We start from the raw sequence: 144,179 nt of genomic DNA on the forward strand, positions 1-144,179 counted from the left end.
AGTATTTGCTGAGATTTCTGGAGATTCGTAATTTTTGGAAGCTTGGCAACCCCTTTCCATGAAAGTGTTTCTCGCCAGTCACTGCTTCGGGCTACATCAAGAGGAAACAAAACATAGTGATAGAACGTGAAACTACTTTATTGTGTCAAGTTTCAAGAAGCTAGCACAAACCGTTTTGGATTTAGAGTTCCAAATACATCTATCAATATAGGAGAAAACAGAGTGAAACCTAAAAATTCAAACTGTTACTGGAAACGAATGCTTCAACATAGAAGAACGAAATTTTGGGAACCAAGTCGCCTTAGTGTACTGATCATTACCTGAAAGTATCATCCAGTTTGGGTGAAAAAGTATTTGCTGAGATTTCTGGAGATTCGTAATTTTTGGAAGCTTGGCAACCCCTTTTCATGAAAGTGTTTCTCGCCAGTCACTGCTTAGGGCTACATCAAGAGGAAACAAAACATAGAGAGAGAACGTGAAACTACTGTACTGTGTCAAGTTTCAAGAAGCTAGCACAAACCGTGTTGGATTTAGAGTTCCAAATACATCTATCAATATAGGAGTAAACAGAGTGAAACCTAAAAATTCAAACTGTTAAAGGAAACGAACGCTTCAACATAGAAGAACGAAATTTGGGAAACCAAGTCGCCTTAGTGTACTGATCATTACCTGAAAGTATCATCCAGTTTGGGTGAAAAAGTATTTGCTGAGATTTCTGGAGATTCGTAATTTTTGGAAGCTTGGCAACCCCTTTCCATGAAAGTGTTTCTCGCCAGTCACTGCTTAGGGCTACATCAAGAGGAAACAAAACATAGAGATAGAACGTGAAACTACTGTACTGTGTCAAGTTTCAAGAAGCTAGCATAAACCGTGTTGGATTTAGAGTTCCAAATACATCTATCAATATAGGAGTAAACAGAGTGAAACCTAAAAATTCAAACTGTTACTGGAAACGAACGCTTCAACATAGAAGAACGAAATTTGGGAATCCAAGTCGCCTTAGTGTACTGATCATTACCTGAAAGTATCATCCAGTTTGGGCGAAAAACTCTTTGCTGAGATTTCTGGAGATTTGTAGTTTTTGGAAGCTTGGCAACCCCTTTCCATGAAAGTGTTTCTCGCCAGTCACTGCTTAGGGCTACATCAGAGGAAACAAAACATAGAGATAGAACGTGAACCTACTTTATTGTGTCAAGTTTCAAGAAGCTAGCACAAACCGTGTTGGATTTAGAGTTCCAAATACATCTATCAATATAGGAGAAAACAGAGTGAAACCGAAAAATTCAAACTGTTACTGGAAACGATCGCTTCAACGTAGAAGAACGAAATTTTGTGAAGCAAGTGGGCTTAGTGTACTGATCATTACCTGAAAGTATCATCCAGTTTGGATGAAAAAGTATTTGCTGAGATTTCTGGAGATTCGTAATTTTTGGAAGCTTGGCAATCCCTTTCCATGAAAGTGTTTCTCGCCAGTCACTGCTTAGGGCTACATCAAGAGGAAACAAAACATAGTGATAGAACGTGAAACTACTTTATTGTGTCAAGTTTCAAGAAGCTAGCACAAACCGTTTTGGATTTAGAGTTCCAAATACATCTATCAATATAGGAGAAAACAGAGTGAAACCTAAAAATTCAAACTGTTACTGGAAACGAATGCTTCAACATAGAAGAACGAAATTTTGGGAACCAAGTCGCCTTAGTGTACTGATCATTACCTGAAAGTATCATCCATTTTGGGTGAAAAAGTATTTGCTGAGATTTCTGGAGATTCGTAATTTTTGGAAGCTTGGCAACCCCTTTCCATGAAAGTGTTTCTCGCCAGTCACTGCTTAGGGCTACATCAAGAGGAAACAAAACATAGAGATAGAACGTGAAACTACTGTACTGTGTCAAGTTTCAAGAAGCTAGCACAAACCGTGTTGGATTTAGAGTTCCAAATACATCTATCAAAATAGGAGAAAACAGAGTGAAACCGAAAAATTCAAACTGTTACTGGAAACGATCGCTTCAACGTAGAAGAACGAAATTTGGTGAAGCAAGTGGGCTTAGTGTACTGATCATTACCTGAAAGTATCATCCAGTTTGGATGAAAAAGTATTTGCTGAGATTTCTGGAGATTCGTAATTTTTGGAACCTTGGCAACCCCTTTCCATGAAAGTGTTTCTCGCCAGTCACTGCTTAGGGCTACATCAAGAGGAAACAAAACATAGAGATAGAACGTGAAACTACTGTACTGTGTCAAGTTTCAAGAAGCTAGCACAAACCGTGTTGGATTTAGAGTTCCAAATACATCTATCAATATAGGAGTAAACAGAGTGAAACCTAAAAATTCAAACTGTTACTTGAAACGAACGCTTCAACATAGAAGAACGAAATTTGGGAAACCAAGTCGCCTTAGTGTACTGATCATTACCTGAAAGTATCATCCAGTTTGGATGAAAAAGTATTTGCTGAGATTTCTGGAGATTCGTAATTTTTGGAAGCTTGGCAACCCCTTTCCATGAAAGTGTTTCTCGCCAGTCACTGCTTAGGGCTACATCAAGAGGAAACAAAACATAGAGATAGAACGTGAAACTACTGTACTGTGTCAAGTTTCAAGAAGCTAGCACAAACCGTGATGGATTTAGAGTTCCAAATACATCTATCAATATAGGAGTAAACAGAGTGAAACCTAAAAATTCAAACTGTTACTGGAAACGAACGCTTCAACATAGAAGAACGAAATTTGGGAAACCAAGTCGCCTTAGTGTACTGATCATTACCTGAAAGTATCATCCAGTTTGGGTGAAAAAGTATTTGCTGAGATTTCTGGAGATACGTAATTTTTGGAAGCTTGGCAACCCCTTTCCATGAAAGTGTTTCTCGCCAGTCACTGCTTAGGGCTACATCAAGAGGAAACAAAACATAGTGATAGAACGTGAAACTACTTTATTGTGTCAAGTTTCAAGAAGCTAGCACAAACCGTTTTGGATTTAGAGTTCCAAATACATCTATCAATATAGGAGAAAACAGAGTGAAACCTAAAAATTCAAACTGTTACTGGAAACGAATGCTTCAACATAGAAGAACGAAATTTTGGGAACCAAGTCGCCTTAGTGTACTGATCATAACCTGAAAGTATCATCCAGTTTGGGTGAAAAAGTATTTCCTGAGATTTCTGGAGATTCGTAATTTTTGGAAGCTTGGCAACCCCTTTCCATGAAAGTGTTTCTCGCCAGTCACTGCTTAGGGCTACATCAAGTGGAAACAAAACATAGAGATAGAACGTGAAACTACTGTACTGTGTCAAGTTTCAAGAAGCTAGCACAAACCGTGTTGGATTTAGAGTTCCAAATACATCTATCAATATAGGAGTAAACAGAGTGAAACCTAAAAATTCAAACTGTTACTGGAAACGAACGCTTCAACGTAGAAGAACGAAATGTGGGGAACCAAGTCGCCTTAGTGTTCTGATCATTACCTGAAAGTATCATCCAGTTTGGGTGAAAAAATATTTGCTGAGATTTCTGGAGACTCGTAATTTTTGGAAGCTTGGCAACCCCTTTCCATGAAAGTGTTTCTCGCCAGTCACTGCTTAGGGCTACAGCAAGAGGAAACAAATCATAGAGAAAGAACGTGAAACTACTTTATTGTGTCACGTTTCAAGAAGCTAGCACAAACCGTGTTGGATTTAGAGTTCCAAATACATCTATCAATATAGGAGAAAACAGAGTGAAACCTAAAAATTCAAACTGTTACTGGAAACGAACGCTTCAACATAGAATAACGAAATTTGGGAAACCAAGTCGCCTTAGTGTACTGATCATTACCTGAAAGTATCATCCAGTTTGGGTGAAAAAGTATTTGCTGAGATTTCTGGAGATTCGTAATTTTTGGAAGCTTGGCAACCCCTTTCTATGAAAGTGTTTCTTGCCAGTCACTGCTTAGGGCTACATCAAGAGGAAACAAAACATAGAGATAGAACGTGAAACTACTGTACTGTGTCAAGTTTCAAGAAGCTAGCACAAACCGTGTTGGATTTAGAGTTCCAAATACATCTATCAATATAGGAGTAAACAGAGTGAAACCTAAAAATTCAAACTGTTACTTGAAACGAACGCTTCAACATAGAAGAACGAAATTTGGGAAACCAAGTCGCCTTAGTGTACTGATCATTACCTGAAAGTATCATCCAGTTTGGGTGAAAAAGTATTTGCTGAGATTTCTGGAGATTCGTAATTTTTGGAAGCTTGGCAACCCCTTTCCATGAAAGTGTTTCTCGCCAGTCACTGCTTAGGGCTACATCAAGAGGAAACAAAACATAGAGATAGAACGTGAAACTACTTTATTGTGTCAAGTTTCAAGAAGCTAGCACAAACCGTGTTGGATTTAGAGTTCCAAATACATCTATCAATATAGGAGTAAACAGAGTGAAACCTAAAAATTCAAACTGTTACTGGAAACGAATGCTTCAACATAGAAGAACGAAATTTGGGAAACCAAGTCGCCTTAGTGTACTGATCATTACCTGAAAGTATCATCCAGTTTGGGTGAAAAAGTATTTGCTGAGATTTCTGGAGATTCGTAATTTTTGGAAGCTTGGCAACCCCTTTCCATGAAAGTGTTTCTCGCCAGTCACTGCTTCGGGCTAAATCAAGAGGAAACAAAACATAGTGATAGAACGTGAAACTACTTTATTGTGTCAAGTTTCAAGAAGCTAGCACAAACCGTTTTGGATTTAGAGTTCCAAATACATCTATCAATATAGGAGAAAACAGAGTGAAACCTAAAAATTCAAACTGTTACTGGAAACGAACGCTTCAACGTAGAAGAACGAAATGTGGGGAACCAAGTCGCTTTAGTGTACTGATCATTACCTGAAAGTATCATCCAGTTTGGTTGAAATAATATTTGCTGAGATTTCTGGAGATTCGTAATTTTTGGAAGCTTGGCAACCCCTTTCCATGAAAGTGTTTCTCGCCAGTCACTGCTTAGGGCTACATCAAGAGGAAACAAAACATAGAGATAGAACGTGAAACTACAGTACTGTGTCAAGTTTCAAGAAGCTAGCACAAACCGTGTTGGATTTAGAGTTCCAAATACATCTATCAATATAGGAGTAAACAGAGTGAAACCTAAAAATTCAAACTGTTACTGGAAACGAACGCTTCAACATTTAAGAACGAAATTTGGAAAACCAAGTCTCCTTAGTGTACTGATCATTATCTGAAAGTATCATCCATTTTGGGTGAAAAAGTATTTGCTGAGATTTCTGGAGATTCGTAATTTTTGGAAGCTTGGCAACCCCTTTCCATGAAAGTGTTTCTCGCCAGTCACTGCTTCGGGCTACATCAAGAGGAAACAAAACATAGTGATAGAACGTGAAACTACTTTATTGTGTCAAGTTTCAAGAAGCTAGCACAAACCGTTTTGGATTTAGAGTTCCAAATACATCTATCAATATAGGAGAAAACAGAGTGAAACCTAAAAATTCAAACTGTTACTGGAAACGAATGCTTCAACATAGAAGAACGAAATTTTGGGAACCAAGTCGCCTTAGTGTACTGATCATTACCTGAAAGTATCATCCAGTTTGGGTGAAAAAGTATTTGCTGAGATTTCTGGAGATTCGTAATTTTTGGAAGCTTGGCAACCCCTTTCCATGAAAGTGTTTCTCGCCAGTCACTGCTTAGGGCTACATCAAGAGGAAACAAAACATAGAGAGAGAACGTGAAACTACTGTACTGTGTCAAGTTTCAAGAAGCTAGCACAAACCGTGTTGGATTTAGAGTTCCAAATACATCTATCAATATAGGAGTAAACAGAGTGAAACCTAAAAATTCAAACTGTTAAAGGAAACGAACGCTTCAACATAGAAGAACGAAATTTGGGAAACCAAGTCGCCTTAGTGTACTGATCATTACCTGAAAGTATCATCCAGTTTGGTTGAAAAAGTATTTGCTGAGATTTCTGGAGATTCGTAATTTTTGGAAGCTTGGCAACCCCTTTCCATGAAAGTGTTTCTCGCCAGTCACTGCTTAGGGCTACATCAAGAGGAAACAAAACATAGAGATAGAACGTGAAACTACTGTACTGTGTCAAGTTTCAAGAAGCTAGCATAAACCGTGTTGGATTTAGAGTTCCAAATACATCTATCAATATAGGAGTAAACAGAGTGAAACCTAAAAATTCAAACTGTTACTGGAAACGAACGCTTCAACATAGAAGAACGAAATTTGGGAATCCAAGTCGCCTTAGTGTACTGATCATTACCTGAAAGTATCATCCAGTTTGGGCGAAAAACTCTTTGCTGAGATTTCTGGAGATTTGTAATTTTTGGAAGCTTGGCAACCCCTTTCCATGAAAGTGTTTCTCGCCAGTCACTGCTTAGGGCTACATCAGAGGAAACAAAACATAGAGATAGAACGTGAACCTACTTTATTGTGTCAAGTTTCAAGAAGCTAGCACAAACCGTGTTGGATTTAGAGTTCCAAATACATCTATCAATATAGGAGAAAACAGAGTGAAACCGAAAAATTCAAACTGTTACTGGAAACGATCGCTTCAACGTAGAAGAACGAAATTTTGTGAAGCAAGTGGGCTTAGTGTACTGATCATTACCTGAAAGTATCATCCAGTTTGGATGAAAAAGTATTTGCTGAGATTTCTGGAGATTCGTAATTTTTGGAACCTTGGCAACCCCTTTCCATGAAAGTGTTTCTCGCCAGTCACTGCTTAGGGCTACATCAAGAGGAAACAAAACATAGAGATAGAACGTGAAACTACTTTATTGTGTCAAGTTTCAAGAAGCTAACACAAACCGTGTTGGATTTAGAGTTCCAAATACATCTATCAATATAGGAGTAAACAGAGTGAAACCTAAAAATTCAAACTGTTACTGGAAACGAATGCTTCAACATAGAAGAACGAAATGTGGGGAACCAAGTCGCCTTAGTGTACTGATCATTACCTGAAAGTATCATCCAGTTTGGGTGAAAAAGTATTTGCTGAGATTTCTGGAGATTCGTAATTTTTGGAAGCTTGGCAACCCCTTTCCATGAAAGTGTTTCTCGCCAGTCACTGCTTAGCTCTACATCAAGAGGAAACAAAACATAGAGAGAGAACGTGAAACTACTTTATTGTGTCAAGTTTCAAGAAGCTAGCACAAACCGTGTTGGATTTAGAGTTCCAAATACATCTATCAAAATAGGAGAAAACAGAGTGAAACCTAAAAATTCAAACTGTTACTGGAAACGAAAGCCTCAACGTAGAAGAACGAAATGTGGGGAACCAAGTCGCCTTAGTGTTCTGATCATTACCTGAAAGTATCATCCAGTTTGGGTGAAAAAATATTTGCTGAGATTTCTGGAGATTCGTAATTTTTGGAAGCTTGGCAACCCCTTTCCATGAAAGTGTTTCTCGCCAGTCACTGCTTAGCTCTACATCAAGAGGAAACAAAACATAGAGATAGAACGTGAAACTACTTTATTGTGTCAAGTTTCAAGAAGCTAGCACAAACCGTGTTGGATAGAGTTCCAAATACATCTATCAATATAGGAGTAAACAGAGTGAAACCTAAAAATTCAAACTGTTACTGGAAACGAACGCTTCAACGTAGAAGAACGAAATTTGGGAAACCAAGTCGCCTTAGTGTACTGATCATTACCTTAAATTATCATCCAGTTTGGGTGAAAATGTATTTGCTGAGATTTCTGGAGATTTGTAATTTTTGGAAGCTTGGCAACCCCTTTCCATGAAAGTGATTTACGCCAGTCTCTGCTTAGGGCTACATCAATAGGAAAAAAACCATAGAGATAGAACGTGGAACTACTTTATTGTGTCAAGCTTCAAAGAGATAGCACAATCCGTGTTTGGTTTGGAGTTCCAACTACATGTATCCATATAGGATAAAACAGAGTGAACCCTAAAAATTAAAACAGTTACTGCCAACGAACGGTTTAACCTAGAAGAACGAAATTTGGTGACCAAGTGGGATTGGGGTACTGATCATGACCTGAAAGTGTCATCAAGATTGGGTGAAAAAATGTGTGCTGAGATTCCAGAAAATCGTAGTTTATTGGAAGCTTGGCAAACACTTTCCATGAAAGTGATTTGCGCCAGTCTCTGCTTAGGGCTACATCAATAGGAAACAAACCATAGAGATAGAACTTGGAACTACTTTATTGTGTCAAGTTTCAAAGAGCTAGCACAAACCGTGTTTGATTTAGAGTTCCAACTACATGTATCCATATAGGAGAAAACAGAGTGAAACCTAAAAATTAAAATTGTTACTGCCAACGAACGGTTTAATCTAGAAGAACGAAATTTGGTGAGCCAAGTGGGATTGGGGTACTGATCATGACCTGAAAGTGTCATCAAGATTGGGTGAAAAAATGTGTGCTGGGATTTCAGGAAACTCGTAGTTTTTTGGAAGCTTGGCAACCCCTTTCCATGGAAGTGATTTGCGCAAGTCTCTGCTTGGGCTACATCAATAGAAACAAACCATAGAGACAGAAGTTGGAACTACTTAATTGTGACAAGTTTCAAAGAGCTAGCACAAGCCGTGGTTGATTTAGAGTTCCAACTACATGAATCCATATAGGAGAAAACAGAGTGAAACCTAAAAATTAAAACTGTTCTGCCAACGAACGTTTTAACCTAGAAGAACGAAATTAGGTGAGCCAAGTGGGATTGGCGTACTGATCATTACCTGAAAGTGTCATCAAGATTGGGTGAAAAATGTGTGCTGTTATTTCATGACACTAGTAGTTTTTTGGATTCTTGGCAACCCCTTTCCATGAAAGTGATTTGAGCCAGACTCTGCCTAGGACTACATCAATAGGAAACAAACCATAGTGATAGAACTTGGAACTACTTTATTGTGTCAAGTTTCAAAGAGCTAGCACAAAGCGTCTTTGATTTAGAGTTCCAACTACATGTATCCATATAGGAGAAAATAGAGTGAAACCTAAAAATTAAAACTGTGACTGCCAACGAACGGTTTAACCTAGAAGAACGAAAGTTGGTGACCCAAGTGGGAATTCGGTACTGATCATTACGTGAAAGTGTCATGAAGATTGGGTGAAAAAATGTGTGCTGAGATTTCAGGAAACTCGTAGTTTTTTGGAAGCTTGGCATCCCCTTTCCATGTAAGTGATATGCGCCAGTCTCGGCTTAGGGCTACATCAATAGGAAACAAACCATAGAGATAGAACTTGGAACTACTTTATTGTGTCAAGTTTCAAAGAGATAGCACAAAGCGTCTTTGATTTAGAGTTCCAACTACATGTATCCATATAGGAGAAAACTGAGTGAAACCTAAAAATTAAAACTGTTACTAGCAACGAACGGTTTTACCTAGAAGAATGAAAGTTGGATAGCCAAGTTGGATTGGGGTACTGATCATTACCGGAAAGTGTCATCAAGATTGGGTGAAAAAATGTGTGCTGAGATTTCAGGAAACTCGTAGTTTTTTGGAAACTTGGCAACCCCTTTCCATGAAAGTGATTTGCGCCAGTCTATGCTTAGGGCTACATCAAAAGGAAACAAACCATAGAGATAGAACTTGGAACTACTTTATTGTGTAAACTTTCATAAGCTAGCACAAACCGTGTTTGATTTAGAGTTCCAACTACATGTATCCATATAGGAGAAAACAGAGTGAAACCTAAAAATTAAAACTGTTACTGCCAACGAACGGTTTAACCTAGAAGAGCGAAATTTGATGAGCCACGTGGGATTGGGGTACTGATCATTTCCTGAAAGTGTCATCAAGATTGGGTGAAAAAATGTGCTGAGATTTCAGGAAACTCGTAGTTTTTTGGAAGCTTGGCATCCCCTTTCCATGTAAGGGATATGCGCCAGTCTCTGCTTAGGGCTACATCAATAGGAAACAAACCATAGAGATAGAAATTGGAACTACTTTATTGTGTCAAGTTTCAAAGAGATAGCACAAACCATGTTTGATTTAGAGTTCCAACTACATGTATCCATATGGGAGAAAACAGAGTGAAACCTTAAAATTAAAACTGTTACTGCCAATGAACGGTTTAACCTAGAAGAACGAAATTTGGTGAGCCAAGTGGGATTGGGGTACTGATCATGACCTAAAAGTGTCATAAAGATTGGGTGAAAAAATGTGTGCTGAGATTTCAGGAAACTCGTTTTTATTTAGAAGCTTGGCAACCCTTTTCCATGAAAGTGATTTGCGCCAGTCTCTGCTTAGGGCTACATCAATGGGAAACAAACCGTAGAGATAGAACTCGGAACTACTTTATTGTGTCAAGTTTCAAAGAGCTAGCACAAACCGTGTTTGATTTAGAGTTCCAATTACATGTATCCATGTATGAGGAAACAGAGTGAAACCTAAAAATTAAAACTGTTACTGCCAACGAACGGTTTAACCTAGAAGAACGAAATTTGGTGAGCCAAGTGTTATTGGGGTACTGATCATTACCTGAAAGTGTGGTCAAGATTGGGTGAAAAAATGTGTGCTGAGATTTCAGGAAACTTGTAGTTTTTTGGAAGCTTGGCAACCGCTTTCCATGAAAGTGATTTGCGCCAGTCTCTGCTTAGGGCTACATCAATAGGAAACAAACCATAGAGATAGAACTTGGAACTACTTTCTTGTGTCAAGTTTCAAAGAGCTAGCACAATCCCTGTTTGATTTAGAGTTCCAAATACATGTATCCATATAGGAGAAAACAGAGTGAAACCTAAATATTAAAACAGTTACTGCCAACGAAGGGTTTAACATAGAAGAACGAAATTTGGGGTACTGATCATTACCTGAAAGTGTCATCAAGATTGGCTGAAAAAATGTGTGCTGTGATTTCAGTAAACTCGTAGGTTTTTGGAAGCTTGGCAACCCCTTTCCATGAAAGTGATTTGAGCCAGACTCTGCATACGGCTACATCAATAGGAAACAAACCATAGAGATAGAACTTGGAACTACTTTATTGTGTCAAGTTTCAAAGAGATAGCACAAAGCGTCTTTGATTTAGAGTTCCAACTACATGTATCCATATAGGAGAAAACAGAGTGAAACCTAAAAATTAAAACTGTTACTAGCAACGAACGGTTTTACCTAGAAGAACGAAAGTTGGTGAGCCAAGTGGGATTGGGGTACTGATCATTACCGGAAAGTGTCATCAAGATTGGGTGAAAAAATGTGTGCTGAGATTTCAGGAAACTCGTAGTTTTTTGGAAACTTGGCAACCCCTTTCCATGAAAGTGATTTGCGCCAGTCTCTGCTTAGGGCTACATCAATAGGAAACAAACCATAGAGATAGAACTTGGAACTACTTTATTGTGTCAAGTTTCAAAAGCTAGCACAAACCGTGTTTGATTTAGAGTTCCAACTACATGTATCCATATAGGAGAAAACAGAGTGAAACCTAAAAATTAAAACTGTTACTGCCAACGAACGGTTTAACCTAGAAGAACGAAATTTGGTGACCAAGTGGGATTGGGGTACTGATCATCACCTGAAAGTGTCATCAAGATTGGGTGAAAAAATGTGTGCTGAGATTCCAGGAAACTCGTAGTTTTTTGGAAGCTTGGCAAACACTTTCCATGAAAGTGATTTGCGCCAGTCTCTGCTTAGGGCTACATCAATAGGAAACAAACCATAGAGAAAGAACTTGGAACTACCCTCTTGTATCAAGTTTCAAAGAGCGAGCACAAACTGTCTTTCATTTAGAGTTCCAACTACATGTATCCATATAGGAGAAAACAGAGTGAAACCTAAAAATTAAAACTGTTACTGCCAACGAAGTGTTTAACCTAGAAGAACGAAATTTGGTGAGCCAAGTGGGATTGGGGTACTGATCATTACCTGAAAGTGTCATCAAGATTGGCTGAAAAAATGTGTGCTGTGATTTCAGGAAACTCCTAGTTTTTTGGAAGCTTGGCAACCCCTTTCCATAAAAGTGATTTGAGCCAGACTCTGCCTAGGGCTACATCAACAGGAAACAAACCATAGAGATAGAACTTGGAACTACTTTATTGGGTCAAGTTTCAAAGAGCTAGCACAAACCGTGTTTGATTTGGAGTTCCAACCACATGTATCCATATAGGAGAAAACAGAGTGAAACCTAAAAATTAAAACTGTTACTGCCAACGAACGGTTTAACCTAGAAGAGCGAAATTTGATGAGCCACGTGGGATTGGGGTACTGATCATTTCCTGAAAGTGTCATCAAGATTGGGTGAAAAAATGTTTGCTGAGATTGCAGGAAACTCGTAGTTTTTTGGAAGCTTGGCAAACCCTTTCCATGGAAGTGATTTACGCCAGTCTCTGCTTAGTGCTACATCAATAGGAAAAAAAACCATAGAGATAGAACGTGGAACTACTTTATTGTGTCAAGTTTCAAAGAGATAGCACAAACCGTGTTTGGTTTGGAGTTCCAACTACATATATCTATATAGGAGAAAACAGAGTGAACCCTAAAAATTAAAACAGTTACTGCCAACGAACGGTTTAACCTAGAAGAACGAAATTTGGTGACCAAGTGGGATTGGGGTACTGATCATCACCTGAAAGTGTCATCAAGATTGGGTGAAAAAATGTGTGCTGAGATTCCAGGAAACTCGTAGTTTTTTGGAAGCTTGGCAAACACTTTCCATGAAAGTGATTTGCGCCAGTCTCTGCTTAGGGCTACATCAATAGGAAACAAACCATAGAGAAAGAACTTGGAACTACCCTCTTGTATCAAGTTTCAAAGAGCGAGCACAAACTGTCTTTCATTTAGAGTTCCAACTACATGTATCCATATAGGAGAAAACAGAGTGAAACCTAAAAATTAAAACTGTTACTGCCAACGAAGTGTTTAACCTAGAAGAACGAAATTTGGTGAGCCAAGTGGGATTGGGGTACTGATCATTACCTGAAAGTGTCATCAAGATTGGCTGAAAAAATGTGTGCTGTGATTTCAGGAAACTCCTAGTTTTTTGGAAGCTTGGCAACCCCTTTCCATAAAAGTGATTTGAGCCAGACTCTGCCTAGGGCTACATCAACAGGAAACAAACCATAGAGATAGAACTTGGAACTACTTTATTGGGTCAAGTTTCAAAGAGCTAGCACAAACCGTGTTTGATTTGGAGTTCCAACCACATGTATCCATATAGGAGAAAACAGAGTGAAACCTAAAAATTAAAACAGTTACTGCCAAGGACCGGTTTAACCTAGAAGAAGGAAATTTGGTGACCAAGTGGGATTGGGGTATTGATGATTACCTGAAAGTGTCATCAAGATTGGGTGAAAAAATGTGTGCTGATATTTCAGGAAACTCCTAGTTTTTTGGAAGCTTGGCATCCCCTTTCCATGAAAGTGATTTGGGCCAGTCTCTGCCTAGGGCTACATCAATAGGAAACAAACCATAGATATAGAACTTGGAACTACTTTATTGGGTCAAGTTACAAAGAGCTAGCACAAACCGTGTTTGATTTGGAGTTCTACTACATGTATCCATATAGGAGAAAACAGAGTGAAACCTAAAAATTAAAACAGTTACTGCCAAGGACCGGTTTAACCTAGAAGAAGGAAATTTGGTGACCAAGTGGGATTGGGGTATTGATGATTACCTGAAAGTGTCATCAAGATTGGGTGAAAAAATGTGTGCTGAGATTTCAGGAAACTCGTAGTTTTTTGAAAGCTTGGCAACCCCTTTCAATGAAAGTGATTTGCGCCAGTCTCTGCTTAGGGCTACATCACTAGGAAACAAACCATAGACATAGAACTTGGAACTACTTTATTGTCTCAAGTTTCAAAGAGCTAGCACAAACAGTCTTTGAGTTAGAGTTCCAACTACATGTATCCATATAGGAGAAAACAGAGTGAAACATAAAAATTAAAACTGTTACTGCCAACGAACGGTTTAAATTAGAAGAACGAAATTTGGTGAGCCAAGTGGGATTGGGGTACTGATCATTACCTAAAAGTGTCATCAAGATTGGGTGAAAAAATGTGTGCTGACATTTCAGGAAACTCGTAGTTTTTTGGTAGCTTGGCAACCCATTCCATGAAAGTGATTTGCGCCAGTCTCTGCTTCGGGCTACATCAATAGGAAACAATCCATAGAGATAGAACTTGGAACTATTTTATTGTGTCAGGTTTCAAAGAGCTAGCACAAACCGTGTTTGCTTTAGAGTTCCAACTACATGTATCCATATAGAAGAAAACAGAGTGAAACCTAAAAATTAAAACTGTTACTGCCAACGAACGGTTTAACTTAGAAGAACGAAATTTGGTTAGCCAAGTGTGATTGGTGTACTGATCATTACCTGAAAGTGTCATCAAGATTGGGTGAAAAAACGAGTGGTGACATTTCAGGAAACTCGTAGTTTTTTTGAAGCTTGGCAACCCCTTTCCATGAAAGTGATTTGCGCCAGTCTCTGCTTCGGGCTACATCAATAGGAAACAATCCATAGAGATAGAACTTGGAACTATTTTATTGTGTCAGGTTTCAAAGAGCTAGCACAAACCGTGTTTGCTTTAGAGTTCCAACTACATGTATCCATATAGAAGAAAACAGAGTGAAACCTAAAAATTAAAACTGTTACTGCCAACGAACGATTTAACCTAGAAGAACGAAATTTGGTGAGCCAAGTGGGATTGGGGTACTGATCATTACCTGAAAGTGTCATCAAGATTGGGTGAAAAAAGGAGTGCTGACATTTCAGGAAACTCGTAGATTTTTGAAGCTTGCCAACCCCTTTCTATGAAAGTGATTTGCGCCAGTCTCTGCTAAGGGCTACATCAATATGAAACAATCCATAGAGATAGAACTTGGAACTATTTTATTGTGAACGTTTCAAAGAGCTAGCACAAACAGTATTTGATTTAGAGTTCCAACTACATGTATCCATATAGGAGAAAACAGAGTGAAACCTAAAAATTAAAACTGTTACTGCCAACGAACGGTTTAACCTAGAAGAACGAAATTTGGTGAGCCAAGTGGGATTGGGGTACTGATCATATCCTGAAAGTGTCATCAAGATTGGGTGAAAAAATGTGTGCTGAAATTTCAGGAAACTCGTAGTTTTTTGGTAGCTTGGCAAACCCTTTCCATGAAAGTGATTTGCGCATGTCTCTGCTTAGGGCTACATCAATAGGAAACGATCCATAGAGATAGAACTTGGAACTACTTTATTGTGTCAAGTTTCAAAGAGCTAGCACAAACAGTCTTTGATTTAGAGTTAGAACTACATGTATCCATATAGGAGAAAACAGAATGAAACCAAAAATTGAAACTGTTACTGCCAACGAACGGTTTAACCTGGAAGAATGAAATTTGGTGAGCCAAGTGGGATTCGGGTACTGATCATTACTTGACAGTGTCATCAAGATTGGGAGAAAAAATGTGTGCTGAGATTTCAGGAAACTCGTAGTTTTTTGGGTACTTGGCAACCCCTTTCCATGAAAGTGATTTGCGCCAGTCTCTGCTTAGGACTACATCAATAGGAAACAAACAAGAGAGATAGAACTTGGATCTACTTTATTGTGTCAAGTTTCAAAGAGCTAGCAGAAACCGTGTTTGATTTAGTGTTCCAACTACATGTATCCATATAGGAGAAAACAGAGTGAAACCTAAAAATTTAAACTGTTACTGCCAATGAACGGTTTAACCTAGAAGAACCAACTTTGGTGAGCCATGTGGGATTGGGGTACTGAACTTTACCTGAAAGTGTCATCAACATTGGTGAAAAAATGTGTGCTGAGATTTCAGGAAACTCGTAGTTTTTTGGAAGCTTGGCAACCCCTTTCCATGAAAGTGATTTGCACCAGTCTCTGCTTAGGGCTACATCAATAGGACAGAATCCATAGAGATAGAACTTGGAACTCTTTTATTGTGTCAAGTTTCAAAGAGCTAGCAAAAACCGTGTTTGATTTAGAGTTCCATCTACATGTATCCATATAGGAGAAAGCAGAGTGAAACCTAAAAATTAAAACTGTTACTGAAAACGAACCGTTTAACCTAGAAGAATAAAATTTGGTTTGCCAAGTGGGATTGGGGTACTGATCATTACATGAAAGTGTCATCAAGTTTGGGTGAAAAAATGTCTGCTGAGATTTCAGGAAACTCGTAGTTTTTGGGAAGCTTGCCAACCCCTTTCCATGAAAGTGATTTGCGCCAGTCTCTGCTTAGGGCTACATCAATAGGAAACAAACAATAGAGATAGAACTTGGAACTACTTTCTTGTGTCAAGTTTCAAAGAGCTAGCACAAACTGTCTTTGATTTAGAGTTCCAACTACATGTATCCATATAGGAGAAAACAGAGTGAAATCTAAAAATTAAAACTGTTACTGCCAATGAACGGCTTAACCTAGAAGAACGAAATTTGGTGAGCCAAGTGGGATTGGGGTACTGATCATAACTTGAAAGTGTAATCAAGATTGGGTGAGGGGCTGGGGATGTGGCTCAAGCGGTAGCGCGCTTGCCTGGCATGCGTGCGGCCCGGGTTCGATCCTCAGCACCACATACCAACAAAGATGTTGTGTCCGCCGAGAACTAAAAAATAAATATTAAAAATTCTCTCTCTCTCTCTCTCTCTCTCTCTCTCTCTCTCTCCTCTCTCACTCTCTCTTTAAAAAAAAAAAAATATTGGGTGAAAAAATGTGTGCTGAGATTTCAGGAAACTCGTAGTTTTTTGGAAGCTTGGCAACCCCTTTTTATGAAAGTGATTTGTGCCAGTCTCTGCTCAGGGCTACATCAATAGAAAACAAACCATAGAGATAGAACATGGAACTACTTTATGGTGTCAAGTTTCAAAAAGCTAGCACAAACCGTCCTTGATTTAGAGTTCCAACTACATGTATCCATATTGGAGAAAACAGAGTGAAACCTAAAAATTAAAACTGTTACTGCCAACGAACGGTTTAACCTAGAAGAACGAAATTTGGTGAGCCAAGTGGGATTGGGGTACTGATCATTACATGAAAGCATCATCAAGATTGGGTGAAAAAATATGCGCTGAGATTTCAAGAAACTCGTAGTTTTTTTGGAGATTGGCAACCCCTTTCCATGAAAGTGATTTGCACCAGTCTCTGCTTACGGCTACATCAATAGGAACAAGCCATAGATCCATAGAGACAGAACTTGGAATTACTTTATTGTGTCAGTTTCAAAGAGTTAGCACAAACCGTGTTTGATTTAGAGTTCCAACTACAGGTATACATATAGGAGAAAACAGAGTGAAACCTAAAAATTAAAACTGTTACTGCTAACTAACGGTTTAACCTAGAAGAATAAAATTTGGTGAGGCAAGTGGATTGGGGTACTGATCATTACCTGAAACTGTCATCAAGATTGGGTGAAAAAATATGTGCAGAGGTTTCAGGGAACTCATAGTTTTTTGGAAGCTTGGCAACCCCTTTCCATGGAAGTGATTTGCGCCAGTCTCTGCTTAGGCCTACATCAAGAGGAAGCAAACCATAGCGATAGAACGTGGAACTCCTTTATTGTGTCAATTTTCAAAGAGGTAGCACAAACCATGTTTGATTTAGCGTTCCAACTACATGTATCCATATAGGAGAAATCAGAGTGAAACCTAAAAATTAAAACTGTTACTGCAAACGAACGGTTTAACGTAGAAGAATTTAATTTGGTGAGCCAAGTGGAATTAGGGTACTGATCATTACCTGAAAGTGTTATCAAGACTGGTTGAAAAAATGTGTTCTGAGATTCAGGAAACTCATAGTTTTTTGGAAGCTTGCCAACCCCTTTCCATGAAAGGGATTTGTGCCAGTCTCTGCTTAGGGCTACATCAATAGGAAACAAACCATAGAGATACAACTTGGAACTACTTTATTGTGTCAAATTTCAACGAGCTAGCACAGACCGTGTTTGATTTAGAGTTCCAACTACATGTATCCATATAGGAGAAAACAGAGTGAAACCTAAAAATTAAGACTGTTACTGCCAACGAACGGTTTAACCTAGAAGAAGGAAATTTGGTGAGCCAAGTGGGATTGTGGTACTGATCATTACCTGCAAATGTCATCAAGATTGGGTGAAAAAATGTGTGCTGACATTTCAGGAAACTCGTAGTTTTTTGGAATCTTGGCAACCCCTTTCCAGGAAAGTGATTTGAGCCAGTCTCTGCTTATGGCTACATCAATAGGAAACAAACCATAGAGATAGAACTTGGAACTACTTTATTGTGTCAAGTTTCAAAGAGCTAGCACAAACCGTGTTTGATTTAGAGTCCCAAATACATGTATCCATATAGGAGAAAAGAGAGTGAAACCTAAAAATTAAAACGGTTACTGCCAACGAACCGTTTAACCTAGAAGAACGAAATTTGGTGAGCCAAGTGGGATTGGGGTACTGATCATTACCTGAAAGTGTCATCAAGATTGGGTGAAAAAATGTGTGGTGACATTTCAGGAAACTCGTAGTTTTTTGGAAGCTTGGCAACCCCTTTCCATGAAAGTGATTCGAGCCAGTCTCTGCTTAGGGCTACATCTATAGGAAACAAACCATAGAGACAGAACTTGAAACTACTTTATTTTGTCAAGTTTCAAAGAGCTAGCACAAACCGTGTTTGATTTAGAGTTCCAACTACATGTATCCATATAGGAGAAAACAGAGTGAAACCTAAAAATTAAGACTGTTACTGCCAACGAACGGTTTAACCTAGAAGAATGAAATTTGGTGAGCCAAGTGGGATTGGGGTACTGATCATTACCTGAAAGTGTCATCAAATTGGGTGAAAAAATGTGTGCTGAGATTTCAGGAAACTCGTAGTTTCTTGGAAGATTGGCAACCCCTTTCCATGAAAGTGATTCGAGCCAGTCTCTGCTTAGGGCTACATCTATAGGAAACAAACCATAGAGACAGAACTTGAAACTACTTGATTGTGTCAAGTTTCAAAGAGCTAGCACAAAATGTGTTTGATTTAGAGGTCCAACTACATGTATCCATAAAGGAGAAAACAGAGTGAAACCTAAATTTAAAACTGTTACTGCCAACGAATGGTTTAACCTAGAAGAACGAAATTTGGTGAGCCAAGTGGGATTGTGGTACTGATCATTACCGGAAAGTGTCATCAAGATTGGGTGAAAAAATGTGTGCTGACATTTCAGGAAACTGGTAGTTTCTGGAAGATTGGCAACCCCTTTCCATGAAAGCGATTTGCGCCAGTCTCTGCTTAGGGCTACATCAATAGGATACAAACCATAGAGATAGAACTTGGAACTACTTTATGTTGTCAAGTTTCAAAGAGCTACCTCAAACCGTCTTTGATTTAGAGTTCCAACTACATGTATCCATATAGGAGAAAACAGAGTGAAACCTAAAAATTAAAACTGTTACTGCCAACGAACGGTTTAAACTAGAAGAACAAAATTTGGTGAGCCAAGTGGGATTGGGGTACTGATCATTACCTGAAAGTGTCATCAAGATTGGGTGAAAAAATGTGTGCTGACATTTCAGGAAACTCGTAGTTTTTTGGAAGCTTGGCAACCCCTTTCCATGAAAGTGATTCGCGCCAGTCTCTGCTTAGGGCTACATCAATAGGAAACAAACCATAGAGACAGAACTTGGAACTACTTTATTTTGTCAAGTTTCAAAAAGCTAGCACAAACGGTGTTTGACTTAGAGTTCCAACTACATGTATCCATATAGGAGAAAACAGAGTGAAACCTAAAAATTAAGACTGTTACTGCCAACGAACGGTTTAACCTAGAAGAATGAAATTTGGTGAGCCAAGTGGGATTGGGGTACTGATCATTACCTGAAAGTGTCATCAAATTGGGTGAAAAAATGTGTGCTGAGATTTCAGGAAACTCGTAGTTTCTTGGAAGATTGGCAACCCCTTTCCATGAAAGTGATTCGCGCCAGTCTCTGCTTAGGGCTACATCTATAGGAAACAAACCATAGAGACAGAACTTGGAACTACTTTATTTTGTCAAGTTTCAAAGAGCTAGCACAAACCGTGTTTGATTTAGAGTTCCAACTACATGTATCCATATAGGAGAAAACAGAGTGAAACCTAAAAATTAAGACTGTTACTGCCAACGAACGGTTTAACCTAGAAGAATGAAATTTGGTGAGCCAAGTGGGATTGGGGTACTGATCATTACCTGAAAGTGTCATCAAATTGGGTGAAAAAATGTGTGCTGAGATTTCAGGAAACTCGTAGTTTCTTGGAAGATTGGCAACCCCTTTCCATGAAAGTGATTCGCGCCAGTCTCTGCTTAGGGCTACATCTATAGGAAACAAACCATAGAGACAGAACTTGGAACTACTTGATTGTGTCAAGTTTCAAAGAGCTAGCACAAAATGTGTTTGATTTAGAGGTCCAACAACATGTATCCATATAGGAGAAAACAGAGTGAAACCTAAATTTAAAACTGTTACTGCCAACGAACGGTTTAACCTAGAAGAACGAAATTTGGTGAGCCAAGTGGGATTGTGGTACTGATCATTACCGGAAAGTGTCATCAAGATTGGGTGAAAAAATGTGTGCTGACATTTCAGGAAACTGGTAGTTTCTGGAAGATTGGCAACCCCTTTCCATGAAAGCGATTTTGCGCCAGTCTCTGCTTAGGGCTACATCAATAGGAAACAAACCATAGAGATAGAACTTGGAACTACTTTATGGTGTCAAGTTTCAAAGAGCTACCTCAAACCGTCTTTGATTTAGAGTTCCAACTACATGTATCCATATAGGAGAAAACAGAGTGAAACCTAAAAATTAAAACTGTTACTGCCAACGAACGGTTTAACCTAGAAGAACAAAATTTGGTGAGCCAAGTGGGATTGGGGTACTGATCATTACCTGAAAGTGTCATCAAATTGGGTGAAAAAATGTGTGCTGAGTTTCAGGAAACTCGTAGTTTCTTGGAAGATTGGCAACCCCTTTCCATGAAAGTGATTCGCGCCAGTCTCTGCTTAGGGCTACATCTATAGGAAACAAACCATAGAGACAGAACTTGAATCTACTTGATTGTGTCAAGTTTCATAGAACTAGCAGAAAATGTGTTTGATTTAGAGTTCCAACTACATGTATCCATATAGGAGAAAACAGAGTGAAACCTAAATTTAAAACTGTTACTGCCAACGAATTGTTTAACCTAGAATAACGAAATTTGGTGAGCCAAGTGTGATTGGGGTGCTGATCATTACCTGAAAGTGTCATCAAGATTGGGTGAAAAAATGTGTTGAGATTTCAGGAAACTCGTAGTTTTTTGGAAGCTTGCCAACATCTTTCGATGAAAGTGATTGTGCCAGTCTCTGCTTAGGGCTACATCAATAGGAAAAAAACAAGAGAAAGAACTTGAAACTACTTTATTGTGTCAAGTTTCAAAGAGCTAACACAAACCGTCTTTGATTTAGAGTTCCAACTACATGTATCCATAAAGGAGAAAACAGAGTGAAACCTAAAAATTAAGACTGTTACTGCCAACGAACGGTTTAACCTAGAAGAATGAAATTTGGTTAGCCAAGTGGGATTGGGGTACTGATCATTACCTGAAAGTGTCATCAAGATTGGGTGAAAAAATGTGTGCTGAGATTTCAGGAAACTCGTAGTTTCTTGGAAGATTGGCAACCCCTTTCCATGAAAGTGATTTGCGCCAGTCTCTGCTTAGGGCTACATCACTAGGAAACAAACCACAAAGATAGAACTTGGATCTACTTTATTGTGTAAAGTTTCAAAGAACTAGCACAAACCGTGTTTGATTTAGAGTTCCAACTACATGTATCCATATAGGAGAAAACATAGTGAAACCTAAAAAGTTAAACTGTTACTGCCAACGAACAGTTTAACCTAGAAGAACGAAATTTGGTGAGCCAAGTGGGATTGGGGTACTGATCATTACCTGAAAGTGTCATCAAGATTGGGTGAAAAAATGTGTGCTGACATTTGAGGAAACTGGTAGTTTCTGGAAGCTTGGCAACCCCTTTCCATGAAAGTGATTGGCGCCAGTCTCTGCTTAGGGCTACATCAATAGGAAAAAACCATAGAGATAGAACTTGGAACTACTTTGTTGTGTCAAGTTTCAAAGAGCTAGCACAAACCGTCTTTGATTTAGAATTCCAAAACTTGTATCCATATAGGAGAAAACAGAGTGAAACCCAAAAATTAAAACTCTTACTGCCAATGAACGGTTTAAACTAGAAGAACGAAATTTGGTGAGCAAAGTTGGATTGGGGTACTGATCATTACCTGAAAGTGTCATCAAGATTGGGTGAAAAACTGTGTGCTGAGATTTCAGGAAACTCGTAGTTTTTTGGGAGCTTGCCAACCCCTTTCAATGAAAGTGATTTGCGCCAGTCTCTGCTTAGGGCTACATAAATAGGAAACAATCCATAGAGATAGAACTTGGAACTACTTTATTGTGTCAAGTTTCAAAGAGCTAGCAGAAACCGTGTTTGATTTAGAGTTCCAACTACATGTATCCATATAGGAGAAAACAGAGTGAAACCTAAAAATTAAGACTGTTACTGCCAACGAACGGTTTAACCTAGAAGAATGCAATTTGTTGAGCCAAGTGGGATTGGGGTACTGATCATTACCTGAAAGTGTCATCAAATTGGGTGAAAAAATGTGTGCTGTGATTTCAGGAAACTCCTAGTTTTTTGGAAGCTTGGCAACCCCTTTCCATGAAAGTGATTTGAGCCAGACTCTGCCTAGGGCTACATCAATAGGAAACAAACCATAGAGATAGAACTTGGAACTACTTTCTTGTGTCAATTTTAAAGAGCTAGCACAAACCATGTTTGATTTGGAGTTCCAACTACATGTATCCATATAGGAGAAAACAGAGTGAAACCTAAAAATTAAAACAGTTACTGCCAAGGACCGGTTTAACCTAGAAGAAGGAAATTTGGTGACCAAGTGGATTTGGGGTATTGATGATTACCTGAAAGTGTCATCAAGATTGGGTGAAAAAATGTGTGCTGAGATTTCAGGAAACTCGTAGTTTTTTGAAAGCTTGGCAACGCCTTTCAATGAAAGTGATTTGCGCCAGTCTCTGCTTAGGGCTATATCACTAGGAAACAAACCATAGACATAGAACTTGGAACTACTTTATTGTCTCAAGTTTCAAAGAGCTAGCACAAACACTCTTTGACTTAGAGTTCCAACTACATGTATCCATATAGGAGAAAACAGAGTGAAACCTAAAAATTAAGACTGTTACTGCCAACGAACGGTTTAACCTAGAAGAATGAAATTTGGTTAGCCAAGTGGGATAGGGGTACTGATCATTACCTGAAAGTGTCACCAAGATTGGGTGAAAAAAATGTGTGCTGAGATTTCAGGAAACTCGTAGTTTCTGGGAAGATTGGCAACCCCTTTCCATGGAAGTGATTTGCGCCAGTCTCTGCTTAGGGCTACATCACTAGGAAACAAACCACAGAGATAGAACTTGGATCTACTTTTTTGTGTCAAGTTTCAAAGAACTAACACAAACCGTGTTTGATTTAGAGTTCCAACTACATGTATCCATATAGGAGAAAACATAGTGAAACCTAAAAATTTAAACTGTTACTGCCAACGAACAGTTTAACCTAGAAGAACGAAATTTGGTGAGCCAAGTGGGATTGGGGTACTGATCATTACCGGAAAGTGTCATCAAGACTGGGTGAAAAAGTGTGTGGTGATATTTCAGGAAACTCGTAGTTTTTTGGGAGCTTGCCAACCCCTTTCCATGAAAGTGATTTGCGCCAGTCTCTGCTTAGGGCTACATAAATAGGAAACAAACCATAGAGATAGAACTTGGAACTACTTTATGGTGTCAAGTTTCAAAGAGCTAGCAGAAACCGTGTTTGATTTAGAGTTCCAACTACATGTATCCATATAGGAGAAAACAGAGTGAAACCTAAAAATTAAAAGTGTTACTGCCAACGAACGGTTTAACCTAGAAGAACGAAATTTGGTGAGCCAAGTGGGATTGGGGTACTATCATTACCTGAAAGTGTCATCAAATTGGGTGAAAAAATGTGTGCTGAGATTTCAGGAAACTCGTAGTTTCTTGGAAGATTGGCAACCCCTTTCCATGAAAGTGATTCGCGCCAGTCTCTGCTTAGGGCTACATCTATAGGAAACAATCCATAGAGACAGAACTTGGAACTACTTTATTTTGTCAAGTTTCAAAGAGCTAGCACAAACCGTGTTTGATTTAGAGTTCCAACTACATGTATCCATATAGGAGAAAACAGAGTGAAACCTAAAAATTAAGAGTGTTACTGCCAACGAACGGTTTAACCTAGAAGAATGAAATTTGGTGAGCCAAGTGGGATTGTGGTACTGATCATTACCGGAAAGTGTCATCAAGATTGGGTGAAAAAATGTGTTGAGATTTCAGGAAACTCGTAGTTTTTTGGAAGCTTGCCAACCTCTTTCGATGAAAGTGATTGTGCCAGTTCTGCTTAGGGCTACATCAATAGGAAACAAACCATAGAGAAGGAACCTGGAACTACTTTATTGTGTCAAGTTTCAAAGAGCTAACACAAACCGTCTTTGATTTAGAGTTCCAAATACATGTATCCATACAGGAGAAAACAGAGTGAAACCTAAAAATTAAAACTGTTACTGCCAATGAACGGTTTAACCTAGAAGAATGAAATTTGGTGAGCCAAGTGGGATTGGGGTACTGATCATGACCTAAAAGTGTCATAAAGATTGGGTGAAAAAATGTGTGCTGAGATTTCAGGAAACTCATTTTTTTTTTGGAAGCTTGGCAACCCTTTTCTATGAAAGTGATTTGCGCCAGTCTCTGCTTAGGGCTACATCAATGGGAAACAAACCGTAGAGATAGAACTCGGAACTACTTTATTGTGTCAAGTTTCAAAGAGCTAGCACAAACCGTGTTTGATTTAGAGTTCCAATTACATGTATCCATGTATGAGGAAACAGAGTGAAACCTAAAAATTAAAACTGTTACTGCCAACGAACGGTTTAACCTAGAAGAACGAAATTTGGTGAGCCATGTGGGATTGGGGTACTGATCATTACCTGAAAGTGTCGTCAAGATTGGGTGAAAAAATGTCTGCTGAGATTTCAGGAAACTTGTAGTTTTTTGGAAGCTTGGCAACCCCTTTCCATGAAAGTGATTTGCGCCAGTCTCTGCTTAGGGCTACATCAATAGGAAACAAACCATAGAGATAGAACTTGGAACTACTTTCTTGTGTCAAGTTTCAAAGAGCTAGCACAATCCCTGTTTGGTTTAGAGTTCCAAATACATGTATCCATATAGGAGAAAACAGAATGAAACCTAAATATTAAAACAGTTACTGCCAACGAAGTGTTTAACATAGAAGAAAAATTTGGGGTACTGATCATTACCTGAAAGTGTCATCAAGATTGGCTGAAAAAATGTGTGCTGTGATTTCAGTAAACTCGTAGGTTTTGGAAGCTTGGCAACCCCTTTCCATGAAAGTGATTTGAGCCAGACTCTGCATATGGCTACATCAATAGGAAAGAAATCATAGAGATAGAACTTGGAACTACTTTATTGTGTCAAGTTTCAAAGAGATAGCACAAAGCGTCTTTGATTTAGAGTTCCAACTACATGTAACCATATAGGAGAAAACAGAGTGAAACCTAAAAATTAAAACTGTTACTAGCAACGAACGGTTTTACCTAGAAGAACGAAAGTTGGTGAGCCAAGTGGGATTGGGCTACTGATCATTACCGGAAAGTGTCATCAAGATTGGGTGAAAAAATGTGTGCTGAGATTTCAGGAAACTCGTAGTTTTTTGGAAACTTGGCAACCCCTTTCCATGAAAGTGATTTGCGCCAGTCTCTGCTTAGGGCTACATCAATAGGAAACAAAACATAGAGATAGAACTTGGAACTACTTTATTGTGTCAAGTTTCAAAAGCTAGCACAAACCGTGTTTGATTTAGAGTTCCAACTACATGTATCCATAAAGGAGAAAACAGAGTGAAACCTAAAAATTAAAACTGTTACTGCCAACGAACGGATAACCTAGAAGAGCGAAATTTGATGAGCCACGTGGGATTGGGGTAATGATCATTTCCTGAAAGTGTCATCAAGATTGGGTGAAAAAATGTGTTCTGAGATTTCAGGAAACTCGTAGTTTTTTGGAAGCTTGGCAAACCCTTTCCATGGAAGTGATTTACGCCAGTTTCTGCTTAGAGCTACATCAATAGGAAAAAAACCATAGAGATAGAACTTGGAACTACTTTATTGTGTCAAGTTTCAAAGAGATAGCACAAACCGTGTTTGGTTTGGAGTTCCAACTACATGTATCCATATAGGAGAAAACAGAGTGAACCCTAAAAATTAAAACAGTTACTGCCAACGAACGGTTTAACCTAGAAGAACGAAATTTGGTGACCAAGTGGGATTGGGGTACTGATCATCACCTGAAAGTGTCATCAAAATGGGTGAAAAAATGTGTGCTGAGATTCCAGGAAACTCGTAGTTTTTTGGAAGCTTGGCAAACACTTTCCATGAAAGTGATTTGCGCCAGTCTCTGCTTAGGGCTACATCAATAGGAAACAAACCATAGAGAAAGAACTTGGAACTACCCTCTTGTATCAAGTTTCAAAGAGCGAGCACAAACTGTCTTTCATTTAGAGTTCCAACGACATGTATCCATATAGGAGAAAACAGAGTGAAACCTAAAAATTAAAACTGTTACTGCCAACGAAGTGTTTAACCTAGAAGAACGAAATTTGGTGAGCCAAGTGGGATTGGGGTACTGATCATTATCTGAAAGTGTCATCAAGATTGGCTGAAAAAATGTGTGCTGTGATTTCAGGAAACTCCTAGTTTTTTGGAAGCTTGGCAACCCCTTTCCATGAAAGTGATTTGAGCCAGACTCTGCCCAGGGCTACATCAATAGGAAACAAACCATAGAGATAGAACTTGGAACTACTTTATTGGGTCAAGTTTCAAAGAGCTAGCACAAACCGTGTTTGATTTGGAGTTCCAACTACATGTATCCATATAGGAGAAAACAGAGTGAAACCTAAAAATTAAAACAGTTACTGCCAAGGACCGGTTTAACCTAGAAGAAGGAAATTTGGTGACCAAGTGGGATTGGGGTATTGATGATTACCTGAAAGTGTCATCAAGATTGGGTGAAAAAATGTGTGCTGACATTTCAGGAAACTCCTAGTTTTTTGGAAGCTTGGCAACCCCTTTCCAGGAAACTGATTTGAGCCAGTCTCTGCCTAGGGCTACATCAATAGGAAACAAACCATAGAGATAGAACTTGGAACTACTTTATTGGGTCAAGTTTCAAAGAGCTAGCACAAACCGTGTTTGATTTGGAGTTCCAACTAAATGTATCCATATAGGAGAAAACAGAGTGAAACCTAAAAATTAAAACAGTTACTGCCAAAGACCGGTTTAACCTAGAAGAAGGAAATTTGGTGACCAAGTAGGATTGGGGTATTGATGATTACCTGAAAGTGTCATCAAGATTGGGTGAAAAAATGTGTGCTGAGATTTCAGGAAACTCGTAGTTTTTTGAAAGCTTGGCAACCCCTTTCAATGAAAGTGATTTGCGCCAGTCTCTGCTTAGGGCTATATCACTAGGAAACAAACCATAGACATAGAACTTGGAACTACTTTATTGTCTCAAGTTTCAAAGAGCTAGCACAAACACTCTTTGACTTAGAGTTCCAACTACATGTATCCATATAGGAGAAAACAGAGTGAAACCTAAAAATTAAAACTGTTACTGCCAACGAACGGTTTAAACTAGAAGAACGAAATTCGGTCAGCCAAGTCGATTGGGGTACTGATCATTACCTGAAAGTGTCATCAAGATTGGGTGAAAAAATGTGTGCTGACATTTCAGGAAACTCGTAGTTTTTTGGTAGCTTGGCAACCCATTCCATGAAAGTGATTTGCGCCAGTCTCTGCTTAGGGCTACATCAATAGGAAACAATCCATAGAGATAGAACTTGGAACTATTTTATTGTGTCAGGTTTCAAAGAGCTAGCACAAACCGTGTTTGCTTTAGAGTTCCAACTACATGTATCCATATAGAATAAAACAGAGTGAAACCTAAAAATTAAATCTGTTACTGCCAACGAACGGTTTAACTTAGAAGAACGAAATTTGGTGAGCCAAGTGTGATTGGGGTACTGATCATTACCTGAAAGTGTCATCAAGATTGGGGGAAAAAAGGAGTGGTGACATTTCAGGAAACTCGTTGTTTTTTTGAAGCTTGGCAACCCCTATCCATGAAAGTGATTTGCGCCAGTCTCTGCTTAGGGATACATCAATAGGAAACAATCAATAAAGATAGAACTTGGAACTCTTTTATTGTGTCAGGTTTCAAAGAGCTAGCACAAACCGTATTTGCTTTAGAGTTCCAACTACATGTATCAATATAGAGGAAAGCAGAGTGAAACCTAAAAATTAAAACTGTTACTGCCAATGAACGGTTTAACCTAGAAGAACGAAATTTGGTGAGCCAAGTGGGATTGGGGTACTGATCATTACCTGAAAGTGTCATCAAGATTGGGTGAAAAAAGGAGTGCTGACATTTCAGGAAACTCGTAGATTTTTGAAGCTTGCCAACCCCTTTCCATGAAAGTGATTTGCGCCAGTCTCTGCTAAGGGCTACATCAATATGAAACAATCCATAGAGATAGAACTTGGAACTATTTTATTGTGAAGGTTTCAAAGAGCTAGCACAAACAGTATTTGATTTAGAGTTCCAACTACATGTATCCATATAGGAGAAAACAGAGTGAAACCTAAAAATTAAAACTGTTACTGCCAACGAACGGTTTAACCTAGAAGAACGAAATTTGGTGAGCCAAGTGGGATTGGGGTACTGATCATATCCTGAAAGTGTCATCAAGATTGGGTGAAAAAATGTGTGCTGAAATTTCAGGAAACTCGTACTTTTTAGGTAGCTTGGCAACCCCTTTCCATGAAAGTGATTTGCGCCAGTCTCTGCTTAGGGCTACATCAATGAGACACAAACCATTGAGATAGAACTTGGAACTACTTTATTGTGTCAAGTTTCAAAGAGCTAGAACAAACGGTGTTGGATTCAGAGTTCCAACAACATGTATTCATGTAGGAGAAAACAGATTGAAACCTAAAAATTAAAACTGTTACTGCCAACGAGCCATTTAACCTAGAAGAACGAAATTTGGTGAGCCAAGTGGGATTGGGATACTGATCATGACCTGAAAGTGTCATAAATATTGGGTGAAAAAATGTGTGCTGAGATTTCAGGAAACTCGTAGTTTTTTGGTAGCTTGGCAAACCCTTTCCATGAAAGTGATTTGCGCATGTCTCTGCTTAGGGCTACATCAATAGGAAACGATCCATAGAGATAGAACTTGGAACTACTTTATTGTGTCAAGTTTCAAAGAGCTTGCACAAACAGTCTTTGATTTAGAGTTCCAACTACATGTATCCATATAGGAGAAAACAGAATGAAACCAAAAATTTAAACTGTTACTGCCAACGAACGGTTTAACCTGGAAGAATGAAATTTGGTGAGCCAAGTGGGATTCGGGTACTGATCATAACCTGAAAGTGTCATCAAGATTGGGTGAAAAAATGTGTGGTGAGATTTCAGGAAACTCATAGTTATTTGGAAGCTTGGCAACCCCTTTCCATGAAAGTGATTTGCGCCAGTCTCTCCATAGGGATACATCAATAGGAAACAATCCATAGAGACAGAACTTGGAAATATTTTATTGTGTCAAGTTTCAAAGAGCTAGCACAAACCGTGTTTGAATTAGAGATCCTACTACATGTATCCATATAGAAGAACACAGAGTGAAACCTAAAAATTTAAATTGTTACTGCCAATGAGCGGTTTATCCTAGAAGAATGAAATTTTGTGAGCCAAGTGGGATTCGGGTACTGATCATTACCTGACAGTGTCATCAAGATTGGGAGAAAAAATGTGTGCTGAGATTTCAGGAAACTCGTAGTTTTTTGGGTACTTGGCAACCCCTTTCCATGAAAGTGATTTGAGCCAGACTCTGCATATGGCTACATCAATAGGAAACAAACAATAGAGATAGAACTTGGAACTACTTTCTTGTGTCAAGTTTCAAAGAGCTAGCACAAACTGTCTTTGATTTAGAGTTCCAACTACATGTATCCATATAGGAGAAAACAGAGTGAAACCTAAAAATTAAAACTGTTACTGCCAACGAGTGGCTTAACCTAGAAGAACGAAATTTGGTGAGCCAAGTGGGATTGGGGTACTGATCATAACCTGAAAGTGTCATCAAGATTGGGTGAAAAAATGTGTGCTGAGATTTCAGGAAACTCGTAGTTTTTTGGAAGCTTGGCAACCCCTTTTTATGAAAGTGATTTGTGCCAGTCTCTGCTCAGGGCTACATCAATAGAAAACAAACCATAGAGATAGAACATGGAACTACTTTATGGTGTCAAGTTTCAAAAATCTAGCACAAACCGTCCTTGATTTAGAGTTCCAACTACATGTATCCATATTGGAGAAAACAGAGTGAAACCTAAAAATTAAAACTGTTACTGCCAACGAACGGTTTAACCTAGAAGAACGAAATTTGGTGAGCCAAGTGGGATTGGGGTACTGATCATTACGTGAAAGCATCATCAAGATTGGGTGAAAAATTATGCGCTGAGATTTCAAGAAACTCGTAGTTTTTTTGGAGATTGGCAACCCCTTTCCATGAAAGTGATTTGCACCAGTCTCTGCTTACGGCTACATCAATAGGAACAAACCATTGATCCATAGAGACAGAACTTGGAATTACTTTATTGTGTCAGTTTCAAAGAGTTAGCACAAACCGTGTTTGATTTAGAGTTCCAACTACAGGTATACATATAGGAGAAAACAGAGTGAAACCTAAAAATTAAAACTGTTACTGGCAATGAATGGTTTACCCTAGAAGAAGGAAATTTGGTGAGCCAAGTGGGATTGTGATACTGATCATTACCTGCAAATGTCATCAAGATTGGGTGAAAAAATGTGTGCTGAGATTTCAGGAAACTCGTAGTTTTTTGGAATCTTGGCAACCCCTTTCCAGGAAAGTGATTTGAGCCAGTCTCTGCATATGGCTACATCAATAGGAAACAAACCATAGAGATAGAACTTGGAACTACTTTATTGTGTCAAGTTTCAAAGAGCTAGCACAAACCTTGTTTGATTTAGAGTCCCAAATACATGTATCCATATAGGAGAAAACAGAGTGAAACCTAAAAATTAAAACGGTTACTGCCAACGAACCGTTTAACCTAGAAGAACGAAATTTGGTGAGCCAAATGGGATAGGGGTATTGATCATTACCTGAAAGTGTCATGAAGATTGGGTGAAAAAAATGTGTGCTGAGATTTCAGGAAACACGTAGATTCTTGGAAGTTTGGCAACCCCTTTCCATGAAAGTGATTTGTGCCAGTCTCTGCTTAGGGCTACATCAATATGAAAAAAAAACCATAGAGATAGAACTTGGAACCACTTTATTGTGTGAAGTTTCAAAGAGCTAGCACAAACCGTGTTTGATTTAGAGTTTCAAATACATATATCCATATAGGAGAAAAGAGAGTGAAACCTAAAAATTAAAACTCTTACTGCCAACGAACGGTTTAACCTAGAAGAACGAAATTTGGTGAGCCAAGTGGGATTGGGGTACTGATCATATCCTGAAAGTGTCATCAAGATTGGGTGAAAAAATGTGTGCTGAAATTTCAGGAAACTCGTACTTTTTAGGTAGCTTGGCAACCCCTTTCCATGAAAGTGATTTGCGCCAGTCTCTGCTTAGGGCTACATCAATGAGACACAAACCATTGAGATAGAACTTGGAACTACTTTATTGTGTCAAGTTTCAAAGAGCTAGAACAAACGGTGTTGGATTCAGAGTTCCAACAACATGTATTCATGTAGGAGAAAACAGATTGAAACCTAAAAATTAAAACTGTTACTGCCAACGAGCCATTTAACCTAGAAGAACGAAATTTGGTGAGCCAAGTGGGATTGGGATACTGATCATGACCTGAAAGTGTCATAAATATTGGGTGAAAAAATGTGTGCTGAGATTTCAGGAAACTCGTAGTTTTTTGGTAGCTTGGCAAACCCTTTCCATGAAAGTGATTTGCGCATGTCTCTGCTTAGGGCTACATCAATAGGAAACGATCCATAGAGATAGAACTTGGAACTACTTTATTGTGTCAAGTTTCAAAGAGCTTGCACAAACAGTCTTTGATTTAGAGTTCCAACTACATGTATCCATATAGGAGAAAACAGAATGAAACCAAAAATTTAAACTGTTACTGCCAACGAACGGTTTAACCTGGAAGAATGAAATTTGGTGAGCCAAGTGGGATTCGGGTACTGATCATAACCTGAAAGTGTCATCAAGATTGGGTGAAAAAATGTGTGGTGAGATTTCAGGAAACTCATAGTTATTTGGAAGCTTGGCAACCCCTTTCCATGAAAGTGATTTGCGCCAGTCTCTCCATAGGGATACATCAATAGGAAACAATCCATAGAGACAGAACTTGGAAATATTTTATTGTGTCAAGTTTCAAAGAGCTAGCACAAACCGTGTTTGAATTAGAGATCCTACTACATGTATCCATATAGAAGAACACAGAGTGAAACCTAAAAATTTAAATTGTTACTGCCAATGAGCGGTTTATCCTAGAAGAATGAAATTTTGTGAGCCAAGTGGGATTCGGGTACTGATCATTACCTGACAGTGTCATCAAGATTGGGAGAAAAAATGTGTGCTGAGATTTCAGGAAACTCGTAGTTTTTTGGGTACTTGGCAACCCCTTTCCATGAAAGTGATTTGAGCCAGACTCTGCATATGGCTACATCAATAGGAAACAAACAATAGAGATAGAACTTGGAACTACTTTCTTGTGTCAAGTTTCAAAGAGCTAGCACAAACTGTCTTTGATTTAGAGTTCCAACTACATGTATCCATATAGGAGAAAACAGAGTGAAACCTAAAAATTAAAACTGTTACTGCCAACGAGTGGCTTAACCTAGAAGAACGAAATTTGGTGAGCCAAGTGGGATTGGGGTACTGATCATAACCTGAAAGTGTCATCAAGATTGGGTGAAAAAATGTGTGCTGAGATTTCAGGAAACTCGTAGTTTTTTGGAAGCTTGGCAACCCCTTTTTATGAAAGTGATTTGTGCCAGTCTCTGCTCAGGGCTACATCAATAGAAAACAAACCATAGAGATAGAACATGGAACTACTTTATGGTGTCAAGTTTCAAAAATCTAGCACAAACCGTCCTTGATTTAGAGTTCCAACTACATGTATCCATATTGGAGAAAACAGAGTGAAACCTAAAAATTAAAACTGTTACTGCCAACGAACGGTTTAACCTAGAAGAACGAAATTTGGTGAGCCAAGTGGGATTGGGGTACTGATCATTACGTGAAAGCATCATCAAGATTGGGTGAAAAATTATGCGCTGAGATTTCAAGAAACTCGTAGTTTTTTTGGAGATTGGCAACCCCTTTCCATGAAAGTGATTTGCACCAGTCTCTGCTTACGGCTACATCAATAGGAACAAACCATTGATCCATAGAGACAGAACTTGGAATTACTTTATTGTGTCAGTTTCAAAGAGTTAGCACAAACCGTGTTTGATTTAGAGTTCCAACTACAGGTATACATATAGGAGAAAACAGAGTGAAACCTAAAAATTAAAACTGTTACTGGCAATGAATGGTTTACCCTAGAAGAAGGAAATTTGGTGAGCCAAGTGGGATTGTGATACTGATCATTACCTGCAAATGTCATCAAGATTGGGTGAAAAAATGTGTGCTGAGATTTCAGGAAACTCGTAGTTTTTTGGAATCTTGGCAACCCCTTTCCAGGAAAGTGATTTGAGCCAGTCTCTGCATATGGCTACATCAATAGGAAACAAACCATAGAGATAGAACTTGGAACTACTTTATTGTGTCAAGTTTCAAAGAGCTAGCACAAACCTTGTTTGATTTAGAGTCCCAAATACATGTATCCATATAGGAGAAAACAGAGTGAAACCTAAAAATTAAAACGGTTACTGCCAACGAACCGTTTAACCTAGAAGAACGAAATTTGGTGAGCCAAATGGGATAGGGGTATTGATCATTACCTGAAAGTGTCATGAAGATTGGGTGAAAAAAATGTGTGCTGAGATTTCAGGAAACACGTAGATTCTTGGAAGTTTGGCAACCCCTTTCCATGAAAGTGATTTGTGCCAGTCTCTGCTTAGGGCTACATCAATATGAAAAAAAAACCATAGAGATAGAACTTGGAACCACTTTATTGTGTGAAGTTTCAAAGAGCTAGCACAAACCGTGTTTGATTTAGAGTTTCAAATACATATATCCATATAGGAGAAAAGAGAGTGAAACCTAAAAATTAAAACTCTTACTGCCAACGAACGGTTTAACCTAGAAGAACGAAATTTGGTGAGCCAAGTGGGATTGGGGTACTGATCATATCCTGAAAGTGTCATCAAGATTGGGTGAAAAAATGTGTGCTGAAATTTCAGGAAACTCGTACTTTTTAGGTAGCTTGGCAACCCCTTTCCATGAAAGTGATTTGCGCCAGTCTCTGCTTAGGGCTACATCAATGAGACACAAACCATTGAGATAGAACTTGGAACTACTTTATTGTGTCAAGTTTCAAAGAGCTAGAACAAACGGTGTTGGATTCAGAGTTCCAACAACATGTATTCATGTAGGAGAAAACAGATTGAAACCTAAAAATTAAAACTGTTACTGCCAACGAGCCATTTAACCTAGAAGAACGAAATTTGGTGAGCCAAGTGGGATTGGGATACTGATCATGACCTGAAAGTGTCATAAATATTGGGTGAAAAAATGTGTGCTGAGATTTCAGGAAACTCGTAGTTTTTTGGTAGCTTGGCAAACCCTTTCCATGAAAGTGATTTGCGCATGTCTCTGCTTAGGGCTACATCAATAGGAAACGATCCATAGAGATAGAACTTGGAACTACTTTATTGTGTCAAGTTTCAAAGAGCTTGCACAAACAGTCTTTGATTTAGAGTTCCAACTACATGTATCCATATAGGAGAAAACAGAATGAAACCAAAAATTTAAACTGTTACTGCCAACGAACGGTTTAACCTGGAAGAATGAAATTTGGTGAGCCAAGTGGGATTCGGGTACTGATCATAACCTGAAAGTGTCATCAAGATTGGGTGAAAAAATGTGTGGTGAGATTTCAGGAAACTCATAGTTATTTGGAAGCTTGGCAACCCCTTTCCATGAAAGTGATTTGCGCCAGTCTCTCCATAGGGATACATCAATAGGAAACAATCCATAGAGACAGAACTTGGAAATATTTTATTGTGTCAAGTTTCAAAGAGCTAGCACAAACCGTGTTTGAATTAGAGATCCTACTACATGTATCCATATAGAAGAACACAGAGTGAAACCTAAAAATTTAAATTGTTACTGCCAATGAGCGGTTTATCCTAGAAGAACGAAATTTTGTGAGCCAAGTGGGATTCGGGTACTGATCATTACCTGACAGTGTCATCAAGATTGGGAGAAAAAATGTGTGCTGAGATTTCAGGAAACTCGTAGTTTTTTGGGTACTTGGCAACCCCTTTCCATGAAAGTGATTTGAGCCAGACTCTGCATATGGCTACATCAATAGGAAACAAACAATAGAGATAGAACTTGGAACTACTTTCTTGTGTCAAGTTTCAAAGAGCTAGCACAAACTGTCTTTGATTTAGAGTTCCAACTACATGTATCCATATAGGAGAAAACAGAGTGAAACCTAAAAATTAAAACTGTTACTGCCAACGAGTGGCTTAACCTAGAAGAACGAAATTTGGTGAGCCAAGTGGGATTGGGGTACTGATCATAACCTGAAAGTGTCATCAAGATTGGGTGAAAAAATGTGTGCTGAGATTTCAGGAAACTCGTAGTTTTTTGGAAGCTTGGCAACCCCTTTTTATGAAAGTGATTTGTGCCAGTCTCTGCTCAGGGCTACATCAATAGAAAACAAACCATAGAGATAGAACATGGAACTACTTTATGGTGTCAAGTTTCAAAAAGCTAGCACAAACCGTCCTTGATTTAGAGTTCCAACTACATGTATCCATATTGGAGAAAACAGAGTGAAACCTAAAAATTAAAACTGTTACTGCCAACGAACGGTTTAACCTAGAAGAACGAAATTTGGTGAGCCAAGTGGGATTGGGGTACTGATCATTACGTGAAAGCATCATCAAGATTGGGTGAAAAATTATGCGCTGAGATTTCAAGAAACTCGTAGTTTTTTTGGAGATTGGCAACCCCTTTCCATGAAAGTGATTTGCACCAGTCTCTGCTTACGGCTACATCAATAGGAACAAACCATTGATCCATAGAGACAGAACTTGGAATTACTTTATTGTGTCAGTTTCAAAGAGTTAGCACAAACCGTGTTTGATTTAGAGTTCCAACTACAGGTATACATATAGGAGAAAACAGAGTGAAACCTAAAAATTAAAACTGTTACTGGCAATGAATGGTTTACCCTAGAAGAAGGAAATTTGGTGAGCCAAGTGGGATTGTGATACTGATCATTACCTGCAAATGTCATCAAGATTGGGTGAAAAAATGTGTGCTGAGATTTCAGGAAACTCGTAGTTTTTTGGAATCTTGGCAACCCCTTTCCAGGAAAGTGATTTGAGCCAGTCTCTGCATATGGCTACATCAATAGGAAACAAACCATAGAGATAGAACTTGGAACTACTTTATTGTGTCAAGTTTCAAAGAGCTAGCACAAACCTTGTTTGATTTAGAGTCCCAAATACATGTATCCATATAGGAGAAAACAGAGTGAAACCTAAAAATTAAAACGGTTACTGCCAACGAACCGTTTAACCTAGAAGAACGAAATTTGGTGAGCCAAATGGGATAGGGGTATTGATCATTACCTGAAAGTGTCATGAAGATTGGGTGAAAAAAATGTGTGCTGAGATTTCAGGAAACACGTAGATTCTTGGAAGTTTGGCAACCCCTTTCCATGAAAGTGATTTGTGCCAGTCTCTGCTTAGGGCTACATCAATATGAAAAAAAAAACCATAGAGATAGAACTTGGAACCACTTTATTGTGTGAAGTTTCAAAGAGCTAGCACAAACCGTGTTTGATTTAGAGTTTCAAATACATATATCCATATAGGAGAAAAGAGAGTGAAACCTAAAAATTAAAACTCTTACTGCCAACGAACGGTTTAACCTAGAAGAACGAAATTTGGTGAGCCAAGTGGGATTGTTGTACTGATCTTTACTGGACAGTGTCACCAAGACTGGTTGAAGAAATGTGTGCTGAAATTTCAGGAAAGTCGTAGTTTTTTGGAAGCTTGGCAACCCCTTTCCATGAATGTGATTAGCGCCAGTCTCTGATTAGGGCTACATCAATAGGAAAAAAAAACCATAGAGATAGAACTTGGAACTATTTTATTGTGTCAAGTTTCAAAGAGCTAGCACAAACCGTGTTTGTTTTAGAGTTCCATTTACATGTATCCATATAGGAACAGAGTGAAACCTAAAAATTAAAACTGTTACTGCCAACGAACACTTTAATCTAGAAGAACGAAATTTGGTGAGCCAAGTGGGATTGTTGTACTGATCATTACCGGAAAGTGTCATCAAGATTGGGTGGAAAAATGTGTGCTGACATTTCAGGAAACTCGTAGTTTTTTGGAAGCTTGGCAACCCCTTTCCATGAAAGTGATTCGCGCCAGTCTCTGCTTAGGGCTACATCAATAGGAAACAAACCATAGAGACAGAACTTGGAACTACTTTATTTTTTCAAGTTTCAAAGAGCTAGCACAAACCGTGTTTGATTTAGAGTTCCAACTACATGTATCCATATAGGAGAAAACAGAGTGAAACCTACATTTAAAACTGTTACTGCCAACGAACGGTTTAAACTAGAAGAACGAAATTTGGTGAGCCAAGTGGGATTAGGGTGCTGATCATTACCGGAAAGTGTCATCTTGATTGGGTGAAAAAATGTGTGCTGAGATTTCAGGAAACGCGTACTTTTTTGGAAGCTTGGCAACCCCTTTCCATGAAAGTGATTTGCGCCAGTCTCTGCTTAGGGCTACATCAATAGGAAACAGGCCATAGAGACAGAACTTGGAACTACTTTATTGTGTCAAGTTTCAAAGAGCTAGCAGAAACCGTGTTTGATTTAGAGTTCCAACTACATGTATCCATATAGGAGAAAACAGAGTGAAAACTAAAAATTAAGACTGTTACTGCCAACGAACGGTTTAACCTAGAAGAATGAAATTTGGTTAGCCAAGCGGGATTGGGGTACTGATCATTACCTGAAAGTGTCATCAAGATTGGGTTAAAAAATGTGTGCTGAGATTTCAGGAAACTGGTAGTTTCTGGAAGCTTGGCAACCCCTTTCCATGAAAGTGATTTGCGCCAGTCTCTGCTTAGGGCTACATCAATAGGAAACAAACCATAGAGATAGAACTTGGAACTACTTTGTTGTGTCAAGTTTCAAAGAGCTAGCACAAACCGTCTTTGATTTAGAATTCCAAAACTTGTATCCACATAGGAGAAAACAGAGTGAAACCCAAAAATTAAAACTCTTACTGCCAATGAACGGTTTAACCTAGAAGAACGAAATTTGGTGAGCAAAGTTGGATTGGGGTACTGATCATTACCTGAAAGTGTCATCAAGATTGGGTGAAAAACTGTGTGCTGAGATTTCAGGAAACTCGTAGTTTTTTGGGAGCTTGCCAACCCCTTTCCATGAAAGTGATTTGCGCCAGTCTCTGCTTAGGGCTACATAAATAGGAAACAATCCATAGAGATAGAACTTGGAACTACTTTATTGTGTCAAGTTTCAAAGAGCTAGCAGAAACCGTGTTTGATTTAGAGTTCCAACTACATGTATCCATATAGGAGAAAACAGAGTGAAACCTAAAAATTAAGACTGTTACTGCCCACGAACGGTTTAACCTAGAAGAATGAAATTTGGTGAGCCAAGTGGGATTGGGGTACTGATCATTACCTGAAAGTGTCATCAAGATTGGGTGAAAAAACGTGTACTGAGATTCCAGGAAATTCGTAGTTTCTTGGAAGATTGGCAACCCCTTTCCATGAAAGTGAATCGCGCCAGTCTCTGCTTAGAGCTACATCTATAGGAAACAAACCATAGAGATAGAACTTGGAACTACTTTATTGTGTCAAGTTTCAAAGAGCTAGCACAAACCGTGTTTGATTTAGAGTTCCAACTACATGTGTCCATATAGGAGAAAACAGAGTGAAACCTAAAAATTAAAACTGTTACTGCCAACGAACGGTTTAACCTAGAAGAACGAAATTTGGTGAGCCAAGTGGGATTGGGGTACTGATCATTACCTGAAAGTGTCATCAAGATTGGGTGAAAAAATGTGTACTGAGATTCCAGGAAACTCGTAGTTTCTTGGAAGTTTGCAACCCCTTTCCATGAAAGTGATTTCCGCCAGTCTCTGCTTAGTGCTACATCAATAGGAAACAAAACATAGAGATAGAACTTGGAACTACTTTACTGTGTCAAGTTTCAAAGAGCTAGCACAAACCATGTTTGATTTAGAGTTCCAACTACATGTATCCATATAGGAGAAAACAGAATGAAACCTAAAAATTAAAACTGTTACTGCCAACGAACGGTTTAACCTAGAAGAAGGAAATTTGGTGAGACAAGTGGGATTGGGGTACTGATCATGACCTGAAAGTGTCATCAAGTTTGGGTGAAAAAATGTGTGCTGAGATTTCAGGAAACTCGTAGTTTTTTGTAAGCTGCCAACCCCTTTCCATGAAAGTGATTTGCGCCAGTCTCTGCTTAGGGCTACATCAATAGGAAACAAACCATAGAAATAGAACTTGGAACTACTTTATTGTGTCAAGTTTCAAAGAGCTAGCAGAAACCGTGTTTGATTTAGAATTCCAACTACATGTATCCATAAAGGAGAAAACAGAGTGAAACCTAAAAATTAAGACTGTTACTGCCAAAGAACGGTTTAACCTAGAAGAATGAAATTTGGTGAGCCAAGTGGGATTGGGGTACTGATCATTACCTGAAAGTGTCATCAAATTGGTGAAAAAATGTGTGGTGAGATTTCAGGAAACTCGAAGTTTCTTGGAAGATTGGCAACCCCTTTCCATGAAAGTGATTCGCGCCAGTCTCTGCTTAGGTCTACATCAATAGGAAACAAACCACAGAGATAGAACTTGGATCTACTTTATTGTGTCAAGTTTCAAAGAACTAGCACAAACCGTGTTTGATTTAGAGTTCCAACTACATGTATCCATATAGGAGAAAACAGAGTGAAACCTAAATTTAAAACTGTTACTGCCAACGAATGGTTTAACCTAGAAGAACGAAATTTGGTGAGCCAAGTGGGATTGGGGTGCTGATCATTACCTGAAAGTTTCATCAAGTTTTGGTGAAAAAATGTGTTGAGATTTCAGGAAACTCATAGTTTTTTCGGTACTTGGCAACCCCTTTCCATGAAAGTGATTTGAGCCAGACTCTTCATATGGCTACATCAATAGGAAACAAACAATAGAGATAGAACTTGGAACTACTTTCTTGTGTCAAGTTTCAAAGAGCTAGCACAAACTGTCTTTGATTTAGAGTTCCAAATACATGTATCCATATAGGAGAAAACAGAGTGAAACCTAAAAATTAAAACTGTTACTGCCAACGAGCGGCTTAACCTAGAAGAACGAAATTTGGTGAGCCAAGTGGGATTGGGGTACTGATCATAACCTGAAAGTGTCATCAAGATTGGGTGAAAAAATGTGTGCTGAGATTTCAGGAAACTCGTAGTTTTTTGGAAGCTTGGCAACCCCTTTTTATGAAAGTGATTTGTGCCAGTCTCTGCTCAGGGCTACATCAATAGAAAACAAACCATAGAGATAGAACATGGAACTACTTTATGGTGTCAAGTTTCAAAAAGCTAGCACAAACCGTCCTTGATTTAGAGTTCCAACTACATGTATCCATATTGGAGAAAACAGAGTGAAACCTAAAAATTAAAACTGTTACTGCCAACGAACGGTTTAACCTAGAAGAACGAAATTTGGTGAGCCAAGTGGGATTGGGGTACTGATCATTACGTGAAAGCATCATCAAGATTGGGTGAAAAATTATGCGCTGAGATTTCAAGAAACTCGTAGTTTTTTTGGAGATTGGCAACCCCTTTCCATGAAAGTGATTTGCACCAGTCTCTGCTTACGGCTACATCAATAGGAACAAGCCATAGATCCATAGAGACAGAACTTGGAATTACTTTATTGTGTCAGTTTCAAAGAGTTAGCACAAACCGTGTTTGATTTAGAGTTCCAACTACAGGTATACATATAGGAGAAAACAGAGTGAAACCTAAAAATTAAAACTGTTACTGCTAATTAACGGTTTAACCTAGAAGAATGAAATTTGGTGAGGCAAGTGGATTGGGGTACTGATCATTACCTGAAACTGTCATCAAGATTGGGTGAAAAAATATGTGCAGAGGTTTCAGGGAACTCATAATTTTTTGGAAGCTTGGCAACCCCTTTCCATGGAAGTGATTTGCGCCAGTCTCTGCTTAGGCCTACATCAAGAGGAAGCAAACCATAGCGATAGAACGTGGATCTCCTTTATTGTGTCGAGTTTCAAAGAGGTAGCACAAACCATGTTTGATTTAGCATTCTAACTACATGTATCCATATAGGAGAAATCAGAGTGAAACCTAAAAATTAAAACTGTTACTGCAAACGAACGGTTTAACGTAGAAGAATTTAATTTGGTGAGCCAAGTGGAATTAGGGTACTGATCATTACCTGAAAGTGATATCAAGACTGGTTGAAAAAATGTGTTCTGAGATTCAGGAAACTCGTAGTTTTTTGGAAGCTTGCCAACCCCTTTCCATGAAAGGGATTTGTGCCAGTCTCTGCTTAGGGCTACATCAATAGGAAACAAACCATAGAGATACAACTTGGAACTACTTTATTGTGTCAAGTTTCAACGAGCTAGCACAGACCGTGTTTGATTTAGAGTTCCAACTACATGTATCCATATAGGAGAAAACAGAGTGAAACCTAAAAATTAAAACTGTTACTGGCAACGAATGGTTTACCCTAGAAGAAGGAAATTTGGTGAGCCAAGTGGGATTGTGATACTGATCATTACCTGCAAATGTCATCAAGATTGGGTGAAAAAATGTGTGCTGAGATTTCAGGAAACTCGTAGTTTTTTGGAATCTTGGCAACCCCTTTCCAGGAAAGTGATTTGAGCCAGTCTCTGTTTATGGCTACATCAATAGGAACAAGCCATAGATCCATAGAGACAGAACTTGGAATTACTTTATTGTGTCAGTTTCAAAGAGTTAGCACAAACCGTGTTTGATTTAGAGTTCCAACTACAGGTATACATATAGGAGAAAACAGAGTGAAACCTAAAAATTAAAACTGTTACTGCTAATTAACGGTTTAACCTAGAAGAATGAAATTTGGTGAGGCAAGTGGATTGGGGTACTGATCATTACCTGAAACTGTCATCAAGATTGGGTGAAAAAATATGTGCAGAGGTTTCAGGGAACTCATAATTTTTTGGAAGCTTGGCAACCCCTTTCCATGGAAGTGATTTGCGCCAGTCTCTGCTTAGGCCTACATCAAGAGGAAGCAAACCATAGTGATAGAACGTGGATCTCCTTTATTGTGTCAAGTTTCAAAGAGGTAGCACAAACCATGTTTGATTCAGCATTCCAACTACATGTATCCATATAGGAGAAATCAGAGTGAAACCTAAAAATTAAAACTGTTACTGCAAACGAACGGTTTAACGTAGAAGAATTTAATTTGGTGAGCCAAGTGGAATTAGGGTACTGATCATTACCTGAAAGTGATATCAAGACTGGTTGAAAAAATGTGTTCTGAGATTCAGGAAACTCGTAGTTTTTTGGAAGCTTGCCAACCCCTTTCCATGAAAGGGATTTGTGCCAGTCTCTGCTTAGGGCTACATCAATAGGAAACAAACCATAGAGATACAACTTGGAACTACTTTATTGTGTCAAGTTTCAACGAGCTAGCACAGACCGTGTTTGATTTAGAGTTCCAACTACATGTATCCATATAGGAGAAAACAGAGTGAAACCTAAAAATTAAAACTGTTACTGGCAACGAATGGTTTACCCTAGAAGAAGGAAATTTGGTGAGCCAAGTGGGATTGTGATACTGATCATTACCTGCAAATGTCATCAAGATTGGGTGAAAAAATGTGTGCTGAGATTTCAGGAAACTCGTAGTTTTTTGGAATCTTGGCAACCCCTTTCCAGGAAAGTGATTTGAGCCAGTCTCTGTTTATGGCTACATCAATACGAAACAAACCATAGAGATAGAACTTGGAACTACTTTATTGTGTCAAGTTTCAAAGAGCTAGCACAAACCTTGTTTGATTTAGAGTCCCAAATACATGTATCCATATAGGAGAAAACAGAGTGAAACCTAAAAATTAAAACGGTTACTGCCAACGAACCGTTTAACCTAGAAGAACGAAATTTGGTGAGCCAAATGGGATAGGGGTACTGATCATTACCTGAAAGTGTCATGAAGATTGGGTGAAAAAAATGTGTGCTGAGATTTCAGGAAACTCGTAGATTCTTGGAAGTTTGGCAACCCCTTTCCATGAAAGTGATTTGTGCCAGTCTCTGCTTAGGGCTACATCAATATGAAAAAAAAAAAAAAAAACATAGAGATAGAACTTGGAACCACTTTATTGTGTGAAGTTTCAAAGAGCTAGCACAAACCGTGTTTGATTTAGAGTTTCAAATACATATATCCATATAGGAGAAAACAGAGTGAAACCTAAAAATTAAAACTGTTACTGCCAACGAACGGTTTAACCCAGAAGAACAAAATTTGGTGAGCCAAGTGGGATTGGGGTACTGATCTTTACCTGAAAGTGTCATCAAGATTGGGTGAAAAAATGTGTGCTGACATTTCAGGAAACTCGTAGTTTTTTGGAAGCTTGGCAACCCCTTTCCATGAAAGTGATTCGCGCCAGTCTCTGCTTAGGGCTACATCAATAGGAAACAAACCATAGAGACAGAACTTGGAACTACTTTATTTTGTCAAGTTTCAAAGAGCTAGCACAAACCGTGTTTGATTTAGAGTTCCAACTACATGTATCCATATAGGAGAAAACAGAGTGAAACCTACATTTAAAACTGTTACTGCCAACGAACGGTTTAAACTAGAAGAACGAAATTTGGTGAGCCAAGTGGGATTAGGGTGCTGATCATTACCGGAAAGTGTCATCTTGATTGGGTGAAAAAATGTGTGCTGAGATTTCAGGAAACGCGTACTTTTTTGGAAGCTTGGCAACCCCTTTCCATGAAAGTGATTTGCGCCAGTCTCTGCTTAGGGCTACATCAATAGGAAACAAACCATAGAAATAGAACTTGGAACTACTTTATTGTGTCAAGTTTCAAAGAGTTAGCAGAAACCGTGTTTGATTTAGAATTCCAACTACATGTATCCATAAAGGAGAAAACAGAGTGAAACCTAAAAATTAAGACTGTTACTGCCAAAGAACGGTTTAACCTAGAAGAATGAAATTTGGTGAGCCAAGTGGGATTGGGGTACTGATCATTACCTGAAAGTGTCATCAAATTGGGTGAAAAAAATGTGTGCTGAGATTTCAGGAAACTCGTAGATTCTTGGAAGATTGGCAACCCCTTTCCATGAAAGTGATTCCCGCCAGTCTCTGCTTAGGGCTACATCTATAGGAAACAAACCATAGAGACAGAACTTGGAACTACTTGATTGTGTCAAGTTTCAAAGAGCTAGCACAAAATGTGTTTGATTTAGAGTTCCAAATACATGTATCCATATAGGAGAAAACAGAGTGAAACCTAAAAATTAAGACTGTTACTGCCAACGAACGGTTTAACCTAGAAGAATGAAATTTGGTGAGCCAAGTGGGATTGGGGTACTGATCATTACCTGAAAGTGTCATCAAATTGGGTGAAAAAATGTGTGCTGAGATTTCAGGAAACTCGTAGTTTCATGGAAGATTGGCAACCCCTTTCCATGAAAGTGATTCGCGCCAGTCTCTGCTTAGGGCTACATCTATAGGAAACAAACCATAGAGACAGAACTTGAAACTACTTGATTGTGTCAAGTTTCAAAGAGCTAGCAGAAAATGTGTTTCATTTAGAGTTCCAAGTACATGTATCCATATAGGAGAAAACAGAGTGAAACCTAAATTTAAAACTGTCACTGCCAACGAATGGTTTAACCTAGAAGAACGAAATTTGGTGAGCCAAGTGGGATTGGGGTGCTGATCATTACCTGAAAGTGTCATCAAGATTGGGTGAAAAAATGTGTTGAGATTTCAGGAAACTCGTAGTTTTTTGGAAGCTTGCCAACCTCTTTCGATGAAAGTGATTGTGCCAGTCTCTGCTTAGGGCTACATCTATAGGAAACAATCAAGAGAAAGAACTTGGAACTACTTTATTGTGTCAAGTTTCAAAGAGCTAACACAAACCGTCTTTGATTTAGAGTTCCAACTACATGTATCCATAAAGGAGAAAACAGAGTGAAACCTAAAAATTAAGACTGTTACTGCCAACGAACGGTTTAACCTAGAAGAACGAAATTTGGTGAGCCAAGTGGGATTGGGGTACTGATCATTACCGGAAAGTGTCATCAAGATTGGGTGAAAAAATTTGTGCTGACATTTCAGGAAACTGGTAGTTTCTGGAAGCTTGGCAACCCCTTTCCATGAAAGTGATTTGCGCCAGTCTCTGCTTAGGGCTACATCAATAGGAAACAAACCATAGAGATAGAACTTGGAACTACTTTGTTGTGTCAAGTTTCAAAGAGCTAGCACAAACCGTCTTTGATTTAGAATTCCAAAACTTGTATCCACATAGGAGAAAACAGAGTGAAACCCAAAAATTAAAACTCTTACTGCCAATGAACGGTTTAATCTAGAAAAACGAAATTTGGTGAGCAAAGTTGGATTGGGGTACTGATCATTACCTGAAAGTGTCATCAAGATTGGGTGAAAAACTGTGTGCTGAGATTTCAGGAAACTCGTAGTTTTTTGGGAGCTTGCCAACCCCTTTCCATGAAAGTGATTTGCGCCAGTCTCTGCTTAGGGCTACATAAATAGGAAACAATCCATAGAGATAGAACTTGGAACTACTTTATTGTGTCAAGTTTCAAAGAGCTAGCAGAAACCGTGTTTGATTTAGAGTTCCAACTACATGTATCCATATAGGAGAAAACAGAGTGAAACCTAAAAATTAAGACTGTTACTGCCCACGAACGGTTTAACCTAGAAGAATGAAATTTGGTGAGCCAAGTGGGATTGGGGTACTGATCATTACCGGAAAGTGTCATCAAGATTGGGTGAAAAAATGTGTACTGAGATTCCAGGAAACTCGTAGTTTCTTGGAAGATTGGCAACCCCTTTCCATGAAAGTGATTCGCGAAAGTCTCTGCTTAGAGCTACATCTATAGGAAACAAACCATAGAGATAGAACTTGGAACTACTTTATTGTGTCAAGTTTCAAAGAGCTAGCACAAACCGTGTTTGATTTAGAGTTCCAACTACATGTGTCCATATAGGAGAAAACAGAGTGAAACCTAAAAATTAAAACTGTTACTGCCAACGAACGGTTTAACCTAGAAGAACGAAATTTGGTGAGCCAAGTGGGATTGGGGTACTGATCATTACCTGAAAGTGTCATCAAGATTGGGTGAAAAAATGTGTACTGAGATTCCAGGAAACTCGTAGTTTCTTGGAAGTTTGGCAACCCCTTTCCATGAAAGTGATTTCCGCCAGTTTCTGCTTAGTGCTACATCAATAGGAAACAAACCATAGAGATAGAACTTGGAACTACTTTACTGTGTCAAGTTTCAAAGAGCTAGCACAAACCATGTTTGATTTAGAGTTCCAACTACATGTATCCATATAGGAGAAAACAGAATGAAACCTAAAAATTAAAACTGTTACTGCCAACGAACGGTTTAACCTAGAAGAAGGAAATTTGGTGAGACAAGTGGGATTGGGGTACTGATCATGACCTGAAAGTGTCATCAAGTTTGGGTGAAAAAATGTGTGCTGAGATTTCAGGAAACTCGTAGTTTTTTGTAAGCTTGCCAACCCCTTTCCATGAAAGTGATTTGCGCCAGTCTCTGCTTAGGGCTACATCAATAGGAAACAAACCATAGAAATAGAACTTGGAACTACTTTATTGTGTCAAGTTTCAAAGAGTTAGGAGAAACCGTGTTTGATTTAGAATTCCAACTACATGTATCCATAAAGGAGAAAACAGAGTGAAACCTAAAAATTAAGACTGTTACTGCCAAAGAACGGTTTAACCTAGAAGAATGAAATTTGGTGAGCCAAGTGGGATTGGGGTACTGATCATTACCTGAAAGTGTCATCAAATTGGTGAAAAAATGTGTGGTGAGATTTCAGGAAACTCGAAGTTTCTTGGAAGATTGGCAACCCCTTTCCATGAAAGTGATTCGCGCCAGTCTCTGCTTAGGTCTACATCAATAGGAAACAAACCACAGAGATAGAACTTGGATCTACTTTATTGTGTCAAGTTTCAAAGAACTAGCACAAACCGTGTTTGATTTAGAGTTCCAACTACATGTATCCATATAGGAGAAAACAGAGTGAAACCTAAATTTAAAACTGTTACTGCCAACGAATGGTTTAACCTAGAAGAACGAAATTTGGTGAGCCAAGTGGGATTGGGGTGCTGATCATTACCTGAAAGTGTCATCAACATTTGGTGAAAAAATGTGTTGAGATTTCAGGAAACTCGTAGTTTTTTGGAAGCTTGCCAACTTCTTTCGATGAAAGTGATTGTGCCAGTCTCTGCTTAGGGCTACATCAATAGGAAACAAACCATAGAGAAAGAACTTGGAACTACTTTATTGTGTTAAGTTTCAAAGAGCTAACACAAACCGTCTTTGATTTAGAGTTCCAACTACATGTATCCATATAGGAGAAAACAGAGTGATACCTAAAAATTAAAACTGTCACTGCCAACGAACGGTTTAACCTAGAAGAACGAAATTTGGTGAGCCAAGTGGGATTGGGGTGCTGATCATGACCTGAAAGTGTCATCAAATTGGTGAAAAAATGTGTGCTGAGATTTCAGGAAACTCATAGTTTCTTGGAAGATTGGCAACCCCTTTCCATGAAAGTGATTCACGCCAGTCTCTGCTTAGGGCTACATCAATAGGAAACAAACCATAGAGACAGAACTTGGAACTACTTTATTGTGTCAAGTTTCAAAGAGCTAGCACAAACCGTGTTTGATTTAGAGTTCCAAATACATGTATCCATATAGGAGAAAACAGAGTGAAACCTAAATTTAAAACTGTTACTGCCAACGAATGGTTTAACCTAGAAAAACGAAATTCAGTGAGCCAAGTGGGATTGGGGTACTGATCATTACCTGAAAGTGTCATCATGATTGGGTGAAAAAATGTGTGCTGAGATTTCAGGAAACTCGTAGTTTTTTGGAAGCTTGGCAACCCATTCCATGAAAGTGATTTGCCCCTGTATCTGCTTAGGGCTACATCAATAGGAAACAATCCATAAAGATAGAACTTGGAACTACTTTCTTGTGTCAATTTTAAAGAGCTAGCACAAACCGTGTTTGATTTAGAGTTCCAACTACATGTATCCATATAGGAGAAAACAGAGTGATACCTAAAAATTAAAACTGTCACTGCCAACGAACGGTTTAACCTAGAAGAACGAAATTTGGTGAGCCAAGTGGGATTGGGGTGCTGATCATGACCTGAAAGTGTCATCAAGATTGGGTGAAAAAATGTGTTGAGATTTCAGGAAAATCTTAGTTTTTTGGAAGCTTGCCAACCCCTTTCCATGAAAGTGATTTGTGCCAGTTTCTGCTTAGGGCCACATCAATAGGAAACAAACCATAGAGAAAGAACTTTGAACTACTTTATTGTGTCAAGTTTCAAAGAGCTAGCACAAACCGTCTTTGATTTTGAGTTCCAACTACATGTATCCATAAAGGAGAAAACAGAGTGAAACCTAAAAATTAAGACTGTTACTGCCAACGAACGGTTTAACCTAGAAGAATGAAATTTGGTGAGCCAAGTGGGATTGGGGTACTGATCATTACCTGAAAGTGTCATCAAATTGGGTGAAAAAATGTGTGCTGAGATTTCAGGAAACTCGTATTTTCTTGGAAGATTGACAACCCCTTTCCATGAAAGTGATTCACGCCAGTCTCTGCTTAGGACTACATCAATAGGAAACAAACCATAGAGACAGAATTTGGAACTACTTTATTGTGTCAAGTTTCAAAGAGCTAGCACAAACCGTGTTTGATTTAGAGTTCCAACTACATGTATCCATATAGGAGAAAACAGAGTGAAACCTAAATTTAAAACTGTTACTGCCAACGAACTGTTTAACCTAGAAGAACGAAATTTGGTGAGCCAAGTGGGATTGGGGTACTGATCATTACCTGAAAGTGTCATCAAGATTGGGTGAAAAAATGTGTGCTGAGATTTCAGGAAACTCGTAGTTATTTGGAAGCTTGCCAACCCCTTTCTATGAAAGTGATTTGCGCCAGTCTCTGCTTAGGGCTACATCAATAGGAAACAAACCATAGAGACAGAACTTGGAACTACTTTATTGTGTCATGTTTCAAAGAGCTAGCAGAAACCGTGTTTGATTTAGAGTTCCAACTACATGTATCCATATAGGAGAAAACAGAGTGAAACCTAAAAATTAAAACTGTTACATCCAATGAACGTTTTAAACTAGAAGAACGAAATTTGGTGAGCCAAGTGGGATTGGGGTACTGATCATTACCTGAAAGTGTCATCAAGTTGGGTGAAAAAATATGTGCTCAGATTTCAGGAAACTCATAGTTTTTTTGGAAGCTTGGCAACCCCTTTCCATGAAAGTGATTTGCGCCAGTCTCTGCTTAGGGCTACATGAATAGGAAACAAACCATAGAGACAGAACTCAGAACTACTTTATTGTGTCAAGTTTCAATGAGGTAGCAGAAACTGTGTTTGATTTAGAGTTCCAACTACATGTATCCGTATAGGAGAAAACAGAGTGAAACCTAAAATTTAAAACTGTTACTGCCTACGAACAGTTTAACCTAGAAGAACAAAATTTGGTGAGCCAAGTGGGTTTGGGGTACTGATTATTACCTGAAAGTGTCATCAAGTTTGGGTGAAAAAGTGTGTGCTGAGATTTCAGGAATCTCGTAGTTTTTTGGAAGCTTGGCAACCCCTTTCCATGAAAGTGATTTGTGCCAGTCTCTGCTTAGGGCTACATCAATAGGAAACAAACCATAGAGATAGAACTTGGACCTACTTTGTTGTGTCAAGTTTCAAAGAGCTAGCACAAACCGTCTTTCATTTAGACTTCCAAAACATATATCCATATAGGAGAAAACATAGTGAAACCTAAAAATTAAAACTCTTACTGCCAACGAATGGTTTAACCTAGAAGAACGAAATTTGGTGAGCAAAGTGGGATTGGGGTACTGATCATTACATGAAAGTGTCATCAAGATTGGATGAAAAAATGTGTGCTGAGATTTCAGGAAACTCATAGTTTTTTGGAAGCTTGGCCATCCCCTTTCCATATAAGTGATTTGCGCCAGTCTCTGCTTCGGGCTACATCAATAGGAAACAAACCATAGAGATAGAACTTGGAACTACTTTATTGTGTCAAGTTTCAAAGAGATAGCACAAACCATGTTTGATTTAGAGTTCCAACAACATGTATCCATATAGGAGAAAACAGAGTGAAACCTAAAAATTAAAACTGTTACTGCCAACAAACGGTTTAACCTAGAAGATCGAAATTTGGTGAGCCAAGTGCGATTGAGGTACTGATCATCACCTGAAAGTGTCATCAAGATTGGTGAAAAAATGTGTGCTGAGATTTCAGGAAACTCGTAATTTTTTGGAAGCTTGGCAACCCCTTCCATGAAAGTGATTTGCGCGAGTCTCTGCTTAGGGCTACATCAATACTAAACAAACCATAGAGATAGAACTTGGAACTACTATACTGTGTCAAGTTTCAAAGAGCTAGCACAAACCGTGTTTGATTTAGAGTTCCAACTACATGTATCCATATATGAGAAAACATAGTGAAACCTAAAAATTAAAACTTGTACTGCCAACGAACGGTTTAACCTAGAAGAACGAAATTTGGTGAGCCAAGTGGGATTGGGGTACTGATCATGACCTGAAAGTCTCATAAAGATTGGATGAAAAAATGTGTGCTGAGATTTCAGGAAACTCATAGTTTTTTGGAAGCTTGGCAACCCCTAGCCATGAAAGTGATTTGCGCCACTCTGCTTAGGGCTACATCAATAGGTAATAAACCATAGAGATAGAACTTGGAACTACTTTATTTTGTCAAGTTTCAAAGAGATAGCACAAACTGTCTTTGATTTAGAGTTCCAAATACATGTATCCATATAGGAGAAAACAGAGTGAAACCTAAATTTAAAACTGTTACTGCCAACGAATGGTTTAACCTAGAATACAATATTTGGTGAGCCAAGTGGGATTGGGGTACTGATCATTTCCTGAAAGTGTTATCAATATTGGGTGAAAAAATGTGTGCTGAGATTTCAGGAAACTCGTAGTTTTTTGGAAGCTTGGCAACCCCTTTCCATGAAAGTGATTTGCGCCAGTCTCTGATTAGGGCTACATCAATAGGAAAGAAACCATAGAGATAGAACTTGGAACTACTTTCTTGTGTCAAGTTTCAAAGAGCTAGCACAAACCGTGTTTGATTTAGAGTTCCAACTACATGTATCCATATAGGAGGAAACAGAGTGAAACATGAAAGTTAAAACTGTTACTGCCAACGAACGGTTTAACCTAGAAGTACGAAATTTGGTGAGCCAAGTGGGATTGGGGTACTGATCATCACCTGAATGTGTCATCAAGATTGGGTGAAAAAATGTGTGCTGAGATTTCAGGAAACTCGTAGGTTTTTTGAAGCTTGGCAACCCCTTTCCATAAAACTGATTTGCGCCAGTCTCTGCTTAGGGCTACATCAATAGGAAACAAACCATAGAGATAGAACTTGGAACTACTTTATTGTGTCAAGTTTCAAAGAGCTAGCACAAACCGTGTTTGATTTAGAGTTCCAACTACATGTATCCATATAGGAGAAAACAGTGTGAAACCTAAAAATTAAAACTGTTACTGCCAACGAACGGTTTAAACTAGAAGAACGAAATTTGGTGAGCTAAGGGGGATTGGGGTACTGATCATGACCTGAAAGTGTCATCAAGATTGGGTGAAAAAATGTGTGCTGAGATTTCAGGAAACTCGTAGTTTTTTGGAAGCTTGGCAACCCCTTTCCATGGAAGTGATTAGCGCAAGTCTCTGCTTGGGCTATATCAATAGAAACAAACCATAGAGACAGAAGTTGGAACTACTTAATTGTGACAAGTTTCAAAGAGCTAGCACAAACCGTGGTTGATTTAGAATTCCAACTACATGTATCCATATAGGAGAAAACAGAGTGAAACCTAAAAATTAAAACTGTTCTGCCAATGAACGGTTTAACCTAGAAGAACGAAATTAGGTGAGCCAAGTGGGATTGGGGTACTGATCATTACCTGAGTGTCATCAAGATTGGGTGAAAAATGTGTGCTGTTATTTCATGACACTAGTAGTTTTTTGGATTCTTGGCAACCCCTTTCCATGAAAGGGATTTGTGCCAGACTCTGCCTAGGACTACATCAATAGGAAACAAACCATAGAGATAGAACTTGGAACTACTTCATTGTGTCAAGTTTCAAAGAGCTAGCACAAAGCGTCTTTGATTTAGAGTTCCAACTACATGTATCCATATAGCAGAAAATAGAGTGAAACCTAAAAATTAAATCTTTTACTGCCAACGAGCCGTTTAACGTAGAAGAACGAAAGTTGGTGACCCAAGTGGGAATTCGGTACTGATCATTACGTGAAAGTGCCATCAAGATTGGGTGAAAAAATGTGTGCTGAGATTTCAGGAAACTCGTAGTTTTTTGGAAGCTTGGCATCCCCTTTCCATGAAAGTGATATGCTCCAGTCTCTGCTTAGGGCTACATCAATAGGAAACAAACCATAGCGATAGAACTTGGAACTACTTTATTGTGTCAAGTTTCAAAGAGTTAGCACAAACCATGTTTGATTTAGAGTTCCAATAAATGTATCCATATGGGAGAAAACAGAGTGAAACCTAAAAATTAAAACTGTTACTGCCAATGAACGGTTTAACCTAGAAGAACGAAATTTGGTGAGCCAAGTGGGATTGGGGTACTGATCATTACCTGAAAGTGTCGTCAAGATTGGGTGAAATAATGTGTGCTGAGATTTCAGGAAACTCGTAGTTTTTTGGAACCTTGGCAACCCCTTTCCATGAAAGTGCTTTGCGCCAGTCTCTGCTTAGGGCTACATGAATAGGAAACAAACCATAGATATAGAACTTGGAACTACTTTCTTGTGTCAAGTTTCAAAGAGCTAGCACAATCCCTGTTTGAACAGAGTTCCAAATACATGTATCCATATAGGAGAAAACAGAGTGAAACCTAAATATTAAAACAGTTACTGCCAACGAAAGGTTTAATATAGAAGAACGAAATTTGGGGTACTGATCATTATCTGAAAGTGTCATCAAGATTGGCTGAAAAAATGTGTGCTGTGATTTCAGTAAACTCGTAGTTTTTTGGAGCTTGGCAACCCCTTTCCATGAAAGTGATTTGAGCCAGACTCTGCCTACGGCTACATAAATAGGAAACAAACCATAGAGATAGAACTTGGAACTACTTGATTGTGTCAAGTTTCAAAGAGCTAGCACAAAATGTGTTTGATTTAGAGTTCCAACTACATGTATCCATATAGGAGAAAACAGAGTGAAACCTAAAAATTAAAACTGTTACTGCCAACAAACGGTTTAACCTAGAAGAGCGAAATTTGATGAGCCACGTTGGATTGGGGTACTGACCATTTCCTGAAAGTGTCATCAAGATTGGGTGAAAAAATGTGTACTGAGTTTTCAGGAAACTCGTAGTTTTTTGGAAGCTAGGCAAAACCTTTCCATGGAAGTGATTTGCGCCAGTCTCTGCTTAGGGCTACATCAATAGGAAAAAAAAAACATAGAGATAGAACGTGGAACTACTTTATTGTGTCAAGTTCAAAGAGATAGCACAAACCGTGTTTGATTTTGATTTCCAACTACATGTATCCATATAGGAGAAAACAGAGTGAAACCTAAAAATTAAAACAGTTACTGCCAACGAACGGTTTAACCTAGAAGAACGAAATTTGGTGACCAAGTGGGATTGGGGTACAGATCATCACCTGAAAGTGTCATAAAGATTGGGTGAAAAAATGTGTGCTGAGATTCCAGGAAACTCGTAGTTTTTTGGAAGCTTGGCAAACCCTTTCAATGAAAGTGATTTGCGCCAGTCTCTGCTTAGGGCTACATCAATAGGAAACAAACCATAGAGAAAGAACTTGGAACTACCCTGTTGTATCAAGTTTCAAAGAGCTAGCACAAACTGTCTTTGATTTAGAGTTCCAAATACATGTATCCATATAGGAGAAAACAGAGTGAAACCTAAAAATTAAAACTGTTACTGCCAACGAACGGTTTAAACTAGAAGAACGAAATTTGGTGAGCCAAGTGGGAATGGGGTACTGATCATTACCTGAAAGTGTCATCAAGATTGGGGGAAAAAATGTGTGCTGACATTTCAGGAAACTCGTAGTTTTTTGGTAGCTTGGCAACCCATTCCATGAAAGTGATTTGCGCCAGTCTCTCCTTAGGGCTACATCAATAGGAAACAATCCATAGAGAGAGAACTTGGAACTATTTTATTGTGTCAGGTTTCAAAGAGCTAGCACAAACCGTGTTTGCTTTAGAGTTCCAACTACATGTATCCATATAGAAGAAAACAGAGTGAAACCTAAAAATTAAAACTGTTACTGGCAACGAACGGTTTAACCTAGAAGAACGAAATTAGGTGAGCCAAGTGGGATTGGGGTACTGATCATTACCTGAAAGTGTCATCAAGATTGGGTGAAAAAAGGAGTGCTGACATTTCAGGAAACTCGTAGTTTTTTTGAAGCTTGCCAACCCCTTACCATGAAAGTGATTTGCGCCAGTCTCTGCTAAGGGCTACATCAATAGGAATCAATCCATAGAGATAGAACTTGGAACTACTTTATTGTGTCAAGTTTCAAAGAGCTAGAAGAAACCGTGTTTGATTTAGAGTTCCAACTACATGCATACATATAGGAGAAAACTGAGTGAAACCTAAAAATTAAAACTGTTACTGCCCACGACGGTTTAACCTAGAAGAACGAAATCTGGTGAGCCAAGTGGGACTGGGGTACTGATCATTACCTGAAAGTGTCATTAAGATTGGGTGAAAAAATGTGTGCTGAGATTTCAGGAAACTCGTAGTTTTTTGGAAGCTTGGCAACCCCTTTCCATGAAAGTGTTTCTCGCCAGTCACTGCTTAGGGCTACATCAGAGGAAACAAAACATAGAGATAGAACGTGAAACTACTTTATTGTGTCAAGTTTCAAGAAGCTAGCACAAACCGTGTTGGATTTAGAGTTCCAAATACATCTATCAATATAGGAGAAAACAGAGTGAAACCTAAAAATTCAAACTGTTACTGGAAACGAACGCTTCAACGTAGAAGAACGAAATGTGGGAAACCAAGTCGCCTTAGTGTACTGATCATTACCTGAAAGTATCATCCAGTTTGGGTGAAAAAGTATTTGCTGAGATTTCTGGAGATTCGTAATTTTTGGAAGCTTGGCAACCCCTTTCAATGAAAGTGTTTCTCGCCAGTCACTGCTTAGGGATACATCAAGAGGAAACACAACATAGAGAGAGAACGTGAAACTACTTTATTGTGTCAAGTTTCAAGAAGCTAGCACAAACCGTGTTGGATTTAGAGTTCCAAATACATCTATCAATATAGGAGTAAACAGAGTGAAACCTAAAAATTCAAACTGTTTCTGGAAACAAACGCTTCAACATAGAAGAACGAAATTTGGGGAACCAAGTTGCCTTAGTGTACTGATCATTACCTGAAAGTATCATCCAGTTTGGGTGAAAAAATATTTGCTGAGATTTCTGGAGATTCGTAATTTTTGGAAGCTTGGCAACCCCTTTCCATGAAAGTGTTTCTCGCCAGTCACTGCTTAGGGCTACATCAAGAGGAAACAAAACATAGAGATAGAACGTGAAACTACTGTACTGTGTCAAGTTTCAAGAAGCTAGCATAAACCGTGTTGGATTTAGAGTTCCAAATACATCTATCAATATAGGAGTAAACAGAGTGAAACCTAAAAAATCAAACTGTTACTGGAAACGAACGCTTCAACATAGAAGAACGAAATTTGGGAAACCAAGTCGCCTTAGTGTACTGATCATTACCTGAAAGTATCATCCAGTTTGGGTGAAAAAATATTTGCTGAGATTTTTGGAGATTTGTAATTTTTGGAAGCTTGGCAACCCCTTTCCATGAAAGTGTTTCTCGCCAGTCACTGCTTAGGGCTACATCAAGAGGAAACAAAACATAGAGATAGAACATGAAACTACTTTATTCTGTCAAGTTTCAAGAAGCTAGCACAAACCGTGTTGGATTTAGAGTTCCAAATACATCTATCAATATAGGAGAAAACAGAGTGAAACCTAAAATTCAAACTGTTACTGGAAACGAACGCTTCAACGTAGAAGAACGAAATGTGGGGAACCAAGTTGCCTTAGTGTACTGATCATTACCTGAAAGTATCATCCAGTTTGGGTGAAAAAATATTTGCTGAGATTTCTGGAGATTCGTAATTTTTGGAAGCTTGGCAACACCTTTCCATGAAAGTGTTTCTCGCCAGTCACTGCTTAGGGCTACAGCAAGAGGAAACAAAACATAGAGATAGAACGTGAAACTACTTTATTGTGTCAAGTTTCAAGAAGCTAGCACAAACCGTGTTGGATTTAGAGTTCCAAATACGTCTATCAATATAGGAGAAAACAGAGTGAAACCTAAAAATTCAAACTGTTACAGATAACGAATATTTCAACATAGAAGAACGAAATTTGGGGAACCAAGTCGCCTTAGTGTACTGATCATTACCTGAAAGTATCATCCAGTTTGGGAGAAAAACTCTTTGCTGAGATTTCTGGAGATTTGTAATTTTTGGAAGCTTGGCAACCCCTTTCCATGAAAGTGTTTCTCGCCAGTCACTGCTTAGGGCTACATCAGAGGAAACAAAACATAGAGATAGAACGTGAACCTACTTTATTGTGTCAAGTTTCAAGAAGCTAGCACAAACCGTGTTGGATTTAGAGTTCCAAATACATCTATCAATATAGGAGAAAACAGTGTGAAACCTAAAAATTCAAACTGTTACTGGAAACGAACGCTTCAACATAGAAGAACGAAATTTGGGAAACCAAGTCGCCTTAGTGTACTGATCATTACCTGAAAGTATCATCCAGTTTGGGTGAAAAAGTATTTGCTGAGATATCTGGAGATTCGTAATTTTTGGAAGCTTGGCAACCCCTTTCCATGAAAGTGTTTCTCGCCAGTCACTGCTTAGGGCTACATCAAGAGGAAACAAAACATAGAGAGAGAACGTGAAACTACTTTATTGTGTCAAGATTCAAGAAGCTAGCACAAACCGTGTTGGATTTAGAGTTCCAAATACATCTATCAATATAGGAGTAAACAGAGTGAAACCTAAAAATTCAAACTGTTTCTGGAAACGAACGCTTCAACATAGAAGAACGAAATTTGGGGAACCAAGTTGCCTTAGTGTACTGATCATTACCTGAAAGTATCATCCAGTTTGGGTGAAAAAATATTTGCTGAGATTTCTGGAGATTCGTAATTTTTGGAAGCTTGGCAACCCCTTTCCATGAAAGTGTTTCTCGCCAGTCACTGCTTAGGGCTACATCAAGAGGAAACAAAACATAGAGATAGAACGTGAAACTACTGTACTGTGTCAAGTTTCAAGAAGCTAGCATAAACCGTGTTGGATTTAGAGTTCCAAATACATCTCTCAATATAGGAGTAAACAGAGTGAAACCTAAAAATTCAAACTGTTACTGGAAACGAACGCTTCAACATAGAAGAACGAAATGTGGGAAACCAAGTCGCCTTAGTGTACTGATCATTACCTGAAAGTATCATCCAGTTTGGGTGAAAAAAGTATTTGCTGAGATTCCTGGAGATTCGTAATTTTTGGAAGCTTGGCAACCCCTTTCCATGAAAGTGTTTCTCGCCAGTCACTGCTTAGCTCTACATCAAGAGGAAACAAAGCATAGAGAGAGAACGTGAAACTACTTTATTGTGTCAAGTTTCAAGAAGCTAGCACAAACCGTGTTGGATTTAGAGTTCCAAATACATCTATCAATATAGGAGTAAACAGAGTGAAACCTAAAAATTCAAACTGTTACTGGAAACGAACGCTTCAACATAGAAGAACGAAATTTGGGGAACCAAGTTGCCTTAGTGTACTGATCATTACCTGAAAGTATCATCCAGTTTGGGTGAAAAAATATTTGCTGAGATTTCTGGAGATTTGTAATTTTTGGAAGCTTGGCAACCCCTTTCCATGAAAGTGTTTCTCGCCAGTCACTGCTTAGGGCTACATCAAGAGGAAACAAAACATAGAGATAGAACGTGAAACTACTTTATTGTGTCAAGTTTCAAGAAGCTAGCACAAACCGTGTTGGATTTAGAGTTCCAAATACGTCTATCAATATAGGAGAAAACAGAGTGAAACCTAAAAATTCAAACTGTTACTGGAGACGAACGCTTCAACGTAGAAGAACGAAATGTGGGGAACCAAGTCGCCTTAGTGTACTGATCATTACCTGAAAGTATCATCCAGTTTGGTTGAAAAAATATTTGCTGAGATTTCTGGAGATTCGTAATTTTTGGAAGCTTGGCAACCCCTTTCCATGAAAGTGTTTCTCGCCAGTCACTGCTTAGGGCTACAGCAAGAGGAAACAAAACATAGAGATAGAACGTGAAACTACTTTATTGTGTCAAGTTTCAAGAAGCTAGCACAAACCGTGTTGGATTTAGAGTTCCAAATACGTCTATCAATATAGGAGAAAACAGAGTGAAACCTAAAATTTCAAACTGTTACTGGAAACGAACGTTTTAACATAGAAGAACGAAATTTGGGGAACCAAGTCGCCTTAGTGTACTGTTCATTACCTGAAAGTATCATCCAGTTTTGGTGAAAAACTCTTTGCTGAGATTTCTGGAGATTTGTAATTTTTGGAAGCTTGGCAACCCCTTTCCATGAAAGTGTTTCTCGCCAGTCACTGCTTAGGGCTACATCAGAGGAAACAAAACATAGAGATAGAACGTGAACCTACTTTATTGTGTCAAGTTTCAAGAAGCTAGCACAAACCGTGTTGGATTTAGAGTTCCAAATACATCTATCAATATAGGAGAAAACAGAGTGAAACCTAAAAATTCAAACTGTTACTGGAAACGAACGCTTCAACATAGAAGAACGAAATTTGGGAAACCAAGTCGCCTTAGTGTACTGATCATTACCTGAAAGTATCATCCAGTTTGGGTGAAAAAGTATTTGCTGAGATTTCTGGAGATTCGTAATTTTTGGAAGCTTGGCAACCCCTTTCCATGAAAGTGTTTCTCGCCAGTCACTGCTTAGGGCTACATCAAGAGGAAACAAAACATAGAGATAGAACGTGAAACTACTGTACTGTGTCAAGTTTCAAGAAGCTAGCATAAACCGTGTTGGATTTAGAGTTCCAAATACATCTCTCAATATAGGAGTAAACAGAGTGAAACCTAAAAATTCAAACTGTTACTGGAAACGAACGCTTCAACATAGAAGAACGAAATGTGGGAAACCAAGTCGCCTTAGTGTACTGATCATTACCTGAAAGTATCATCCAGTTTGGGTGAAAAAAGTATTTGCTGAGATTCCTGGAGATTCGTAATTTTTGGAAGCTTGGCAACCCCTTTCCATGAAAGTGTTTCTCGCCAGTCACTGCTTAGCTCTACATCAAGAGGAAACAAAGCATAGAGAGAGAACGTGAAACTACTTTATTGTGTCAAGTTTCAAGAAGCTAGCACAAACCGTGTTGGATTTAGAGTTCCAAATACATCTATCAATATAGGAGTAAACAGAGTGAAACCTAAAAATTCAAACTGTTACTGGAAACGAACGCTTCAACATAGAAGAACGAAATTTGGGGAACCAAGTTGCCTTAGTGTACTGATCATTACCTGAAAGTATCATCCAGTTTGGGTGAAAAAATATTTGCTGAGATTTCTGGAGATTTGTAATTTTTGGAAGCTTGGCAACCCCTTTCCATGAAAGTGTTTCTCGCCAGTCACTGCTTAGGGCTACATCAAGAGGAAACAAAACATAGAGATAGAACGTGAAACTACTTTATTGTGTCAAGTTTCAAGAAGCTAGCACAAACCGTGTTGGATTTAGAGTTCCAAATACGTCTATCAATATAGGAGAAAACAGAGTGAAACCTAAAAATTCAAACTGTTACTGGAGACGAATGCTTCAACGTAGAAGAACGAAATGTGGGGAACCAAGTCGCCTTAGTGTACTGATCATTACCTGAAAGTATCATCCAGTTTGGTTGAAAAAATATTTGCTGAGATTTCTGGAGATTCGTAATTTTTGGAAGCTTGGCAACCCCTTTCCATGAAAGTGTTTCTCGCCAGTCACTGCTTAGGGCTACAGCAAGAGGAAACAAAACATAGAGATAGAACGTGAAACTACTTTATTGTGTCAAGTTTCAAGAAGCTAGCACAAACCGTGTTGGATTTAGAGTTCCAAATACGTCTATCAATATAGGAGAAAACAGAGTGAAACCTAAAATTTCAAACTGTTACTGGAAACGAACGTTTTAACATAGAAGAACGAAATTTGGGGAACCAAGTCGCCTTAGTGTACTGTTCATTACCTGAAAGTATCATCCAGTTTTGGTGAAAAACTCTTTGCTGAGATTTCTGGAGATTTGTAATTTTTGGAAGCTTAGCAACCCCTTTCCATGAAAGTGTTTCTCGCCAGTCACTGCTTAGGGCTACATCAGAGGAAACAAAACATAGAGATAGAACGTGAACCTACTTTATTGTGTCAAGTTTCAAGAAGCTAGCACAAACCGTGTTGGATTTAGAGTTCCAAATACATCTATCAATATAGGAGAAAACAGAGTGAAACCTAAAAATTCAAACTGTTACTGGAAACGAACGCTTCAACATAGAAGAACGAAATTTGGGAACCCAAGTCGCCTTAGTGTACTGATCATTACCTGAAAGTATCATCCAGTTTGGGTGAAAAAGTATTTGCTGAGATTTCTGGAGATTCGTAATTTTTGGAAGCTTGGCAACCCCTTTCAATGAAAGTGTTTCTCGCCAGTCACTGCTTAGGGCTACATCAAGAGGAAACAAAACATAGAGATAGAACGTGAAACTACTGTACTGTGTCAAGTTTCAAGAAGCTAGCATAAACTGTGTTGGATTTAGAGTTCCAAATACATCTATCAATATAGGAGTAAACAGAGTGAAACCTAAAAATTCAAACTGTTACTGGAAACGAACGCTTCAACATAGAAGAACGAAATTTGGGAAACCAAGTCGCCTTAGTGTACTGATCATTACCTGAAAGTATCATCCAGTTTGGGTGAAAAAGTATTTGCTGAGATATCTGGAGATTCGTAATTTTTGGAAGCTTGGCAACCCCTTTCCATGAAAGTGTTTCTCGCCAGTCACTGCTTAGGGCTACATCAAGAGGAAACAAAACATAGAGAGAGAACGTGAAACTACTTTATTGTGTCAAGATTCAAGAAGCTAGCACAAACCGTGTTGGATTTAGAGTTCCAAATACATCTATCAATATAGGAGTAAACAGAGTGAAACCTAAAAATTCAAACTGTTTCTGGAAACGAACGCTTCAACATAGAAGAACGAAATTTGGGGAACCAAGTTGCCTTAGTGTACTGATCATTACCTGAAAGTATCATCCAGTTTGGGTGAAAAAATATTTGCTGAGATTTCTGGAGATTCGTAATTTTTGGAAGTTTGGCAACCCCTTTCCATGAAAGTGTTTCTGGCCAGTCACTGCTTAGGGCTACATCAAGAGGAAACAAAACATAGAGATAGAACGTGAAACTACTCTACTGTGTCAAGTTTCAAGAAGCTAGCATAAACCGTGTTGGATTTAGAGTTCCAAATACATCTATCAATATAGGAGTAAACAGAGTGAAACCTAAAAATTCAAACTGTTACTGGAAACGAACGCTTCAACATAGAAGAACGAAATTTGGGAAACCAAGTCGCCTTAGTGTACTGATCATTACCTGAAAGTATCATCCAGTTTGGGTGAAAAAAGTATTTGCTGAGATTTCTGGAGATTCGTAATTTTTGGAAGCTTGGCAACCCCTTTCCATGAAAGTGTTTCTCGCCAGTCACTGCTTAGCTCTACATCAAGAGGAAACAAAGCATAGAGAGAGAACGTGAAACTACTTTATTGTGTCAAGTTTCAAGAAGCTAGCACAAACCGTGTTGGATTTAGAGTTCCAAATACATCTATCAATATAGGAGAAAACAGAGTGAAACCTAAAAATTCAAACTGTTACTGGAAACGAACGCTTCAACATAGAAGAACGAAATTTGGGAAACCAAGTCGCCTTAGTGTACTGATCATTACCTGAAAGTATCATCCAGTTTGGGTGAAAAAGTATTTGCTGAGATTTCTGGAGATTCGTAATTTTTGGAAGCTTGGCAACCCCTTTCCATGAAAGTGTTTCTCGCCAGTCACTGCTTAGGGCTACATCAAGAGGAAACAAAACATAGAGATAGAACGTGAAACTAATTTATTGTGTCAAGTTTCAAGAAGCTAGCACAAACCGTGTTGGATTTAGAGTTCCAAATACATCTATCAAAATAGGAGTAAACAGAGTGAAACCTAAAAATTCAAACTGTTACTGGAAACGAACGATTCAACGTAGAAGAACGAAATTTGGGGAACCAAGTCGCCTTAGTGTACTGATCATTACCTAAAAGTATCATCCAGTTTGGGTGAAAAAGTATTTGCTGAGATTTCTGGAGATTCGTAATTTTTGGAAGCTTGGCAACCCCTTTCCATGAAAGTGTTTCTCGCCAGTCACTGCTTAGGGCTACATCAAGAGGAAACAATACATAGAGATAGAACGTGAAACTACTGTACTGTGTCAAGTTTCAAGAAGCTAGCACAAACCGTGTTGGATTTAGAGTTCCCAATACGTCTATCAATATAGGAGAAAACAGAGTGAAACCTAAAAATTCAAACTGTTACTGATAACGAATGTTTCATCATAGAAGAACGAAATTTGGGGAACCAAGTCGCCTTAGTGTACTGATCATTACCTGAAAGTATCATCCAGTTTGGGCGAAAAACTCTTTGCTGAGATTTCTGGAGATTTGTAATTTTTGGAAGCTTGGCAACCCCTTTCCATGAAAGTGTTTCTCGCCAGTCACTGCTTAGGGCTACATCAGAGGAAACAAAACATAGAGATAGAACGTGAACCTACTTTATTGTGTCAAGTTTCAAGAAGCTAGCACAAACCGTGTTGGATTTAGAGTTCCAAATACATCTATCAATATAGGAGAAAACAGAGTGAAACCTAAAAATTCAAACTGTTACTGGAAACGAATGCTTCAACATAGAAGAACGAAATTTGGGAAACCAAGTCGCCTTAGTGTACTGATCATTACCTGAAAGTATCATCCAGTTTGGGTGAAAAAGTATTTGCTGAGATATCTGGAGATTCGTAATTTTTGGAAGCTTGGCAACCCCTTTCCATGAAAGTGTTTCTCGCCAGTCACTGCTTAGGGCTACATCAAGAGGAAACAAAACATAGAGAGAGAACGTGAAACTACTTTATTGTGTCAAGATTCAAGAAGCTAGCACAAACCGTGTTGGATTTAGAGTTCCAAATACATCTATCAATATAGGAGTAAACAGAGTGAAACCTAAAAATTCAAACTGTTTCTGGAAACGAACGCTTCAACATAGAAGAACGAAATTTGGGGAACCAAGTTGCCTTAGTGTACTGATCATTACCTGAAAGTATCATCCAGTTTGGGTGAAAAAATATTTGCTGAGATTTCTGGAGATTCGTAATTTTTGGAAGCTTGGCAACCCCTTTCCATGGAAGTGTTTCTCGCCAGTCACTGCTTAGGGCTACATCAAGAGGAAACAAAACATAGAGATAGAACGTGAAACTACTGTACTGTGTCAAGTTTCAAGAAGCTAGCATAAACCGTGTTGGATTTAGAGTTCCAAATACATCTATCAATATAGGAGTAAACAGAGTGAAACCTAAAAATTCAAACTGTTACTGGAAACGAACGCTTCAACATAGAAGAACGAAATTTGGGAAACCAAGTCGCCTTAGTGTACTGATCATTACCTGAATGTATCATCCAGTTTGGGTGAAAAAAGTATTTGCTGAGATTTCTGGAGATTCGTAATTTTTGGAAGCTTGGCAACCCCTTTCCATGAAAGTGTTTCTCGCCAGTCACTGCTTAGCTCTACATCAAGAGGAAACAAAGCATAGAGAGAGAACGTGAAACTACTTTATTGTGTCAAGTTTCAAGAAGCTAGCACAAACCGTGTTGGATTTATAGTTCCAAATACATCTATCAATATAGGAGTAAACAGAGTGAAACCTAAAAATTCAAACTGTTACTGGAAACGAACGCTTCAACATAGAAGAACGAAATTTGGGGAACCAAGTTGCCTTAGTGTACTGATCATTACCTGAAAGTATCATACAGTTTGGGTGAAAAAATATTTGCTGAGATTTTTGGAGATTTGTAATTTTTGGAAGCTTGGCAACCCCTTTCCATGAAAGTGTTTCTCGCCAGTCACTGCTTAGGGCTACATCAAGAGGAAACAAAACATAGAGATAGAACATGAAACTACTTTATTCTGTCAAGTTTCAAGAAGCTAGCACAAACCGTGTTGGATTTAGAGTTCCAAATACATCTATCAATATAGGAGAAAACAGAGTGAAACCTAAAAATTCAAACTGTTACTGGAAACGAACGCTTCAACGTAGAAGAACGAAATGTGGGGAACCAAGTCGCCTTAGTGTACTGATCATTACCTGAAAGTATCATCCAGTTTGGGTGAAAATATATTTGCTGAGATTTCTGGAGATTCGTAATTTTTGGAAGCTTGGCAACACCTTTCCATGAAAGTGTTTCTCGCCAGTCACTGCTTAGGGCTACAGCAAGAGGAAACAAAACATAGAGATAGAACGTGAAACTACTTTATTGTGTCAAGTTTCAAGAAGCTAGCACAAACCGTGTTGGATTTAGAGTTCCAAATACGTCTATCAATATAGGAGAAAACAGAGTGAAACCTAAAAATTCAAACTGTTACTGATAACGAATGTTTCAACATAGAAGAACGAAATTTGGGGAACCAAGTCGCCTTAGTGTACTGATCATTACCTGAAAGTATCATCCATTTTGGGTGAAAAAATATTTGCTGAGATTTCTGGAGATTCGTAATTTTTGGAAGCTTGGCAACCCCTTTCCATGAAAGTGTTTCTCGCCAGTCACTGCTTAGGGCTACATCAAGAGGAAACAAAACATAGAGATAGAACGTGAAACTACTGTACTGTGTCAAGTTTCAAGAAGCTAGCATAAACCGTGTTGGATTTAGAGTTCCAAATACATCTATCAATATAGGAGTAAACAGAGTGAAACCTAAAAATTCAAACTGTTACTGGAAACGAACGCTTCAACATAGAAGAACGAAATTTGGGAAACCAAGTCGCCTTAGTGTACTGATCATTACCTGAAAGTATCATCCAGTTTGGGTGAAAAAAATATTTGCTGAGATTTCTGGAGATTCGTAATTTTTGGAAGCTTGGCAACCCCTTTCCATGAAAGTGTTTCTCGCCAGTCACTGCTTAGCTCTACATCAAGAGGAAACAAAGCATAGAGAGAGAACGTGAAACTACTTTATTGTGTCAAGTTTCAAGAAGCTAGCACAAACCGTGTTGGATTTATAGTTCCAAATACATCTATCAATATAGGAGTAAACAGAGTGAAACCTAAAAATTCAAACTGTTACTGGAAACGAACGCTTCAACATAGAAGAACGAAATTTGGGGAACCAAGTTGCCTTAGTGTACTGATCATTACCTGAAAGTATCATCCAGTTTGGGTGAAAAAATATTTGCTGAGATTTTTGGAGATTTGTAATTTTTGGAAGCTTGGCAACCCCTTTCCATGAAAGTGTTTCTCGCCAGTCACTGCTTAGGGCTACATCAAGAGGAAACAAAACATAGAGATAGAACATGAAACTACTTTATTCTGTCAAGTTTCAAGAAGCTAGCACAAACCGTGTTGGATTTAGAGTTCCAAATACATCTATCAATATAGGAGAAAACAGAGTGAAACCTAAAAATTCAAACCGTTACTGGAAACGAACGCTTCAACGTAGAAGAACGAAATGTGGGGAACCAAGTCGCCTTAGTGTACTGATCATTACCTGAAAGTATCATCCAGTTTGGGTGAAAAAATATTTGCTGAGATTTCTGGAGATTCGTAATTTTTGGAAGCTTGGCAACCCCTTTCCATGAAAGTGTTTCTCGCCAGTCACTGCTTAGGGCTACAGCAAGAGGAAACAAAACATAGAGATAGAACGTGAAACTACTTTATTGTGTCAAGTTTCAAGAAGCTAGCACAAACCGTGTTGGATTTAGAGTTCCAAATACGTCTATCAATATAGGAGAAAACAGAGTGAAACCTAAAAATTCAAACTGTTACTGATAACGAATGTTTCAACATAGAAGAACGAAATTTGGGGAACCAAGTCGCCTTAGTGTACTGATCATTACCTGAAAGTATCATCCAGTTTGGGAGAAAAACTCTTTGCTGAGATTTCTGGAGATTTGTAATTTTTGGAAGCTTGGCAACCCCTTTCCATGAAAGTGTTTCTCGCCAGTCACTGCTTAGGGCTACATCAGAGGAAACAAAACATAGAGATAGAACGTGAACCTACTTTATTGTGTCAAGTTTCAAGAACCTAGCACAAACCGTGTTGGATTTAGAGTTCCAAATACATCTATCAATATAGGAGAAAACAGAGTGAAACCTAAAAATTCAAACTGTTACTGGAAACGAACGCGTCAACATAGAAGAACGAAATTTGGGAAACCAAGTCGCCTTAGTGTACTGATCATTACCTGAAAGTATCATCCAGTTTGGGTGAAAAAGTATTTGCTGAGATATCTGGAGATTCGTAATTTTTGGAAGCTTGGCAACCCCTTTCCATGAAAATGTTTCTCGCCAGTCACTGCTTAGGGCTACATCAAGAGGAAACAAAACATAGAGAGAGAACGTGAAACTACTTTATTGTGTCAAGATTCAAGAAGCTAGCACAAACCGTGTTGGATTTAGAGTTCCAAATACATCTATCAATATAGGAGTAAACAGAGTGAAACCTAAAAATTCAAACTGTTTCTGGAAACGAACGCTTCAACATAGAAGAACAAAATTTGGGGAACCAAGTTGCCTTAGTGTACTGATCATTACCTGAAAGTATCATCCAGTTTGGGTGAAAAAATATTTGCTGAGATTTCTGGAGATTCGTAATTTTTGGAAGCTTGGCAACCCCTTTCCATGAAAGTGTTTCTCACCAGTCACTGCTTAGGGCTACAGCAAGAGGAAACAAAACATAGAGATAGAACGTGAAACTACTTTATTGTGTCAAGTTTCAAGAAGCTAGCACAAACCGTGTTGGATTTAGAGTTCCAAATACGTCTATCAATATAGGAGAAAACAGAGTGAAACCTAAAAATTCAAACTGTTACTGGAAACGAACGTTTTAACATAGAAGAACGAAATTTGGGGAACCAAGTCGCCTTAGTGTACTGTTCATTACCTGAAAGAATCATCCAGTTTGGGTGAAAAACTCTTTGCTGAGATTTCTGGAGATTTGTAATTTTTGGAAGCTTGGCAACCCCTTTCCATGAAAGTGTTTCTCGCCAGTCACTGCTTAGGGCTACATCAGAGGAAACAAAACTTAGAGATAGAACGTGAACCTACTTTATTGTGTCAAGTTTCAAGAAGCTAGCACAAACCGTGTTGGATTTAGAGTTCGAAATACATCTATCAATATAGGAGAAAACAGAGTGAAACCTAAAAATTCAAACTGTTACTGGAAACGAACGCTTCAACATAGAAGAACGAAATTTGGGAAACCAAGTCGCCTTAGTGTACTGATCATTACCTGAAAGTATCATCCAGTTTGGGTGAAAAAGTATTTGCTGAGATTTCTGGAGATTCGTAATTTTTGGAAGCTTGGCAACCCCTTTCAATGAAAGTGTTTCTCGCCAGTCACTGCTTAGGGCTACATCAAGAGGAAACACAACATAGAGAGAGAACGTGAAACTACTGTACTGTGTCAAGTTTCAAGAAGCTAGCATAAACCGTGTTGGATTTAGAGTTCCAAATACATCTATCAATATAGGAGTAAACAGAGTGAAACCTAAAAAATCAAACTGTTACTGGAAACGAACGCTTCAACATAGAAGAACGAAATTTGGGAAACCAAGTCGCCTTAGTGTACTGATCATTACCTGAAAGTATCATCCAGTTTGGGTGAAAAAATATTTGCTGAGATTTTTGGAGATTTGTAATTTTTGGAAGCTTGGCAACCCCTTTCCATGAAAGTGTTTCTCGCCAGTCACTGCTTAGGGCTACATCAAGAGGAAACAAAACATAGAGATAGAACATGAAACTACTTTATTCTGTCAAGTTTCAAGAAGCTAGCACAAACCGTGTTGGATTTAGAGTTCCAAATACATCTATCAATATAGGAGAAAACAGAGTGAAACCTAAAATTCAAACTGTTACTGGAAACGAACGCTTCAACGTAGAAGAACGAAATGTGGGGAACCAAGTTGCCTTAGTGTACTGATCATTACCTGAAAGTATCATCCAGTTTGGGTGAAAAAATATTTGCTGAGATTTCTGGAGATTCGTAATTTTTGGAAGCTTGGCAACACCTTTCCATGAAAGTGTTTCTCGCCAGTCACTGCTTAGGGCTACAGCAAGAGGAAACAAAACATAGAGATAGAACGTGAAACTACTTTATTGTGTCAAGTTTCAAGAAGCTAGCACAAACCGTGTTGGATTTAGAGTTCCAAATACGTCTATCAATATAGGAGAAAACAGAGTGAAACCTAAAAATTCAAACTGTTACAGATAACGAATATTTCAACATAGAAGAACGAAATTTGGGGAACCAAGTCGCCTTAGTGTACTGATCATTACCTGAAAGTATCATCCAGTTTGGGAGAAAAACTCTTTGCTGAGATTTCTGGAGATTTGTAATTTTTGGAAGCTTGGCAACCCCTTTCCATGAAAGTGTTTCTCGCCAGTCACTGCTTAGGGCTACATCAGAGGAAACAAAACATAGAGATAGAACGTGAACCTACTTTATTGTGTCAAGTTTCAAGAAGCTAGCACAAACCGTGTTGGATTTAGAGTTCCAAATACATCTATCAATATAGGAGAAAACAGTGTGAAACCTAAAAATTCAAACTGTTACTGGAAACGAACGCTTCAACATAGAAGAACGAAATTTGGGAAACCAAGTCGCCTTAGTGTACTGATCATTACCTGAAAGTATCATCCAGTTTGGGTGAAAAAGTATTTGCTGAGATATCTGGAGATTCGTAATTTTTGGAAGCTTGGCAACCCCTTTCCATGAAAGTGTTTCTCGCCAGTCACTGCTTAGGGCTACATCAAGAGGAAACAAAACATAGAGAGAGAACGTGAAACTACTTTATTGTGTCAAGATTCAAGAAGCTAGCACAAACCGTGTTGGATTTAGAGTTCCAAATACATCTATCAATATAGGAGTAAACAGAGTGAAACCTAAAAATTCAAACTGTTTCTGGAAACGAACGCTTCAACATAGAAGAACGAAATTTGGGGAACCAAGTTGCCTTAGTGTACTGATCATTACCTGAAAGTATCATCCAGTTTGGGTGAAAAAATATTTGCTGAGATTTCTGGAGATTCGTAATTTTTGGAAGCTTGGCAACCCCTTTCCATGAAAGTGTTTCTCGCCAGTCACTGCTTAGGGCTACATCAAGAGGAAACAAAACATAGAGATAGAACGTGAAACTACTGTACTGTGTCAAGTTTCAAGAAGCTAGCATAAACCGTGTTGGATTTAGAGTTCCAAATACATCTCTCAATATAGGAGTAAACAGAGTGAAACCTAAAAATTCAAACTGTTACTGGAAACGAACGCTTCAACATAGAAGAACGAAATGTGGGAAACCAAGTCGCCTTAGTGTACTGATCATTACCTGAAAGTATCATCCAGTTTGGGTGAAAAAAGTATTTGCTGAGATTTCTGGAGATTCGTAATTTTTGGAAGCTTGGCAACCCCTTTCCATGAAAGTGTTTCTCGCCAGTCACTGCTTAGCTCTACATCAAGAGGAAACAAAGCATAGAGAGAGAACGTGAAACTACTTTATTGTGTCAAGTTTCAAGAAGCTAGCACAAACCGTGTTGGATTTAGAGTTCCAAATACATCTATCAATATAGGAGTAAACAGAGTGAAACCTAAAAATTCAAACTGTTACTGGAAACGAACGCTTCAACATAGAAGAACGAAATTTGGGGAACCAAGTTGCCTTAGTGTACTGATCATTACCTGAAAGTATCATCCAGTTTGGGTGAAAAAATATTTGCTGAGATTTCTGGAGATTTGTAATTTTTGGAAGCTTGGCAACCCCTTTCCATGAAAGTGTTTCTCGCCAGTCACTGCTTAGGGCTACATCAAGAGGAAACAAAACATAGAGATAGAACGTGAAACTACTTTATTGTGTCAAGTTTCAAGAAGCTAGCACAAACCGTGTTGGATTTAGAGTTCCAAATACGTCTATCAATATAGGAGAAAACAGAGTGAAACCTAAAAATTCAAACTGTTACTGGAGACGAACGCTTCAACGTAGAAGAACGAAATGTGGGGAACCAAGTCGCCTTAGTGTACTGATCATTACCTGAAAGTATCATCCAGTTTGGGTGAAAAAATATTTGCTGAGATTTCTGGAGATTCGTAATTTTTGGAAGCTTGGCAACCCCTTTCCATGAAAGTGTTTCTCGCCAGTCACTGCTTAGGGCTACAGCAAGAGGAAACAAAACATAGAGATAGAACGTGAAACTACTTTATTGTGTCAAGTTTCAAGAAGCTAGCACAAACCGTGTTGGATTTAGAGTTCCAAATACGTCTATCAATATAGGAGAAAACAGAGTGAAACCTAAAATTTCAAACTGTTACTGGAAACGAACGTTTTAACATAGAAGAACGAAATTTGGGGAACCAAGTCGCCTTAGTGTACTGTTCATTACCTGAAAGTATCATCCAGTTTTGGTGAAAAACTCTTTGCTGAGATTTCTGGAGATTTGTAATTTTTGGAAGCTTGGCAACCCCTTTCCATGAAAGTGTTTCTCGCCAGTCACTGCTTAGGGCTACATCAGAGGAAACAAAACATAGAGATAGAACGTGAACCTACTTTATTGTGTCAAGTTTCAAGAAGCTAGCACAAACCGTGTTGGATTTAGAGTTCCAAATACATCTATCAATATAGGAGAAAACAGAGTGAAACCTAAAAATTCAAACTGTTACTGGAAACGAACGCTTCAACATAGAAGAACGAAATTTGGGAAACCAAGTCGCCTTAGTGTACTGATAATTACCTGAAAGTATCATCCAGTTTGGGTGAAAAAGTATTTGCTGAGATTTCTGGAGATTCGTAATTTTTGGAAGCTTGGCAACCCCTTTCAATGAAAGTGTTTCTCGCCAGTCACTGCTTAGGGCTACATCAAGAGGAAACAAAACATAGAGATAGAACGTGAAACTACTGTACTGTGTCAAGTTTCAAGAAGCTAGCATAAACCGTGTTGGATTTAGAGTTCCAAATACATCTATCAATATAGGAGTAAACAGAGTGAAACCTAAAAATTCAAACTGTTACTGGAAACGAACGCTTCAACATAGAAGAACGAAATTTGGGAAACCAAGTCGCCTTAGTGTACTGATCATTACCTGAAAGTATCATCCAGTTTGGGTGAAAAAGTATTTGCTGAGATATCTGGAGATTCGTAATTTTTGGAAGCTTGGCAACCCCTTTCCATGAAAGTGTTTCTCGCCAGTCACTGCTTAGGGCTACATCAAGAGGAAACAAAACATAGAGAGAGAATGTGAAACTACTTTATTGTGTCAAGATTCAAGAAGCTAGCACAAACCGTGTTGGATTTAGAGTTCCAAATACATCTATCAATATAGGAGTAAACAGAGTGAAACCTAAAAATTCAAACTGTTTCTGGAAACGAACGCTTCAACATAGAAGAACGAAATTTGGGGAACCAAGTTGCCTTAGTGTACTGATCATTACCTGAAAGTATCATCCAGTTTGGGTGAAAAAATATTTGCTGAGATTTTTGGAGATTCGTAATTTTTGGAAGTTTGGCAACCCCTTTCCATGAAAGTGTTTCTGGCCAGTCACTGCTTAGGGCTACATCAAGAGGAAACAAAACATAGAGATAGAACGTGAAACTACTCTACTGTGTCAAGTTTCAAGAAGCTAGCATAAACCGTGTTGGATTTAGAGTTCCAAATACATCTATCAATATAGGAGTAAACAGAGTGAAACCTAAAAATTCAAACTGTTACTGGAAACGAACGCTTCAACATAGAAGAACGAAATTTGGGAAACCAAGTCGCCTTAGTGTACTGATCATTACCTGAAAGTATCATCCAGTTTGGGTGAAAAAAGTATTTGCTGAGATTTCTGGAGATTCGTAATTTTTGGAAGCTTGGCAACCCCTTTCCATGAAAGTGTTTCTCGCCAGTCACTGCTTAGCTCTACATCAAGAGGAAACAAAGCATAGAGAGAGAACGTGAAACTACTTTATTGTGTCAAGTTTCAAGAAGCTAGCACAAACCGTGTTGGATTTAGAGTTCCAAATACATCTATCAATATAGGAGAAAACAGAGTGAAACCTAAAAATTCAAACTGTTACTGGAAACGAACGCTTCAACATAGAAGAACGAAATTTGGGAAACCAAGTCGCCTTAGTGTACTGATCATTACCTGAAAGTATCATCCAGTTTGGGTGAAAAAGTATTTGCTGAGATTTCTGGAGATTCGTAATTTTTGGAAGCTTGGCAACCCCTTTCCATGAAAGTGTTTCTCGCCAGTCACTGCTTAGGGCTACATCAAGAGGAAACAAAACATAGAGATAGAACGTGAAACTAATTTATTGTGTCAAGTTTCAAGAAGCTAGCACAAACCGTGTTGGATTTAGAGTTCCAAATACATCTATCAAAATAGGAGTAAACAGAGTGAAACCTAAAAATTCAAACTGTTACTGGAAACGAACGATTCAACGTAGAAGAACGAAATGTGGGGAACCAAGTCGCCTTAGTGTACTGATCATTACCTGAAAGTATCATCCAGTTTGGGTGAAAAAGTATTTGCTGAGATTTCTGGAGATTCGTAATTTTTGGAAGCTTGGCAACCCCTTTCCATGAAAGTGTTTCTCGCCAGTCACTGCTTAGGGCTACATCAAGAGGAAACAAAACATAGAGATAGAACGTGAAACTACTGTACTGTGTCAAGTTTCAAGAAGCTAGCACAAACCGTGTTGGATTTAGAGTTCCAAATACATCTATCAATATAGGAGTAAACAGAGTGAAACCTAAAAATTCAAACTGTTACTGGAAACGAACGCTTCAACATAGAAGAACTAAATTTGAGGAACCAAGTAGCCTTAGTGTACTGATCATTACCTGAAAGTATCATCCAGTTTGGGTGAAAAAGTATTTGCTGAGATTTCTGGAGATTCGTAATTTTTGGAAGCTTGGCAACGCCTTTCCATGAAAGTGTTTCTAGCCAGTCACTGCTAAGGGCTACATCAAGAGGAAACAAAACATAGAGATAGAACGTGAAACTAATTTATTGTGTCAAGTTTCAAGAAGCTAGCACAAACCGTGTTGGATTTAGAGTTCCAAATACATCTATCAATATAGGAGAAAACAGAGTGAAACCTAAAAATTCAAACTGTTACTGGAAACGAACGCTTCAACGTAGAAGAACGAAATTTGGGGAACCAAGGCGCATTAGTGTACTGATCATTACCTGAAAGTATCATCCAGTTTGGGTGAAAAAATATTTGCTGAGATTTCTGGAGATTTGTAATTTTTGGAAGCTTGGCAACCCCTTTCCATGAAAGTGTTTCTCGCCAGTCACTGCTTAGGGCTACATCAAGAGGAAACAAAACATAGAGAGAGAACGTGAAACTACTTTATTGTGTCAAGATTCAAGAAGCTAGCACAAACCGTGTTGGATTTAGAGTTCCAAATACATCTATCAATATAGGAGTAAACAGAGTGAAACCTAAAAATTCAAACTGTTTCTGGAAACGAACGCTTCAACATAGAAGAACGAAATTTGGGGAACCAAGTTGCCTTAGTGTACTGATCATTACCTGAAAGTATCATCCAGTTTGGGTGAAAAAATATTTGCTGAGATTTCTGGAGATTCGTAATTTTTGGAAGCTTGGCAACCCCTTTCCATGGAAGTGTTTCTCGCCAGTCACTGCTTAGGGCTACATCAAGAGGAAACAAAACATAGAGATAGAACGTGGAACTACTGTACTGTGTCAAGTTTCAAGAAGCTAGCATAAACCGTGTTGGATTTAGAGTTCCAAATACATCTATCAATATAGGAGTAAACAGAGTGAAACCTAAAAATTCAAACTGTTACTGGAAACGAACGCTTCAACATAGAAGAACGAAATTTGGGAAACCAAGTCGCCTTAGTGTACTGATCATTACCTGAATGTATCATCCAGTTTGGGTGAAAAAAGTATTTGCTGAGATTTCTGGAGATTCGTAATTTTTGGAAGCTTGGCAACCCCTTTCCATGAAAGTGTTTCTCGCCAGTCACTGCTTAGCTCTACATCAAGAGGAAACAAAGCATAGAGAGAGAACGTGAAACTACTTTATTGTGTCAAGTTTCAAGAAGCTAGCACAAACCGTGTTGGATTTATAGTTCCAAATACATCTATCAATATAGGAGTAAACAGAGTGAAACCTAAAAATTCAAACTGTTACTGGAAACGAACGCTTCAACATAGAAGAACGAAATTTGGGGAACCAAGTTGCCTTAGTGTACTGATCATTACCTGAAAGTATCATACAGTTTGGGTGAAAAAATATTTGCTGAGATTTTTGGAGATTTGTAATTTTTGGAAGCTTGGCAACCCCTTTCCATGAAAGTGTTTCTCGCCAGTCACTGCTTAGGGCTACATCAAGAGGAAACAAAACATAGAGATAGAACATGAAACTACTTTATTCTGTCAAGTTTCAAGAAGCTAGCACAAACCGTGTTGGATTTAGAGTTCCAAATACATCTATCAATATAGGAGAAAACAGAGTGAAACCTAAAAATTCAAACTGTTACTGGAAACGAACGCTTCAACGTAGAAGAACGAAATGTGGGGAACCAAGTCGCCTTAGTGTACTGATCATTACCTGAAAGTATCATCCAGTTTGGGTGAAAAAATATTTGCTGAGATTTCTGGAGATTCGTAATTTTTGGAAGCTTGGCAACACCTTTCCATGAAAGTGTTTCTCGCCAGTCACTGCTTAGGGCTACAGCAAGAGGAAACAAAACATAGAGATAGAACGTGAAACTACTTTATTGTGTCAAGTTTCAAGAAGCTAGCACAAACCGTGTTGGATTTAGAGTTCCAAATACGTCTATCAATATAGGAGAAAACAGAGTGAAACCTAAAAATTCAAACTGTTACTGATAACGAATGTTTCAACATAGAAGAACGAAATTTGGGGAACCAAGTCGCCTTAGTGTACTGATCATTACCTGAAAGTATCATCCAGTTTGGGTGAAAAAATATTTGCTGAGATTTCTGGAGATTCGTAATTTTTGGAAGCTTGGCAACCCCTTTCCATGAAAGTGTTTCTCGCCAGTCACTGCTTAGGGCTACATCAAGAGGAAACAAAACATAGAGATAGAACGTGAAACTACTGTACTGTGTCAAGTTTCAAGAAGCTAGCATAAACCGTGTTGGATTTAGAGTTCCAAATACATCTATCAATATAGGAGTAAACAGAGTGAAACCTAAAAATTCAAACTGTTACTGGAAACGAACGCTTCAACATAGAAGAACGAAATTTGGGAAACCAAGTCGCCTTAGTGTACTGATCATTACCTGAAAGTATCATCCAGTTTGGGTGAAAAAAATATTTGCTGAGATTTCTGGAGATTCGTAATTTTTGGAAGCTTGGCAACCCCTTTCCATGAAAGTGTTTCTCGCCAGTCACTGCTTAGCTCTACATCAAGAGGAAACAAAGCATAGAGAGAGAACGTGAAACTACTTTATTGTGTCAAGTTTCAAGAAGCTAGCACAAACCGTGTTGGATTTATAGTTCCAAATACATCTATCAATATAGGAGTAAACAGAGTGAAACCTAAAAATTCAAACTGTTACTGGAAACGAACGCTTCAACATAGAAGAACGAAATTTGGGGAACCAAGTTGCCTTAGTGTACTGATCATTACCTGAAAGTATCATCCAGTTTGGGTGAAAAAATATTTGCTGAGATTTTTGGAGATTTGTAATTTTTGGAAGCTTGGCAACCCCTTTCCATGAAAGTGTTTCTCGCCAGTCACTGCTTAGGGCTACATCAAGAGGAAACAAAACATAGAGATAGAACATGAAACTACTTTATTCTGTCAAGTTTCAAGAAGCTAGCACAAACCGTGTTGGATTTAGAGTTCCAAATACATCTATCAATATAGGAGAAAACAGAGTGAAACCTAAAAATTCAAACTGTTACTGGAAACGAACGCTTCAACGTAGAAGAACGAAATGTGGGGAACCAAGTCGCCTTAGTGTACTGATCATTACCTGAAAGTATCATCCAGTTTGGGTGAAAAAATATTTGCTGAGATTTCTGGAGATTCGTAATTTTTGGAAGCTTGGCAACCCCTTTCCATGAAAGTGTTTCTCGCCAGTCACTGCTTAGGGCTACAGCAAGAGGAAACAAAACATAGAGATAGAACGTGAAACTACTTTATTGTGTCAAGTTTCAAGAAGCTAGCACAAACCGTGTTGGATTTAGAGTTCCAAATACGTCTATCAATATAGGAGAAAACAGAGTGAAACCTAAAAATTCAAACTGTTACTGATAACGAATGTTTCAACATAGAAGAACGAAATTTGGGGAACCAAGTCGCCTTAGTGTACTGATCATTACCTGAAAGTATCATCCAGTTTGGGAGAAAAACTCTTTGCTGAGATTTCTGGAGATTTGTAATTTTTGGAAGCTTGGCAACCCCTTTCCATGAAAGTGTTTCTCGCCAGTCACTGCTTAGGGCTACATCAGAGGAAACAAAACATAGAGATAGAACGTGAACCTACTTTATTGTGTCAAGTTTCAAGAAGCTAGCACAAACCGTGTTGGATTTAGAGTTCCAAATACATCTATCAATATAGGAGAAAACAGAGTGAAACCTAAAAATTCAAACTGTTACTGGAAACGAACGCGTCAACATAGAAGAACGAAATTTGGGAAACCAAGTCGCCTTAGTGTACTGATCATTACCTGAAAGTATCATCCAGTTTGGGTGAAAAAGTATTTGCTGAGATATCTGGAGATTCGTAATTTTTGGAAGCTTGGCAACCCCTTTCCATGAAAATGTTTCTCGCCAGTCACTGCTTAGGGCTACATCAAGAGGAAACAAAACATAGAGAGAGAACGTGAAACTACTTTATTGTGTCAAGATTCAAGAAGCTAGCACAAACCGTGTTGGATTTAGAGTTCCAAATACATCTATCAATATAGGAGTAAACAGAGTGAAACCTAAAAATTCAAACTGTTTCTGGAAACGAACGCTTCAACATAGAAGAACGAAATTTGGGGAACCAAGTTGCCTTAGTGTACTGATCATTACCTGAAAGTATCATCCAGTTTGGGTGAAAAAATATTTGCTGAGATTTCTGGAGATTCGTAATTTTTGGAAGCTTGGCAACCCCTTTCCATGAAAGTGTTTCTCACCAGTCACTGCTTAGGGCTACATCAAGAGGAAACAAAACATAGAGATAGAACGTGAAACTACTGTACTGTGTCAAGTTTCAAGAAGCTAGCATAAACCGTGTTGGATTTAGAGTTCCAAATACATCTATCAATATAGGAGTAAACAGAGTGAAACCTAAAAATTCAAACTGTTACTGGAAACGAACGCTTCAACATAGAAGAACGAAATTTTGGAAACCAAGTCGCCTTAGTGTACTGATCATTACCTGAATGTATCATCCAGTTTGGGTGAAAAAATTATTTGCTGAGATTTCTGGAGATTCGTAATTTTTGGAAGCTTGGCAACCCCTTTCCATGAAAGTGTTTCTCGCCAGTCACTGCTTAGCTCTACATCAAGAGGAAACAAAGCATAGAGAGAGAACGTGAAACTACTTTATTGTGTCAAGTTTCAAGAAGCTAGCACAAACCGTGTTGGATTTAGAGTTCCAAATACATCTATCAATATAGGAGTAAACAGAGTGAAACCTAAAAATTCAAACTGTTACTGGAAACGAACGCTTCAACATAGAAGAACGAAATTTGGGGAACCAAGGTGCCTTAGTGTACTGATCATTACCTGAAAGTATCATCCAGTTTGGGTGAAAAAATATTTGCTGAGATTTCTGGAGATTCGTAATTTTTGGAAGCTTGGCAACCCCTTTCCATGAAAGTGTTTCTCACCAGTCACTGCTTAGGGCTACATCAAGAGGAAACAAAACATAGAGATAGAACGTGAAACTACTGTACTGTGTCAAGTTTCAAGAAGCTAGCATAAACCGTGTTGGATTTAGAGTTCCAAATACATCTATCAATATAGGAGAAAACAGAGTGAAACCTAAAAATTCAAACTGTTACTGGAGACGAACGCTTCAACGTAGAAGAACGAAATCGGGGAACCAAGTCGCCTTAGTGTACTGATCATTACCTGAAAGTATCATCCAGTTTGGGTGAAAAAATATTTGCTGAGATTTCTGGAGATTAGTAATTTTTGGAAGCTTGGCAACCCCTTTCCATGAAAGTGTTTCTCGCCAGTCACTGCTTAGGGCTACAGCAAGAGGAAACAAAACATAGAGATAGAACGTGAAACTACTTTATTGTGTCAAGTTTCAAGAAGCTAGCACAAACCGTGTTGGATTTAGAGTTCCAAATACGTCTATCAATATAGGAGAAAACAGAGTGAAACCTAAAAATTCAAACTGTTACTGGAAACGAACGCTTCAACATAGAAGAACGAAATTTGGGGAAACAAGTTGCCTTAGTGTACTGATCATTACCTGAAAGTATCATCCAGTTTGGGTGAAAAAATATTTGCTGAGATTTCTGGAGATTCGTAATTTTTGGAAGCTTGGCAACCCCTTTCCATGAAAGTGTTTCTCGCCAGTCACTGCTTAGGGCTACATCAAGAGGAAACAAAACATAGAGATAGAACGTGAAACTACTGTACTGTGTCAAGTTTCAAGAAGCTAGCATAAACCGTGTTGGATTTAGAGTTCCAAATACATCTATCAATATAGGAGTAAACAGAGTGAAACCTAAAAATTCAAACTGTTACTGGAAACGAACGCTTCAACATAGAAGAACGAAATTTGGGAAACCAAGTCGCCTTAGTGTACTGATCATTACCTGAAAGTATCATCCAGTTTGGGTGAAAAAAATATTTGCTGAGATTTCTGGAGATTCGTAATTTTTGGAAGCTTGGCAACCCCTTTCCATGAAAGTGTTTCTCGCCAGTCACTGCTTAGCTCTACATCAAGAGGAAACAAAGCATAGAGAGAGAACGTGAAACTACTTTATTGTGTCAAGTTTCAAGAAGCTAGCACAAACCGTTTTGGATTTATAGTTCCAAATACATCTATCAATATAGGAGTAAACAGAGTGAAACCTAAAAATTCAAACTGTTACTGGAAACGAACGCTTCAACATAGAAGAACGAAATTTGGGGAACCAAGTTGCCTTAGTGTACTGATCATTACCTGAAAGTATCATCCAGTTTGGGTGAAAAAATATTTGCTGAGATTTTTGGAGATTTGTAATTTTTGGAAGCTTGGCAACCCCTTTCCATGAAAGTGTTTCTCGCCAGTCACTGCTTAGGGCTACATCAAGAGGAAACAAAACATAGAGATAGAACATGAAACTACTTTATTCTGTCAAGTTTCAAGAAGCTAGCACAAACCGTGTTGGATTTAGAGTTCCAAATACATCTATCAATATAGGAGAAAACAGAGTGAAACCTAAAAATTCAAACTGTTACTGGAAACGAACGCTTCAACGTAGAAGAACGAAATGTGGGGAACCAAGTCGCCTTAGTGTACTGATCATTACCTGAAAGTATCATCCAGTTTGGGTGAAAAAATATTTGCTGAGATTTCTGGAGATTCGTAATTTTTGGAAGCTTGGCAACACCTTTCCATGTAAGTGTTTCTCGCCAGTCACTGCTTAGGGCTACAGCAAGAGGAAACAAAACATAGAGATAGAACGTGAAACTACTTTATTGTGTCAAGTTTCAAGAAGCTAGCACAAACCGTGTTGGATTTAGAGTTCCAAATACGTCTATCAATATAGGAGAAAACAGAGTGAAACCTAAAAATTCAAACTGTTACTGATAACGAATGTTTCAACATAGAAGAACGAAATTTGGGGAACCAAGTCGCCTTAGTGTACTGATCATTACCTGAAAGTATCATCCAGTTTGGGAGAAAAACTCTTTGCTGAGATTTCTGGAGATTTGTAATTTTTGGAAGCTTGGCAACCCCTTTCCATGAAAGTGTTTCTCGCCAGTCACTGCTTAGGGCTACATCAGAGGAAACAAAACATAGAGATAGAACGTGAACCTACTTTATTGTGTCAAGTTTCAAGAAGCTAGCACAAACCGTGTTGGATTTAGAGTTCCAAATACATCTATCAATATAGGAGAAAACAGAGTGAAACCTAAAAATTCAAACTGTTACTGGAAACGAACGCGTCAACATAGAAGAACGAAATTTGGGAAACCAAGTCGCCTTAGTGTACTGATCATTACCTGAAAGTATCATCCAGTTTGGGTGAAAAAGTATTTGCTGAGATATCTGGAGATTCGTAATTTTTGGAAGCTTGGCAACCCCTTTCCATGAAAATGTTTCTCGCCAGTCACTGCTTAGGGCTACATCAAGAGGAAACAAAACATAGAGAGAGAACGTGAAACTACTTTATTGTGTCAAGATTCAAGAAGCTAGCACAAACCGTGTTGGATTTAGAGTTCCAAATATATCTATCAATATAGGAGTAAACAGAGTGAAACCTAAAAATTCAAACTGTTTCTGGAAACGAACGCTTCAACATAGAAGAACGAAATTTGGGGAACCAAGTTGCCTTAGTGTACTGATCATTACCTGAAAGTATCATCCAGTTTGGGTGAAAAAATATTTGCTGAGATTTCTGGAGATTTGTAATTTTTGGAAGCTTGGCAACCCCTTTCCATGAAAGTGTTTCTCGCCAGTCACTGCTTAGGGCTACATCAAGAGGAAACAAAACATAGAGATAGAACGTGAAACTACTTTATTGTGTCAAGTTTCAAGAAGCTAGCACAAACCGTGTTGGATTTAGAGTTCCAAATACATCTATCAATATAGGAGAAAACAGAGTGAAACCTAAAAATTCAAACTGTTACTGGAGACGAACGCTTCAACGTAGAAGAACGAAATCGGGGAACCAAGTCGCCTTAGTGTACTGATCATTACCTGAAAGTATCATCCAGTTTGGGTGAAAAAATATTTGCTGAGATTTCTGGAGATTAGTAATTTTTGGAAGCTTGGCAACCCCTTTCCATGAAAGTGTTTCTCGCCAGTCACTGCTTAGGGCTACAGCAAGAGGAAACAAAACATAGAGATAGAACGTGAAACTACTTTATTGTGTCAAGTTTCAAGAAGCTAGCACAAACCGTGTTGGATTTAGAGTTCCAAATACGTCTATCAATATAGGAGAAAACAGAGTGAAACCTAAAAATTCAAACTGTTACTGGAAACGAACGCTTCAACATAGAAGAACGAAATTTGGGGAACCAAGTTGCCTTAGTGTACTGATCATTACCTGAAAGTATCATCCAGTTTGGGTGAAAAAATATTTGCTGAGATTTCTGGAGATTCGTAATTTTTGGAAGCTTGGCAACCCCTTTCCATGAAAGTGTTTCTCGCCAGTCACTGCTTAGGGCTACATCAAGAGGAAACAAAACATAGAGATAGAACGTGAAACTACTGTACTGTGTCAAGTTTCAAGAAGCTAGCATAAACCGTGTTGGATTTAGAGTTCCAAATACATCTATCAATATAGGAGTAAACAGAGTGAAACCTAAAAATTCAAACTGTTACTGGAAACGAACGCTTCAACATAGAAGAACGAAATTTGGGAAACCAAGTCGCCTTAGTGTACTGATCATTACCTGAAAGTATCATCCAGTTTGGGTGAAAAAAGTATTTGCTGAGATTTCTGGAGATTCGTAATTTTTGGAAGCTTGGCAACCCCTTTCCATGAAAGTGTTTCTCGCCAGTCACTGCTTAGCTCTACATCAAGAGGAAACAAAGCATAGAGAGAGAACGTGAAACTACTTTATTGTGTCAAGTTTCAAGAAGCTAGCACAAACCGTGTTGGATTTAGAGTTCCAAATACATCTATCAATATAGGAGTAAACAGAGTGAAACCTAAAAATTCAAACTGTTACTGGAAACGAACGCTTCAACATAGAAGAACGAAATTTGGGGAACCAAGTTGCCTTAGTGTACTGATCATTACCTGAAAGTATCATCCAGTTTGGGTGAAAAAATATTTGCTGAGATTTTTGGAGATTTGTAATTTTTGGAAGCTTGGCAACCCCTTTCCATGAAAGTGTTTCTCGCCAGTCACTGCTTAGGGCTACATCAAGAGGAAACAAAACATAGAGATAGAACATGAAACTACTTTATTCTGTCAAGTTTCAAGAAGCTAGCACAAACCGTGTTGGATTTAGAGTTCCAAATACATCTATCAATATAGGAGAAAACAGAGTGAAACCTAAAAATTCAAACTGTTACTGGAAACGAACGCTTCAACCTAGAAGAACGAAATGTGGGGAACCAAGTCGCCTTAGTGTACTGATCATTACCTGAAAGTATCATCCAGTTTGGGTGAAAAAATATTTGCTGAGATTTCTGGAGATTCGTAATTTTTGGAAGCTTGGCAACACCTTTCCATGAAAGTGTTTCTCGCCAGTCACTGCTTAGGGCTACAGCAAGAGGAAACAAAACATAGAGATAGAACGTGAAACTACTTTATAGTGTCAAGTTTCAAGAAGCTAGCACAAACCGTGTTGGATTTAGAGTTCCAAATACGTCTATCAATATAGGAGAAAACAGAGTGAAACCTAAAAATTCAAACTTTTACTGATAACGAATGTTTCAACATAGAAGAACGAAATTTGGGGAACCAAGTCGCCTTAGTGTACTGATCATTACCTGAAAGTATCATCCAGTTTGAGCGAAAAACTCTTTGCTGAGATTTCTGGAGATTTGTAATTTTTGGAAGCTTGGCAACCCCTTTCCATGAAAGTGTTTCTCGCCAGTCACTGCTTAGGGCTACATCAGAGGAAACAAAACATAGAGATAGAACGTGAAACTACTTTATTGTGTCAAGTTTCAAGAAGCTAGCACAAACCGTGTTGGATAGAGTTCCAAATACATCTATCAATATAGGAGTAAACAGAGTGAAACCTAAAAATTCAAACTGTTACTGGAAACGAACGCTTCAACGTAGAAGAACGAAATTTGGGAAACCAAGTCGCCTTAGTGTACTGATCATTACCTGAAATTATCATCCAGTTTGGGTGAAAATGTATTTGCTGAGATTTCTGGAGATTCGTAATTTTTGGAAGCTTGGCAACCCCTTTCCATGAAAGTGATTTACGCCAGTCTCTGCTTAGGGCTACATCAATAGGAAAAAAACCATAGAGATAGAACGTGGAACTACTTTATTGTGTCAAGCTTCAAAGAGATAGCACAAACCGTGTTTGGTTTGGAGTTCCAACTACATGTATCCATATAGGATAAAACAGAGTGAACCCTAAAAATTAAAACAGTTACTGCCAACGAACGGTTTAACCTAGAAGAACGAAATTTGGTGACCAAGTGGGATTGGGGTACTGATCATCACCTGAAAGTGTCATCAAGATTGGGTGAAAAATTGTGTGCTGAGATTCCAGAAAATCGTAGTTTATTGGAAGCTTGGCAAACACTTTCCATGAAAGTGATTTGCGCCAGTCTCTGCTTAGGGCTACATCAATAGGAAACAAACCATAGAGATAGAACTTGGAACTACTTTATTGTGTCAAGTTTCAAAGAGCTAGCACAAACCGTGTTTGATTTAGAGTTCCAACTACATGTATCCATATAGGAGAAAACAGAGTGAAACCTAAAAATTAAAATTGTTACTGCCAACGAACGGTTTAACCTAGAAGAACGAAATTTGGTGAGCCAAGTGGGATTGGGGTACTGATCATGACCTGAAAGTGTCATCAAGATTGGGTGAAAAAATGTGTGCTGGGATTTCAGGAAACTCGTAGTTTTTTGGAAGCTTGGCCACCCCTTTCCATGGAAGTGATTTGTGCAAGTCTCTGCTTGGGCTACATCAATAGAAACAAACCATAGAGACAGAAGTTGGAACTACTTAATTGTGACAAGTTTCAAAGAGCTAGCACAAGCCGTGGTTGATTTAGAGTTCCAACTACATGAATCCATATAGGAGAAAACAGAGTGAAACCTAAAAATTAAAACTGTTCTGCCAACGAACGTTTTAACCTAGAAGAACGAAATTAGGTAAGCCAAGTGGGATTGGCGTACTGATCATTACCTGAAAGTGTCATCAAGATTGGGTGAAAAATGTGTGCTGTTATTTCATGACACTAGTAGTTTTTTGGATTCTTGGCAACCCCTTTCCATGAAAGTGATTTGAGCCAGACTCTGCCTAGGACTACATCAATAGGAAACAAACCATAGTGATAGAACTTGGAACTATTTTATTGTGTCAAGTTTCAAAGAGCTAGCAAAAAGCGTCTTTGATTTAGAGTTCCAACTACATGTATCCATATAGGAGAAAATAGAGTGAAACCTAAAAATTAAAACTGTGACTGCCAACGAACGGTTTAACCTAGAAGAACGAAAGTTGGTGACCCAAGTGGGAATTCGGTACTGATCATTACGTGAAAGTGTCATGAAGATTGGGTGAAAAAATGTGTGCTGAGATTTCAGGAAACTCGTAGTTTTTTGGAAGCTTGGCATCCCCTTTCCATGTAAGTGATATGCGCCAGTCTCTGCTTCGGGCTACATCAATAGGAAACAAACCATAGAGATAGAACTTGGAACTACTTTATTGTGTCAAGTTTCAAAGAGATAGCACAAAGCGTCTTTGATTAGAGTTCCAACTACATGTATCCATATAGGAGAAAACAGAGTGAAACCTAAAAATTAAAACTGTTACTAGCAACGAACGGTTTTACCTAGAAGAACGAAAGTTGGATAGCCAAGTTGGATTGGGGTACTGATCATTACCGGAAAGTGTCATCAAGATTGGGTGAAAAAATGTGTGCTGAGATTTCAGGAAACTCGTAGTTTTTTGGAAACTTGGCAACCCCTTTCCATGAAAGTGATTTGCGCCAGTCTATGCTTAGGGCTACATCAAAAGGAAACAAACCATAGAGATAGAACTTGGACTACTTTATTGTGTAAACTTTCATAAGCTAGCACAAACCGTGTTTGATTTAGAGTTCCAACTACATGTATCCATATAGGAGAAAACAGAGTGAAACCTAAAAATTAAAACTGTTACTGCCAACGAACGGTTTAACCTAGAAGAGCGAAATTTGATGAGCCACGTGGGATTGGGGTACTGATCATTTCCTGAAAGTGTCATCAAGATTGGGTGAAAAAATGTGCTGAGATTTCAGGAAACTCGTAGTTTTTTGGAAGCTTGGCATCCCCTTTCCATGTAAGGGATATGCGCCAGTCTCTGCTTAGGGCTACATCAATAGGAAACAAACCATAGAGATAGAAATTGGAACTACTTTATTGTGTCAAGTTTCAAAGAGATAGCACAAACCATGTTTGATTTAGAGTTCCAACTACATGTATCCATATGGGAGAAAACAGAGTGAAACCTTAAAATTAAAACTGTTACTGCCAATGAACGGTTTAACCTAGAAGAACGAAATTTGGTGAGCCAAGTGGGATTGGGGTACTGATCATGACCTAAAAGTGTCATAAAGATTGGGTGAAAAAATGTGTGCTGAGATTTCAGGAAACTCGTTTTTATTTGGAAGCTTGGCAACCCTTTTCCATGAAAGTGATTTGCGCCAGTCTCTGCTTAGGGCTACATCAATGGGAAACAAACCGTAGAGATAGAACTCGGAACTACTTTATTGTGTCAAGTTTCAAAGAGCTAGCACAAACCGTGTTTGATTTAGAGTTCCAATTACATGTATCCATGTATGAGGAAACAGAGTGAAACCTAAAAATTAAAACTGTTACTGCCAACGAACGGTTTAACCTACAAGAACGAAATTTGGTGAGCCAAGTGTTATTGGGGTACTGATCATTACCTGAAAGTGTGGTCAAGATTGGGTGAAAAAATGTGTGCTGAGATTTCAGGAAACTTGTAGTTTTTTGGAAGCTTGGCAACCGCTTTCCATGAAAGTGATTTGCGCCAGTCTCTGCTTAGGGCTACATCAATAGGAAACAAACCATAGAGATAGAACTTGGAACTACTTTCTTGTGTCAAGTTTCAAAGAGCTAGCACAATCCCTGTTTGATTTAGAGTTCCAAATACATGTATCCATATAGGAGAAAACAGAGTGAAACCTAAATATTAAAACAGTTACTGCCAACGAAGGGTTTAACATAGAAGAACGAAATTTGGGGTACTGATCATTACCTGAAAGTGTCATCAAGATTGGCTGAAAAAATGTGTGCTGTGATTTCAGTAAACTCGTAGGTTTTTGGAAGCTTGGCAACCCCTTTCCATGAAAGTGATTTGAGCCAGACTCTGCATTCGGCTACAGCAATAGGAAACAAACCATAGAGATAGAACTTGGAACTACTTTATTGTGTCAAGTTTCAAAGAGATAGCACAAAGCGTCTTTGATTTAGAGTTCCAACTACATGTATCCATATAGGAGAAAACAGAGTGAAACCTAAAAATTAAAACTGTTACTAGCAACGAACGGTTTTACCTAGAAGAACGAAAGTTGGTGAGCCAAGTGGGATTGGGGTACTGATCATTACCGGAAAGTGTCATCAAGATTGGGTGAAAAAATGTGTGCTGAGATTTCAGGAAACTCGTAGTTTTTTGGAAACTTGGCAACCCCTTTCCATGAAAGTGATTTGCGCCAGTCTCTGCTTAGGGCTACATCAATAGGAAACAAACCATAGAGATAGAACTTGGAACTACTTTATTGTGTCAAGTTTCAAAAGCTAGCACAAACCGTGTTTGATTTAGAGTTCCAACTACATGTATCCATATAGGAGAAAACAGAGTGAAACCTAAAAATTAAAACTGTTACTGCCAACGAACGGTTTAACCTAGAAGAGCGAAATTTGATGAGCCACGTGGGATTGGGGTACTGATCATTTCCTGAAAGTGTCATCAAGATTGGGTGAAAAAATGTTTGCTGAGATTGCAGGAAACTCGTAGTTTTTTGGAAGCTTGGCAAACCCTTTCCATGGAAGTGATTTACGCCAGTCTCTGCTTAGTGCTACATCAATAGGAAAAAAACCATAGAGATAGAACGTGGAACTACTTTATTGTGTCAAGTTTCAAAGAGATAGCACAAACCGTGTTTGGTTTGGAGTTCCAACTACATATATCTATATAGGAGAAAACAGAGTGAACCCTAAAAATTAAAACAGTTACTGCCAACGAACGGTTTAACCTAGAAGAACGAAATTTGGTGACCAAGTGGGATTGGGGTACTGATCATCACCTGAAAGTGTCATCAAGATTGGGTGAAAAAATGTGTGCTGAGATTCCAGGAAACTCGTAGTTTTTTGGAAGCTTGGCAAACACTTTCCATGAAAGTGATTTGCGCCAGTCTCTGCTTAGGGCTACATCAATAGGAAACAAACCATAGAGAAAGAACTTGGAGCTACCCTCTTGTATCAAGTTTCAAAGAGCGAGCACAAACTGTCTTTCATTTAGAGTTCCAACGACATTTATCCATATAGGAGAAAACAGAGTGAAACCTAAAAATTAAAACTGTTACTGCCAACGAAGTGTTTAACCTAGAAGAACGAAATTTGGTGAGCCAAGTGGGATTGGGGTACTGATCATTATCTGAATGTGTCATCAAGATTGGCTGAAAAAATGTGTGCTGTGATTTCAGGAAACTCCTAGTTTTTTGGAAGCTTGGCAACCCCTTTCCATGAAAGTGATTTGAGCCAGACTCTGCCCAGGGCTACATCAATAGGAAACAAACCATAGAGATAGAACTTGGAACTACTTTATTGGGTCAAGTTTCAAAGAGCTAGCACAAACCGTGTTTGATTTGGAGTTCCAACTACATGTATCCATATAGGAGAAAACAGAGTGAAACCTACATTTAAAACTGTTACTGCCAACGAACGGTTTAAACTAGAAGAACGAAATTTGGTGAGCCAAGTGGGATTAGGGTGCTGATCATTACCGGAAAGTGTCATCAAGATTGGGTGAAAAACTGTGTGCTGAGATTTCAGGAAACTCGTAGTTTTTTGGGAGCTTGCCAACCCCTTTCCATGAAAGTGATTTGCGCCAGTCTCTGCTTAGGGCTACATCACTAGGAAACAAACCACAGAGATAGAACTTGGATCTACTTTATTGTGTAAAGTTTCAAAGAACTAGCACAAACCGTGTTTGATTTAGAGTTCGAACTACATGTATCCATATAGGAGAAAACATAGTGAAACCTAAAAATTTAAACTGTTACTGCCAACGAACAGTTTAACCTAGAAGAACGAAATTTGGTGAGCCAAGTGGGATTGGGGTACTGATCATTACCGGAAAGTGTCATCAAGATTGGGTGAAAAAATTTGTGCTGACATTTCAGGAAACTGGTAGTTTCTGGAAGCTTGGCAACCCCTTTCCATGAAAGTGATTTGCGCCAGTCTCTGCTTAGGGCTACATCAATAGGAAACAAACCATAGAGATAGAACTTGGAACTACTTTGTTGTGTCAAGTTTCAAAGAGCTAGCACAAACCGTCTTTGATTTAGAATTCCAAAACTTGTATCCACATAGGAGAAAACAGAGTGAAACCCAAAAATTAAAACTCTTACTGCCAATGAACGGATTAACCTAGAAGAACGAAATTTGGTGAGCAAAGTGGGATTGGGATACTGATCATTACCTGAAAGTGTCATCAAGATTGGGTGAAAAACTGTGTGCTGAGATTTCAGGAAACTCGTAGTTTTTTGGGAGCTTGCCAACCCCTTTCCATGAAAGTGATTTGCGCCAGTCTCTGCTTAGGGCTACATAAATAGGAAACAATCCATAGAGATAGAACTTGGAACTACTTTATTGTGTCAAGTTTCAAAGAGCTAGCAGAAACCGTGTTTGATTTAGAGTTCCAACTACATGTATCCATATAGGAGAAAACAGAGTGAAACCTAAAAATTAAGACTGTTACTGCCCACGAACGGTTTAACCTAGAAGAATGAAATTTGGTGAGCCAAGTGGGATTGGGGTACTGATCATTACCTGAAAGTGTCATCAAGATTGGGTGAAAAAATGTGTACTGAGATTCCAGGAAACTCGTAGTTTCTTGGAAGATTGGCAACCCCTTTCCATGAAAGTGATTCGCACCAGTCTCTGCTTAGAGCTACATCTATAGGAAACAAACCATAGAGATAGAACTTGGAACTACTTTATTGTGTCAAGTTTCAAAGAGCTAGCACAAACCGTGTTTGATTTAGAGTTCCAACTACATGTGTCCATATAGGAGAAAACAGAGTGAAACCTAAAAATTAAAACTGTTACTGCCAACGAACGGTTTAACCTAGAAGAACGAAATTTGGTGAGCCAAGTGGGATTGGGGTACTGATCATTACCTGAAAGTGTCATCAAGATTGGGTGAAAAAATGTGTACTGAGATTCCAGGAAACTCGTAGTTTCTTGGAAGTTTGGCAACCCCTTTCCATGAAAGTGATTTCCGCCAGTCTCTGCTTAGTGCTACATCAATAGGAAACAAACCATAGAGATAGAACTTGGAACTACTTTACTGTGTCAAGTTTCAAAGAGCTAGCACAAACCATGTTTGATTTAGAGTTCCAACTACATGTATCCATATAGGAGAAAACAGAATGAAACCTAAAAATTAAAACTGTTACTGCCAACGAACGGTTTAACCTAGAAGAAGGAAATTTGGTGAGACAAGTGGGATTGGGGTACTGATCATGACCTGAAAGTGTCATCAAGTTTGGGTGAAAAAATGTGTGCTGAGATTTCAGGAAACTCGTAGTTTTTTGTAAGCTTGCCAACCCCTTTCCATGAAAGTGATTTGCGCCAGTCTCTGCTTAGGGCTACATCAATAGGAAACAAACCATAGAAATAGAACTTGGAACTACTTTATTGTGTCAAGTTTCAAAGAGCTAGCAGAAACCGTGTTTGATTTAGAATTCCAACTACATGTATCCATAAAGGAGAAAACAGAGTGAAACCTAAAAATTAAGACTGTTACTGCCAAAGAACGGTTTAACCTAGAAGAATGAAATTTGGTGAGCCAAGTGGGATTGGGGTACTGATCATTACCTGAAAGTGTCATCAAATTGGTGAAAAAATGTGTGGTGAGATTTCAGGAAACTCGAAGTTTCTTGGAAGATTGGCAACCCCTTTCCATGAAAGTGATTCGCGCCAGTCTCTGCTTAGGTCTACATCAATAGGAAACAAACCACAGAGATAGAACTTGGATCTACTTTATTGTGTCAAGTTTCAAAGAACTAGCACAAACCGTGTTTGATTTAGAGTTCCAACTACATGTATCCATATAGGAGAAAACAGAGTGAAACCTAAATTTAAAACTGTTACTGCCAACGAATGGTTTAACCTAGAAGAACGAAATTTGGTGAGCCAAGTGGGATTGGGGTGCTGATCATTACCTGAAAGTGTCATCAAGATTTGGTGAAAAAATGTGTTGAGATTTCAGGAAACTCGTAGTTTTTTGGGTACTTGGCAACCCCTTTCCATGAAAGTGATTTGAGCCAGACTCTTCATATGGCTACATCAATAGGAAACAAACAATAGAGATAGAACTTGGAACTACTTTCTTGTGTCAAGTTTCAAAGAGCTAGCACAAACTATCTTTGATTTAGAGTTCCAACTACATGTATCCATATAGGAGAAAACAGAGTGAAACCTAAAAATTAAAACTGTTACTGCCAACGAGCGGCTTAACCTAGAAGAACGAAATTTGGTGAGCCAAGTGGGATTGGGGTACTGATCATAACCTGAAAGTGTCATCAAGATTGGGTGAAAAAATGTGTGCTGAGATTTCAGGAAACTCGTAGTTTTTTGGAAGCTTGGCAACCCCTTTTTATGAAAGTGATTTGTGCCAGTCTCTGCTCAGGGCTACATCAATAGAAAACAAACCATAGAGATAGAACATGGAACTACTTTATAGTGTCAAGTTTCAAAAAGCTAGCACAAACCGTCCTTGATTTAGAGTTCCAACTACATGTATCCATATTGGAGAAAACAGAGTGAAACCTAAAAATTAAAACTGTTACTGCCAACGAACGGTTTAACCTAGAAGAACGAAATTTGGTGAGCCAAGTGGGATTGGGGTACTGATCATTACGTGAAAGCATCATCAAGATTGGGTGAAAAAATATGCGCTGAGATTTCAAGAAACTCGTAGTTTTTTTGGAGATTGGCAACCCCTTTCCATGAAAGTGATTTGCACCAGTCTCTGCTTACGGCTACATCAATAGGAACAAGCCATAGATCCATAGAGACAGAACTTGGAATTACTTTATTGTGTCAGTTTCAAAGAGTTAGCACAAACCGTGTTTGATTTAGAGTTCCAACTACAGGTATACATATAGGAGAAAACAGAGTGAAACCTAAAAATTAAAACTGTTACTGCTAATTAACGGTTTAACCTAGAAGAATGAAATTTGGTGAGGCAAGTGGATTGGGGTACTGATCATTACCTGAAACTGTCATCAAGATTGGGTGAAAAAATATGTGCAGAGGTTTCAGGGAACTCATAATTTTTTGGAAGCTTGGCAACCCCTTTCCATGGAAGTGATTTGCGCCAGTCTCTGCTTAGGCCTACATCAAGAGGAAGCAAACCATAGCGATAGAACGTGGATCTCCTTTATTCTGTCAAGTTTCAAAGAGGTAGCACAAACCATGTTTGATTTAGCATTCCAACTACATGTATCCATATAGGAGAAATCAGAGTGAAACCTAAAAATTAAAACTGTTACTGCAAACGAACGGTTTAACGTAGAAGAATTTAATTTGGTGAGCCAAGTGGAATTAGGGTACTGATCATTACCTGAAAGTGATATCAAGACTGGTTGAAAAAATGTGTTCTGAGATTCAGGAAACTCGTAGTTTTTTGGAAGCTTGCCAACCCCTTTCCATGAAAGGGATTTGTGCCAGTCTCTGCTTAGGGCTACATCAATAGGAAACAAACCATAGAGATACAACTTGGAACTACTTTATTGTGTCAAGTTTCAACGAGCTAGCACAGACCGTGTTTGATTTAGAGTTCCAACTACATGTATCCATATAGGAGAAAACAGAGTGAAACCTAAAAATTAAAACTGTTACTGGCAACGAATGGTTTACCCTAGAAGAAGGAAATTTGGTGAGCCAAGTGGGATTGTGATACTGATCATTACCTGCAAATGTCATCAAGATTGGGTGAAAAAATGTGTGCTGAGATTTCAGGAAACTCGTAGTTTTTTGGAATCTTGGCAACCCCTTTCCAGGAAAGTGATTTGAGCCAGTCTCTGTTTATGGCTACATCAATAGGAAACAAACCATAGAGATAGAACTTGGAACTACTTTATTGTGTCAAGTTTCAAAGAGCTAGCACAAACCTTGTTTGATTTAGAGTCCCAAATACATGTATCCATATAGGAGAAAACAGAGTGAAACCTAAAAATTAAAACGGTTACTGCCAACGAACCGTTTAACCTAGAAGAACGAAATTTGGTGAGCCAAATGGGATAGGGGTATTGATCATTACCTGAAAGTGTCATGAAGATTGGGTGAAAAAAATGTGTGCTGAGATTTCAGGAAACTCGTAGATTCTTGGAAGTTTGGCAACCCCTTTCCATGAAAGTGATTTGTGCCAGTCTCTGCTTAGGGCTACATCAATATGAAAAAAAAAAAACATAGAGATAGAACTTGGAACCACTTTATTGTGTGAAGTTTCAAAGAGCTAGCACAAACCGTGTTTGATTTAGAGTTTCAAATACATATATCCATATAGGAGAAAAGAGAGTGAAACCTAAAAATTAAAACTGTTACTGCCAACGAACGGTTTAACCTAGAAGAACGAAATTTGGTGAGCCAAGTGGGATTGTTGTACTGATCTTTACTGGACAGTGCCACCAAGACTGGTTGAAAAAATGTGTGCTGAAATTTCAGGAAAGTCGTAGTTTTTTGGAAGCTTGGCAACCCCTTTCCATGAATGTGATTAGCGCCAGTCTCTGATTAGGGCTACATCAATAGGAAAAAAAAACCATAGAGATAGAACTTGGAACTATTTTATTGTGTCAAGTTTCAAAGAGCTAGCACAAACCGTGTTTGTTTTAGAGTTCCATTTACATGTATCCATATAGGAACAGAGTGAAACCTAAAAATTAAAACTGTTACTGCCAACGAACACTTTAATCTAGAAGAACAAAATTTGGTGAGCCAAGTGGGATTGTGGTACTGATCATTACCGGAAAGTGTCATCAAGTTTGGGTGAAAAAATGTGTGCTGACATTTCAGGAAACTGGTAGTTTCTGGAAGATTGGCAACCCCTTTCCATGAAAGCGATTTGCGCCAGTCTCTGCTTAGGGCTACATCAATAGGAAACAAACCATAGAGATAGAACTTGGAACTACTTTATGGTGTCAAGTTTCAAAGAGCTACCTCAAACCGTCTTTGATTTAGAGTTCCAACTACATGTATCCATACAGGAGAAAACAGAGTGAAACCTAAAAATTAAAACTGTTACTGCCAACGAACGGTTTAACCCAGAAGAACAAAATTTGGTGAGCCAAGTGGGATTGGCGTACTGATCTTTACCTGAAAGTGTCATCAAGATTGGGTGAAAAAATGTGTGCTGACATTTCAGGAAACTCGTAGTTTTTTGGAAGCTTGGCAACCCCTTTCCATGAAAGTGATTCGCGCCAGTCTCTGCTTAGTGCTACATCAATAGGAAACAAACCATAGAGACAGAACTTGGAACTACTTTATTTTGTCAAGTTTCAAAGAGCTAGCACAAACCGTGTTTGATTTAGAGTTCCAACTACATGTATCCATATAGGAGAAAACAGAGTGAAACCTACATTTAAAACTGTTACTGCCAACGAACGGTTTAAACTAGAAGAACGAAATTTGGTGAGCCAAGTGGGATTAGGGTGCTGATCATTACCGGAAAGTGTCATCTTGATTGGGTGAAAAAATGTGTGCTGAGATTTCAGGAAACGCGTACTTTTTTGGAAGCTTGGCAACCCCTTTCCATGAAAGTGATTTGCGCCAGTCTCTGCTTAGGGCTACATCAATAGGAAACAGGCCACAGAGACAGAACTTGGAACTACTTTATTGTGTCAAGTTTCAAAGAGCTAGCAGAAACCGTGTTTGATTTAGAGTTCCAACTACATGTATCCATATAGGAGAAAACAGAGTGAAACCTAAAAATTAAGACTGTTACTGCCAACGAACGGTTTAACCTAGAAGAATGAAATTTGGTGAGCCAAGTGGGATTGGGGTACTGATCATTACCTGAAAGTGTCATCAAATTGGGTGAAAAAAATGTGTGCTGAGATTTCAGGAAACTCGTAGATTCTTGGAAGATTGGCAACCCCTTTCCATGAAAGTGATTCGCGCCAGTCTCTGCTTAGGGCTACATCTATAGGAAACAAACCATAGAGACAGAACTTGGAACTACTTGATTGTGTCAAGTTTCAAAGAGCTAGCACAAAATGTGTTTGATTTAGAGTTCCAAATACATGTATCCATATAGGAGAAAACAGAGTGAAACCTAAAAATTAAGACTGTTACTGCCAACGAACGGTTTAACCTAGAAGAATGAAATTTGGTGAGCCAAGTGGGATTGGGGTACTGATCATTACCTGAAAGTGTCATCAAATTGGGTGAAAAAATGTGTGCTGAGATTTCAGGAAACTCGTAGATTCTTGGAAGTTTGGCAACCCCTTTCCATGAAAGTGATTTGTGCCAGTCTCTGCTTAGGGCTACATCAATATGAAAAAAAAAAAAAAACATAGAGATAGAACTTGGAACCACTTTATTGTGTGAAGTTTCAAAGAGCTAGCACAAACCGTGTTTGATTTAGAGTTTCAAATACATATATCCATATAGGAGAAAAGAGAGTGAAACCTAAAAATTAAAACTGTTACTGCCAACGAACGGTTTAACCTAGAAGAACGAAATTTGGTGAGCCAAGTGGGATTGTTGTACTGATCTTTACTGGACAGTGTCACCAAGACTGGTTGAAAAAATGTGTGCTGAAATTTCAGGAAAGTCGTAGTTTTTTGGAAGCTTGGCAACCCCTTTCCATGAATGTGATTAGCGCCAGTCTCTGATTAGGGCTACATCAATAGGAAAAAAAAACCATAGAGATAGAACTTGGAACTATTTTATTGTGTCAAGTTTCAAAGAGCTAGCACAAACCGTGTTTGTTTTAGAGTTCCATTTACATGTATCCATATAGGAACAGAGTGAAACCTAAAAATTAAAACTGTTACTGCCAACGAACACTTTAATCTAGAAGAACAAAATTTGGTGAGCCAAGTGGGATTGTGGTACTGATCATTACCGGAAAGTGTCATCAAGTTTGGGTGAAAAAATGTGTGCTGACATTTCAGGAAACTGGTAGTTTCTGGAAGATTGGCAACCCCTTTCCATGAAAGCGATTTGCGCCAGTCTCTGCTTAGGGCTACATCAATAGGAAACAAACCATAGAGATAGAACTTGGAACTACTTTATGGTGTCAAGTTTCAAAGAGCTACCTCAAACCGTCTTTGATTTAGAGTTCCAACTACATGTATCCATACAGGAGAAAACAGAGTGAAACCTAAAAATTAAAACTGTTACTGCCAACGAACGGTTTAACCCAGAAGAACAAAATTTGGTGAGCCAAGTGGGATTGGGGTACTGATCTTTACCTGAAAGTGTCATCAAGATTGGGTGAAATAATGTGTGCTGACATTTCAGGAAACTCGTAGTTTTTTGGAAGCTTGGCAACCCCTTTCCATGAAAGTGATTCGCGCCAGTCTCTGCTTAGGGCTACATCAATAGGAAACAAACCATAGAGACAGAACTTGGAACTACTTTATTTTGTCAAGTTTCAAAGAGCTAGCACAAACCGTGTTTGATTTAGAGTTCCAACTACATGTATCCATATAGGAGAAAACAGAGTGAAACCTACATTTAAAACTGTTACTGCCAACGAACGGTGTAAACTAGAAGAACGAAATTTGGTGAGCCAAGTGGGATTAGGGTGCTGATCATTACCGGAAAGTGTCATCTTGATTGGGTGAAAAAATGTGTGCTGAGATTTCAGGAAACGCGTACTTTTTTGGAAGCTTGGCAACCCCTTTCCATGAAAGTGATTTGCGCCAGTCTCTGCTTAGGGCTACATCAATAGGAAACAGGCCATAGAGACAGAACTTGGAACTACTTTATTGTGTCAAGTTTCAAAGAGCTAGCAGAAACCGTGTTTGATTTAGAGTTCCAACTACATGTATCCATATAGGAGAAAACAGAGTGAAACCTAAAAATTAAGACTGTTACTGCCAACGAACGGTTTAACCTAGAAGAATGAAATTTGGTGAGCCAAGTGGGATTGGGGTACTGATCATTACCTGAAAGTGTCATCAAATTGGGTGAAAAAAATGTGTGCTGAGATTTCAGGAAACTCGTAGATTCTTGGAAGATTGGCAACCCCTTTCCATGAAAGTGATTCGCGCCAGTCTCTGCTTAGGGCTACATCTATAGGAAACAAACCATAGAGACAGAACTTGGAACTACTTGATTGTGTCAAGTTTCAAAGAGCTAGCACAAAATGTGTTTGATTTAGAGTTCCAAATACATGTATCCATATAGGAGAAAACAGAGTGAAACCTAAAAATTAAGACTGTTAGTGCCAACGAACGGTTTAACCTAGAAGAATGAAATTTGGTGAGCCAAGTGGGATTGGGGTACTGATCATTACCTGAAAGTGTCATCAAATTTGGTGAAAAAACGTGTGCTGAGATTTCAGGAAACTCGTAGTTTCTTGGAAGATTGGCAACCCCTTTCCATGAAAGTGATTCGCGCCAGTCTCTGCTTAGGGCTACATCTATAGGAAACAAACCATAGAGACAGAACTTGAAACTACTTGATTGTGTCAAGTTTCAAAGAGCTAGCAGAAAATGTGTTTCATTTAGAGTTCCAAGTACATGTATCCATATAGGAGAAAACAGAGTGAAACCTAAATTTAAAACTGTCACTGCCAACGAATGGTTTAACCTAGAAGAACGAAATTTGGTGAGCCAAGTGGGATTGGGGTGCTGATCATTACCTGAAAGTGTCATCAAGATTGGGTGAAAAAATATGTTGAGATTTCAGGAAACTCGTAGTTTTTTGGAAGCTTGCCAACCTTTTTCGATGAAAGTGATTGTGCCAGTCTCTGCTTAGGGCTACATCTATAGGAAACAATCAAGAGAAAGAACTTGGAACTACTTTATTGTGTGAAGTTTCAAAGAGCTAAAACAAACCGTCTTTGATTTAGAGTTCCAACTACATGTATCCATAAAGGAGAAAACAGAGTGAAACCTAAAAATTAAGACTGTTACTGCCAACGAACGGTTTAACCTAGAAGAATGAAATTTGGTTAGCCAAGCGGGATTGGGGTACTGATCATTACCTGAAAGTGTCATCAAGATTGGGTTAAAAAATGTGTGCTGAGATTTCAGGAAACTCGTAGTTTCTTGGAAGATTGGCAACCCCTTTCCATGAAAGTGATTTGCGCCAGTCTCTTCTTAGGGCTACATCACTAGGAAACAAACCACAGAGATAGAACTTGGATCTACTTTATTGTGTAAAGTTTCAAAAACTAGCACAAACCGTGTTTGATTTAGAGTTCCAACTACATGTATCCATATAGGAGAAAACATAGTGAAACCTAAAAATTTAAACTGTTACTGCCAACGAACAGTTTAACCTAGAAGAACGAAATTTGGTGAGCCAAGTGGGATTGGGGTACTGATCATTACCGGAAAGTGTCATCAAGATTGGGTGAAAAAATTTGTGCTGACATTTCAGGAAACTGGTAGTTTCTGGAAGCTTGGCAACCCCTTTCCATGAAAGTGATTTGCTCCAGTCTCTGCTTAGGGCTACATCAATAGGAAACAAACCATAGAGATAGAACTTGGAACTACTTTGTTGTGTCAAGTTTCAAAGAGCTAGCACAAACCGTCTTTGATTTAGAATTCCAAAACTTCTATCCACATAGGAGAAAACAGAGTGAAACCCAAAAATTAAAACTCTTACTGCCAATGAATGGTTTAACCTAGAAGAACGAAATTTGGTGAGCAAAGTTGGATTGGGGTACTGATCATTACCTGAAAGTGTCATCAAGATTGGGTGAAAAACTGTGTGCTGAGATTTCAGGAAACTCGTAGTTTTTTGGGAGCTTGCCAACCCCTTTCCATGAAAGTGATTTGCGCCAGTCTCTGCTTAGGGCTACATAAATAGGAAACAATCCATAGAGATAGAACTTGGAACTACTTTATTGTGTCAAGTTTCAAAGAGCTAGCAGAAACCGTGTTTGATTTAGAGTTCCAACTACATGTATCCATATAGGAGAAAACAGAGTGAAACCTAAAAATTAAGACTGTTACTGCCCACGAACGGTTTAACCTAGAAGAATGAAATTTGGTGAGCCAAGTGGGATTGGGGTACTGATCATTACCTGAAAGTGTCATCAAGATTGGGTGAAAAAATGTGTACTGAGATTCCAGGAAACTCGTAGTTTCTTGGAAGTTTGGCAACCCCTTTCCATGAAAGTGATTTCCGCCAGTCTCTGCTTAGTGCTACATCAATAGGAAACAAACCATAGAGATAGAACATGGAACTACTTTACTGTGTCAAGTTTCAAAGAGCTAGCACAAACCATGTTTGATTTAGAGTTCCAACTACATGTATCCATATAGGAGAAAACAGAATGAAACCTAAAAATTAAAACTGTTACTGCCAACGAACGGTTTAACCTAGAAGAAGGAAATTTGGTGAGACAAGTGGGATTGGGGTACTGATCATGACCTGAAAGTGTCATCAAGTTTGGGTGAAAAAATGTGTGCTGAGATTTCAGGAAACTCGTAGTTTTTTGTAAGCTTGCCAACCCCTTTCCATGAAAGTGATTTGCGCCAGTCTCTGCTTAGGGCTACATCAATAGGAAACAAACCATAGAAATAGAACTTGGAACTACTTTATTGTGTCAAGTTTCAAAGAGTTAGCAGAAACCGTGTTTGATTTAGAATTCCAACTACATGTATCCATAAAGGAGAAAACAGAGTGAAACCTAAAAATTAAGACTGTTACTGCCAAAGAACGGTTTAACCTAGAAGAATGAAATTTGGTGAGCCAAGTGGGATTGGGGTGCTGATCATGACCTGAAAGTGTCATCAAGATTGGGTGAAAAAATGTGTTGAGATTTCAGGAAAATCTTAGTTTTTTGGAAGCTTGCCAACCCCTTTCCATGAAAGTGATTTGTGCCAGTTTCTGCTTAGGGCTACATCAATAGGAAACAAACCATAGAGAAAGAACTTTGAACTACTTTATTATGTCAAGTGTCTAAGAGCTAGCACAAACCGTCTTTGATTTTGAGTTCCAAATACATGTATCCATAAAGGAGAAAACAGAGTGAAACCTAAAAATTAAGACTGTTACTGCCAACGAACGGTTTAACATAGAAGAATGAAATTTGGTGAGCCAAGTGGGATTGGGGTACTGATCATTACCTGAAAGTGTCATCAAATTGGGTGAAAAAATGTGTGCTGAGATTTCAGGAAACTCATAGTTTCTTGGAAGATTGGCAACCCCTTTCCATGAAAGTGATTCACGCCAGTCTCTGCTTAGGGCTACATCAATAGGAAACAAACCATAGAGACAGAACTTGGAACTACTTTATTGTGTCAAGTTTCAAAGAGCTAGCACAAACCGTGTTTGATTTAGAGTTCCAACTACATGTATCCATATAGGAGAAAACAGAGTGAAACCTATATTTAAAACTGTTACTGCCAACGAACTGTTTAACCTAGAAGAACGAAATTTGGTGAGCCAAGTTGGATTGGGGTACTGATCATTACCTGAAAGTGTCATCAAGATTGGGTGAAAAAATGTGTGCTGAGATTTCAGGATACTCGTAGTTATTTGGAAGCTTGCCAACCCCTTTCCATGAAAGTGATTTGCGCCAGTCTCTGCTTAGGGCTACATCAATAGGAAACAAACCATAGAGACAGAACTTGGAACTACTTTATTGTGTCATGTTTCAAAGAGCTAGCAGAAACCGTGTTTGATTTAGAGTTCCAACTACATGTATCCATACAGGAGAAAACAGAGTGAAACCTAAAAATTAAAACTGTTACATCCAATGAACGTTTTAAACTAGAAGAACGAAATTTGGTGAGCCAAGTGGGATTGGGGTACTGATCATTACCTGAAAGTGTCATCAAGTTGGGTGAAAAAATGTGTGCTCAGATTTCAGGAAACTCATAGTTTTTTTGGAAGCTTGGCAACCCCTTTCCATGAAAGTGATTTGCGCCAGTCTCTGCTTAGGGCTACATGAATAGGAAACAAACCATAGAGACAGAACTCAGAACTACTTTATTGTGTCAAGTTTCAATGAGGTAGCAGAAACTGTGTTTGATTTAGAGTTCCAACTACATGTATCCGTATAGGAGAAAACAGAGTGAAACCTAAAATTTAAAACTGTTACTGCCTACGAACGGTTTAACCTAGAAGAACAAAATTTGGTGAGCCAAGTGGGTTTGGGGTACTGATTATTACCTGAAAGTGTCATCAAGATTGGGTGAAAAAGTGTGTGCTGAGATTTCAGGAATCTCGTAGTTTTTTGGAAGCTTGGCAACCCCTTTCCATGAAAGTGATTTGTGCCAGTCTCTGCTTAGGGCTACATCAATAGGAAACAAACCATAGAGATAGAACTTGGACCTACTTTGTTGTGTCAAGTTTCAAAGAGCTAGCACAAACCGTCTTTCATTTAGCCTTCCAAAACATATATCCATATAGGAGAAAACATAATGAAACCTAAAAATTTAAACTCTGACTGCCAACGAATGTTTTAACCTAGAAGAACGAAATTTGGTGAGCAAAGTGGGATTGGGGTACTGATCATTACATGAAAGTGTCATCAAGATTGGATGAAAAAATGTGTGCTGAGATTTCAGGAAACTCATAGTTTTTTGGAAGCTTGGCCATCCCCTTTCCATATCAGTGATTTGCGCCAGTCTCTGCTTCGGGCTACATCAATAGGAAACAAACCATAGAGATAGAACTTGGAACTACTTTATTGTGTCAAGTTTCAAAGAGATAGCACAAACCATGTTTGATTTAGAGTTCCAACAACATGTATCCATATAAGAGAAAACAGAGTGAAACCTAAAAATTAAAACTGTTACTGCCAACAAACGGTTTAACCTAGAAGATCGAAATTTGGTGAGCCAAGTGCGATTGAGGTACTGATCATCACCTGAAAGTGTCATCAAGATTGGTGAAAAAATGTGTGCTGAGATTTCAGGAAACTCGTAATTTTTTGGAAGCTTGGCAACCCCTTCCATGAAAGTGATTTGCGCGAGTCTCTGCTTAGGGCTACATCAATACTAAACAAACCATAGAGATAGAACTTGGAACTACTATATTGTGTCAAGTTTCAAAGAGCTAGCACAAACCGTGTTTGATTTAGAGTTCCAACTACATGTATCCATATAGGAGAAAACATAGTGAAACCTAGAAATTAAAACTTGTACTGCCAACGAACGGTTTAACCTAGAAGAACGAAATTTGGTGAGCCAAGTGGGATTGGGGTACTGATCATGACCTGAAAGTCTCATAAAGATTGGATGAAAAAATGTGTGCTGAGATTTCAGGAAACTCATAGTTTTTTGGAAGCTTGGCAACCCCCAGCCATGAAAGTGATTTGCGCCACTCTGCTTAGGGCTACATCAATAGGTAATAAACCATAGAGATAGAACTTGGAACTACTTTATTTTGTCAAGTTTCAAAGAGATAGCACAAACTGTCTTTGATTTAGAGTTCCAAATACATGTATCCATATAGGAGAAAACAGAGTGAAACCTAAAAATTAATACTGTTAAAGCCAACGAACGGTTTAACCTAGAATACAATATTTGGTGAGCCAAGTGGGATTGGGGTACTGATCATTTCCTGAAAGTGTTATCAATATTGGGTGAAAAAATGTGTGCTGTGATTTCAGGAAACTCGTAGTTTTTTGGAAGCTTGGCAACCCCTTTCCATGAAAGTGATTTGCGCCAGTCTCTGATTAGGGCTACATCAATAGGAAAGAAACCATAGAGATAGAACTTGGAACTACTTTCTTGTGTCAAGTTTCAAAGAGCTAGCACAAACCGTGTTTGATTTAGAGTTCCAACTACATGTATCCATATAGGAGGAAACAGAGTGAAACATGAAAGTTAAAACTGTTACTGCCAACGAACGGTTTAACCTAGAAGTACGAAATTTGGTGAGCCAAGTGGGATTGGGGTACTGATCATCACCTGAATGTGTCATCAAGATTGGGTGAAAAAATGTGTGCTGAGATTTCAGGAAACTCGTAGGTTTTTTGAAGCTTGGCAACCCCTTTCCATAAAACTGATTTGCGCCAGTCTCTGCTTAGGGCTACATCAATAGGAAACAAACCATAGAGATAGAACTTGGAACTACTTTATTGTGTCAAGTTTCAAAGAGCTAGCACAAACCGTGTTTGATTTAGAGTTCCAACTACATGTATCCATATAGGAGAAAACAGAGTGAAACCTAAAAATTAAAACTGTTACTGCCAACGAACGGTTTAAACTAGAAGAACGAAATTTGGTGAGCTAAGGGGGATTGGGGTACTGATCATGACCTGAAAGTGTCATCAAGATTGGGTGAAAAAATGTGTGCTGAGATTTCAGGAAACTCGTAGTTTTTTGGAAGCTTGGCAACCCCTTTCCATGGAAGTGATTAGCGCAAGTCTCTGCTTGGGCTATATCAATAGAAACAAACCATAGAGACAGAAGTTGGAACTACTTAATTGTGACAAGTTTCAAAGAGCTAGCACAAACCGTGGTTGATTTAGAATTCCAACTACATGTATCCATATAGGAGAAAACAGAGTGAAACCTAAAAATTAAAACTGTTCTGCCAATGAACGGTTTAACCTAGAAGAACGAAATTAGGTGAGCCAAGTGGGATTGGGGTACTGATCATTACCTGAGTGTCATCAAGATTGGGTGAAAAATGTGTGCTGTTATTTCATGACACTAGTAGTTTTTTGGATTCTTGGCAACCCCTTTCCATGAAAGGGATTTGTGCCAGACTCTGCCTAGGACTACATCAATAGGAAACAAACCATAGAGATAGAACTTGGAACTACTTCATTGTGTCAAGTTTCAAAGAGCTAGCACAAAGCGTCTTTGATTTAGAGTTCCAACTACATGTATCCATATAGCAGAAAATAGAGTGAAACCTAAAAATTAAATCTTTTACTGCCAACGAGCCGTTTAACGTAGAAGAACGAAAGTTGGTGACCCAAGTGGGAATTCGGTACTGATCATTACGTGAAAGTGCCATCAAGATTGGGTGAAAAAATGTGTGCTGAGATTTCAGGAAACTCGTAGTTTTTTGGAAGCTTGGCATCCCCTTTCCATGAAAGTGATATGCTCCAGTCTCTGCTTAGGGCTACATCAATAGGAAACAAACCATAGCGATAGAACTTGGAACTACTTTATTGTGTCAAGTTTCAAAGAGTTAGCACAAACCATGTTTGATTTAGAGTTCCAATAAATGTATCCATATGGGAGAAAACAGAGTGAAACCTAAAAATTAAAACTGTTACTGCCAATGAACGGTTTAACCTAGAAGAACGAAATTTGGTGAGCCAAGTGGGATTGGGGTACTGATCATTACCTGAAAGTGTCGTCAAGATTGGGTGAAATAATGTGTGCTGAGATTTCAGGAAACTCGTAGTTTTTTGGAACCTTGGCAACCCCTTTCCATGAAAGTGCTTTGCGCCAGTCTCTGCTTAGGGCTACATGAATAGGAAACAAACCATAGATATAGAACTTGGAACTACTTTCTTGTGTCAAGTTTCAAAGAGCTAGCACAATCCCTGTTTGAATAGAGTTCCAAATACATGTATCCATATAGGAGAAAACAGATTGAAACCTAAATATTAAAACAGTTACTGCCAACGAAAGGTTTAATATAGAAGAACGAAATTTGGGGTACTGATCATTATCTGAAAGTGTCATCAAGATTGGCTGAAAAAATGTGTGCTGTGATTTCAGTAAACTCGTAGTTTTTTGGAGCTTGGCAACCCCTTTCCATGAAAGTGATTTGAGCCAGACTCTGCCTACGGCTACATAAATAGGAAACAAACCATAGAGATAGAACTTGGAACTACTTGATTGTGTCAAGTTTCAAAGAGCTAGCACAAAATGTGTTTGATTTAGAGTTCCAACTACATGTATCCATATAGGAGAAAACAGAGTGAAACCTAAAAATTAAAACTGTTACTGCCAACAAACGGTTTAACGTAGAAGAGCGAAATTTGATGAGCCACGTTGGATTGGGGTACTGACCATTTCCTGAAAGTGTCATCAAGATTGGGTGAAAAAATGTGTACTGAGTTTTCAGGAAACTCGTAGTTTTTTGGAAGCTTGGCAAAACCTTTCCATGGAAGTGATTTGCGCCAGTCTCTGCTTAGGGCTACATCAATAGGAAAAAAAAACATAGAGATAGAACGTGGAACTACTTTATTGTGTCAAGTTCAAAGAGATAGCACAAACCGTGTTTGATTTTGATTTCCAACTACATGTATCCATATAGGAGAAAACAGAGTGAAACCTAAAAATTAAAACAGTTACTGCCAACGAACGGTTTAACCTAGAAGAACGAAATTTGGTGACCAAGTGGGATTGGGGTACAGATCATCACCTGAAAGTGTCATAAAGTTTGGGTGAAAAAATGTGTGCTGAGATTCCAGGAAACTCGTAGTTTTTTGGAAGCTTGGCAAACCCTTTCAATGAAAGTGATTTGCGCCAGTCTCTGCTTAGGGCTACATCAATAGGAAACAAACCATAGAGAAAGAACTTGGAACTACCCTGTTGTATCAAGTTTCAAAGAGCTAGCACAAACTGTCTTTGATTTAGAGTTCCAAATACATGTATCCATATAGGAGAAAACAGAGTGAAACCTAAAAATTAAAACTGTTACTGCCAACGAACGGTTTAAACTAGAAGAATGAAATTTGGTGAGCCAAGTGGGAATGGGGTACTGATCATTACCTGAAAGTGTCATCAAGATTGGGGGAAAAAATGTGTGCTGACATTTCAGGAAACTCATAGTTTTTTGGTAGCTTGGCAACCCATTCCATGAAAGTGATTTGCGCCAGTCTCTCCTTAGGGCTACATCAATAGGAAACAATCCATAGAGAGAGAACTTGGAACTATTTTATTGTGTCAGGTTTCAAAGAGCTAGCACAAACCGTGTTTGCTTTAGAGTTCCAACTACATGTATCCATATAGAAGAAAACAGAGTGAAACCTAAAAATTAAAACTGTTACTGGCAACGAACGGTTTAACCTAGAAGAACGAAATTAGGTGAGCCAAGTGGGATTGGGGTACTGATCATTACCTGAAAGTGTCATCAAGATTGGGTGAAAAAAGGAGTGCTGACATTTCAGGAAACTCGTAGTTTTTTTGAAGCTTGCCAACCCCTTACCATGAAAGTGATTTGCGCCAGTCTCTGCTAAGGGCTACATCAATAGGAATCAATCCATAGAGATAGAACTTGGAACTACTTTATTGTGTCAAGTTTCAAAGAGCTAGCAGAAACCGTGTTTGATTTAGAGTTCCAACTACATGCATACATATAGGAGAAAACTGAGTGAAACCTAAAAATTAAAACTGTTACTGCCCACGACGGTTTAACCTAGAAGAAGGAAATCTGGTGAGCCAAGTGGGACTGGGGTACTGATCATTACCTGAAAGTGTCATTAAGATTGGGTGAAAAAATGTGTGCTGAGATTTCAGGAAACTCGTAGTTTTTTGGAAGCTTGGCAACCCCTTTCCATGAAAGTGTTTCTCGCCAGTCACTGCTTAGGGCTACATCAAGAGGAAACAAAACATAGAGATAGTACATGAAACTACTTTATTCTGTCAAGTTTCAAGAAGCTAGCACAAACCGTGTTGGATTTAGAGTTCCAAATACATCTATCAATATAGGAGAAAACAGAGTGAAACCTAAAAGTTCAAACTGTTACTGGAAACGAACGCTTCAACGTAGAAGAACGAAATGTGGGGAACCAAGTCGCCTTAGTGTACTGATCATTACCTGAAAGTATCATCCAGTTTGGGTGAAAAAAATATTTGCTGAGATTTCTGGAGATTCGTAATTTTTGGAAGCTTGGCAACACCTTTCCATGAAAGTGTTTCTCGCCAGTCACTGCTTAGGGCTACAGCAAGAGGAAACAAAACATAGAGATAGAACATGAAACTACTTTATTGTGTCAAGTTTCAAGAAGCTAGCACAAACCGTGTTGGATTTAGAGTTCCAAATACGTCTATCATTATAGGAGAAAACAGAGTGAAACCTAAAAATTCAAACTGTTACTGATAACGAATGTTTCATCATAGAAGAACGAAATTTGGGGAACCAAGTCGCCTTAGTGTACTGATCATTACCTGAAAGTATCATCCAGTTTGGGCGAAAAACTCTTTGCTGAGATTTCTGGAGATTTGTAATTTTTGGAAGCTTGGCAACCCCTTTCCATGAAAGTGTTTCTCGCCAGTCACTGCTTAGGGCTACATCAGAGGAAACAAAACATAGAGATAGAACGTGAACCTACTTTATTGTGTCAAGTTTCAAGAAGCTAGCACAAACCCTGTTGGATTTAGAGGTCCAAATACATCTATCAATATAGGAGAAAACAGAGTGAAACCTAAAAATTCAAACTGTTACTAGAAACGAACGCTTCAACATAGAAGAACGAAATTTGAGAAACCAAGTCGCCTTAGTGTACTGATCATTACCTGAAAGTATCATCTAGTTTGGGTGAAAAAGTATTTGCTGAGATATCTGGAGATTCGTAATTTTTGGAAGCTTGGCAACCCCTTTCCATGAAAGTGTTTCTCGCCAGTCACTGCTTAGGGCTACATCAAGAGGAAACAAAACATAGAGAGAGAACGTGAAACTACTTTATTGTGTCAAGATTCAAGAAGCTAGCACAAACCGTGTTGGATTTAGAGTTCCAAATACATCTATCAATATAGGAGTAAACAGAGTGAAACCTAAAAATTCAAACTGTTTCTGGAAACGAACGCTTCAACATAGAAGAACGAAATTTGGGGAACCAAGTTGCCTTAGTGTACTGATCATTACCTGAAAGTATCATCCAGTTTGGGTGAAAAAATATTTGCTGAGATTTCTGGAGATTCGTAATTTTTGGAAGCTTGGCAACCCCTTTCCATGAAAGTGTTTCTCGCCAGTCACTGCTTAGGGCTACATCAAGAGGAAACAAAACATAGAGATAGAACGTGAAACTACTTTATTGTGTCAAGTTTCAAGAAGCTAGCACAAACCGTGTTGGATTTAGAGTTCCAAATACATCTATCAATATAGGAGAAAACGGAGTGAAACCTAAAAATTCAAACTGTTACTGGAGACGAACGCTTCAACGTAGAAGAACGAAATGTGGGGAACCAAGTCGCCTTAGTGTACTGATCATTACCTGAAAGTATCATCCAGTTTGGGTGAAAAAATATTTGCTGAGATTTCTGGAGATTCATAATTTTTGGAAGCTTGGCAACCCCTTTCCATGAAAGTGTTTCTCGCCAGTCACTGCTTAGCTCTACATCAAGAAGAAACAAAGCATAGAGAGAGAACGTGAAACTACTTTATTGTGTCAAGTTTCAAGAAGCTAGCAAAAACCGTGTTGGATTTAGAGTTCCAAATACATCTATCAATATAGGAGTAAACAGAGTGAAACCTAAAAATTCAAACTGTTACTGGAAACGAACGCTTCAACATAGAAGAACAAAATTTGGGGAACCAAGTCGCCTTAGTGTACTGATCATTACCTGAAAGTATCATCCTGTTTGGGTGAAAAAATATTTGCTGAGATTTCTGGAGATTTGTAATTTTTGGAAGCTTGGCAACCCCTTTCCATGAAAGTGTTTCTCGCCAGTCACTGCTTAGGGCTACAGCAAGAGGAAAGAAAACATAGAGATAGAACGTGAAACTACTTTATTGTGTCAAGTTTCAAGAAGCTAGCACAAACCGTGTTGGATTTAGAGTTCCAAATACATCTATCAATATAGGAGAAAACAGAGTGAAACCTAAAAATTCAAACTGTTACTGGAGACGAACGCTTCAACGTAGAAGAACGAAATGTGGGGAACCAAGTCGCCTTAGTGTACTGATCATTACCTGAAAGTATCATCCAGTTTGGGTGAAAAAATATTTGCTGAGATTTCTGGAGATTCGTAATTTTTGGAAGCTTGGCAACCCCTTTCCATGAAAGTGTTTCTCGCCAGTCACTGCTTAGGGCTACAGCAAGAGGAAACAAAACATAGAGATAGAACGTGAAACTACTTTATTGTGTCAAGTTTCAAGAAGCTAGCACAAACCGTGTTGGATTTAGAGTTCCAAATACGTCTATCAATATAGGAGAAAACAGAGTGAAACCTAAAAATTCAAACTGTTACTGGAAACGAACGTTTTAACATAGAAGAACGAAATTTGGGGAACCAAGTCGCCTTAGTGTACTGTTCATTACCTGAAAGAATCATCCAGTTTGGGTGAAAAACTCTTTGCTGAGATTTCTGGAGATTTGTAATTTTTGGAAGCTTGGCAACCCCTTTCCATGAAAGTGTTTCTCGCCAGTCACTGCTTAGGGCTACATCAGAGGAAACAAAACTTAGAGATAGAACGTGAACCTACTTTATTGTGTCAAGTTTCAAGAAGCTAGCACAAACCCTGTTGGATTTAGAGTTCCAAATACATCTATCAATATAGGAGAAAACAGAGTGAAACCTAAAAATTCAAACTGTTACTGGAAACGAACGCTTCAACATAGAAGAACGAAATTTGAGAAACCAAGTCGCCTTAGTGTACTGATCATTACCTGAAAGTATCATCTAGTTTGGGTGAAAAAGTATTTGCTGAGATATCTGGAGATTCGTAATTTTTGGAAGCTTGGCAACCCCTTTCCATGAAAGTGTTTCTCGCCAGTCACTGCTTAGGGCTACATCAAGAGGAAACAAAACATAGAGAGAGAACGTGAAACTACTTTATTGTGTCAAGATTCAAGAAGCTAGCACAAACCGTGTTGGATTTAGAGTTCCAAATACATCTATCAATATAGGAGTAAACAGAGTGAAACCTAAAAATTCAAACTGTTTCTGGAAACGAACGCTTCAACATAGAAGAACGAAATTTGGGGAACCAAGTTGCCTTAGTGTACTGATCATTACCTGAAAGTATCATCCAGTTTGGGTGAAAAAATATTTGCTGAGATTTCTGGAGATTCGTAATTTTTGGAAGCTTGGCAACCCCTTTCCATGAAAGTGTTTCTCGCCAGTCACTGCTTAGGGCTACATCAAGAGGAAACAAAACATAGAGATAGAACGTGAAACTACTTTATTGTGTCAAGTTTCAAGAAGCTAGCACAAACCGTGTTGGATTTAGAGTTCCAAATACATCTATCAATATAGGAGAAAACAGAGTGAAACCTAAAAATTCAAACTGTTACTGGAGACGAACGCTTCAACGTAGAAGAACGAAATGTGGGGAACCAAGTCGCCTTAGTGTACTGATCATTACCTGAAAGTATCATCCAGTTTGGGTGAAAAAATATTTGCTGAGATTTCTGGAGATTCGTAATTTTTGGAAGCTTGGCAACCCCTTTCCATGAAAGTGTTTCTCGCCAGTCACTGCTTAGGGCTACAGCAAGAGGAAACAAAACATAGAGATAGAACGTGAAACTACTTTATTGTGTCAAGTTTCAAGAAGCTAGCACAAACCGTGTTGGATTTAGAGTTCCAAATACGTCTATCAATATAGGAGAAAACAGAGTGAAACCTAAAATTTCAAACTGTTACTGGAAACGAACGTTTTAACATAGAAGAACGAAATTTGGGGAACCAAGTCGCCTTAGTGTACTGTTCATTACCTGAAAGTATCATCCAGTTTTGGTGAAAAACTCTTTGCTGAGATTTCTGGAGATTTGTAATTTTTGGAAGCTTGGCAACCCCTTTCCATGAAAGTGTTTCTCGCCAGTCACTGCTTAGGGCTACATCAGAGGAAACAAAACATAGAGATAGAACGTGAACCTACTTTATTGTGTCAAGTTTCAAGAAGCTAGCACAAACCGTGTTGGATTTAGAGTTCCAAATACATCTATCAATATAGGAGAAAACAGAGTGAAACCTAAAAATTCAAACTGTTACTGGAAACGAACGCTTCAACATAGAAGAACGAAATTTGGGAAACCAAGTCGCCTTAGTGTACTGATCATTACCTGAAAGTATCATCCAGTTTGGGTGAAAAAGTATTTGCTGAGATTTCTGGAGATTCGTAATTTTTGGAAGCTTGGCAACCCCTTTCAATGAAAGTGTTTCTCGCCAGTCACTGCTTAGGGCTACATCAAGAGGAAACAAAACATAGAGATAGAACGTGAAACTACTGTACTGTGTCAAGTTTCAAGAAGCTAGCATAAACCGTGTTGGATTTAGAGTTCCAAATACATCTATCAATATAGGAGTAAACAGAGTGAAACCTAAAAATTCAAACTGTTACTGGAAACGAACGCTTCAACATAGAAGAACGAAATTTGAGAAACCAAGTCGCCTTAGTGTACTGATCATTACCTGAAAGTATCATCTAGTTTGGGTGAAAAAGTATTTGCTGAGATATCTGGAGATTCGTAATTTTTGGAAGCTTGGCAACCCCTTTCCATGAAAGTGTTTCTCGCCAGTCACTGCTTAGGGCTACATCAAGAGGAAACAAAACATAGAGAGAGAACGTGAAACTACTTTATTGTGTCAAGATTCAAGAAGCTAGCACAAACCGTGTTGGATTTAGAGTTCCAAATACATCTATCAATATAGGAGTAAACAGAGTGAAACCTAAAAATTCAAACTGTTTCTGGAAACGAACGCTTCAACATAGAAGAACGAAATTTGGGGAACCAAGTTGCCTTAGTGTACTGATCATTACCTGAAAGTATCATCCAGTTTGGGTGAAAAAATATTTGCTGAGATTTCTGGAGATTCGTAATTTTTGGAAGCTTGGCAACCCCTTTCCATGAAAGTGTTTCTCGCCAGTCACTGCTTAGGGCTACATCAAGAGGAAACAAAACATAGAGATAGAACGTGAAACTACTTTATTGTGTCAAGTTTCAAGAAGCTAGCACAAACCGTGTTGGATTTAGAGTTCCAAATACATCTATCAATATAGGAGAAAACGGAGTGAAACCTAAAAATTCAAACTGTTACTGGAGACGAACGCTTCAACGTAGAAGAACGAAATGTGGGGAACCAAGTCGCCTTAGTGTACTGATCATTACCTGAAAGTATCATCCAGTTTGGGTGAAAAAATATTTGCTGAGATTTCTGGAGATTCGTAATTTTTGGAAGCTTGGCAACCCCTTTCCATGAAAGTGTTTCTCGCCAGTCACTGCTTAGCTCTACATCAAGAAGAAACAAAGCATAGAGAGAGAACGTGAAACTACTTTATTGTGTCAAGTTTCAAGAAGCTAGCAAAAACCGTGTTGGATTTAGAGTTCCAAATACATCTATCAATATAGGAGTAAACAGAGTGAAACCTAAAAATTCAAACTGTTACTGGAAACGAACGCTTCAACATAGAAGAACAAAATTTGGGGAACCAAGTCGCCTTAGTGTACTGATCATTACCTGAAAGTATCATCCTGTTTGGGTGAAAAAATATTTGCTGAGATTTCTGGAGATTTGTAATTTTTGGAAGCTTGGCAACCCCTTTCCATGAAAGTGTTTCTCGCCAGTCACTGCTTAGGGCTACAGCAAGAGGAAACAAAACATAGAGATAGAACGTGAAACTACTTTATTGTGTCAAGTTTCAAGAAGCTAGCACAAACCGTGTTGGATTTAGAGTTCCAAATACATCTATCAATATAGGAGAAAACAGAGTGAAACCTAAAAATTCAAACTGTTACTGGAGACGAACGCTTCAATGTAGAAGAACGAAATGTGGGGAACCAAGTCGCCTTAGTGTACTGATCATTACCTGAAAGTATCATCCAGTTTGGGTGAAAAAATATTTGCTGAGATTTCTGGAGATTCGTAATTTTTGGAAGCTTGGCAACCCCTTTCCATGAAAGTGTTTCTCGCCAGTCACTGCTTAGGGCTACAGCAAGAGGAAACAAAACATAGAGATAGAACGTGAAACTACTTTATTGTGTCAAGTTTCAAGAAGCTAGCACAAACCGTGTTGGATTTAGAGTTCCAAATACGTCTATCAATATAGGAGAAAACAGAGTGAAACCTAAAAATTCAAACTGTTACTGGAAACGAACGTTTTAACATAGAAGAACGAAATTTGGGGAACCAAGTCGCCTTAGTGTACTGTTCATTACCTGAAAGAATCATCCAGTTTGGGTGAAAAACTCTTTGCTGAGATTTCTGGAGATTTGTAATTTTTGGAAGCTTGGCAACCCCTTTCCATGAAAGTGTTTCTCGCCAGTCACTGCTTAGGGCTACATCAGAGGAAACAAAACTTAGAGATAGAACGTGAACCTACTTTATTGTGTCAAGTTTCAAGAAGCTAGCACAAACCCTGTTGGATTTAGAGTTCCAAATACATCTATCAATATAGGAGAAAACAGAGTGAAACCTAAAAATTCAAACTGTTACTGGAAACGAACGCTTCAACATAGAAGAACGAAATTTGAGAAACCAAGTCGCCTTAGTGTACTGATCATTACCTGAAAGTATCATCTAGTTTGGGTGAAAAAGTATTTGCTGAGATATCTGGAGATTCGTAATTTTTGGAAGCTTGGCAACCCCTTTCCATGAAAGTGTTTCTCGCCAGTCACTGCTTAGGGCTACATCAAGAGGAAACAAAACATAGAGAGAGAACGTGAAACTACTTTATTGTGTCAAGATTCAAGAAGCTAGCACAAACCGTGTTGGATTTAGAGTTCCAAATACATCTATCAATATAGGAGTAAACAGAGTGAAACCTAAAAATTCAAACTGTTTCTGGAAACGAACGCTTCAACATAGAAGAACGAAATTTGGGGAACCAAGTTGCCTTAGTGTACTGATCATTACCTGAAAGTATCATCCAGTTTGGGTGAAAAAATATTTGCTGAGATTTCTGGAGATTCGTAATTTTTGGAAGCTTGGCAACCCCTTTCCATGAAAGTGTTTCTCGCCAGTCACTGCTTAGGGCTACATCAAGAGGAAACAAAACATAGAGATAGAACGTGAAACTACTTTATTGTGTCAAGTTTCAAGAAGCTAGCATAAACCGTGTTGGATTTAGAGTTCCAAATACATCTATCAATATAGGAGAAAACAGAGTGAAACCTAAAAATTCAAACTGTTACTGGAGACGAACGCTTCAACGTAGAAGAACGAAATGTGGGGAACCAAGTCGCCTTAGTGTACTGATCATTACCTGAAAGTATCATCCAGTTTGGGTGAAAAAATATTTGCTGAGATTTCTGGAGATTCGTAATTTTTGGAAGCTTGGCAACCCCTTTCCATGAAAGTGTTTCTCGCCAGTCACTGCTTAGGGCTACAGCAAGAGGAAACAAAACATAGAGATAGAACGTGAAACTACTTTATTGTGTCAAGTTTCAAGAAGCTAGCACAAACCGTGTTGGATTTAGAGTTCCAAATACGTCTATCAATATAGGAGAAAACAGAGTGAAACCTAAAATTTCAAACTGTTACTGGAAACGAACGTTTTAACATAGAAGAACGAAATTTGGGGAACCAAGTCGCCTTAGTGTACTGTTCATTACCTGAAAGTATCATCCAGTTTTGGTGAAAAACTCTTTGCTGAGATTTCTGGAGATTTGTAATTTTTGGAAGCTTGGCAACCCCTTTCCATGAAAGTGTTTCTCGCCAGTCACTGCTTAGGGCTACATCAGAGGAAACAAAACATAGAGATAGAACGTGAACCTACTTTATTGTGTCAAGTTTCAAGAAGCTAGCACAAACCGTGTTGGATTTAGAGTTCCAAATACATCTATCAATATAGGAGAAAACAGAGTGAAACCTAAAAATTCAAACTGTTACTGGAAACGAACGCTTCAACATAGAAGAACGAAATTTGGGAAACCAAGTCGCCTTAGTGTACTGATCATTACCTGAAAGTATCATCCAGTTTGGGTGAAAAAGTATTTGCTGAGATTTCTGGAGATTCGTAATTTTTGGAAGCTTGGCAACCCCTTTCAATGAAAGTGTTTCTCGCCAGTCACTGCTTAGGGCTACATCAAGAGGAAACAAAACATAGAGATAGAACGTGAAACTACTGTACTGTGTCAAGTTTCAAGAAGCTAGCATAAACCGTGTTGGATTTAGAGTTCCAAATACATCTATCAATATAGGAGTAAACAGAGTGAAACCTAAAAATTCAAACTGTTACTGGAAACGAACGCTTCAACATAGAAGAACGAAATTTGAGAAACCAAGTCGCCTTAGTGTACTGATCATTACCTGAAAGTATCATCTAGTTTGGGTGAAAAAGTATTTGCTGAGATATCTGGAGATTCGTAATTTTTGGAAGCTTGGCAACCCCTTTCCATGAAAGTGTTTCTCGCCAGTCACTGCTTAGGGCTACATCAAGAGGAAACAAAACATAGAGAGAGAACGTGAAACTACTTTATTGTGTCAAGATTCAAGAAGCTAGCACAAACCGTGTTGGATTTAGAGTTCCAAATACATCTATCAATATAGGAGTAAACAGAGTGAAACCTAAAAATTCAAACTGTTTCTGGAAACGAACGCTTCAACATAGAAGAACGAAATTTGGGGAACCAAGTTGCCTTAGTGTACTGATCATTACCTGAAAGTATCATCCAGTTTGGGTGAAAAAATATTTGCTGAGATTTCTGGAGATTCGTAATTTTTGGAAGCTTGGCAACCCCTTTCCATGAAAGTGTTTCTCGCCAGTCACTGCTTAGGGCTACATCAAGAGGAAACAAAACATAGAGATAGAACGTGAAACTACTTTATTGTGTCAAGTTTCAAGAAGCTAGCACAAACCGTGTTGGATTTAGAGTTCCAAATACATCTATCAATATAGGAGAAAACGGAGTGAAACCTAAAAATTCAAACTGTTACTGGAGACGAACGCTTCAACGTAGAAGAACGAAATGTGGGGAACCAAGTCGCCTTAGTGTACTGATCATTACCTGAAAGTATCATCCAGTTTGGGTGAAAAAATATTTGCTGAGATTTCTGGAGATTCGTAATTTTTGGAAGCTTGGCAACCCCTTTCCATGAAAGTGTTTCTCGCCAGTCACTGCTTAGCTCTACATCAAGAAGAAACAAAGCATAGAGAGAGAACGTGAAACTACTTTATTGTGTCAAGTTTCAAGAAGCTAGCAAAAACCGTGTTGGATTTAGAGTTCCAAATACATCTATCAATATAGGAGGAAACAGAGTGAAACCTAAAAATTCAAACTGTTACTGGAAACGAACGCTTCAACATAGAAGAACAAAATTTGGGGAACCAAGTCGCCTTAGTGTACTGATCATTACCTGAAAGTATCATCCTGTTTGGGTGAAAAAATATTTGCTGAGATTTCTGGAGATTTGTAATTTTTGGAAGCTTGGCAACCCCTTTCCATGAAAGTGTTTCTCGCCAGTCACTGCTTAGGGCTACAGCAAGAGGAAACAAAACATAGAGATAGAACGTGAAACTACTTTATTGTGTCAAGTTTCAAGAAGCTAGCACAAACCGTGTTGGATTTAGAGTTCCAAATACATCTATCAATATAGGAGAAAACAGAGTGAAACCTAAAAATTCAAACTGTTACTGGAGACGAACGCTTCAACGTAGAAGAACGAAATGTGGGGAACCAAGTCGCCTTAGTGTACTGATCATTACCTGAAAGTATCATCCAGTTTGGGTGAAAAAATATTTGCTGAGATTTCTGGAGATTCGTAATTTTTGGAAGCTTGGCAACCCCTTTCCATGAAAGTGTTTCTCGCCAGTCACTGCTTAGGGCTACAGCAAGAGGAAACAAAACATAGAGATAGAACGTGAAACTACTTTATTGTGTCAAGTTTCAAGAAGCTAGCACAAACCGTGTTGGATTTAGAGTTCCAAATACGTCTATCAATATAGGAGAAAACAGAGTGAAACCTAAAAATTCAAACTGTTACTGGAAACGAACGTTTTAACATAGAAGAACGAAATTTGGGGAACCAAGTCGCCTTAGTGTACTGTTCATTACCTGAAAGAATCATCCAGTTTGGGTGAAAAACTCTTTGCTGAGATTTCTGGAGATTTGTAATTTTTGGAAGCTTGGCAACCCCTTTCCATGAAAGTGTTTCTCGCCAGTCACTGCTTAGGGCTACATCAGAGGAAACAAAACTTAGAGATAGAACGTGAACCTACTTTATTGTGTCAAGTTTCAAGAAGCTAGCACAAACCCTGTTGGATTTAGAGTTCCAAATACATCTATCAATATAGGAGAAAACAGAGTGAAACCTAAAAATTCAAACTGTTACTGGAAACGAACGCTTCAACATAGAAGAACGAAATTTGAGAAACCAAGTCGCCTTAGTGTACTGATCATTACCTGAAAGGATCATCTAGTTTGGGTGAAAAAGTATTTGCTGAGATATCTGGAGATTCGTAATTTTTGGAAGCTTGGCAACCCCTTTCCATGAAAGTGTTTCTCGCCAGTCACTGCTTAGGGCTACATCAAGAGGAAACAAAACATAGAGAGAGAACGTGAAACTACTTTATTGTGTCAAGATTCAAGAAGCTAGCACAAACCGTGTTGGATTTAGAGTTCCAAATACATCTATCAATATAGGAGTAAACAGAGTGAAACCTAAAAATTCAAACTGTTTCTGGAAACGAACGCTTCAACATAGAAGAACGAAATTTGGGGAACCAAGTTGCCTTAGTGTACTGATCATTACCTGAAAGTATCATCCAGTTTGGGTGAAAAAATATTTGCTGAGATTTCTGGAGATTCGTAATTTTTGGAAGCTTGGCAACCCCTTTCCATGAAAGTGTTTCTCGCCAGTCACTGCTTAGGGCTACATCAAGAGGAAACAAAACATAGAGATAGAACGTGAAACTACTTTATTGTGTCAAGTTTCAAGAAGCTAGCACAAACTGTGTTGGATTTAGAGTTCCAAATACATCTATCAATATAGGAGAAAACAGAGTGAAACCTAAAAATTCAAACTGTTACTGGAGACGAACGCTTCAACGTAGAAGAACGAAATGTGGGGAACCAAGTCGCCTTAGTGTACTGATCATTACCTGAAAGTATCATCCAGTTTGGGTGAAAAAATATTTGCTGAGATTTCTGGAGATTCGTAATTTTTGGAAGCTTGGCAACCCCTTTCCATGAAAGTGTTTCTCGCCAGTCACTGCTTAGGGCTACAGCAAGAGGAAACAAAACATAGAGATAGAACGTGAAACTACTTTATTGTGTCAAGTTTCAAGAAGCTAGCACAAACCGTGTTGGATTTAGAGTTCCAAATACGTCTATCAATATAGGAGAAAACAGAGTGAAACCTAAAATTTCAAACTGTTACTGGAAACGAACGTTTTAACATAGAAGAACGAAATTTGGGGAACCAAGTCGCCTTAGTGTACTGTTCATTACCTGAAAGTATCATCCAGTTTTGGTGAAAAACTCTTTGCTGAGATTTCTGGAGATTTGTAATTTTTGGAAGCTTGGCAACCCCTTTCCATGAAAGTGTTTCTCGCCAGTCACTGCTTAGGGCTACATCAGAGGAAACAAAACATAGAGATAGAACGTGAACCTACTTTATTGTGTCAAGTTTCAAGAAGCTAGCACAAACCGTGTTGGATTTAGAGTTCCAAATACATCTATCAATATAGGAGAAAACAGAGTGAAACCTAAAAATTCAAACTGTTACTGGAAACGAACGCTTCAACATAGAAGAACGAAATTTGGGAAACCAAGTCGCCTTAGTGTACTGATCATTACCTGAAAGTATCATCCAGTTTGGGTGAAAAAGTATTTGCTGAGATTTCTGGAGATTCGTAATTTTTGGAAGCTTGGCAACCCCTTTCAATGAAAGTGTTTCTCGCCAGTCACTGCTTAGGGCTACATCAAGAGGAAACAAAACATAGAGATAGAACGTGAAACTACTGTACTGTGTCAAGTTTCAAGAAGCTAGCATAAACCGTGTTGGATTTAGAGTTCCAAATACATCTATCAATATAGGAGTAAACAGAGTGAAACCTAAAAATTCAAACTGTTACTGGAAACGAACGCTTCAACATAGAAGAACGAAATTTGGGAAACCAAGTCGCCTTAGTGTACTGATCATTACCTGAAAGTATCATCCAGTTTGGGTGAAAAAGTATTTGCTGAGATATCTGGAGATTCGTAATTTTTGGAAGCTTGGCAACCCCTTTCCATGAAAGTGTTTCTCGCCAGTCACTGCTTAGGGCTACATCAAGAGGAAACAAAACATAGAGAGAGAACGTGAAACTACTTTATTGTGTCAAGATTCAAGAAGCTAGCACAAACCGTGTTGGATTTAGAGTTCCAAATACATCTATCAATATAGGAGTAAACAGAGTGAAACCTAAAAATTAAAACTGTTTCTGGAAACGAACGCTTCAACATAGAAGAACGAAATTTGGGGAACCAAGTTGCCTTAGTGTACTGATCATTACCTGAAAGTATCATCCAGTTTGGGTGAAAAAATATTTGCTGAGATTTCTGGAGATTCGTAATTTTTGGAAGTTTGGCAACCCCTTTCCATGAAAGTGTTTCTCGCCAGTCACTGCTTAGGGCTACATCAAGAGGAAACAAAACATACAGATAGAACGTGAAACTACTGTACTGTGTCAAGTTTCAAGAAGCTAGCATAAACCGTGTTGGATTTAGAGTTCCAAATACATCTATCAATATAGGAGTAAACAGAGTGAAACCTAAAAATTCAAACTGTTACTGGAAACGAACGCTTCAACATAGAAGAACGAAATTTGGGAAACCAAGTCGCCTTAGTGTACTGATCATTACCTGAAAGTATCATCCAGTTTGGGTGAAAAAAGTATTTGCTGAGATTTCTGGAGATTCGTAATTTTTGGAAGCTTGGCAACCCCTTTCCATGAAAGTGTTTCTCGCCAGTCACTGCTTAGCTCTACATCAAGAGGAAACAAAGCATAGAGAGAGAACGTGAAACTACTTTATTGTGTCAAGTTTCAAGAAGCTAGCACAAACCGTGTTGGATTTAGAGTTCCAAATACATCTATCAATATAGGAGAAAACAGAGTGAAACCTAAAAATTCAAACTGTTACTGGAAACGAACGCTTCAACATAGAAGAACGAAATTTGGGAAACCAAGTTGCCTTAGTGTACTGATCATTACCTGAAAGTATCATCCAGTTTGGGTGAAAAAGTATTTGCTGAGATTTCTGGAGATTCGTAATTTTTGGAAGCTTGGCAACCCCTTTCCATGAAAGTGTTTCTCGCCAGTCACTGCTTAGGGCTACATCAAGAGGAAACAAAACATAGAGATAGAACGTGAAACTAATTTATTGTGTCAAGTTTCAAGAAGCTAGCACAAACCGTGTTGGATTTAGAGTTCCAAATACATCTATCAAAATAGGAGTAAACACAGTGAAACCTAAAAATTCAAACTGTTACTGGAAACGAACGATTCAACGTAGAAGAACGAAATTTGGGGAACCAAGTCGCCTTAGTGTACTGATCATTACCTGAAAGTATCATCCAGTTTGGGTGAAAAAGTATTTGCTGAGATTTCTGGAGATTCGTAATTTTTGGAAGCTTGGCAACCCCTTTCCATGAAAGTGTTTCTCGCCAGTAACTGCTTAGGGCTACATCAAGAGGAAACAATACATAGAGATAGAACGTGAAACTACTGTACTGTGTCAAGTTTCAAGAAGCTAGCACAAACCGTGTTGGATTTAGAGTTCCAAATACGTCTATCAATATAGGAGAAAACAGAGTGAAACCTAAAAATTCAAACTGTTACTGATAAAGAATGTTTCATCATAGAAGAACGAAATTTGGGGAACCAAGTCGCCTTAGTGTACTGATCATTACCTGAAAGTATCATCCAGTTTGGGCGAAAAAGTCTTTGCTGAGATTTCTGGAGATTTGTAATTTTTGGAAGCTTGGCAACCCCTTTCCATGAAAGTGTTTCTCGCCAGTCACTGCTTAGGGCTACATCAGAGGAAACAAAACATAGAGATAGAACGTGAACCTACTTTATTGTGTCAAGTTTCAAGAAGCTAGCACAAACCGTGTTGGATTTAGAGTTCCAAATACATCTATCAATATAGGAGAAAACAGAGTGAAACCTAAAAATTCAAACTGTTACTGGAAACGAACCCTTCAACATAGAAGAACGAAATTTGGGAAACCAAGTCGCCTTAGTGTACTGATCATTACCTGAAAGTATCATCCAGTTTGGGTGAAAAAGTATTTGCTGAGATATCTGGAGATTCGTAATTTTTGGAAGCTTGGCAACCCCTTTCCATGAAAGTGTTTCTCGCCAGTCACTGCTTAGGGCTACATCAAGAGGAAACAAAACATAGAGAGAGAACGTGAAACTACTTTATTGTGTCAAGATTCAAGAAGCTAGCACAAACCGTGTTGGATTTAGAGTTCCAAATACATCTATCAATATAGGAGTAAACAGAGTGAAACCTAAAAATTCAAACTGTTTCTGGAAACGAACGCTTCAACATAGAAGAACGAAATTTGGGGAACCAAGTTGCCTTAGTGTACTGATCATTACCTGAAAGTATCATCCAGTTTGGGTGAAAAAATATTTGCTGAGATTTCTGGAGATTCGTAATTTTTGGAAGCTTGGCAACCCCTTTCCATGGAAGTGTTTCTCGCCAGTCACTGCTTAGGGCTACATCAAGAGGAAACAAAACATAGAGATAGAACGTGAAACTACTGTACTGTGTCAAGTTTCAAGAAGCTAGCATAAACCGTGTTGGATTTAGAGTTCCAAATACATCTATCAATATAGGAGGAAACAGAGTGAAACCTAAAAATTCAAACTGTTACTGGAAACGAACGCTTCAACATAGAAGAACGAAATTTGGGAAACCAAGTCGCCTTAGTGTACTGATCATTACCTGAATGTATCATCCAGTTTGGGTGAAAAAAGTATTTGCTGAGATTTCTGGAGATTCGTAATTTTTGGAAGCTTGGCAACCCCTTTCCATGAAAGTGTTTCTCGCCAGTCACTGCTTAGCTCTACATCAAGAGGAAACAAAGCATATAGAGAGAACGTGAAACTACTTTATTTTGTCAAGTTTCTAGAAGCTAGCACAAACCGTGTTGGATTTAGAGTTCCAAATACATCTATCAATATAGGAGTAAACAGAGTGAAACCTAAAAATTCAAACTGTTACTGGAAACGAACGCTTCAACATAGAAGAACGAAATTTGGGAAACCAAGTCGCCTTAGTGTACTGATCATTACCTGAAAGTATCATCCAGTTTGGGTGAAAAAGTATTTGCTGAGATTTCTGGAGATTCGTAATTTTTGGAAGCTTGGCAACCCCTTTCAATGAAAGTGTTTCTCGCCAGTCACTGCTTAGGGCTACATCAAGAGGAAACAAAACATAGAGATAGAACGTGAAACTACTGTACTGTGTCAAGTTTCAAGAAGCTAGCATAAACCGTGTTGGATTTAGAGTTCCAAATACATCTATCAATATAGGAGTAAACAGAGTGAAACCTAAAAATTCAAACTGTTACTGGAAACGAACGCTTCAACATAGAAGAACGAAATTTGAGAAACCAAGTCGCCTTAGTGTACTGATCATTACCTGAAAGTATCATCTAGTTTGGGTGAAAAAGTATTTGCTGAGATATCTGGAGATTCGTAATTTTTGGAAGCTTGGCAACCCCTTTCCATGAAAGTGTTTCTCGCCAGTCACTGCTTAGGGCTACATCAAGAGGAAACAAAACATAGAGAGAGAACGTGAAACTACTTTATTGTGTCAAGATTCAAGAAGCTAGCACAAACCGTGTTGGATTTAGAGTTCCAAATACATCTATCAATATAGGAGTAAACAGAGTGAAACCTAAAAATTCAAACTGTTTCTGGAAACGAACGCTTCAACATAGAAGAACGAAATTTGGGGAACCAAGTTGCCTTAGTGTACTGATCATTACCTGAAAGTATCATCCAGTTTGGGTGAAAAAATATTTGCTGAGATTTCTGGAGATTCGTAATTTTTGGAAGCTTGGCAACCCCTTTCCATGAAAGTGTTTCTCGCCAGTCACTGCTTAGGGCTACATCAAGAGGAAACAAAACATAGAGATAGAACGTGAAACTACTTTATTGTGTCAAGTTTCAAGAAGCTAGCACAAACCGTGTTGGATTTAGAGTTCCAAATACATCTATCAATATAGGAGAAAACGGAGTGAAACCTAAAAATTCAAACTGTTACTGGAGACGAACGCTTCAACGTAGAAGAACGAAATGTGGGGAACCAAGTCGCCTTAGTGTACTGATCATTACCTGAAAGTATCATCCAGTTTGGGTGAAAAAATATTTGCTGAGATTTCTGGAGATTCGTAATTTTTGGAAGCTTGGCAACCCCTTTCCATGAAAGTGTTTCTCGCCAGTCACTGCTTAGCTCTACATCAAGAAGAAACAAAGCATAGAGAGAGAACGTGAAACTACTTTATTGTGTCAAGTTTCAAGAAGCTAGCAAAAACCGTGTTGGATTTAGAGTTCCAAATACATCTATCAATATAGGAGGAAACAGAGTGAAACCTAAAAATTCAAACTGTTACTGGAAACGAACGCTTCAACATAGAAGAACAAAATTTGGGGAACCAAGTCGCCTTAGTGTACTGATCATTACCTGAAAGTATCATCCTGTTTGGGTGAAAAAATATTTGCTGAGATTTCTGGAGATTTGTAATTTTTGGAAGCTTGGCAACCCCTTTCCATGAAAGTGTTTCTCGCCAGTCACTGCTTAGGGCTACAGCAAGAGGAAACAAAACATAGAGATAGAACGTGAAACTACTTTATTGTGTCAAGTTTCAAGAAGCTAGCACAAACCGTGTTGGATTTAGAGTTCCAAATACATCTATCAATATAGGAGAAAACAGAGTGAAACCTAAAAATTCAAACTGTTACTGGAGACGAACGCTTCAACGTAGAAGAACGAAATGTGGGGAACCAAGTCGCCTTAGTGTACTGATCATTACCTGAAAGTATCATCCAGTTTGGGTGAAAAAATATTTGCTGAGATTTCTGGAGATTCGTAATTTTTGGAAGCTTGGCAACCCCTTTCCATGAAAGTGTTTCTCGCCAGTCACTGCTTAGGGCTACAGCAAGAGGAAACAAAACATAGAGATAGAACGTGAAACTACTTTATTGTGTCAAGTTTCAAGAAGCTAGCACAAACCGTGTTGGATTTAGAGTTCCAAATACGTCTATCAATATAGGAGAAAACAGAGTGAAACCTAAAAATTCAAACTGTTACTGGAAACGAACGTTTTAACATAGAAGAACGAAATTTGGGGAACCAAGTCGCCTTAGTGTACTGTTCATTACCTGAAAGAATCATCCAGTTTGGGTGAAAAACTCTTTGCTGAGATTTCTGGAGATTTGTAATTTTTGGAAGCTTGGCAACCCCTTTCCATGAAAGTGTTTCTCGCCAGTCACTGCTTAGGGCTACATCAGAGGAAACAAAACTTAGAGATAGAACGTGAACCTACTTTATTGTGTCAAGTTTCAAGAAGCTAGCACAAACCCTGTTGGATTTAGAGTTCCAAATACATCTATCAATATAGGAGAAAACAGAGTGAAACCTAAAAATTCAAACTGTTACTGGAAACGAACGCTTCAACATAGAAGAACGAAATTTGAGAAACCAAGTCGCCTTAGTGTACTGATCATTACCTGAAAGGATCATCTAGTTTGGGTGAAAAAGTATTTGCTGAGATATCTGGAGATTCGTAATTTTTGGAAGCTTGGCAACCCCTTTCCATGAAAGTGTTTCTCGCCAGTCACTGCTTAGGGCTACATCAAGAGGAAACAAAACATAGAGAGAGAACGTGAAACTACTTTATTGTGTCAAGATTCAAGAAGCTAGCACAAACCGTGTTGGATTTAGAGTTCCAAATACATCTATCAATATAGGAGTAAACAGAGTGAAACCTAAAAATTCAAACTGTTTCTGGAAACGAACGCTTCAACATAGAAGAACGAAATTTGGGGAACCAAGTTGCCTTAGTGTACTGATCATTACCTGAAAGTATCATCCAGTTTGGGTGAAAAAATATTTGCTGAGATTTCTGGAGATTCGTAATTTTTGGAAGCTTGGCAACCCCTTTCCATGAAAGTGTTTCTCGCCAGTCACTGCTTAGGGCTACATCAAGAGGAAACAAAACATAGAGATAGAACGTGAAACTACTTTATTGTGTCAAGTTTCAAGAAGCTAGCACAAACTGTGTTGGATTTAGAGTTCCAAATACATCTATCAATATAGGAGAAAACAGAGTGAAACCTAAAAATTCAAACTGTTACTGGAGACGAACGCTTCAACGTAGAAGAACGAAATGTGGGGAACCAAGTCGCCTTAGTGTACTGATCATTACCTGAAAGTATCATCCAGTTTGGGTGAAAAAATATTTGCTGAGATTTCTGGAGATTCGTAATTTTTGGAAGCTTGGCAACCCCTTTCCATGAAAGTGTTTCTCGCCAGTCACTGCTTAGGGCTACAGCAAGAGGAAACAAAACATAGAGATAGAACGTGAAACTACTTTATTGTGTCAAGTTTCAAGAAGCTAGCACAAACCGTGTTGGATTTAGAGTTCCAAATACGTCTATCAATATAGGAGAAAACAGAGTGAAACCTAAAATTTCAAACTGTTACTGGAAACGAACGTTTTAACATAGAAGAACGAAATTTGGGGAACCAAGTCGCCTTAGTGTACTGTTCATTACCTGAAAGTATCATCCAGTTTTGGTGAAAAACTCTTTGCTGAGATTTCTGGAGATTTGTAATTTTTGGAAGCTTGGCAACCCCTTTCCATGAAAGTGTTTCTCGCCAGTCACTGCTTAGGGCTACATCAGAGGAAACAAAACATAGAGATAGAACGTGAACCTACTTTATTGTGTCAAGTTTCAAGAAGCTAGCACAAACCGTGTTGGATTTAGAGTTCCAAATACATCTATCAATATAGGAGAAAACAGAGTGAAACCTAAAAATTCAAACTGTTACTGGAAACGAACGCTTCAACATAGAAGAACGAAATTTGGGAAACCAAGTCGCCTTAGTGTACTGATCATTACCTGAAAGTATCATCCAGTTTGGGTGAAAAAGTATTTGCTGAGATTTCTGGAGATTCGTAATTTTTGGAAGCTTGGCAACCCCTTTCAATGAAAGTGTTTCTCGCCAGTCACTGCTTAGGGCTACATCAAGAGGAAACAAAACATAGAGATAGAACGTGAAACTACTGTACTGTGTCAAGTTTCAAGAAGCTAGCATAAACCGTGTTGGATTTAGAGTTCCAAATACATCTATCAATATAGGAGTAAACAGAGTGAAACCTAAAAATTCAAACTGTTACTGGAAACGAACGCTTCAACATAGAAGAACGAAATTTGGGAAACCAAGTCGCCTTAGTGTACTGATCATTACCTGAAAGTATCATCCAGTTTGGGTGAAAAAGTATTTGCTGAGATATCTGGAGATTCGTAATTTTTGGAAGCTTGGCAACCCCTTTCCATGAAAGTGTTTCTCGCCAGTCACTGCTTAGGGCTACATCAAGAGGAAACAAAACATAGAGAGAGAACGTGAAACTACTTTATTGTGTCAAGATTCAAGAAGCTAGCACAAACCGTGTTGGATTTAGAGTTCCAAATACATCTATCAATATAGGAGTAAACAGAGTGAAACCTAAAAATTAAAACTGTTTCTGGAAACGAACGCTTCAACATAGAAGAACGAAATTTGGGGAACCAAGTTGCCTTAGTGTACTGATCATTACCTGAAAGTATCATCCAGTTTGGGTGAAAAAATATTTGCTGAGATTTCTGGAGATTCGTAATTTTTGGAAGTTTGGCAACCCCTTTCCATGAAAGTGTTTCTCGCCAGTCACTGCTTAGGGCTACATCAAGAGGAAACAAAACATACAGATAGAACGTGAAACTACTGTACTGTGTCAAGTTTCAAGAAGCTAGCATAAACCGTGTTGGATTTAGAGTTCCAAATACATCTATCAATATAGGAGTAAACAGAGTGAAACCTAAAAATTCAAACTGTTACTGGAAACGAACGCTTCAACATAGAAGAACGAAATTTGGGAAACCAAGTCGCCTTAGTGTACTGATCATTACCTGAAAGTATCATCCAGTTTGGGTGAAAAAAGTATTTGCTGAGATTTCTGGAGATTCGTAATTTTTGGAAGCTTGGCAACCCCTTTCCATGAAAGTGTTTCTCGCCAGTCACTGCTTAGCTCTACATCAAGAGGAAACAAAGCATAGAGAGAGAACGTGAAACTACTTTATTGTGTCAAGTTTCAAGAAGCTAGCACAAACCGTGTTGGATTTAGAGTTCCAAATACATCTATCAATATAGGAGAAAACAGAGTGAAACCTAAAAATTCAAACTGTTACTGGAAACGAACGCTTCAACATAGAAGAACGAAATTTGGGAAACCAAGTTGCCTTAGTGTACTGATCATTACCTGAAAGTATCATCCAGTTTGGGTGAAAAAGTATTTGCTGAGATTTCTGGAGATTCGTAATTTTTGGAAGCTTGGCAACCCCTTTCCATGAAAGTGTTTCTCGCCAGTCACTGCTTAGGGCTACATCAAGAGGAAACAAAACATAGAGATAGAACGTGAAACTAATTTATTGTGTCAAGTTTCAAGAAGCTAGCACAAACCGTGTTGGATTTAGAGTTCCAAATACATCTATCAAAATAGGAGTAAACACAGTGAAACCTAAAAATTCAAACTGTTACTGGAAACGAACGATTCAACGTAGAAGAACGAAATTTGGGGAACCAAGTCGCCTTAGTGTACTGATCATTACCTGAAAGTATCATCCAGTTTGGGTGAAAAAGTATTTGCTGAGATTTCTGGAGATTCGTAATTTTTGGAAGCTTGGCAACCCCTTTCCATGAAAGTGTTTCTCGCCAGTAACTGCTTAGGGCTACATCAAGAGGAAACAATACATAGAGATAGAACGTGAAACTACTGTACTGTGTCAAGTTTCAAGAAGCTAGCACAAACCGTGTTGGATTTAGAGTTCCAAATACGTCTATCAATATAGGAGAAAACAGAGTGAAACCTAAAAATTCAAACTGTTACTGATAAAGAATGTTTCATCATAGAAGAACGAAATTTGGGGAACCAAGTCGCCTTAGTGTACTGATCATTACCTGAAAGTATCATCCAGTTTGGGCGAAAAAGTCTTTGCTGAGATTTCTGGAGATTTGTAATTTTTGGAAGCTTGGCAACCCCTTTCCATGAAAGTGTTTCTCGCCAGTCACTGCTTAGGGCTACATCAGAGGAAACAAAACATAGAGATAGAACGTGAACCTACTTTATTGTGTCAAGTTTCAAGAAGCTAGCACAAACCGTGTTGGATTTAGAGTTCCAAATACATCTATCAATATAGGAGAAAACAGAGTGAAACCTAAAAATTCAAACTGTTACTGGAAACGAACCCTTCAACATAGAAGAACGAAATTTGGGAAACCAAGTCGCCTTAGTGTACTGATCATTACCTGAAAGTATCATCCAGTTTGGGTGAAAAAGTATTTGCTGAGATATCTGGAGATTCGTAATTTTTGGAAGCTTGGCAACCCCTTTCCATGAAAGTGTTTCTCGCCAGTCACTGCTTAGGGCTACATCAAGAGGAAACAAAACATAGAGAGAGAACGTGAAACTACTTTATTGTGTCAAGATTCAAGAAGCTAGCACAAACCGTGTTGGATTTAGAGTTCCAAATACATCTATCAATATAGGAGTAAACAGAGTGAAACCTAAAAATTCAAACTGTTTCTGGAAACGAACGCTTCAACATAGAAGAACGAAATTTGGGGAACCAAGTTGCCTTAGTGTACTGATCATTACCTGAAAGTATCATCCAGTTTGGGTGAAAAAATATTTGCTGAGATTTCTGGAGATTCGTAATTTTTGGAAGCTTGGCAACCCCTTTCCATGGAAGTGTTTCTCGCCAGTCACTGCTTAGGGCTACATCAAGAGGAAACAAAACATAGAGATAGAACGTGAAACTACTGTACTGTGTCAAGTTTCAAGAAGCTAGCATAAACCGTGTTGGATTTAGAGTTCCAAATACATCTATCAATATAGGAGGAAACAGAGTGAAACCTAAAAATTCAAACTGTTACTGGAAACGAACGCTTCAACATAGAAGAACGAAATTTGGGAAACCAAGTCGCCTTAGTGTACTGATCATTACCTGAATGTATCATCCAGTTTGGGTGAAAAAAGTATTTGCTGAGATTTCTGGAGATTCGTAATTTTTGGAAGCTTGGCAACCCCTTTCCATGAAAGTGTTTCTCGCCAGTCACTGCTTAGCTCTACATCAAGAGGAAACAAAGCATATAGAGAGAACGTGAAACTACTTTATTTTGTCAAGTTTCTAGAAGCTAGCACAAACCGTGTTGGATTTAGAGTTCCAAATACATCTATCAATATAGGAGTAAACAGAGTGAAACCTAAAAATTCAAACTGTTACTGGAAACGAACGCTTCAACATAGAAGAACGAAATTTGGGAAACCAAGTCGCCTTAGTGTACTGATCATTACCTGAATGTATCATCCAGTTTGGGTGAAAAAAGTATTTGCTGAGATTTCTGGAGATTCGTAATTTTTGGAAGCTTGGCAACCCCTTTCCATGAAAGTGTTTCTCGCCAGTCACTGCTTAGCTCTACATCAAGAGGAAACAAAGCATAGAGAGAGAACGTGAAACTACTGTACTGTGTCAAGTTTCAAGAAGCTAGCACAAACCGTGTTGGATTTAGAGTTCCAAATACATCTATCAATATAGGAGTAAACAGAGTGAAACCTAAAAATTCAAACTGTTACTGGAAATGAACGCTTCAACATAGAAGAACGAAATTTGGGAAACCAAGTCGCCTTAGTGTACTGATCATTACCTGAAAGTATCATCCAGTTTGGGTGAAAAAAATATTTGCTGAGATTTCTGGAGATTCGTAATTTTTGGAAGCTTGGCAACCCCTTTCCATGAAAGTGTTTCTCGCCAGTCACTGCTTAGCTCTACATCAAGAGGAAACAAAGCATAGAGAGAGAACGTGAAACTACTTTATTGTGTCAAGTTTCAAGAAGCTAGCACAAACCGTGTTGGATTTATAGTTCCAAATACATCTATCAATATAGGAGTAAACAGAGTGAAACCTAAAAATTCAAACTGTTACTGGAAACGAACGCTTCAACATAGAAGAACGAAATTTGGGAAACCAAGTCGCCTTAGTGTACTGATCATTACCTGAAAGTATCATCCAGTTTGGGTGAAAAAGTATTTGCTGAGATATCTGGAGATTCGTAATTTTTGGAAGCTTGGCAACCCCTTTCCATGAAAGTGTTTCTCGCCAGTCACTGCTTAGGGATACATCAAGAGGAAACAAAACATAGAGAGAGAACGTGAAACTACTTTATTGTGTCAAGATTCAAGAAGCTAGCACAAACCGTGTTGGATTTAGAGTTCCAAATACATCTATCAATATAGGAGTAAACAGAGTGAAACCTAAAAATTCAAACTGTTTCTGGAAACGAACGCTTCAACATAGAAGAACGAAATTTGGGGAACCAAGTTGCCTTAGTGTACTGATCATTACCTGAAAGTATCATCCAGTTTGGGTGAAAAAATATTTGCTGAGATTTCTGGAGATTCGTAATTTTTGGAAGCTTGGCAACCCCTTTCCATGAAAGTGTTTCTCGCCAGTCACTGCTTAGGGCTACATCAAGAGGAAACAAAACATAGAGATAGAACGTGAAACTACTGTACTGTGTCAAGTTTCAAGAAGCTAGCATAAACCGTGTTGGATTTAGAGTTCCAAATACATCTATCAATATAGGAGTAAACAGAGTGAAACCTAAAAATTCAAACTGTTACTGGAAATGAACGCTTCAACATAGAAGAACGAAATTTGGGAAACCAAGTCGCCTTAGTGTACTGATCATTACCTGAAAGTATCATCCAGTTTGGGTGAAAAAAGTATTTGCTGAGATTTCTGGAGATTCGTAATTTTTGGAAGCTTGGCAACCCCTTTCCATGAAAGTGTTTCTCGCCAGTCACTGCTTAGCTCTACATCAAGAGGAAACAAAGCATAGAGAGAGAACGTGAAACTACTTTATTGTGTCAAGTTTCAAGAAGCTAGCACAAACAGTGTTGGATTTAGAGTTCCAAATACATCTATCAATATAGGAGTAAACAGAGTGAAACCTAAAAATTCAAACTGTTACTGGAAACGAACGCTTCAACATGGAAGAACGAAATTTTGTGAAGCAAGTGGGCTTAGTGTACTGATCATTACCTGAAAGTATCATCCAGTTTGGGTGAAAAAAGTATTTGATGAGATTTCTGGAGATTCGTAATTTTTGGAAGCTTGGCAACCCCTTTCCATGAAAGTGTTTCTCGCCAGTCACTGCTTAGGGCTACATCAAGAGGAAACAAAACATAGAGAGAGAGCGTGAAACTAATTTATTGTGTCAAGTTTCAAGAAGCTAGCACAAACCGTGTTGGATTTAGTGTTCCAAATACATCTATCAATATAGGAGTAAACAGAGTGAAACCTAAAAATTCAAACTGTTACTGGAAACGAACGCTTCAACGTAGATGAACGAAATGTGGAAACCAAGTCGCCTTAGTGTACTGATCATTACCTGAAAGTATCATCCAGTTTGGGTGAAAAAGTATTTGCTGAGATTTCTGGAGATTCGTAATATTTGGAAGCTTGGCAACCCCTTTCCATGAAAGTGTTTCTCGCCAGTCACTGCTTAGGGCTACATCAAGAGGAAACAAAACATAGAGAGAGAACGTGATACTACTTTATTGTGTCAAGTTTCAAGAAGCTAGCACAAACCGTGTTGGATAGAGTTCCAAATACATCTATCAATATAGTAGTAAACAGAGTGAAACCTAAAAATTCAAACTGTTACTGGAAACGATCGCTTCAACGTAGAAGAACGAAATTTTGTGAAGCAAGTGGGCTTAGTGTACTGATCATTACCTGAAAGTATCATCCAGTTTGGGTGAAAAAATATTTGCTGAGATTTCTGGAGATTCGTAATTTTTGGAAGCTTGGCAACCCCTTTCCATGAAAGTGTTTCTCGCCAGTCACTGCTTAGGGCTACATCAAGAGGAAACAAAACATAGAGATAGAACGTGAAACTACTTTATTGTGTCAAGTTTCAAGAAGCTAGCACAAACCGTGTTGGATAGAGTTCCAAATACATCTATCAATATAGGAGTAAACAGAGTGAAACCTAAAAATTCAAACTGTTACTGGAAACGATCGCTTCAACGTAGAAGAACGAAATTTTGTGAAGCAAGTGGGCTTAGTGTACTGATCATTACCTGAAAGTATCATCCAGTTTGGGTGAAAAAGTATTTGCTGAGATTTCTGGAGATTCGTAATTTTTGGAACCTTGGCAACCCCTTTCCATGAAAGTGTTTCTCGCCAGTCACTGCTTAGGGCTACATCAAGAGGAAACAAAACATAGAGATAGAACGTGAAACTACTTTATTGTGTCAAGTTTCAAGAAGCTAACACAAACCGTGTTGGATTTAGAGTTCCAAATACATCTATCAATATAGGAGTAAACAGAGTGAAACCTAAAAATTCAAACTGTTACTGGAAACGAATGCTTCAACATAGAAGAACGAAATTTGGGAAACCAAGTCGCCTTAGTGTACTGTTCATTACCTGAAAGTATCATCCAGTTTGGGTGAAAAAATATTTGCTGAGATTTCTGGAGATTCGTAATTTTTGGAAGCTTGGCAACCCCTTTCCATGAAAGTGTTTCTCGCCAGTCACTGCTTAGCTCTACATCAAGAGGAAACAAAACATAGAGATAGAACGTGAAACTACTTTATTGTGTCAAGTTTCAAGAAGCTAGCACAAACCGTGTTGGATAGAGTTCCAAATACATCTATCAATATAGGAGTAAACAGAGTGAAACCTAAAAATTCAAACTGTTACTGGAAACGAACGCTTCAACGTAGAAGAACGAAATTTGGGAAACCAAGTCGCCTTAGTGTACTGATCATTACCTGAAAGTATCATCCAGTTTGGGTGAAAAAAGTATTTGATGAGATTTCTGGAGATTCGTAATTTTTGGAAGCTTGGCAACCCCTTTCCATGAAAGTGTTTCTCGCCAGTCACTGCTTAGCTCTACATCAAGAGGAAACAAAGCATAGAGAGAGAACGTGAAACTACTTTATTGTGTCAAGTTTCAAGAAGCTAGCACAAACCGTGTTGGATTTAGAGTTCCAAATACATCTATCAATATAGGAGTAAACAGAGTGAAACCTAAAAATTCAAACTGTTACTGGAAACGAACGCTTCAACATAGAAGAACGAAATTTGGGGAACCAAGTTGCCTTAGTGTACTGATCATTACCTGAAAGTATCATCCAGTTTGGGTGAAAAAATATTTGCTGAGATTTCTGGAGATTCGTAATTTTTGGAAGCTTGGCAACCCCTTTCCATGAAAGTGTTTCTCGCCAGTCACTGCTTAGGGCTACATCAAGAGGAAACAAAACATAGAGATAGAACGTGAAACTACTTTATTGTGTCAAGTTTCAAGAAGCTAGCACAAACCGTGTTGGATTTAGAGTTCCAAATACGTCTATCAATATAGGAGAAAACAGAGTGAAACCTAAAAATTCAAACTGTTACTGGAAACGAACGCTTCAACATAGAAGAACGAAATTTGGGGAACCAAGTTGCCTTAGTGTACTGATCATTACCTGAAAGTATCATCCAGTTTGGGTGAAAAAATATTTGCTGAGATTTCTGGAGATTCGTAATTTTGGGAAGCTTGGCAACCCCTTTCCATGAAAGTGTTTCTCGCCAGTAACTGCTTAGGGCTACATCAAGAGGAAACAAAACATAGAGATAGAACGTGAAACTACTGTACTGTGTCAAGTTTCAAGAAGCTAGCATAAACCGTGTTGGATTTAGAGTTCCAAATACGTCTATCAATATAGGAGAAAACAGAGTGAAACCTAAAAATTCAAACTGTTACTGATAACGAATGTTTCAACATAGAAGAACGAAATTTGGGGAACCAAGTCGCCTTAGTGTACTGATCATTACCTGAAAGTATCATCCAGTTTGGGCGAAAAACTCTTTGCTGAGATTTCTGGATATTTGTAATTTTTGGAATCTTGGCAACCCCTTTCCATGAAAGTGTTTCTCGCCAGTCACTGCTTAGGGCTACATCAGAGGAAACAAAACATAGAGATAGAACGTGAACCTACTTTATTGTGTCAAGTTTCAAGAAGCTAGCACAAACCCTGTTGGATTTAGAGTTCCAAATACATCTATCAATATAGGAGTAAACAGAGTGAAACCTAAAAATTCAAACTGTTACTGGAAACGAACGCTTCAACATAGAAGAACGAAATTTGGGAAACCAAGTCGCCTTAGTGTACTGATCATTACCTGAAAGTATCATCCAGTTTGGGTGAAAAAGTATTTGCTGAGATATCTGGAGATTCGTAATTTTTGGAAGCTTGGCAACCCCTTTCCATGAAAGTGTTTCTCGCCAGTCACTGCTTAGGGATACATCAAGAGGAAACAAAACATAGAGAGAGAACGTGAAACTACTTTATTGTGTCAAGATTCAAGAAGCTAGCAAAAACCGTGTTGGATTTAGAGTTCCAAATACATCTATCAATATAGGAGTAAACAGAGTGAAACCTAAAAATTCAAACTGTTTCTGGAAACGAACGCTTCAACATAGAAGAACGAAATTTGGGGAACCAAGTTGCCTTAGTGTACTGATCATTACCTGAAAGTATCATCCAGTTTGGGTGAAAAAATATTTGCTGAGATTTCTGGAGATTCGTAATTTTTGGAAGCTTGGCAACCCCTTTCCATGAAAGTGTTTCTCGCCAGTCACTGCTTAGGGCTACATCAAGAGGAAACAAAACATAGAGATAGAACGTGAAACTACTGTACTGTGTCAAGTTTCAAGAAGCTAGCATAAACCGTGTTGGATTTAGAGTTCCAAATACATCTATCAATATAGGAGTAAACAGAGTGAAACCTAAAAATTCAAACTGTTACTGGAAATGAACGCTTCAACATAGAAGAACGAAATTTGGGAAACCAAGTCGCCTTAGTGTACTGATCATTACCTGAAAGTATCATCCAGTTTGGGTGAAAAAAGTATTTGCTGAGATTTCTGGAGATTCGTAATTTTTGGAAGCTTGGCAACCCCTTTCCATGAAAGTGTTTCTCGCCAGTCACTGCTTAGCTCTACATCTAGAGGAAACAAAGCATAGAGAGAGAACGTGAAACTACTTTATTGTGTCAAGTTTCAAGAAGCTAGCACAAACCGTGTTGGATTTAGAGTTCCAAATACATCTATCAATATAGGAGTAAACAGAGTGAAACCTAAAAATTCAAACTGTTACTGGAAACGAACGCTTCAACATAGAAGAACGAAATTTGGGGAACCAAGTTGCCTTAGTGTACTGATCATTACCTGAAAGTATCATCCAATTTGGGTGAAAAAATATTTGCTGAGATTTCTGGAGATTTGTAATTTTTGGAAGCTTGGCAACCCCTTTCCATGAAAGTGTTTCTCGCCAGTCACTGCTTAGTTCTACATCAAGAGGAAACAAAACATAGAGATAGAACGTGAAACTACTTTATTGTGTCAAGTTTCAAGAAGCTAGCACAAACCGTGTTGGATTTAGAGTTCCAAATACATCTATCAATATAGGAGAAAACAGAGTGAAACCTAAAAATTCAAACTGTTACTGGAGACGAACGCTTCAACGTAGAAGAACGAAATGTGGGGAACCAAGTCGCCTTAGTGTACTGATCATTACCTGAAAGTATCATCCAGTTTGGGTGAAAAAATATTTGCTGAGATTTCTGGAGATTCGTAATTTTTGGAAGCTTGGCAACCCCTTTCCATGAAAGTGTTTCTCGCCAGTCACTGCTTAGGGCTACAGCAAGAGGAAACAAAACATAGAGATAGAACGTGAAACTACTTTATTGTGTCAAGTTTCAAGAAGCTAGCACAAACCGTGTTGGATTTAGAGTTCCAAATACGTCTATCAATATAGGAGAAAACAGAGTGAAACCTAAAAATTCAAACTGTTACTGGAAACGATCGCTTCAACGTAGAAGAACGAAATTTTGTGAAGCAAGTGGGCTTAGTGTACTGATCATTACCTGAAAGTATCATCCAGTTTGGGTGAAAAAATATTTGCTGAGATTTCTGGAGATTCGTAATTTTTGGAAGCTTGGCAACCCCTTTCCATGAAAGTGTTTCTCGCCAGTCACTGCTTAGGGCTACATCAGAGGAAACAAAACATAGAGATAGAACGTGAACCTACTTTATTGTGTCAAGTTTCAAGAAGCTACCACAAACCATGTTGGATTTAGAGTTCCAAATACATCTATCAATATAGGAGAAAACAGAGTGAAACCTAAAAATTCAAACTGTTACTGGAAACGAACGCTTCAACATAGAAGAACGAAATTTGGGAAACCAAGTTGCCTTAGTGTACTGATCATTACCTGAAAGTATCATCCAGTTTGGGTGAAAAAATATTTGCTTAGATTTCTGGAGATTCGTAATTTTTGGAAGCTTGGCAACCCCTTTCCATGAAAGTGTTTCTCGCCAGTCACTGCTTAGGGCTACATCAAGAGGAAACAAAACATAGAGATAGAACGTGAAACTACTGTACTGTGTCAAGTTTCAAGAAGCTAGCATAAACCGTATTGGATTTAGAGTTCCAAATACATCTATCAATATAGGAGTAAACAGAGTGAAACCTAAAAATTCAAACTGTTACTGGAAACGAACGCTTCAACATAGAAGAACGAAATTTGGGAAACCAAGTCGCCTTAGTGTACTGATCATTACCTGAAAGTATCATCCAGTTTGGGTGAAAAAAGTATTTGCTGAGAATTCTGGAGATTCGTAATTTTTGGAAGCTTGGCAACCCCTTTCCATGAAAGTGTTTCTCGCCAGTCACTGCTTAGCTCTACATCAAGAGGAAACAAAGCATAGAGAGAGAATGTGAAACTACTTTATTGTGTCAAGTTTCAAGAAGCTAGCACAAACCGTGTTGGATTTAGAGTTCCAAATACATCTATCAATATAGGAGTAAACAGAGTGAAACCTAAAAATTCAAACTGTTACTGGAAACGAACGCTTCAACATAGAAGAACGAAATTTGGGGAACCAAGTTGCCTTAGTGTACTGATCATTACCTGAAAGTATCATCCAGTTTGGGTGAAAAAATATTTGCTGAGATTTTTGGAGATTTGTAATTTTTGGAAGCTTAGCAACCCCTTTCCATGAAAGTGTTTCTCGCCAGTCACTGCTTAGGGCTACATCAAGAGGAAACAAAACATAGAGATAGAACATGAAACTACTTTATTCTGTCAAGTTTCAAGAAGCTAGCACAAACCGTGTTGGATTTAGAGTTCCAAATACATCTATCAATATAGGAGAAAACAGAGTGAAACCTAAAAATTCAAACTGTTACTGGAAACGAACGCTTCAACGTAGAAGAACGAAATGTGGGGAACCAAGTCGCCTTAGTGTACTGATCATTACCTGAAAGTATCATCCAGTTTGGGTGAAAAAATATTTGCTGAGATTTCTGGAGATTCGTAATTTTTGGAAGCTTGGCAACACCTTTCCATGAAAGTGTTTCTCTCCAGTCACTGCTTAGGGCTACAGCAAGAGGAAACAAAACATAGAGAGAGAACGTGAAACTACTTTATTGTGTCAAGTTTCAAGAAGCTAGCACAAACCGTGTTGGATTTAGAGTTCCAAATACGTCTATCAATATAGGAGAAAACAGAGTGAAACCTAAAAATTCAAACTGTTACTGATAACGAATGTTTCAACATAGAAGAACGAAATTTGGGGAACCAAGTCGCCTTAGTGTACTGATCATTACCTGAAAGTATCATCCAGTTTGGGCGAAAAACTCATTGCTGAGATTTCTGGAGATTTGTAATTTTTGGAAGCTTGGCAACCCCTTTCCATGAAAGTGTTTCTCGCCAGTCACTGCTTAGGGCTACATCAGAGGAAACAAAACATAGAGATAGAACGTGAACCTACTTTATTGTGTCAATTTTCAAGAAGCTAGCACAAACCGTGTTGGATTTAGAGTTCCAAATACATCTATCAATATAGGAGAAAACAGAGTGAAACCTAAAAATTCAAACTGTTACTGGAAACGAACGCTTCAACATAGAAGAACGAAATTTGGGAAACCAAGTCGCCTTAGTGTACTGATCATTACCTGAAAGTATCATCCAGTTTGGGTGAAAAAGTATTTGCTGAGATATCTGGAGATTCGTAATTTTTGGAAGCTTGGCAACCCCTTTCCATGAAAGTGTTTCTAGCCAGTCACTGCTTAGGGCTACATCAAGAGGAAACAAAACATAGAGAGAGAACGTGAAACTACTTTATTGTGTCAAGATTCAAGAAGCTAGCACAAACCGTGTTGGATTTAGAGTTCCAAATACATATATCAATATAGGAGTAAACAGAGTGAAACCTAAAAATTCAAACTGTTTCTGGAAACGAACGCTTCAACATAGAAGAACGAAATTTGGGGAACCAAGTTGCCGTAGTGTACTGATCATTACCTGAAAGTATCATCCAGTTTGGGTGAAAAAATATTTGCTGAGATTTCTGGAGATTCGTAATTTTTGGAAGCTTGGCAACCCCTTTCCATGAAAGTGTTTCTCGCCAGTCACTGCTTAGGGCTACATCAAGAGGAAACAAAACATAGAGATACAACGTGAAACTACTGTACTGTGTCAAGTTACAAGAAGCTAGCATAAACCGTGTTGGATTTAGAGTTCCAAATACATCTATCAATATAGGAGTAAACAGAGTGAAACCTAAAAATTCAAACTGTTACTGGAAACGAACGCTTCAACATGGAAGAACGAAATTTTGTGAAGCAAGTGGGCTTAGTGTACTGATCATTACTTGAAAGTATCATCCAGTTTGGGTGAAAAAAATTTGCTGAGATTTCTGGAGATTCGTAATTTTTGGAACCTTGGCAACCCCTTTCCATGAAAGTGTTTCTCGCCAGTCACTGCTTAGGGCTACATCAAGAGGAAACAAAACATAGAGAGAGAGCGTGAAACTAATTTATTGTGTCAAGTTTCAAGAAGCTAGCACAAACCGTGTTGGATTTAGTGTTCCAAATACATCTATCAATATAGGAGTAAACAGAGTGAAACCTAAAAATTCAAACTGTTACTGGAAACGAACGCTTCAACGTAGACGAACGAAATCTGGAAACCAAGTCGCCTTAGTGTACTGATCATTACCTGAAAGTATCATCCAGTTTGGGTGAAAAAGTATTTGCTGAGATTTCTGGAGATTCGTAATATTTGGAAGCTTGGCAATCCCTTTCCATGAAAGTGTTTCTCGCCAGTCACTGCTTAGGGCTACATCAAGAGGAAACAAAACATAGAGAGAGAACGTGATACTACTTTATTGTGTCAAGTTTCAAGAAGCTAGCACAAACCGTGTTGGATAGAGTTCCAAATACATCTATCAATATAGTAGTAAACAGAGTGAAACCTAAAAATTCAAACTGTTACTGGAAACGATCGCTTCAACGTAGAAGAACGAAATTTTGTGAAGCAAGTGGGCTTAGTGTACTGATCATTACCTGAAAGTATCATCCAGTTTGGGTGAAAAAATATTTGCTGATATTTCTGGAGATTCGTAATTTTTGGAAGCTTGGCAACCCCTTTCCATGAAAGTGTTTCTCGCCAGTCACTGCTTAGGGCTACATCAAGAGGAAACAAAACATAGAGATAGAACGTGAAACTACTTTATTGTGTCAAGTTTCAAGAAGCTAGCACAAACCGTGTTGGATAGAGTTCCAAATACATCTATCAATATAGGAGTAAACAGAGTGAAACCTAAAAATTCAAACTGTTACTGGAAACGATCGCTTCAACGTAGAAGAACGAAATTTTGTGAAGCAAGTGGGCTTAGTGTACTGATCATTACCTGAAAGTATCATCCAGTTTGGGTGAAAAAGTATTTGCTGAGATTTCTGGAGATTCGTAATTTTTGGAACCTTGGCAACCCCTTTCCATGAAAGTGTTTCTCGCCAGTCACTGCTTAGGGCTACATCAAGAGGAAACAAAACATAGAGAGAGAACGTGAAACTACTTTATTGTGTCAAGTTTCAAGAAGCTAGCACAAACCGTGTTGGATTTAGAGTTCCAAATACATCTATCAATATAGGAGAAAACAGAGTGAAACCTAATAATTCAAACTGTTACTGGAAACGAACGCCTCAACGTAGAAGAACGAAATGTGGGGAACCAAGTCGCCTTAGTGTACTGATCATTACCTGAAAGTATCATCCAGTTTGGGTGAAAAAATATTTGCTGAGATTTCTGGAGATTCGTAATTTTTGGAAGCTTGGCAACCCCTTTCCATGAAAGTGTTTCTCGCCAGTCACTGCTTAGCTCTACATCAAGAGGAAACAAAGCATAGAGAGAGAACGTGAAACTACTTTATTGTGTCAAGTTTCAAGAAGCTAGCACAAACCGTGTTGGATAGAGTTCCAAATACATCTATCAATATAGGAGTAAACAGAGTGAAACCTAAAAATTCAAACTGTTACTGGAAACGAACGCTTCAACGTAGAAGAACGAAATTTGGGAAACCAAGTCGCCTTAGTGTACTGATCATTACCTGAAATTATCATCCAGTTTGGGTGAAAATGTATTTGCTGAGATTTCTGGAGATTCGTAATATTTGGAAGCTTGGCAACCCCTTTCCATGAAAGTGATTTACGCCAGTCTCTGCTTAGGACTACATCAATAGGAAAAAAACGATAGAGATAGAACGTGGAACTACTTTATTGTGTCAAGCTTCAAAGAGATAGCACAAACCGTGTTTGGTTTGGAGTTCCAACTACATGTATCCATATAGGATAAAACAGAGTGAACCCTAAAAATTAAAACAGTTACTGCCAACGAACGGTTTAACCTAGAAGAACGAAATTTGGTGACCAAGTGGGATTGGGGTACTTATCATCACCTGAAAGTGTCATCAAGATTGGGTGAAAAAATGTGTGCTGAGATTCCAGAAAATCGTAGTTTATTGGAAGCTTGGCAAACACTTTCCATGAAAGTGATTTGCGCCAGTCTCTGCTTAGGGCTACATCAATAGGAAACAAACCATAGAGATAGAACTTGGAACTACTTTATTGTGTCAAGTTTCAAAGAGCTAGCACAAACCGTGTTTGATTTAGAGTTCCAACTACATGTATCCATATAGGAGAAAACAGAGTGAAACCTAAAAATTAAAATTGTTACTGCCAAGGAACGGTTTAACCTAGAAGAACGAAATTTGGTGATCCAAGTGGAATTGGGGTACTGATCATGACCTGAAAGTGTCATCAAGATTGGGTGAAAAAATGTGTGCTGGGATTTCAGGAAACTCGTAGTTTTTTGGAAGCTTGGCAACCCCTTTCCATGGAAGTGATTTGCGCAAGTCTCTGCTTGGGCTACATCAATAGAAAGAAACCATAGAGACAGAAGTTGGAACTACTTAATTGTGACAAGTTTCAAAGAGCTAGCACAAGCCGTGGTTGATTTAGAGTTCCAACTACATGTATCCATATAGGAGAAAACAGAGTGAAACCTAAAAATTAAAACTGTTCTGCCAACGAACGTTTTAACCTAGAAGAACGAAATTAGGTGAGCCAAGTGGGATTGGCGTACTGATCATTACCTGAAAGTGTCATCAAGATTGGGTGAAAAATGTGTGCTGTTATTTCATGACACTAGTAGTTTTTTGGATTCTTGGCAACCCCTTTCCATGAAAGTGATTTGAGCCAGACTCTGCCTAGGACTACATCAATAGGAAACAAACCATAGTGATAGAACTTGGAACTACTTTATTGTGTCAAGTTTCAAAGAGCTAGCACAAAGCGTCTTTGATTTAGAGTTCCAACTACATGTATCCATATAGGAGAAAATAGAGTGAAACCTAAAAATTAAAACTGTGACTGCCAACGAACGGTTTAACCTAGAAGAACGAAATTTGGTGAGCCAAGTGGGATTGGGGTACTGATCATGACCTGAAAGTGTCATCAAGATTGGGTGAAAAAATGTGTGCTGGGATTTCAGGAAACTCGTAGTTTTTTGGAAGCTTGGCATCCCCTTTCCATGTAAGTGATATGCGCCAGTCTCTGCTTAGGGCTACATCAAAAGGAAACAAACCATAGAGATAGAACTTGGAACTACTTTATTGTGTAAACTTTCATAAGCTAGCACAAACCGTCTTTGATTTAGAGTTCCAATTACATGTATCCATGTATGAGGAAACAGAGTGAAACCTAAAAATTAAAACTGTTACTGCCAACGAACGGTTTAACCTAGAAGAACGAAATTTGGTGAGCCAAGTGGGATTGGGGTACTGATCATTACCTGAAAGTGTCGTCAAGATTGGGTGAAAAAATGTGTGCTGAGATTTCAGGAAACTTGTAGTTTTTTGGAAGCTTGGCAACCCCTTTCCATGAAAGTGATTTGCGCCAGTCTCTGCTTAGGGCTACATCAATAGGAAACAAACCATAGAGATAGAACTTGGAACTACTTTCTTGTGTCAAGTTTCAAAGAGCTAGCACAATCCCTGTTTGATTTAGAGTTCCAAATACATGTATCCATATAGGAGAAAACAGAGTGAAACCTAAATATTAAAACAGTTACTGCCAACGAAGGGTTTAACATAGAAGAACGAAATTTGGGGTACTGATCATTACCTGAAAGTGTCATCAAGATTGGCTGAAAAAATGTGTGCTGTGATTTCAGTAAACTCGTAGGTTTTTGGAAGCTTGGCAACCCCTTTCAATGAAAGTGATTTGAGCCAGACTCTGCATACGGCTACATCAATAGGAAACAACCATAGAGATAGAACTTGGAACTACTTTATTGTGTCAAGTTTCAAAGAGATAGCACAAAGCGTCTTTGATTTAGAGTTCCAACTACATGTATCCATATAGGAGAAAACAGAGTGAAACCTAAAAATTAAAACTGTTACTAGCAACGAACGGTTTTACCTAGAAGAACGAAAGTTGGTGAGCCAAGTGGGATTGGGGTACTGATCATTACCGGAAAGTGTCATCAAGATTGGGTGAAAAAATGTGTGCTGAGATTTCAGGAAACTCGTAGTTTTTTGGAAACTTGGCAACCCCTTTCCATGAAAGTGATTTGCGCCAGTCTCTGCTTAGGGCTACATCAATAGGAAACGAACCATAGAGATAGAACTTGGAACTACTTTATTGTGTCAAGTTTCAAAAGCTAGCACAAACCGTGTTTGATTTAGAGTTCCAACTACATGTATCCATATAGGAGAAAACAGAGTGAAACCTAAAAATTAAAACTGTTACTGCCAATGAACGGTTTAACCTAGAAGAGCGAAATTTGATGAGCCACGTGGGATTGGGGTACTGATCATTTCCTGAAAGTGTCATCAAGATTGGGTGAAAAAATGTGTGCTGAGATTGCAGGAAACTCGTAGTTTTTTGGAAGCTTGGCAAACCCTTTCCATGGAAGTGATTTACGCCAGTCTCTGCTTACTGCTACATCAATAGGAAAAAAACCATAGAGATAGAACGTGGAACTACTTTATTGTGTCAAGTTTCAAAGAGATAGCACAAACCGTGTTTGGTTTGGAGTTCCAACTACATGTATCTATATAGGAGAAAACAGAGTGAACCCTAAAAATTAAAACAGTTACTGCCAACGAACGGTTTAACCTAGAAGAACGAAATTTGGTGACCAAGTGGGATTGGGGTACTGATCATCACCTGAAAGTGTCATCAAGATTCGGTGAAAAAATGTGTGCTGAGATTCCAGGAAACTCGTAGTTTTTTGGAAGCTTGGCAAACACTTTCCATGAAAGTGATTTGCGCCAGTCTCTGCTTAGGGCTACATCAATAGGAAACAAACCATAGAGAAAGAACTTGGAACTACCCTCTTGTATCAAGTTTCAAAGAGCGAGCACAAACTGTCTTTCATTTAGAGTTCCAACTACATGTATCCATATAGGAGAAAACAGAGTGA

This window comes from Spermophilus citellus (assembly GCF_964194105.1).
Source record: "Spermophilus citellus genome assembly, chromosome: 8".
NCBI classification, from domain to species: domain Eukaryota; kingdom Metazoa; phylum Chordata; class Mammalia; order Rodentia; family Sciuridae; genus Spermophilus; species Spermophilus citellus.